This window comes from Cervus canadensis, chromosome 17 (assembly GCF_019320065.1).
Source record: "Cervus canadensis isolate Bull #8, Minnesota chromosome 17, ASM1932006v1, whole genome shotgun sequence".
Lineage (NCBI taxonomy): Eukaryota > Metazoa > Chordata > Mammalia > Artiodactyla > Cervidae > Cervus > Cervus canadensis.
The window spans coordinates 57,735,493-57,879,671 of NC_057402.1; the positions used below are offsets into that span (position 1 = coordinate 57,735,493).

Genomic DNA, 144,179 nt, shown 5'->3' on the forward strand with positions numbered 1-144,179 from the left:
TGAAGAGTCTTCTCCAACACCACAGTTTAAAAGCATCAATTTTTTGGCACTCAGCTTTCTTTATGGTTCAAACTGTCACATCCATACATGACTACTGGAAAAATCATAGTTTTGACTAGATGGACCTTTGTAGGCAAGTAATGTCTCTGCTTTTTAATAAACTGTCCAGATTGGTCATAACTTTTCTTCCAAGGAGCAAGTGTCTTCTAAATTCATGACTGCATCACCATCTGCAGTGATTTGGAGCCCCCCAAAAGAAAGTCCGTCATTGTTTCCACTGTTTCCCCATCTATTTGCCATGAAGTGATGACACCACCCTTATGGCAGAAAGTGAAGAGGAACTAAAAAGCCTCTTGATGAAAGTGAAGGAGGAGAGTGAAAAAGTTGGCTTAAAGCTCAACATTCAGGAGAGGGAGGTGGGAGCGGGAATCGGGATAGGGAACATATGTAAATCCATGGCTGATTCATGCCAATGTATGGCAAAAACCACTACAATACTGTAAAGTGATTAGCCTCCAACTAATAAAAATAAATGGAAAAAAAAAATAAATAAATAAATAAATTTTTAAAAAAGAAAACTAAGATCATGGCATCTGGTCCCATCACTTCGTGGGAAATATATGGGGAAAAACCATGGCCTTGAGTAGATGGACCTTTGTTGGCAAAGTCTCTGGTCTTTAATATGCTGTCTAGGTTGGTCATAATTACTTTCCTTCCAAGGAGCAAGCGTCTTTTAATTTTATGGTTGCAGTCACCAACTGCAGTGATTTTGGAGCCCCCCAAAAATAAAGTCCGTCACTCTTTCCACTATTTCCCCATCTATTTGCCATGAAGTGATGGGACCAGATGCCATGATCTTAGTTTTCTGAATGATGAGTTTTAAGCTAACTTTTTTACCCTCCTTTTTCACTTTCATCAAGAGGCTGTTTAGTTCTTCTTCACTTTCTGCCATAAGGGTGGTATCATCTGCATATCTTTGGTTATTGATATTTCTCCCAGCAATCTTGATTCTAGCTTGTGCTTCATCCAGCCCAGCATTTCTTATGATGTACTCTGCATATAAGTTAAATAAGCAGGGTGACAACATACAGCCTTGACATCCTCCTTTCCCTATTTGGAACCAGTCTGTTGTTGCATGTCCAGTTTTAACTGTTGCTTCCTGACCTGCATACAGGTTTCTCAAGAGGCATGTCAGGTGGTCTGGCATTCCCATCTTTTGAAGAATTTTCCAGTTTGTTGTGGTCCACACAGTCAAAGGCTTTGGCATAGTCAATAAAGCAGAGGTCCATGCTTTTCTGGAACTCTCTTGCTTTTTCAATGATCCAATGGATGTTGGCAATTTGATCTCTGGTTCCTCTGCCTTTTCTAAATCCAGCTTTAACATTTGGAAGTTCACGGTTCACATACAGTTGAAGCCTGGCTTGGAGAATTTTTAGCATTACTTTACTAGTATGTGAGATGTGTGCAATTGTGTGGTAGTTTGAGCACTGTAATAATAATATAACTTATTATACAATAATACTGCAATAAATACTGTAATGAATTTTTTAAGATTATAGTCATGGAGAATGGTTACCTAAAAAAAATTTCTTTTTTGTAAAAGACAGATGTGGGACTTCCCTGGCAGTCCAGTGGTTAAGACTCTGCATTTCTACTGCAGAGGGCATGGGTTCTATTCCTGTTTTTGAAACTAAGATCCATCAGGCCACAGTGTGCAACAAAAAAAAACATTTAAACAGATGCATGTTGATATAAGCAGTGATGAAATGACATGATTTTGTGATTTAATAAAAAAAAACTTATGGTGGACCAAAAATTTAATGATGGTTTTGTTAAGTGTTGTGGTAATCAATGATCTACCTACTTGTGGGTTGTATATATGAATTTGTTTCAAAGTATATGATCCCTCAACTAGTGAAAACATTATAGTTAGTTGCAAAATATTAAAAAATATATACCAGTATTGAATAAATCATTAAAGAATAGTCCATCAATTGAAATTTTAGAAAGCTAAGACATGAATCAATGCAAATAGCACAAGGCTAACTCATGTAACTACAAACATGGAATTCCATCTGGAAAGATATTTAGGTGTTAGTGCCCATGCTCCCTTGTAACACCTGAAGTGAGATGTTATACAGCCTGTTTGCACACATCTAGCAACTGGGAAATCACTACGTTAGAGGTGGCTGATTCCACTCTTGAACAACTCTGTTGAATAGTGAGTATCTTCCTCTTAGTGGCCTGAAGAACTTTCCATGAAGATTTTAGTTTTCAGGATACCTTCTTGTGTCCTTAGAGACACAAGTATCATACATAAGAGAGAGGAGAAAGGCTTGAAAAAGGAACAAGGTGAGTGATTGGTGAACCCAAATCAGGATCCCATCCCAGGGACCTAATCCCCAGTCCATGAAGGTCAATCACTTTCAGTTTCAGAGAAATGGCTCTGAATGTCGTCACAAAATTCTGGTTCCAGTGACGTATTTCTGGTCACATACTATTGAATATTTGTCTCACATCCAGATCTAGATCAACTTCTTGGTTTTTGTTTCTCTCTGTTCACAGAGGTGCAGATGAAAGAGTGGGTGTGAGGGAGAGGGTGACCGTGGAGAGTGACCGTGGAAGAGAGCACGTGTGGACCTCAAAGTGCCTCTGGATCCTCTCTGGGACCCTGCTCTGCCCTCCCACTCCATGCCAACTTGGAAATGTTAGAGGAAACAATACTATTTTGAATTGTACTTTAGCTAAAATTCATTGGGTCTTTATGATGTGTAATTTTTTAACATATTTACTGTATTCATAAGGACATTATGGGTGATATCTTCTTAATTTCATTTTACAGATACAAACAAAGAGAAATTGAGTAGTTTGCCCAAGAAAACATAGAAGTAAATAGTTAGGACTAAAGTCCTGATCCATCAGATTCCAGGGTATGTAAAATGTAAAAAACAGACTCCAGGTTCTTGATGTGATAGAAATAGTTCATGACTCTAAGCAGTTCTCTCATTACTTACAATAGATTCTATACATGTTGAAACAGCTCAAGTCCAAATCAGAAGTCTGGCATGCAGATCACTGCCTGGCCTTCTTATGCATGAATCTAGGGTCACTTAATTAGGATTCTATACAATCACTCCATCTCCTTCTTGGGCTTGTGCTGTGGATTCGGGGTGGGGGCGGGGAGTCCAAGTTTTGGTTACTGCATTGATACCTATGAAATTTTGTCTAATTTTACTTAGTTTGTGGGTTAGTTGGTCAAGTTATGAAATGCTTTATAACTTTTCCTAACATGTGAACTCTGCAGTTTTGATTTCTCCAGCTGTTTGTTTGTTTGTTTGTTTTTTAACAGTTTCATCTAGTGTTGAATAGCATAGGGGGAGCTTGGCATAGATTCTTGTAACATACCACTAGCAATCACATTTCAGTTTGACCTCAATTCAGCATTCAACAACTTATGATGCAATAATTCAGTCTCTTGACTGCTGTGACATCCATACATGTTGTCTTCTTTGTTTATAGGTATTTATGGAGAAGGCATGTGTGTACCTTACTGAAATCTATCTGTATTATGGCTGTCATAATAACTTTGTGTGAGGAAAAAAGCAGACAGAGGCTTTATGTGACTGTTCTTAGGGAATTTGTATTGATTCTCTCCAAAAATTAGTTCTGGATCTTAGAATCACTATCAATTTTTCCAGTTGCTCCTTTGTAGAGTACTCCTCTCTTTTCACGGGAAGAGTAACGAGTGTGTTTTTACCTTCCAACCTGTTTCCTGGATCCCCTAAAGACAAAGGAACAAGGCACCCATCGCAACATGATTTCAAACTAATCTCAAAGCCATTCACACCTTCAGCTTCTTCATTTTATCCTTCTGGGAACATTCAAGTCATTTTCCCTTCGGTTCAGTTCAGTTCAGTCGCTGAATCGTCTCTGACTCTTTGTGACCCCATGAACTGCAGCATGCCAGGCTTCCCTGTCCATCACCAACTCCCAGAGCTTGCTCAAAATCATGTCCATCAAGTTGGTGATGCCATCCAACCATCTCATCCTCTGTTGGCCCCTTCTCCTCCTGCCTTCCATCTTGCCCAGTATCAGGGTCTTTTCCAAGGAGTCAGCTATACGCATCAGGTGGCCAAAGTATTGGAGTTTCAGTTTCAGCATCAGTCCTTCCAATGAATATTCAGGACTCATTTCTTTTAGGTTGGACTCTTTGGATCACCTCGCAGTCCAAGGGACTCTCAAGAGTCTTCTCCAATACCACAGTTCAAAAGCATCAGTTCTTCAGTGCTCAGCTTTTTTTATGGTCCAGCTGTCATATCCACTCATGACTACTGGAAAAACCATAGTTTTGATGTGATGGACCTTTGTCAGCAAAGTAATGTCTCTGCTTTTTAATATGCTGTCTAGGTTGGTCATAGCTTTTCTTCCAAGGAGCAAGTGTCTTTTAATTTTATAGCTGTAGTCACCATCTGCAGTTATTTTGGAGCCCAAGAAAATAAAGTCTCTCACTACTTCTATTTTCTCCCATCTATTTGCCATGAAGTGATGGGACTGGATGCCATGATCTTAGTTTTTTGAATGTTGAGTTTTAAGCCGGCTTTTTCACTCTCCAGGAGATCTTTCCCCTTCATCATCAGTCACTGTCCGCAAGTTGACTCCAGAGCTCTTCACAAAGAGTACAGATGTGGAAGAGAAATTGGCAGTGTTGACATTTTCCTTGGAAATGCTGAGGACATTACAGTGTAAGCAGCTGCCCCATTTTCTAGCTCTGAATGGAACAGAATCAGAGAGACAGCCAGGGGACTGACTGTATTGTTCATCCTTACCCTATACTCTTGTCCCTGAGCTTCTTTGGAGTTTCAGCTACCCAGGCATTAGCATCTCAGATTTCTGTCACTTGCATATATTGGTTATTCCATTACTGCAGCTTTTGAAGAACAAGGAGTCTGCTTGAAAATCTGCAGTTTCCAGATGGATTCCTCTGTCACTCTTCCATTAAGACTGTGCCCTCATCTTTCTTTCTTCACAAGATCGTGGACTTCTCTGTTTCTCCCTGTCAATAGGATCAAAACAAGCTATGTACTACCAGATAAAGATCATATTTATGATAGCTTTATTAAAATTCTGATTTACCATAAAAATGAAAGCTTGTGCACATTTGAATTCATTGATATCTTGATAGCACTGGAGATGCAATAATAAATGACACTGGACTCTGTCACCAATGAATGACCCTCCTGGTCTCTGAGCACAGACTGTTAAAGATTATGAGATAGACAAAGACTGAATCTAAATGATGCTAGACAGAAACAAGGGACTGAAAATTGCGTCTTAGAGGCTTTTTCTATCGATCAGAAATGTACAGTTTATTCCTGAGGTTTCAATTCTCTGTCAGAAAACCAGCACAGCAATTCAGATGATCAGCTTTGAAGTTATCTGCATTCAAGTGATTCCACTCATACCTCTGATGTTGTGGGAAAGCTCATATTCTCTATGATCCTCACTTTGATGCCGAAGATCCCATAAGTGTATCGTGAAGCTTTAACAGGTTGAAGCTTGTGCGGTGCCTGCATAGGGAAGCATCAACCATAGCATCAGTGATGCTGAGGTAGGAGGTAGATAGGCCCCAGGGAGAGCAGCCCCAACTGCTTCTCTGATGACCCTTCGAGATGATTGGCCAGAGACAACCTAGAAAACTGCACCCATAGAAGCCCCCCAAGCCACCCATACTGTGGGCAATTCACACCAAGTTCACTCGTGTGCTCTTCCACACATCCTTTGCTTCTAACAGTGTCTCTTTTTCACAATCTTGGTTTCTTTGCTGAACTCTTTCTTCAAAGATGACAAGGACCGAGGTCCTTCTTCCAGCCATTTCACCACTAGAATCAATACTAGGCACCACTTGATTGACTGAGCACACACCTGCCACATATCCAACACTATTCTACACAAGTAACAGGCTTTCCATGTACTTACTCACCTTCCTCACAACTGCCTTCAAGTTAGCGCATTCCTGCTCCCCATGATCCAGACCACTGTGCTGAGATCACTGTCTGGTGAAGTGGTGATGTCAGGGTGCTGAGTCAGTCTATCTGACTCCAGAGTCCTTGGGTTAGACACACAGCCTCATAAAGAGTAGTTTTAATCAGCTATAACAAAAGCAGAAAGTTAAACGCAGCCTGAGTCCCTCTACTCCTCTTTCATCCATTCCTCTCACAAAACAACGTAAGCCCAGCAGCTAATGAGGAGTTTCTGCCTTACAAGTAAGTGGTTTCTAGCCTTCTGGTGTATGCCACCAGTTCACATGACCCAGGTCCCCCATGACCCCAAATAGTCACTGCTCTGGTTGATGTTAGGAACCCAGGACTGCTCCAAGGAACAGGAACGGATCTGTTCCTGTTACTCCGGAAGTAGCAGATCTTAGAGTGCACTTTTGCTTGTTATACCTCCTACTAGAAGTTTGCATAGCCACTGTTGTCCAAAACCCAAGGTGGTGACTAGCCTGCATGGGCTCCTATGGTTTCATCAACGAAGCGGGCACAATGCCCTTGACTCCACAGCCACAAGTAACTTGACTTAGGAAAATAAAATAAAGAACTACCAGTTTTCCCCTCCCACTGATACATATTCAACCTGAGCTGATGACCATCCCAAAACATTCTATTGAGTGGACCTCAGGATATTTATGGTCGGTGTGATGGCTAATTTTATGGGTCATTTTGGCTAGGATATAGAATAGAGTTTAACAATTGTTATGAGGCTCCCTTTAGATGTGATGAATATCTATAAGCAACTGATTTCTAACAATTATGCATTTATTTGGCTGCATCGGGTCTTGGCTGAGGTCCGCGAGAACTTGAGACGCATCCCTGTGCCTCAGGGACTGGCTGGTTGTGGTGTCTGGTCTTATTGGCTCCACAGCACGTGGGATCCTAGGTCCCCAACCAGGGATCAAACCTGCATCCCTTGCATTGGAAGGCAGATTCTTAACCACTGAACCACCAAGGAAGTCCCAATAATCTGCTAATTTTAAGTAAAAGAGATTATGTTCAATCATCAGAGCATCCATCAGCTCCTGCCTGAGGATGTCCTGCCTTGCAGATGACAGCTTTGCCTCATCAGTCTCCACAATTAAATATGTCAACTTCTTGCACTAAAGTCTTTGCCTCTCTGCTTATCTACCTATCCAGTTACCTAGCTCTCTAGCTATCATCTATAGGTTTGTTTCTCTGGTAGAACCCTGGCTGATACAGTGGGCATCTACAAGCACCAAAACCCTCTCTTGCCAATATTGCATTCTTGTACCAGTTTGCAATGACTTTTTACCAATTGTGACCCTGCATGATTAATCTGTGACTCAGAATAAGAGAGTGGTAAGGTCTTTCAAAAGAAACTCCTGGAGTCTGAGATGCCCCATCACCTCTCGCTGGTGGATTAGTCAGTTGCCATAGAAACCTTCCGGTCCCAAGCCTTGAGTCCATCATAGCAGGCAGGGAGAAGGGAGCCTGCAGTGTTAGTGTTGCTGCCGATGTGGGATTTCAGTGCTGGAGAAACTGAAAAGTGGGGCTGAATGGAGCAAGGTGGGCAGGAACGAAGGAATCTAGGACACCATTTTTGTTATCAACCTTGTTATAATGTCATTGTTTCCTGGTGGGCTCCTGAGAGAGGACCAAAGGGCTGAGTGAAATAGTGACTAGGTACCCCTGCTGTCCGCTAACTGTGGCTCTGATGTCTTCAAGAGTTTTTCTGTCTCCTCAAGAGTATTCCATATCATGCCCATATATATACACAGCAACATTTCAAATGTCTAACCAGATTGAAAGCCACTCTAAGAAATATGACCTCAGATGTTTTATTAATGACTGGAAGTAGTCCTTTTGCCCATGCCTTACTTTTCACAAGCAAATGAATTACCCACATTGATCTCCACCACCAAAAGAAAAATAATTTTTGCCTCTGCCTTTGCATAGAGAAAGTACTGTACAATACACAACTACAAATGTGTGTCTCACTATGTGTAAAGTGAGTATATCAATATAATGTGTTGACATATATATTATATTCATGTTCAATTGTTTGACATTTAGGTAGCTTTTAATACATCTTTACAATTTTTGAATTTTTAAAAAACATTTTAACAATTTAGCCTGAAAACTCAACAGAACAAAACAAGGCCAAATTTCTGAGTGCTAAATAAATTAGGTAATAATTTACAAATTTAATGAACAGTTTGTAGAGAAGCACAAGGTTGAGAAAAGAAATTTCATTTCTTCCTAAAATTTGTCTTTTGCATGGGCTTGAATTTCAAAAGCTATTAAGCATTGAAATAATTTTTATTCCTATGTATTTCATCATCTATGTTTGTTCAGCTCTTTTTAATTTTATATTTTTAAAGGGTAATGTTTTGCATTTAATAGCTTAATACTATTTGAGAATTATACTTTTAAAACCTCATTTAAATACTTTATTTTCTGGAAAACGAGCATAGCTTTCTACAACTAAAACATAAATCTTCTTTTAAGTTTCAAAAGCATGTTAACTGGCATTTATGACCATATAAAAAAGAAATTCGATTCAATACTCTTATAAACATGATTCAGCCATTTCTAAAATTCTAACACATATCAAGAGAAAAATGACCAAAACTTAATATGTTCTGGGCTTCCCAGGTGGTTCTGTGGTAAAGAATATGCCTACCAAGCAGGAGATGTGGGTTCAGTCCCTGGGTGAGGAAGATCCCCTGGAGAAGGAAATGGCAACCCACTCCGGTATTATTACCTGGGAAATCCCATAAACAGAGGAGCCTGGCAGGCTACAGTCTCAGTTCAGTCACTCAGTCATGTCTGACTCTTTGCCACCCCATGGACTGCAGCATGCCAGGCCTCCCTGTCCATCACCAACACCCAGAGCTTGCTCAAATTCAAGTCCATTGAGTCAGTGATGCCATCCAACCATCTCATCCTCTGTTGGCCCCTTTTCCTCCTGCCTTCCATCCTCCCCAGCATCAGGGTCTTTTCCAATGAGTCAGTTCTTTGCATCAGGTGGCCAAAGTGTTGGAGTTTCAGCCTCAGCATCAGTCCTTCCAATGAATATTCAGGACTGATTTCCTTTAGGATGGACAGGTTGGATCTCCTTGCAGTCCACGGGACTCTCAAGAGTCTTCTCCAACACCACAGTTCAAAAGCATCAATTCTTCTGTGCTCAGCTTTCTTTATAGTCCAGCTGTCACATCCATACATGACTACTGGAAAAACCATAGCTTTGACTAGACGGACCTTTGCCAGCAAAGTAATATCTCTGCTTTTTATTATGCTATCTAAGTTAGACATAGCTTTTCTTCCAAGGAGCAAGCATCTTTTAATTTCATGGCTGCAGTCACCATCTGCAGTGACTTTGGAGCCCAAAATATAAAGTCTCTCACTGTTTCCATTGTTTCCCCAACTATTTGCCATGAAGTGATGGGACCAGATGCCATGAACTTCCTTTTTTGAATGTTGAGTTTTAAGCCAACTTTTTCACTTTCCTCTTTCACTTTCATCAAGAGGCTCTTTGGTTCTTCACTCTCTGCCATAAGGGTGGTGTCATCTGCATATCTGAGGTTATTGATATTTCTCCCAGAAATCTTGATTCCAGCTTGTGCTTCATCCAACCCATCATTTCTCATGATGTACTCTGGATATAAGTTAAATAAGCAGGGTGACAATATACAGTCTTGATGTACTCCTTTCCCAATTTTGAACCAGTCTATTGTTCCATGTCTGTTTTTAACTGTTTCTTCTTGACCTGCAGACAGATTTCTTCGGAGGCAGGTCAGGTCGTCTGGTATTCCCATCTCTTTATGAATTATCCACAGTTTGTTGTGCTCCACACAGTCAAAGACTTTGGTGTAGTCAATAAAGTAATAGTAGGTGTTTTTCTGGAACTCTCTTGCTTTGCCTATGATCCAACAGATGTTGGCAATTTGATCTCCAGTTACACTCTATGGGGTCACAATGAGTAGGACATGAATTGGCAACTAAACAAGATACATTTTAACTGTGGTGTACCTTTTGCATATAACTTTTTGCTTAAAACCAAAAGTCCCATTTATTTATTATGCACCAGATGAGAATTAGATATTTTGCACATTGGTCAGCTAAAACTTAGATATTGAAGTCCTTAATTATTTAATTAATACTATACCTTTTCCAATTGGAGGGGCTTGAAGTTGCTTTCAGTGATATATTAAAATTCATCTAAATAGCCAATTAAGAAGTAGGGACTTTTGTTTTCAGTACTGAGGGTTTACTTACAAGCAATCATATATTATATCACAAATACTATCTCAATATTATTTAAGTCTTACAACAAATAATGACTGCAAGGTTTCCTTATTTAATTAATGCTTCATATTATCTCAGAAAGAATTTAATGTGGGTTATGGAATGTGTGAACTTAAGTCTCCTTTTGCCCACCATATCTCAATTTAGCTTGCTGTCTAGAAATAATTATTAACAACCCCACTTCACTCTCAAAAGTGTACCCATTAAGAGGACAAATCAACTGGCTTCCCTACTTACAGGACCTCATAACATATACCAAGATTTAAAAAAAAAAGTAAAAACGGTGGTACGAAGGATAGTTTGAACCAGTTGTTGCTTTCAGAGAACCAGTAGGATATTTACAAAAATTTTTACACTCCAAAAATAAAACCTTAACAAATTGTCCAAAGTATAGTGTGCAATAGTCACATTCATAGAACACAGTAACATAGATAGAAACTAATCAAAATTTTATGTAAAAGCAGCATCCACTAGAAATTAGAAGGTAGTCTTAAAAGAAATTATTTCTGTATCACAGTGGAAATCAAAACAGCAGTCAGAAAATAATAATAATATTCAGAGTAATAAGCAGATTTTTAAAGACAGATGCAGCTCCATATCCTAAATGTTTTCATTATTAAGCAGAAATAATAAACAAACAATTAAGCAGAGAATCTGGTTACCATATTTACTAAAAACAACTAGATATCCAAGGAAAACAAGAGGAAATGTATAACGTTAAATGAACTAGAAAAAAAATCCTTTTTAATGAAAATTCAAGAGATAGCTTGTTTTCTCCTTTTAAAACACCCACCAAAGGATATAGCTTAGCCAAAGAAAAGTGAGTAAAAAGAGATAACTTATAGTATTAATAAGAACTGGAAAATCACCCCATTACTGAGATCATTTTGCAATAGCAGACAATGCGCAGAGTTAGGCACAACTGAAGTGACTTAGCAGGCGCAACAGCAGCATGGGCAATTCTGTCCTAAAAAATAAAGTAATGCGAACCTAACAAAAAGTTTTGTGGGGGAAAAGTAAGTGTTAAGATTTGGATAAAAAGAAAAAGAAATATGAATAAGCCAATAGCTATACAAGAAATTGAAAATATTGGGGCTCTAACTCTAAAACTCAAATTCAGATTTTTTTTTTTTTGCATCCCTTCAAACTTTTAAATTCTTAGACTTCAGATCATGATTATGCCCCTATGAACTTGTCCAGAGCATAAAAAAAAATGAAAACTCCCTACTTATTTTCCCAAAGCATACACAACCCTGATCTCAGACAACACAAGTTCCCCATATACAAATTCTAAACTTGTTTAATTCTAATCAGTACACCAAACATAAATTGGGCTTACTAGATAAATGTAAAGATGGTCCAAAATTAGGGATCCAAGTTAACATTTATTATGTTAGAGAAGAAATCCCATGCAGGAATCTTGACAAATGCCAAAAAGTTATTTTGTAAAACTCCATACTTTTTCATTTAAAAAAAGAAAAAATATTAATTACTAACACAAAATACTGATATTCCAAGATAGCTTATAGAATTTCTGCAACCAACCATGAAATGTATGTCTGATGATAGAATATGAAGTGTATTCCCATTGAAATCTAGAACAGGTCAAACACGTACATACCGAGGATCAGAGAAATATTTCAAGAAGTAGATAATGGTGATTGTTGAGTGTTGAGGTGTTTAGACAATTTTTTTCCCTTTAATTATCTCTATTTTCTAAACATGTTACAGTGACCAGACTTCACCCTTACAATGATCTAAAAACTAATCTTTCATTAATAATGTACAAATAACTTCTTAAAAAAAGAGAAAATAAAAGATGGTTAAGAACATACAATGGAAGCTTATATAAATCTACCTACTATAAAGTTTGATGTCATCCTGTAGGCAGGGCTGATAATCATTAGGTATGAACTAGTATAGCCAGACAAGTTGTTAAAGCGTGTAATACCTCTGTATTAGAGGAGATGCCTGCTTCTCAGCTCCCAAGTGCTCCCGACCAATGCTCAAGGTGCTGGGACGCATTTCTAGACCACAGCTTTCACTGGCAATGCAGGTTTCCTGCCCAGCATAGCAGGAGGCCTAGAAGACAGGATTCCACCCATAAAGCCAGCAACCACTCTAAATAGACCACAGGACTCGCATCACTGGTTGTAAACATTTTGAACCTCATCCTTATCTGTGAACTTGCTGCGAATTCTGCAACAGTCATGCAATCGCATAGCATAAAAAGTTAGGCAATGTCCAGGAAGTATAAACAAAATATAAGCAATGGCTGGGCATAAATGGTATCCCTGATAGGAAAACAGAAATCACTGTTGCTGTCTCGGTCCCCACCAAATCTCCTCACCCAGAGTGCTCTAGTCATATAATCAGCAAGAACCGCACCGGCATGCCTGCCCTGCGTTCACAGGAATTATCAGGGAGCTGCTTTTTCACAGCATCAAAGTCAAGCCGTTAGTATCACACCCACATCTTAGTGTTCTGCCTACGTCAGGGCTGAACACATGAGACTCTCAGAACATACACAGTGTCTTATTTCCAGTCACACACTATTTGTCATATCACATCTGTAAGTGCCTTTACTCAAGCACTTTATTGCCATCATCTCTGGATTCTCCAGCCATACGACAGCTATTGCCGCATGCTCAGTTGCTAAGATGCATTCAACTCTTTGCAGCCGCATGGACGGTAGCCCACCAGGCTGCTCTGTCCACGGGATTTTCCAGGTAAGAATGCTGGAGTGAGTTGCCATTTCCTACTCCAGGGGATACTCCTCGCCCAGGGATCGAACGTGTGTCTCCTGCATTGGCAGGCGGATTCTTTACTGCTCTGCCACCAGGGAAGCCCCAAACAGGTATTATTGGTAACTATTTTATCCTTTTATAGAACTTCGGGCAGAGGCATTAGGTAGCTTGTTCAAGATCAGAAAGAACGTTCAAAATGAATTCTGACTGCCACACTTTTAATTCTTTAAAATTTGAAACCCCGATTCTCTTGATCACTCTGCACCTTCTCAAACCCCAGCTGTTGCCACCACACTCCCCTGCCTTCTCACGGGTGATGTGGGGATAAGCCTTGCTTAAAGCAAGTCCCAGGTGTGAGTGAACATCTTAAGATAAGGATGGATGGTGCAGGGAGTCGTGGGCTCTCATCTCTGTTATGAAACAGTTTCTGCGCCAGCCTGTTTCCCTTCAACTCTCTTCATCAAGCAGACCGTGTCACAACCCGATTCCGAGCGCCCTGTCAATGGAGATGCAGCGTGGAAACGGTTCCACAGCTGTGAGGGCAGAGGCCCCACGTCCCGCCATCCTGAGCAGGTCAAGCATCTTCGGGAAGGAGGCCATCTGCCCATCTGACCTCGGCCACGCCAGCCGCGCCTCCCGGCGCAGGGAACAAAACGTCGCCTCATGTACTCCTTTCATCGACCATGTTTTCCTTTACTTTGACGTCAGCTCCCAGATTGCCTGCTGTGATGGGTACACCTTTTGTATTTTCTTTCCAGTCACAATATTGCTTCAGTCATAACCTCGGCACTTTGAGGAATAACTGTCTCTGACAAGGGGGTGAATCACTGACAGAGTTGATAAGCATTACACACAGATGACAGAAGTCAGGACATATCGGATTACTGCTGTGAATATAATAAAAGAAAGACTAAACACTTTGGCAGCTCAAAGACAAGCCATTTCATAACTCTCTAGTGGGGCTATTATCTTCCATTTACTGCCACTGATAACCAGGTTGTGACTGTCTCTCCGAGATCTAGTTTCAATTCACTTAACACATTGCTGACCAGACAAGGTAGAGGAGGCAGAGACGATAATCAGGATTTGTTTTTTTTTTTTGCTTTTTTTGGCATTTATTTTTAAAGTTTATCTTCTGCATCCCCCTTCCAGCCTGATAAGGTCCTTCGCGAGGGGGCTTTAAGCCTTCTTGGAGAAGGCTGAGTGTGGCCACAATCCCTTTAATCTACACCTTTCTGTTTCCTTTGAAGCCATCCTATCCAGCAGGGAAAGTGACAATCCACTTTCCCCACTTACACCTGGGTCTAAAAGCCTGGTGCAATAAACACCCAGGCTATTTTTACCTTTCGAGGCTCTGAAGAGATAAGATTATGATTTTTTTTCTGAGCTAGCCTGAGCCACCTGAAGAGACAGATCAAGCATTGTGTTCTCTGTCAGCAGAGACAGCCATGCAGCAGTGAGGATGGTATATACACCTTCAGAATTGAATGCAAATTGTGTTTATAAGATGTCAGAGAGATTTTGTTTCTAAATATGTGTATGGGTGCTAAGCCGTTTCAATTATGTCCAACTCTTTGCAGTTGCATGGACTATAGCCTGCTAGGCTCCTCCAGGCAAGAATACGGGAGTGGGTTGCCATGCCCTCCTCCAGGGGATCTTCCCCACCCAGGAATCGAACCCATGTCTCCTGCATCGCCTGCATTGGCACGTGGGTTCTTTACCACTAATGCCACCTGGGAAACGCTGTACATATGTGTGTGCTGTCGCTTCAGTGGTGTCTGACTCTTTGCGACCCCATGGACTGTAGCCCACCAGGCTCCTCTGTCCTTGGAATTCTCCAGGCAAGAATACTGGAGTGGGTTGTCATGCTTTTCTCCACGGGATCCTCCCTACCCGGGGATCAAACCTGAGTCTTTTATGTCTTCTGCATTGGGAGGCAGGTTCTTTACCACTAATGCCACCAGGGAATTATATTCACTGCCCTTTAATAAATCATTATAGAAAGGAATATGAAAAAGAATATATATGTATATGTAACTGAATCACTTTGCTGTATACTAGAAACACACAAATATTTAAAAAATATTTCATATGACCTATAAGTTTGAGAACTGAATCCAAAGCAAAGTTGGCACATGACCTCCAGGACAGAACAGAATTAAGCTGTAGCTTGGGGGCTTCAGCTCAACCTTGGCCCCACTCTAACAAGTTTGTTTCTGAAACCCAAAAATGGGTGATGCTGAGTTTGATGATAAGCTTTCTGCTCCAATTCTGATGGTTCAGAGGCTACAGAAAGTACTCCCAGCCTGCCAGGTGAGGTTTTCTCAATAAGTACACTTATAGGCAAGATAAATGAGATCAAGACTGACAACAACCAGATCCAACTGACATGCGGCAGGAGATGTTCTGTTTTGCAACCACACAGCATCCTCTGTAAACTTGCTCACGTGTCTCCTTGATGCCTGAATCAATGTGAAGTGGCCACTGCATAGTCAGCATGGGGTTTTTACTAACCAACACTTGGAGCTTCGGTGCAGGTCACAGAATTCTGAAAAGAGAAAATATATGTGAATGATTTGTTTCTTTCCTTTTGGCTTTCCGTGTTGACCACTGCATTCAGATGAGTCTTATGAACAAGTTGTATGGCATGAACTTCCACATCCTGTGCTTCCAGATTCCAAATCCCAGGGCTAGGCTGCAGTTAGCTCGGAATCGTTCATCTCTCTGGTGAAGAGGTTTCGATCTGCAACACTGCCTGGGAGTTCAGCTGCCAGTGGGTGTCTTCAGACCATAAGAACCATGGAGGTTAAGGATGAGAAGCACCAGGGTGGGGATACACACTAAGTGCCAATCACCAAACACATCAACCTCAAAGCAGGCCTCAGAGATAAGAATGATCAACCCTGTTTTAAGGAAGAAGTAACCCAGATTCAGTGTTTCCTAGGGTCCCTCAGCAAGTAAGTGGCAGATTCATGTTTGAGTTAATGCATCTGACCAAGGTTCCTAGGCACTCCTCTCAGCCCACCCTCTCTATAGGGACTGGAGTCAAAAAGCTCGCTCTCTCCCATCCCTCCATCTTGCAGAAAACGATCTAGCAAATTAAAGAGAAAAATTCATCCAGGGCAGCAGGCTATAGTACCAGGAAAAGTGTCAGATTAGAAAAAGAAGTTAATACACGATCATCATCACCTCCTCAGTCAATAAGCAAATATTTATGCAAGCAGTCCAAAAGCAGCAATTAGAGACATTTGGCCACAGGCAGCAAGTTCTTGACCTTGGACCCAGGAGGGAGTTCCATTTCTCTGGAGGAGTGAACCTGAGAGTTGAGCGTAGAGCTGCAGTCTTATATTAACATAAAAAAAAATTCCAGGAAAGCCCTCTGGACCGAAACTCAGTATTTGGGATACATGAGTGGGATCTTTCTCTTTTTAAACTGAGGTTCATGGTGGGTGAAAGTGGGGCAGATGAAAATGACCTGAGTATGCTTGCTAGGAAGTGGATGTATTGTTGAACCAACTATGCAACTGACTTTGTGTTTCAGCTGTCCCTCCTGTAGACCACCAGCCCAGCTTTTGGGTTGTACCTGGAGGTCAAGGTACCTTGAAAGTTAAAAGAACTTTATAGGGACATAGAGTCAGTAAGGCTGATAAAATCTGTTTCTAGAGATCTTCCCCCATATATGCTCCTTATGCATTCTACTCCTCCTAGATAATCAATAGGCAAACTATATTCAAAGTATTATGAATTTCCTGCTGAGTGCTACCTATGAAAAGTATTCCTGTGATATTTAGATATGATGGCCTTATCTTTAAAGTCATTTATCCAAAGAATTTAAAAATGACCAGGACCCTTTCCTTTCAGCAGCTGGCGGCGGCAAGATGGCCTTGCAAATTTCCAAGAAGAGGAAGTTTGTCGCTGATGGCATCTTCAAAGCTGAACTGAACGAGTTTCTTACTCGGGAGCTGGCTGAAGATGGGTACTCTGGAGTTGAGGTCCAAGTTACACCAACCAGGACAGAAATCATTACCTTGGCCACCAGGACACAGAATGTACTTGGTGAGAAGGGCCAGTGGATCCGGGAGTTGATTGCTGTAGCTCAGAAGAGAGTTGGCTTCCCTGAAGGCAGTGTAGTGCTTTATGCTGAAAAGATAGCCACAAGAGGACTGTGTGCTATTGCCCAGGCAGAATCTCTGTGTTACAAGCTCCTAAGAGGCCTTGCTGTGTGGAGGGCCTGCTATGGTGTGCTGCCGTTCATCATGGAGAGTGGGGCCAAAGGCTGCGAGGTCATGGTGTCTGGGAAACTTCGAGGACAGAGGGCTAAATCCATGAAGTTTGTGGTTGGCCTCATGATCCACAGTGGGGACCCTGTTAACTACTATGTTGACACTGCCGTGCGCCATTTGCTGCTCAGACAGGGTGTGCTGGGCATCAAGGTAAAGATCATGCTGCCTTGGGACCCAACTGGTAAGACTGGCCCTAAGAAGCCTCTGCCTGATCACGTGAGCATTGTGGAACCCAAAGATGAAATACTGCCTGCCACCCCCATCTCTGAACAGAAGGGTGGGAAGCCAGAGCCGCCTGCCATGCCCCAGCCTGTACCCACAGCATAATAGGTCTCCTTGGCCGCTGGATCTGAATGTTGCTCTGCAAAGACCTTTAATAAAATCTTTTTAAAAGAAAAAAAAAAAATGACCAAGAATGTAGAGTGTGGTCCAAGGACATGACCTCCATAGTGGGGCAGTCTTACTCCACTATGATTCCCCACCTACTGCCCAAGGATTTGGTGGCTGCTGCTGCTAAGTCGTTTCAGTCGTGTCCGACTCTGTGCGACCCCATAGACGGCAGCCCACCAGGCCCTGCCGTCCCTGGGATTCTCCAGGCAAGAGCACTGGAGTGACTTGGTGGAACAATGTACATTTCTCCTCATGAGTTATCTCTCATACACCACTGGGATAATGATAGTGTTTTTATGAAGTCAATTGAGCTTCTAATGTCATTTAAAATCAGCTCATAGTAAACTCAATAAATATAGGCTATTCTGATTATTGTTATCATTATTACAGTTAGTTTGAATACTTAAGCATGACATTTCTGCAGCTTCTCCCATAGATTTTAGAGTTGATGAGATGAATATTTGGCCCAGACTCAAAAAACATGGGGTGAAACTACAGAAACTAAAGCTCAAGCTTTCCCATCTATTTGCAAATGTACTTTTAAGCCTTACAAGAAGCTAGTGTCCTATGAAATGGTCTGTGTTTATGGATTAGCTCTTTAGTCATGACTTTCCTGCAAACACTGGAGCAAGTTGTTATCAGCTGATATACTCCTCTAAGTTACAGTGAGTAAAGTCAGCCAATAAAATTGTTTAATTTTTGATCATTAGGAAAACATTCTTTTTGGATGACTCCAGAAAGGCACAATTTGTGGAACTAGTTTCTGAACCATAAAACTGTTGATCCAGGATTTTACAAAATAAAATAATTTTATGGTCATACAAAGAGCCAGCTCTGTCCTCAAAATATATTCCTTTATGTGACTTAAAAGTTAGAAATGGGTTTAGTTTGAAATAAAAGAAGTATATTACAAAGCTTCAGAGGATTATTTTTAGAAATGCTTACTTACTAACTTTGGAATCAAGCTCTATCAATCAAACATAGATGGTTTGGGGTGGAAGTAGTTAATAGGATGGTCATTATACCCATAATTGTGAAAGATTTCTGCACTCTGAAAACCATTTTCTTAATTATTTTAGGTTAACACTTGTGTCCGTGGCAGGGGGAGGGAAGGGGCATGTGTAATCTGAAACCTCAGATATGGTGCCTGGCCTGAATTGAGATAACATTAAAGATTTTATTGCTGATACATTATAAATTATTTCTATTACTGTGGTCCTGTGGGTATTGCATTGTCAGTGCACTTTGCCTATTACCTCACTTAATGTTATTAACACACTTTGGGGTATAAAATTACAGTTTTATCATGGAAACCTTAAACACTTACATCCAAAGTACTGAATCGAGTTATTATCTTTACTGACCAGACCCATTTTATTGTCATTTTATCACTCATAAAATCTGAGATTCAATTTGATTTAACTGTTAAGTAAAGCTTGGTCTCCATGAGTTTAAATCCAGATGTAATATTAATATATTAATATATAAGATGACTTCATTTTATTAAAGGTGAGGTAACTTAGAAAACCTCTTTTAATGTCGTTCTGTAATCAAGAAATTTAACCTGACCTGTCTCCACTTCTGTTTCACCAACATCAACAAAACTTTAAGAGGATCTTCTTAGAGGATGTTGAGCACCGTCTCTAACCTGCTTCTGACCTTTATTAGATGCCCGGGAAACATTAATCAGCCACAAAATGGCATCACTCATCACAGCGTCAAGAGGCAATGTCCAATTTAAAAACAAAAGAACACTAAGAATTCATCATGTTAAAGAAACATGGGCTACACTTAAAAAAAACTTAAAGCAGAAAGTTAAGCACACCATTTCAATAGCTCCTAAAATAACAGAAGGGGGATGGGCTTCCCAAATCAATCCATCAATCAGAAAATAGAACACTACAGATAAGAGCACCGATCCTATAAAAGTTTTTCTTACAAGGAACCCTTCTGGTCTTGCCTCTAAGCTTCCAAGTTAGAAAGAAATTGTTAGGCAGATTTCATTGAAAAAAAGCAATTCTTGTCTTGTTACATGAAATGCCATCTTGATATTTTTTAAAGGAACATTTTAAGAGATATTTGAAATGTGCTTACCAGTCCATGGTAAAAAAAAAAAAACAGTACAAGAGAAAGTTGTTTAAGTCTAGAGCCTTTCTGTACAAGAGAAAGTTGTTTAAGTCTAGAGCCTTTCTGTTTCCTAAGATTAAGAATTGGGGCGAGGGGGGCGGGTGGGTGGGGGGGGTGCGGTGTGCAGGGCTCCCCTCCTGGGAATTATCATTTTGAGGTCACACTGCAACTTTGTAGCTCTGAAGAGGAAGGATGGAGCAGAGATTCTGGTTGGCCAAATGCCTCCTATTCCGACCTTTAATTTCAGCACCTCTAAAGAAAAAATAAAACCTACCTCATCAAGCTGCCAAGGACTTTCATTATGAAAATGTCTGGCACATAGAAGGTGCTCAGTAAGCAATCTCTCAATCATTTTCTCTATTGCTGTATTATCATATCAACATGAAATATGGCCCTAGAAGACAGTATGCCATTACAACGCTACACTTAGAACCACAAATAGATGGAAAGATAGCCAAAGGGTAAGGGGTCCCTAAGGCATAGTTTAGTGCATGGGAACCAATGGAACATAGTTTCCTGAGCATTGGAAAAGCATCACACACTAATAACTGCATTTTTTAAAACAAAAATCTTCTTCCATTGGAGAAATTCTCAAGTTACATGAGGTCAAGACTTGTTGTCAACACAGAATCTCGAGGAAAATGTTTGACACTTGTCTAAGAGTCAGCTTTGAACAAGATGGATTATCTAGTAAAGCAAGCAAGCAAAGAATCCCCTGAAATTGGAAGAAAGCATGATGGGAGTCATATTAAAGCAGTTTTACGTAAGAATAACAGCTGGAAGAATGGATGGGCTTCACTGGACATGCATGGATAAAGCCAGACTGGCCTTTGGAGGTCATCAAATTCAGCTCCTATCTTTGTATTAATAGGAAAGGAAATGCAAGCTTAGCAAGGGTTAGAAATTTGTCCAAAGTCACACAGCTATTTAATGGGAAGACCAAACCATGCTTCCTGACCCCCTATGCAGTACCTTCCCTGGCACTGTGATGGCCCCTGACTGGGAGGAGGCTGTCTGTCCCACAGCAAGCTGTGAATCAATAGAGACTGTCTCCAGAGCTTAGCCTTCTGGCTTTATGCACTTTTCCTGCAGTAGCCATTGACTGAGCTTCTGCTAGATGGCAGGTTATAGGCTGTGTGCCCTGGTGAAGTACCACCAAACCAGCTAAAACATGAGCTTAGATGGTCTTGTATTATCTGTTGTCTGCAAGAGGACAGATAGATGGAAGATAGACATATAGATCACCTCCTCCTGTTTTCTCCTGGAAATGAGTGAGACCCTTCCTTGGACAACTCTGTCTTTTCTTCATTGTGGGGAATAGCCAGCCTCTCACTGCTTCTTCAGGTGCTTCCTCCCTCCACCCAATAGTTTTTAGCTGCTCCTTTTGAACCCCATGTTAAAGAAGTGACAATGTCCAAAGATTTCTTAAATCTTCTTCTATATTTATCTTGCGTCTCTCTATTCTTTTGCACTGTGTTCTAATAGAAATGTTTCAGAATGAACTTTGAGTTCAATTCATTTCTCCTCAGCTGTGAGGAGAAAATTATTTACTTAAATAATTTATTTATTTACTTATTTACTTAAAATTTTAAGTATTTTAAAATTTCTCAGATTTTTGGATGGTTGTACTTTATGGATGTATCCTTTTCCATGACTCTCTAAGAATATTAAATTAACACAAATTAATGTACATAATGTGTGTTTATATAAATACAATTAATATAATATAATTTATAATTAATGTTTGTCATATTTTACATTATAATAATTAATTATATTAAAGTCATCTTTATGTGATTAGCTCTATTTCTCATACTTTTGTCCCTTTCTTTCTGTTCCTTGATAATGTCTCTAGAGATGATTCTCTCCTTCTACAAGTCTACAAAATGAGAACTATAATAAAGAAGATCAACTACCTCTCCTATCTCCTCCCCTTGCTCCATCCCTCCTCTGACTCTAAGTAATATATATTTTTTTGGTTTTGGTTTCAATCTAACCATATATACATATATTATATATACATGTAAATATAGTATATTTATATTCATCTTCCTTAGTTACTACAATATCTAAGTGCTATAAACACTTTCCACCAATTTGCTTTTTTTACTTAACCACACATGCTGAGAATCAACCACAAAAGTATATGAAGCTTATTTCCCCTTTCTTGTTATGACTGCACAGTATTTTACTGTATGGATATACTTTAAGCTTTATACTTTAATAAACCCCTTAGAATTTTTTTTTCTGGAAACTAATTATACTTGTATTGACACCAACTACATGACTTTTCTCAGTAGCCATATGGGAATGGATAAAATGGCTTGACCCAAGACAACACTGATTAGACTTACTGATTTACTTTTAATAAAATTAACCTTACTCCCGCCTCGCCCCCTGCCAAGCTTATAGAGTTCATAATGGTCAGAAACTACTACTACAGATAAAATATTCACAAATTTGAAATCCAAGCTTTTGCTATCCTCTCACACTGTGTCTGATGAACACTAATTTCCCTATCCTAGCATCATTAGTTTACAAACCTTAGGGCTACCAATTCCCTTCTCATTTACCAAATGTCCAATTTCCATCAGTTTCAATGCACACCAGTATAAATACAATGACTATTTGCATGAAGTTCAGTATTCTACAGATCCCAGAGTCATGGGATTAAACCCAGAACTCCACCTTTTATGTGAACTTCGGTGGTACCATGGAGGCCAAGGCAATTTAATTTAGGTTAACCCGGAGTTGTTTCATTTGTAAGAGAACTGACCTGTAACACATTTATTCAATTCTCTTTAAAATGGTGAAAGTGAAAGTCACTCAGTCGTGTCCAGCTCTTTGCGACCCCAGGGACTATACAGTCCATGGAATTCTCCAGGCCAGAATACTGGAGTGGGTAGCCTTTCCCTTCTCCAGTGGATCTTCTCAACCCAGGGATGGAACCCAGGTCTCCCATATTGCAGGCGGATTCTTTACCAGCTGAACCACAAGGGAAGCCCAAGAATCCTGGAGTGGGTAGCCTATCCCTTCTCCAGGGGATCTTCCCAACCCAGAAATGGTGGTATACCTTTACTTTTCGCCTTTCAGAAGCAGTGGTTACATAAATGGAATATTAAATTAAGTCTAAAAATGTAGGCCTTAGTCAACTTTCATTATGTTTCTATATATGATCATGATAAAGGATCAGGATATCCTTCATATTTCCAAGGAAAATTCAGTTTAAAAATCTTGTTCTTGCCAAACTCCATGACACTGCAAAGCATTGCATCACCCCAATAAAGCTATAGGTTTCATCGCACACACCAACAAATCTAGTGGCTAGTTTCTGCACTCCCCTTTTGTAGAATTTATTTTACACCTATTGTACCAAACATCATTTTAAACACGGACATACCAATTTCCAAACAAAAGCAAAGGCATTTCCCTTATTAGAAAGAAGACACACCATCACCCCCAGTAAAGTCTTCAAACATTATTGCACTTTAGCTTTCATAGTTTGACAATGCATTCAAAGAGTCTGCAGATTATTTTTAATAAACAAATTAAAAAAAAAACACTTTTAAGTAGATAGGGATATCCTAAATTACTTATTATGCAAGAATATTACAAACATTGCCTCCACAGTATCAGCGGTAATGGTGGAGATGGAGCGTCCTGCACCTTCTCCAAGCCGCAAAGCAAGAACGAATAATATACAGTGGTGTAACTCGTGGCCCTTTTCAAAGCCGAGGCTCCTTCTGCCTGCAGATGTTAGCCTAGCATCTCCCTGTGTTTGTGGACTGGCTTGGTAATCCACTGGCCGTCAGGGTTTCTTCTAATAGCTTCATGGACGGGATCAATGAGAATAACCTCAAAGAATTGGTATGGTAGAATCTTTACCAACGCAGCAATAATGCAGAATACCCAGCGCCCTGCAGTTGCCCGGCTCGCTCCCCCGCGGCAGACTGAAGGCTTCGCCCGAACTTGCGCGGGCTATTTCCAGGGTGGATGGGTTCCATAGCGGGCCCCCTAGGCCCTGGGCGTTTGCAGCTACCGCAGCATGCGCGAATCCAAAACAAGTTGTGACCTTTCTTGGCCTTGTATGCCAGCCTGCGTGCGTTGTCGCCAGGGTGTGCTGGGGGCCCTGTGCAAGTGAAGAGCTAGGGTACCCTGGCAGACACGTGCGGGTGGTGAACCCAGCCCCGCACCGCGAGCAGAAAGCGCGCTGCTGCGTCAGGGGGCTGCTTCTTCCCTAGCTCCTGGGAGGACTGGTAGGTGCCCAGCTTGACTCACCTGATGACTGCCGCCAGACAAATGGAATCCACTAGAATTTAAATCCCGTCTGTGACCTTGAGTGAGTGATTCAACCTTTATGAATCCAGTTCTTAGACGCGTGCCTGGTTGACAGTAGTTACTCTATAATCTTTAGTAGTAGGAGAAGAAACCCTGGCTAGAAAACTTTATCAGACTTAAAAAGGAAGGAAATGTAAATTTACATAAAGAGTTTGGAACAATCACTGGAATATAATGAACACTCAATAAATAACTTTTGACATTATTGCTATGTTATTTTTTTTCATTTATTTTTATTAGTTTGAGGCTATATTTATTTTTAATCTATAGTCCTTAATCATTAGCAAAAGAATATAGTGAGTGAATCTGCATGGTTTGTACATTGGTGTGATTATTTTTTTCGATTACTGGGAAATTTCATAACTAATTTTATAAGAAATCACTCAGCTTGGCACAAGAACTTACTTGGTTGGAAAAGTCTAACTGGTTATTAGCTATGAGATCTTAGAGGCTATAACTCTTCAGAGGGGTAACTCTTCAGAGAGCTGACAGGGAATTTTGAAATAAACAGGTAAACCCCAAAATCACACAAATACACACACACCTAGATATTATGTGTTTCCTGATGGAAATACATGGTACTACCTATGAAATATTTTTTGCTAAATAATTGAATCAGAATCTAATCATCCTCTGATCCAAAAACGTATGAACAGGAATTACAGATATGAGAGAACAAAGATGAAATTAACAAAGTTCAGAATGTGGAAAACTTTATAAGAAAAAAATACCAGGTTCATCAAAAGTAAATTGCAAGGTAAAAATATATAGACAGAAACCTCTAAAGTAGATGGTGCAATTCCTCATTTCCTCCTCCACCCAGCCACTAGCAACCACCATTCTGCTCTGCTTCTATATATTTGACTATGCTCTGTGCCTCATATAGGTGGAATCATGCAGGCTTTGTTCTTCTATAACTGGCTGATGTCACTTAGCCTAATGTCCTCAAGGTTCATCCATGCTGGTTGCATAATTACGCAAGATGGGTAAGTTTTAGAAAATCTGCTGCATAGCATGTGCCTATAGTTAATAATATTGTATTATACACTTAAAATTTGTTAAGAGGGTAGATCTCATGTTAAGTATTCTTACGACAATTTAGAAAAAGAAGAGAGAAAGTCCACAGCTCTATGTGTTTGGGGAGAATACTGTTTGAACTGGCCAATCTAAAAATTATGGTATAATTAAGGACATATGGACACTGAAAGATGTAAGAAATTATTGGTTCCCCTAGGTTTTATAATAGTATTGTTTTAATTTTTTAAAGAAGTCTTAGCTTATAAAAATGTATGCTAAAACTACTTAATGATACATTGAGTCAGTTGTTTCAAATTTCCAGTGTTATCTGGGATAGGCAATGAGAATGGTAAGAAGAGAGAATCATTTATTCAGCCAGTTGTGAGGACTCTCCTGAATTCAGTACAGAGCAGAAATATGCATTACTTTGCTGACAAAGATCCATATAGTCAAAGCTATGGTTTTTCCAGTAGTCGTGTATTGATGTGAGAGTTGGAGCATAGGCTGAACACCAAAGAACTGATGTTTTTGAACTGTAGTGTTGGAGAAGACTCTTGAGAGCCCCTTGGACTGCAAAGAGATCGGTCAATCCTAAAGGAAGTCAACCCTGAATATTCATTTGAAGGACTGATGCTGAAGCTGAAGCGCCAATATTTGATGTGAAGAGCTGACTCATTAGAAAAAATCCTGATGCTGAGAAAGATTGAAGGCAGAAAAAGAAGGGGACGACAGAAGATGAGATGGTTGGATGGCATCACTGACTCAATGGACATGAGTTTGAGCAAACTCTAGGAGATTGTGAAGGACCGGGAAGCCTGGCGTGCAGCAGTCCATGGGGTTGCAAAGTGTTGGACGCAATTGAGCAACTGAAAAACAACAACTAATGTGTGAGTCTCTGTTTTGTAAGTTAATTTGTATCATTTGTTTTTAGAGTTCACATATAAGTGATGTCATAATAATACTTCTCCTTTTCTGTCTGACTTACTTCACTCAGTATGGCAGTCTTTACGTCCATCCATGTTTCTGCAAATAGCATTTCTTTTAATGACTTTTAATCATTTTCTTTTAATGACTGAGTACAAATGATAGAGTATCTCAGTTTGTTTCCAAGGTAGATCTTCTAACATCACAGTAATTCAAGTCTGTGACTCAACCACTGAAGAAGCTGAAGTTAACCAGTTATGTGAAGACCTACAACACCTTATAGAACTAACACCAAAATATATACCCTTGTCATCATAGAGTATTGAAATGCAAAAGTAGGAAGTCAAGAGATACCCACACTAACAGGCAAGTTTAGCCTTGGAATATGAAATGAATCAGGACAAAGTTTCACAGAGTTTTGTCAAGACAACATGCTGGTCATAGCGAACACTCTTTTTAAAAAACACAGGAGAGGAGTCTACATGAATATCATGAGACATGCTGAAATCAGATGAATTAAGTTCTTTGTAGCCAAAGATGGGAAAGCTCTATGCAGTCAGTAAAAACAAGAGCTGGAGCTGAATGTGGCTCACATCATGAGCTTCTTGTAAAATTTAGGATGATTTTGAAGAAAGTAGCAAAAACCACTAGGCCATTCAACTATTACCTAAATCAAATCTATTATGATTATACAGTGGAAGTGATAAATAGATTAAAGGTATTAGATTTTGTAGACAGAGTGCTTGAAGAACTATGGACAGAAGTTCAAAACATTGTATAGGAGGCAGTGATCAAAACTATCCTTAAGTAAAAGAAATGCAAGAAGACGAAGTGGTTGTCTGAGGAGGCTTTACAAATAGTTGAGGAAAGAAGAGAAGTGAAAGGCAAGGGAGAAAGAGAAAGGTATACTCAGCTGAATGCAGAGATCCAGCGAATAGTAAAGAGAAATAAGAAGGCCTTCTTAAGTGAACAATGCAAAGAAGTAGAGGAAAACAATAGAATGGGAAAGACTAGAGATCTCTTCAATAAAATTGGAGATACCAAGGGGACATTTCATGCAAGGATGAATATAATAAAGGACAGAAACAGTAAGGACCTAATAGAAGCAGAAGAGATTAGGAAGTGATGGCAAGAATACACAGAAGAACCATACAAGAAAGGTCTTAATGACCCGGAAAACCACATGGTCATTCACCCAGAACCAGGCAACCTGGAGTGTGAAGTCAAGTAGGCCTTAGGAAGCATTGATATGAACAAAGCTAGTGGAGGTGACAGAATTCCACCAAGGCTATTTAGAACCCTAAAATATGATGTTATTAAAGTGCTGCACTCAATAGGTCAGCAAATTTGCAAAACCCAACAGTGCCCACAGGACTGGAAAAGCCAGTTTTCATTCCAATCCCAAAGAAGAGCAACGCTAAAGAATGTTCAAGCTACCTTACAATTGCATTAATTTCACATGTGAGTAAGGTTATGCTCAAAATTCTTCAATCTGGGCTTCAGCAGTACATAAACTGAGAAATTCCAGATGTACAACCTGGGTTTCAAAGAAGCAGAGGAACAGGAGATCAAATTGCCAACATTCATCGGATGGTGGGGAAAGCAAGGGTGTTCCAGAAAAACATCTACTTCTGCCTCATTGACTAAGCTAAAGGCTTTGACTGTATGGATCACAGCAAGCTGTAGAAAATACTTAAAGAAATGGGAATACCAGACCACCTTACCTGACTCCTGAGAAACCTCTATATAGGTCAAGAAGCGACATTTAGAATCAGACATGGAACAACTGACTGTTTCAAAACTGAGAAAGGAGTATGACCAGACTATATTGTCACTCTGCTTATTTAACTTATACGCGGAATTCATTTTATGAAATCCCAGGCTGGATGACTCTACTGGAATCAAGGTTGCTGGGAGAAATAGCAACAACCTTAGATGTCCTGATGATACCACTCTAATGGCAGGAAGTGGAGAGGAACTAAAGAGCTTCTTGATGGGGGTGAAAGAGGAGAATGAAGAAGCTGGCTTAAAGCTAAACATTAAAAAAAACTGAGATCATGACATCTGATCCTATCACTTCATGGCAAATAGAAAGGGGAAAGTCGGAAGCAGTGACAGATTTTCTTTCCTCGGGCTCCAAAATCACTGTAAATGGTAACTGTAGCAATGAAATTAAAAGGTGCCTACTCCTTAGGAGGAAAGCTCTGACAAACCTAGACAGTGTATTAAAAAGCAAAGTCATCACTTTGCTGACAAAGGTCTGTATAAATCAAAGCTATGGTTTTTCCAGTAGTCATGTACAGATATGAAAGTTGGAGCATAAAAAAGGCTGAGCACGGAAGAATTCATGTTTTTGAATTATGGTGTTGGAGAAGACTCTTGAGAGTCCCTTGGACAGTAAGTAGATCAAACCAATCAATCCAAAAGGAAATCAAACATGACTGTTCATTGGAAGGATTGTGGCTGAAGCTGAAGCTCCAATACTTTGGCCACTTGATGTGAAGAGCCAACTCACTGGAAAAGACCCTGATGCTGGGAAAGACTGAAGGCAAGAGGAGAAAAGGATGACAGGATGAAAATGGCATCACCAACTCAATGGACATGAGTTGAAGCAAACTCTGGAGATAGTGAAGGACAGGGAAGCCTGGCGTATTGCCTTCTATGGAGTCGCAGCAGAGAGTTGGACCTGACTTAGCTACTGAACAACAACATCCCATTGTATATACATCTTCTAAACAACATCTATATTCTAATGGAAGAAGACAGCCCAAATAATAAATAAACACTAATATTCCAACTTAACCCTTGTCTGGATATGTAAACTTAAACAAGTCACTCATCTTCTTTGGGCCCCAGGTTCTCATTTTTAATAAGAAGGACGTGGACTCCTGCTTCTTGAATACAATGGAATTTGTATTAGATGACTTTTCTCACTCATGACAGACATTGCTAATCAATGACCTCAGTCTCCCAGCTGACTTTGAAAGCAATCTAACAACCTACAACTTAGCACTACAAGAAGTCACCACTTATTGTGAGATGAAGCTTTGTCCTAAGATGGAGGAGTAACCACCATCTGGGACATTGCTAGAGACCATGCAGATTAAAAGGAGTAAAGAATCACTAACTGGATTTTAAATCTTCTGCAAGTGTCCTGCTTTGGCTCGCCTTTCATTGGTCATAGGAATTTTTTAGGACCACCTCTAACTTCTCACTATGCAGCTGGAAGGAAAGAAGACAGAAAATATAAGATATGGCATTATATTTATACAGGGCTTTATATTCTGCAGACAATGTTTACATGTATTCCTTCTTCTGCTTTCCTAGTTCCACAAAGTAAGGAAACAAGATCACTCCCACCTTACAGAAGGGAAAACTTGAAACTAAGAGATCAAGCTCATTATCACAGATTAATAAGTGGTGGACCTGGAACCCAACTAAGTTCAGCTTATCTCAAGTTGCAATTCATTCTCTTTCTCTTCTCTTCATGTTCACTCTAGTACTTGGCAGCAGAATAGGGCAGATTTAAATTCAAAAGTGAATCTAATACATTAAAATGTAATAGTAGAGGGATTTTATCTATAACTTTTGTTTTCCTATAGTTATATCTCTAATAACATTTACTTTAGTTACATAGTTATATGCATGCATGTGTAAGTGCATACTAAGTTGTTTCAGTCATGTCCAACTCTGCAATCCCATGGACTGCTAGACCACCAGGCTCCTCTGTCCATGGGATTCTCCAGACAATAACACTGGAGTGGGTTGCCATGCCCTCCTCCAGGGGATTGTCCCAACCCAGGGATTGAACCTGAGTCTCTTAAGTATCCTGCATTTGCAGGCAAATTTTTTTACCACTAGTGACACCTGGGAAGCCCATATATATAATTATATACCTATATTTATTTACCTACAGTTAGAAAGAGATACTTAAACCAATCACTTTTCTTAATGATTGTATACATTGCAGGCATAAATAGAAGACACAGATGGCATATAACTAACTAAAGAAAGGAACAAAAATATTAGGAATAAATAACAGAATAGTGTGGCTGAAAGAAAACTGTATCCAGGAGAATCTGCAGGTTATTTTTCACTAACAAACAGCTCCAGAAGTGTGCCTTATCACCACAAAAGTTGATTTGTCACTCACAGCCTCCTGCACATTCAGGAAACCTAAGTCCTAGCCCCAGTCTATCAATAACCAGTGTAGGAAAGCAACTTGTTCATAAAACACTCATAGACATAAGATTTGTTCCAAGGATAAAATTATATTAGATCTTCAAGTGCTTTGAAACAGAAAGAAAACTTATGCGAGAAGCATAAATGCCATTTTTCAATGGCCAGGGTTAAGGTTGAGAAGTCTGGAGCAATGTTAGCTTCTATGGCCACAAATAAAACTAGGATAGCATGTGGGGTACCAAGACAATCTCTTCCCTAATCTCACACAATGAGTGTATTTATTGAGCTTCTGTTGTATGCAAGGCAGCATGGGGCATAAAAAGAAGCATAAGGCATAACTCCTGTTCTCAATGAGATGGCAAGCCAGCCACAAAAAGATGTCAAGTATAAGGTCTATCAGGATTCCCCTGTGGTTCAGCAGTAAAGAATCTGCCTGCAATGCAGGAGACGTGTTTCATCCCTGGGTCAAGAAGATCTGCTAGAGGAGGGCATGGCAACCCACTCCAGTATTCTTGCTGGGAAATTCCATGGACAGAGGAGCCTGGCAGGCTACGGTCCATGGAGTTGCAAAGCTGGATGACTGAGCATGCACACATGCATGAGGACTATCAGTTCTATCTTCCAGTCTTTTATTTAAAGCTTTACCTTGGTTAGTTTATTCAACCTAAAGACAAAACAGGCCAGCTCTCAGATATTAAATCCATACCCTCAAAACCCAGGGACACTCACTTTACTGTGGGGTGGGAAGGAGACACCTTTGAATCAGTTTTGAAATGGGCTGTGAGACTTGGGGGTTAATAAAGCCCAGGCCAAAGGAAAAAAAAATCTATCCTTTCATAAATGTAGCAGTTTGCTACTTTGGGTTTTATACATGTAGATGAAGGGGCAAGATATTGAAGGTGGGGAGAAAATTACTTTACTCATCATTTCAAAGAAGCTAAAAGTTATAATACAAAATTCATTCAATACATTCATGCAGCAAAGATCTTTTCCAACACTTCTGGTATACCAGACTTTGTGCCAAGTGCTAAGACAATGAAGTTTAACTCTTGAATTATATCTGTTCTCCGGGAGGTTCATTTATGTAAGGTGATCCTCCAAGCATGAAGTATGAGCTATCATTCACTGTTCCCTGGAAAATGTGTACTACCTTTGCTGTAGGCACCTTCCAACTATGTTGTGCTCGGTTATACTAGGGAAACCAAGGCAGCAGGGCAGACTCAGTGGATCTCAAAACACCAACAAGATTCTTAAGTCTTGGATTCCCCTTGTCCTGTAAGTCTCAACTGACATGTGGGGTGGTTTCACATGATGAGGTCTTGAACTGCCAACTACAGGTAGATTTAATAGAGAAGATGGCACCCCTTTCAGAACGCAATTAGGTTAACAATATTAACAGAGATTCTGCACTACAGAGCTAGCAGTAGAATGAGTATATCAGAGTAACCAGTCCTATACTGACTGGCACACACGCGAATCCCCCATAGCAACAGAGATGACAGCTTGGTAACAGCAGCTGCTGCTTAATTGAAAACATTAGAAAAATATTACATTATATCTGCATTCGTTGTTTCTATGTTTATTTTCATTGCAAGTGAGAAAATAACCCAGGAAAAAATACAAAAGAAACAGGAAACAAAGATCTAAGACGAATAATGGTAATGGATGAACTGTTGCTTGAAATGTAATTTTCTGGGGATTCATCCCACTTTTCATGTGAATGAGCGGTCTTTCTTTTCGGTGTGTTCCAAGGGCCAGACATTCCTTCCATAATGTTGCATTTACTTCCTAGTCAACCCTTTCAGTTTGATTAACTTGCCTGTGTGTGTGTGTGAGGGAAGAGGTCTTCAGATGTAAAGTGTCTGCATATATACCGAGATAGATTTGAGACTCTAATCACCTTACTGTAAAGCTAGCATGTTTTTGAAGTACAGTACAAGTTCAGCTTCGCAGAGCGGCCAGCTCACACCAAAACAAACTCTGATGGATGGAGCACAAACACAGAAGAGGCAGCAAGACAGGAGCAGTACTTCTGCAGTTTCATGCAAACAAAACACCGTAAACAGTGGACAAGTGTAGGGCATTCATATCTCAAAAGATGACGCCAGGAGAAGGGACCTAGGGTTCATCTCGTATCCTCATGCATTCAGATCAGACACTTAAAACTTTTTGTTGGTGACTCAGAATGTCAGATAAAGGCAAGAAATGAGGTTTATTTTTGGTCAAGGTTTTTTTTTTTTTTTTCCCCCTGAAAATATTGCCAGAAGTAATAGTCCTAATGAATTTCATGGTCCCTAAACATTACTTGGCATATAGTCAGGATCCATCTGGACACTGGAAATCAGGTGGACATTTGAAAATGAGATTTCCAAAGGCAGGCAATGCCCTGAAGGTTCTCACTGCAAAATAAATATTAAATGTTCTATTTGATAATAATGAACTCACAAAATAAACATGTTGCACACTCATGAATATGGAGACTCTACCCTACAATTATAGCTGCATTTTTTTTTTCCAGTATAATTCAGGTTTTTTTCAAGATTGCCTATACTCTTTGAAAGAAAAACAAAAATGCTATTTGTAAGTTCCTTGAGGTCAAAGACTGGGTCTCATTTATTCTCAGGCTCACTGTGACACACAATGAGAAGCCTTTCATGTAGTAGATGTTCTACAAATGAACATGGCCATGAATTGAAGTGAAATTGATATGACACTGAAAGATGAAGTGTACTGGAGGCACTTTCTAATTAATCAAGATTTCCACAACATGCTTTAATTGATTAGTTTATTACTTATTCAATGAAATGAGGAACTATTCTGCGTCAGCAGAGGTGCTAAAGATACACTGTGATTTCTACTCAATTTGCATTATTCCCTTAGCTGAAAGAGATGGGAAAACATTCTTCCTATATCTATGGCTTCAGTTACTTAACTTACTTTTCAATAAACAAGTCAATTATTACATCAAAGGTTTTAGGTAAACTAGACTAACGTAGGAAAACATCATTTGAAAGGAACAATTGGAAGCAGCTCTTTTGCCCATTTTCCCTTTGCTCATTTCTGTTCCCCTCTAACCAGAAAAGAATCTAATTATAGGAATGAGATCAGCAGGCAGTTTAACCTAGATACCAACTTATGCGCTCCTTGGTACACATCATGCCTTTTCTAACTTGTTGATTCTTTTTCTAGATAAAAAGAAGTAGGAATAAAGAATTAAGCAGTTAAAAAAAAAAAAAATGGCTAGCTCGCTGCCCTCAACAACCCCGCTAAGCAATCCTGCAGGCACATCACGCAGACAGGGTAATATCTGAACTGAGAGTCAGCTAGTCCACGCGCGATGGAGAAGGATGTAAGACCACGCGCCGCCCCCCGCCTCAGTGATCCACTGAGACTCCCCCCACCCCATTACCCACGTTAAAAGCTGTCATGACTGAGCAGAATCTTTGAAATCGGTCTCTGGACACAAGCCCACCTTCTCTCCAGATTGCCAGCTTTTCTGATTAAAGCACCTTTCCTCTGTGTTGACGCTTGCCCCTCAAAGTCCTGGCTTATGAGTACGATCAGCGCAACCTGGGTTCAGTAACAAGATGCTTCTGTAACATACTTGAGGGATTTTTGCTTCTTTGACTGATTAATTTTTTTTGTTTGTTTTCCTTTCCTAAAGTAAGACTGCCTTACTCATTGGGTCTGTGCAGAGTGGAGACAAAAAAGCCTTTCTAATGGTTGCTAGTTAGCCACCCAGGAAAAACTACCATAATGGTTTCAACTTTTAAATCATTTTAGGACTATCAGTCTAGCAACTGTGTCAATCTACACTATGTGCAGTAACACCTAGGCAGACTACAACCCTTCCTCCAATCATCCATATCATAACAAATATTTTAATTACTCTATCATATTTTTAAAAGGTGCTTTCTGAACAAGCAAGTACCTTGTTTCAAACTGAAAGAGGTATTTTCCTCATTTTGTTTTTCACACTGAAGCAAAATGTTCATTTTAAAAGCAGATTGAGTAACTTCCAAGAAAAATGAACAAAAGAATTACAAAATGACTGATTAAAACCACTAATAAAGGCAGTTGATAAGCAAGTGTAATTCAAGAGTATATTCAAAGGATATAGTCTAATATTTGCCTCATTGTTGGTGGAAATTCATCATTGAATTGACAAATACCATTTCTATGATACAAAGATAACTATTAAATAACAAGTCTTAAAAATAAGTTGAAAGAAATAAAGACACAGAAAGGATCTTTTTAATGGGTTTATTATTGATTTACTGTAGAAGTTTGTTCTACCTTCATTCAGTCATTTAGTTCTTCTATGTCAGACAAATAAATGGAGACTAAAATTTTTAAGTATCCAAACTTCTACTGAAAAATGAAGTCAGTAGCATAAAAATTAAACTGAATCACTGGAAAAGGCTTTATTGAATACATAAATATAAGTTTTATTAAAGAATTAATGAAGGAAAATTTTAAATGTACCTTCTTATAGACATACAGTCCTAGAGTTAGAAGGATCTCAAAAACTATCTAAGTGTAAAAGAATCACCTCTTTTTTGATGCAGAAATCTCTTCTCTGCTGTTCCTGATAGGTGGTCATATAACTCTGGATCATCTATGTCTAGCAACAATGAGTAACTATCACTAGGCCACCTACTGCACACTGTAAAAAGATTATGTTCATGTCTTGCATCCTCAGGGGTTAGCATGAAAATATATTCTAGAGCCGTCAAAGCCTCAAAAACAAAATCCTGGAGGGATAAAAAACACACAAGCCTAATTTGAAAAGGCCACATACTATATGATTATAACTGTATGACATTACAGAAGAGGCAAAAACTATGAATACAGTAGAAAGATCAGCGGTTACCAGGGGTTGGGAGTAGGGGAGAGGTGAAATGGTGGAGCACAGAGAATTGTTAGGGCAGTGAAAACACTGTTTGCTAGTACAGTGATGGACTTATGCCATTATGTATTTGTACAAACCTATAGAATATTCAAAACCAAGAGTGAGCTCTAACGTAAACTGTCAACTTGGGGTGATTATGATGTGCCAATATATGTCCATCAGCTGTAACACATTTGTCACTCTGGTGAGGGATGATGAGAGAAGGGAGGCTATGCATGTGTGGGGCCAGGGGGATACGGGAAATCTCTGTACTTTCTGCTCAACTGTGCTGTGAAATGAAGACTGATCAAAAAAGAAAAAAAAATGAAGTCTTAAAAATTATGCAGGCTTTAGAAAGCCTCAAATTTAATTAAAAGTAAATGAATATGTATACATAGATTTACAATGGCTAGAGCTCTAGATTTTGGTACTGTGCTGAGTTGACATAATAATGGTGGCCAATCATTCAAAAGACAATAAGACAGGAGATATGTTGAAAGTGTGAAATCATAGGTGTCATGATCAGGAGGCCAGGTTAGTTGCCCACTTCCACTGCCGGTCAGGCATATGCATATTTTAATCTTTGGAGGCAAGTTTCTTAAAGTCTCAGAAGCAGAGTTTAAACGCTTGCAAAATGGAAATTTTCATGGGGAGTGATTGTGAAGAAAATGTGAGATAAAATTTGTGATAGCACTTAGAGCGATCAATGACTACTACATGATTGAAACTCCAAAATTTCTCAGTTGAATGTAACCAGATAGTTGGGAATCTCATTTTTGTTATCTAGCATGGACAGAATTAATATGAAATTTTAACTGAATATGATAAAATGTCTCTATAAACAATGCGACCTGAAAATTAATGCTTATGAACTTTTCTAGTGATGTTCATAATTTTTAATCTGCAGAGAATGATTAAATTATATCTCTGAGATCAAATGGAAGAGTCCTTAAGTTTCTATCAATTGCTCACTCTAAATTCATAGTTGTCTGTACTGTGCTGTGCTTAATCACTCCGTCGTGTCTGACTCTTTGCAACCCCATGGACTGTAGCTCTCCAGGGCCCTCTGTCCATGGGGTTTCTCCAGGCAAGAATACTGGAGTGGGTTGCCATGCCCTCCTCCCGGGGATCTTCCCAACCCAGGGATCGAACCCAGATCTCCAAAGTCGCAGGCAGATTCTTTACCATCCAAGCCACCAGGGAATCCCATAGTTGTCTAATCTGTGTCAAAAATACAATTAAGATGTATTATAGCCCATAAAATAAATATCTAAAAAAAGTAAAAGTAAAGTCGCTCAGTCATGTCTAACTCTTTGCGACATCGTGGACTATAGCCCATCAGGCTACTCCGTCCATGGAATTTTCTAGGCAAGATTACTAGAGTGGATTGCCATTTCCTCATCCAGGGTATCTTTCTGACCCAGGGATCAAACCCAGGCCTCCAGCACTGCAGGCAGACTCTTCACCTCCTGAGCCATTGGGACTTCCCAAAATATCTAATGATACCTGATAAAATTTGTAAAGTTTAAAAATAAAATTTAAATGCATATTATTAAGACGTAGAAGCTTATATTAGTTATGTGCTAATCACATTAGACAGATAATTGTTATGTAACAAATGGAAAAACTGTAGTGGAAACCAAGCTTATCCAGCAGAGGCTTCATACTGTAATGCAGTGTAGTTAGTGTACTATGCCATGCGCTCTGCCATGCCCACCTCTGTGTGACCCCATGGGCTGTAGCCCGCCAGGCTCCTCTGTCCGTGGCATTTTCCAGGCAAAAATGCTGGAGTGAGTTCCCATTTCTTCCTCTGGACATCTTCCTGACCTAGGGCTCAAACCTGCATCTTCTGTGTCTCCGGTACTGCAGGTGAAGTCTTTTCCCACTGAGCCATTTGGGAAGCCCCTTAGCATAGATATAGTGTAGTATAATATTTCATTACTTTCCTCACATTGTTTTTGGCACAAGTTTGCACTGACCGTCAAAATGGTAAGACACTACAGTTTGACACACGGAGTAAAAGTGTATTTTTTCTTTTATAACTTTTGATAACTGATCAAAATTATATTTTGTAACTCTCATATAACCTAGAGAGACAATTTATTCATTAATCACTAGATTTAAAATAATTTTCAGTTGATAATAGATTGAAACACTGCAAAGATTTGCTGCAAAATAAGGTTGTTAAAGGTTTTAGATGCTAAATTATATTTTATTATATGTATTAAAAATCTACTAAGATTATACTGAAAATTAGAATTTCTCTTAATCAGATTGATTAAAATTTCTCCTATCCAAATATTTTAAAAATAATCCTACGTTAAGATATTAAACCTCTTCAGATAAATTATGCATGGGAAATCTGATCAGATATATTAGGAATGGAGAATGTTTGATTATCCTGTAATCTTTATATATTCATTTCTAATAAGAGATAATTCCATCTAATGTAGTGATCCTTTTCCAGTTGGAGATTTGAGTTTGATATCTCAGTGCTTATAGTAATCCTAACATTTATGTGCAAGCATATTGATTCGTTTGTGTGGTGACAGGGTTGACTGCTGCAGGAGGCTCTTATAACAATCCTAAAAAAAAAAAAAAAAAAAACAGGCGGCAGAGATGATAAATATTGTCACTAACTTTGTCATTAAAGCATGCTTTTTCCATATCTGTTGCAGGTTGGAGACAAAAGGGCATTTAAGAAGGCAAAATACATGTAAATCCATGGCTGATTCATGTCAACGTATGACAAAACCCACTACAATATTGTAAAGAAATTAGCTTCCAACTAATAAAAATAAATGAAAAAAAAAAAAAAAGAAGGCAAGACCCGTTCCTGTAAGCATATTAATATTTAGAGATTTTAGAGGATTGCATGTTAAGAGGAGTTTAAATTAACGTGAAAAGTTGTAACAAACTTTGGATTATTTGTAATTCACTGTAGTTTTGGCAAGTTGAACAAAAGTGTCTTTGGAGTTAACATCCTAAGATCTCTGACAAATTTGCATTTTTAGCATTTTAGAACCATGACTCAAACCTTTTCTAAAGGTGGTGGGGGAGAAGTCAAGAAAAGGGGGAAGGTCAAGGAGAGGGGTGGAGTAGAAAAGACATAGGCACCAGAGGAGGAAACATCTCTTTGCTAATCACATATCACAAGCAGTGAAATTTCTCAGGCCAGCAGTCCGCCAGGTGCATTTCAAAGAGAAGTGTTGGAGGGAGTAAGTGTCACTCAAGGCAGATATTTATGAAAGATGACAGTTTGCAAATATCTCAATCTTGGACAAGCCCGTGCTAGTGACACGGAGGAGTGCAGCAAAATTGGACGAGTTAGCAGCCAACATTTATTTCATCAGGACCTGTCCAATCTCCACTGATGGTCTGATAGTCTGGGGAGAGCAGGCGACAGTGGGCTCACGCTGCTGTTTACTCTCAGGCAGTTTGCATGGAGTGGTCCAAAATGGTCTAATAAATATGTAAAGAAGGATAAAAGGAAGAATTGAGAAAAGCTTTGTTTGCAAAGCTAGCACGTGACTGGATTTTAGCTATGCCAAAGAGGAAGCATAGTAATTACAGAAATATTGATCGCTGCTCCTGCTGGTTGACAGTGATATTGGAATGCGTCTTGCCAGCGTGGAGACCTGCACTGTGGTACAAACATTCTGTTGGTCCAGAGGACTGAAGAAATGATCCCATTAGATGCCCTTCCCCATGACAGCTGCCCCGCAAACCCTGTTATAGTGAACACAGTGAACTTTGTTAGAAATAGAAGTCTATATTTCTTCCCCAGGGGATGAAATACTAGACATGAGCCTGAACAAATGTAAAATAAATACCAATGGGGAATTTTCTATAGTATTTCTATCAAGTTGGTAGACAGCAGGGATGTCAGAAACAGGCTGTTGGGGCAAGCAGACTGGTTTTGATGTTACAATGTGTCTGAGGCTGCCACCTGGCCACACTCAGCCAACAGATGTGTTTGGTTAGATATTCAAAATACTTTGAATGTACATATTTTAAATGTCAATGTTAAATGCCAGGAGATTTTATGCAAAATTTTAATTTTAGTCTTCTCTGGGAAAAAAAAAGTCAGATCAGGCAACATTAGGTGTGAAATGCTTTTGACTACAGTCTGGAAGAAGGGAGGAAGATTCAGAAGATTCTACTTTTAAAAAACTGCATTGTTCAACACACTAATTTTCCCCAAAATCAATGCTGAAGATCAGTTGCCTTTTCATCACATTTGTAATTTTTGTCACTTAACATCTGTTTTGTTTTCTTTATTTGTTCATTTATATTACCTATCTGACTTCTTCTAGCCTTTCAGTTTTGACCTCAGGAAAAAAATGTGCTAGCTCTGTCATTTGGACAAGTAGAAATTGCTCAGGTTCATAGTCTTAAAGTAAAATTAATGTTGATTGATCTCTATGGTTTTTGACACAGTGATAAAGAATCTCCCTGTCAATGTGGGAGACACAAGAGATGCAAGTTCAATCCTTGGGTGAGGAAGATACCCTGGAGTAGGAAATGGCAAACCCTGCCAATATACTTGCCTAGAAAATTCCGTGGACAGAGGAATCTGGTGGGCTGCAGTCCGTAGAGTCACAAAGATTTGGACATAACTGGGTGACTGAGCACACACATGCACAAAGATGCTAAAGTGGAAAGCCTTAGGACATTGAATAGAGGCAAATTTCACTCACTCTTCCCTTCCATTTCTCAATCCACTTAAGAGAAAAAAAAAACAGCATCTTATTTTGAGAGGCAAAGGCAGGTAGGCAGATATTATATCGATATAAGTGTGATATTTTAAAACCTGCCCATAAATTCTCACGAGCAGCATATCATCATAGCTTTTCTCCAGTAAGCATTATGTAGCTGTGGTGGTTCTCAGACTTGGGTGTGTATCAGAATAAACTGGAGATCTCTGCAATGCAGAAACATCCTCAGTGTTTTGACTAAGTACACCCGAAGTGGAGTCCCTGAAAGTGCGTTTCTAATGGGTTCCCCGGGGAAGCCCATGTACTGAGAAGCACCATGCTACTTTATTAGGACTGAAGGCACAGAAGCTGGTGTTGTATCCATCACCTCAAACAAAAAGAAGTTTGGGACAATTATTTTGTTGTTGGTTTGTTTTTAAGATTAGGATCAGATTGCTGCTGCTGCTGCTGCTAAGTCACTTCAGTCATGTCCGACTCTGTGCGACCCCATAGACGGCAGCCCACCAGACTCCTCTGTCCCTGGGATTCTCCAGGCAGGAACACTGGAGTGGGTTGCCATTTCCTTCTCCAATGCATGCAGGCACTTATTCTAAATTTTTTTCTTTCTCAAAAAGGGAGTTCCTAAAGTTCATAATATGAGATTATGTGAGCTAATAGGTAAACGTACATCAAGGGACAGCAACCATCGGGAGACAAGATATCAGACTCTACTGAATTAATAGCAGTGTTATCAACAGCCTCAAGAACGGCACAATGGGCATACACTCTGAAATGTCTGGTGATGTTTCCTCTTGTTAGTATCAGCATTTGTTTTTGTTTTGGTTGAGATGATGGTTAGTTTCTTCCTATTAGTAACTGTTTCTCTGTAGCTGTTAGCATGGGCTATCTGAACTGAGTTATTTAGAAATTCTATTGTGATTAGTTATTCAACGCAACACAGTGTTAAACCAGCTCACTGCGCCCACTGACGGACAGGCTACTGATGTCAGCCGTCTCTGCATATCAGTCACAGCAAAGTCAGTCGCAAATGGAGGTGGGTTACCTTTACAGAATACACAAAAGCCTGGATGTGACTTAGGCTTTCTGCAGTGCTACTGAAATAAATGTCAAATTGCATTAAATAGCATGTTCTTCCTTCATTTTTACTTTGCTTTTCTCAGAATCTTGGGAAATGAACGTTAAATGTGCTGGAACACAGTTCTTGTTTCAGTTATGTAAAGTTTGGTTTCATTTTTCATCCCTTTTGAACAATCTGTGAGTGTCTCTGAACACACGCAATTAAGCAAAAAGTGGGTTGCTGGAGTTCTCCCAGGGGCTCCTAGGCAGAAGCAGAGATGCAGATAAATGTAAGAGTTCCATAGCCCCCCTCCCCCCGAGCAATCACTGGTGAGAAGACATCAGGGCCGCTCCCTTTGTTAAAAGTGTTGCTTTCTACCTGGTGACCCTCTAGCAAAAACCCACCTTCCCCATGAAATTAATGTGGCCTCTGTGGCTTCTGTACACCGTGTTAGAGACAATATTAAAATATGCATAAATCTGACTATGTTACCAAAGCTGAAATGTACTTGTTTAGCATTAGTTCTTCAATGGACAGAAAAAAAAACCTGAAATGCTCAAATGTTTGAAAAAGAGAACATTAAATCTTAACATATGCGGGGCTAAAAGACTTGTGGAATGTCCTTAGATCATATATTTGCTTTACTTATCACTAACACAAGTTTAACCAAACTTCCTTCTTGCTTTCCTCTCAACACCTAGCCAAGTCAAAAGAGTATAAAGCAGGAAGTTCTTATCTCCTCTTATCCTTTGGTCTTCAAAATCAATCGCTTAGCACTTGTGACCTTTGGTATGAGTAATTTAAAATTCTTAAAATTCAGTCTTCTAATATGTAAAATGAAGTAATACTAGATACCCATATTACACCACTGTCAGAAGAGATCCTTGAAATGGTGCATGTGAAGTCTGGCCCGTAGTAGATCATCTTTTACATGTAATAATACCAGGATGGCAATTGTAATGATATTTCTCATCATATTAGTTGATCACAGCTTTTCTTGAACTTTTAGCTTCTCTTGCCTCCATTAAACAACTATCACACAGTAATAAGCTGTCTTGCCTCCTTGGGCCATAAGCTTCTTGAAGCCTGGGCCATGTCTCGGTCAGCTTCCCAGGTCTCATTTCCTATCACACTTTCTGGAATATGCTAAACATCCACTTGAGCTTGTTGAATCCACTAATAACTCAAAAATCAGTCCATTCTTCCATATAAAGTTTCAGAAATGGCCGTAGCTTCATCTCAGTTGCTATCCTACTGCTCTAATGTACGTTGTTGATTTCTCATTTTCATATTTCACTTGGTACCCATTGACATCTGGGGCTTGAAATTTTTCTTGACAGCCTCTGCTTTCATGATTCTGATACTCCTTGAACAAACAGCACAGTTCCATAATTAATACAGGCAGTTATTCTCTCTTTCTTCACTGAATGAGATGGCATTTTGGCTAAAATTAACAAACTATGTATCATTTTTACTTTCCTTGGATATGAAGTCATTATCACTACCAAAAACCTCACTTCCTTGCCCTAAGTCCACTGAATTTCTATCCAGGATTAACTATTGTTATCCCATTAAACTAACTTCTTTACTAAGGGAGTAAGGGACAAGGAAGAGAGGTGGGAAAAATAAAGAAAGGCCCACCTAGGTTGCAGTTACCTAGAGGTAAACTAGATCATATAATTTGTCATTCAAACTGGAGCTCTCTTTTAGACTGAAAGGAGCGTTATTAGTAATTACACGGGGAAAACAGGCCTAGGACAGCCAGTATGTATGTCCCACCCCCGTTTACAGTGTGGTATCTGTGGGGATCAGCTGAAGATATGCATGAATCCTTGATTAGTAGTAAACAGTCAATAAATTAGGTCAATGTTTATATTTCTTCTATCATCCATTACTCTTTCCTTACATATAATTATAGTTGCTAAGTCATGTCTGACTCTTCTGCAATCCCATGGGCTGTAGCCCTCCAAGCTCCTCTGTCCATGGGATTTCCCAGGCAAGAATACTGGAACGGGTTGCCATTTCCTTCCCAATGGATCTTCCCAACCCAGGGATCAAACCTGTGTCTCCTGTATTGGCAGGTGATTCTTTACCACTGAGCAACCAGGGAATATACATATATTGATTTCTAACTATATTCCATTATGGTTGGAGAAGATACTTTCTTTGTATGATATCTATTTTGTGTGCGTGTTTAGCCTAACATATGATCTATCCTGGCAAATATTCTATGTTCATCATTTGAGAAGAATGTTTATGATGTTTGGGGTAAAGTGGGGTATACGTCTGAGTTAGTTGATTCATGGTGTTAAGTCCTCTACTTTCTTGCTTATCTTCTATCTGAGTTTTCTATACATTATTCAGTTCAGTCGCTCAGTCATGACCCACTCTTTGCAACCCATGGGCTGCAGCACACCAGGCTTCCCTGTCCATCACCAACTCCCAGAGCTTGCTCAAATGCATATCCATGGAGTCAGTGATGCCATCCAACCATCTCATCCTCTGGCGTCCCCTTCTCCTGCCTTCAATCTTTCCCTCACATTATTACATCTTACATTATTCAAGCTTACATTATTGAAAGTGCAATAATGAAGTCTCCAACTCTTACTGTAAAGCTGTCCCTTCAATTCTTAGGTTTTTTCCTTTGCGTATTTTTATGGTTTATGAAAGTTTATAACTGTTGTATCTTCTTGCTGTGAACCTTTTTTTAAAATATACAATGTCTTTGTCTTTTGCAACTTTTTAAAATTTAAAGCTAACTCATCTGATGTTAATATTGTCATCCCTACTTTCTTTTGATTACTATTTGCTAAGACTATCTGCTTTCATCCTTTCACTTCTGATCTATTTGTGTCTTTGGATCTAAAGTAAGCTTCTCCTTTTTAAATTCTTTCTGTCAAAATCTGTCTTTTAATTGGAGGGTTTAATTCAAATAAGTTATTATTTTTATTTGATGCACACATATTAAATTTAAATTAGTTAACACCATGTTTAAAATTTTAAGATCTAAAAAAAAAAAAAAATTTTAAGATCTATGCTTCTGTGACATTTCTATCCCTAAGGATCTGGGATATGTTGACCCCATAGGACAATTAGTAAATATTTCCTCATATTTAATTTTCTGGAAGAATTTGTGGAAATTAGTATCATTTCTTTCTTAAAAGTTTAGTAGATTTTGCCATATTTTTAAACACACCTAGACCTGAGCTTTCTTTCTAGGAAGTTTTATTTTTGCTACATATTCAATTTCTTTGTCAGATATAGGAGAATACAAGGTATATATTATCTAGTATTCTCTGACATACAGCATATATTCTGTTACTACTTCTTGAATTAATCAGGAATTAGGTTTTAGTACATATTGACATTAAATACATAATAAGGCTGATTTTTTATTTAGTTGATAAATGTTGATTGTTTTATAAAAACTTGCATAAATGGCTAGCCATAGAAGGAAATGAAGTGTTCCCTACCTGAGACATCTTAAAAAATTTAGGACATGTTAAAGACCTCAGTGTAAATTGAAACAGTACATGTTAGGTGGACATGTAAGGAACTGCACATTAAAGGTACAGGTGGGGAAAACCATCATAACTAAGGCAAGACACTCAGATATGAGAGCAAAGATATATTTGGCTATGTAAAACTTAAAACTTTTTATGGACAATATATCCAAATAAGTCAATAAGCAATAATCTTTAAAAATTATTTGAAATGATTCTAACTGCTATTTATAGATGTATAATAATAATGATGATCAAATAATAATGAATATGGTGATCAAATATATGAATATTTGCTCAAGTTGATAATTTAAGAAAACAACACAAAATCTCTCATATTCATCAATCTGTGAGACAACTTAAAGATCTCTCACATTGATTGGGGTTGGAATTTTTAAACAGGTTGTAAAAGAAGATTATCTAATTTTGCTGGTAGAAATGTGCAGTGCTACATTTTGGCGAAATAACCTGAAGACAGCTATAAATGTTAAAATACAGATAATTTAAATCAGAATTTCTCAATCTCCACACTGTAGACATTCTGGGCCAGATTATTTTCTGTGGTGGGGGTCAATTCTGTGCATATTAGAATGTTTAGAGCATCTCTGGACTCTACTGATACTGCTCAAATCACAGCCAGAAATGTCTCTGGAGGCAGCCCAATGTAACCATAAGGCACAATTTTGCCTGTGGCACAGAACCCGTTTTAACATAGCAATCTCAATTTTTTTTGCACACTTCTTTTAATAGCAATGTATTGAGAAATAATACATAAAACTTTCAAAGTATGGCTAGGATAGCTACACCATGAAATTTTGTGTAGGCACTGAAATAACAAATCAGTATTACACTAGTTGACTGGAGTGAAATCCATAATAAAAAGAGTGCATGCTTACTCAGTCACTTAATTGTGTTGGACTCTTTGTGATCCCATGGACTGCAGCCTCCTTGGCTCCTGTCTGTGGGATTTCCCAGGCAAGAATATTTCCTTCTCCAAAGAAGGAAAGAGGACACAGAAAAACAGTGCTGCACTAAAACACAGAGAACATTTATAATGGACAAATCCTTGTATTTGTGCTAAGTGTTGTTGCTGTTCAGTCAGTCACTCAGTTGTGTTCAACTCTGCAACCCTATGGACTGCAGCATGGCTGGCTTCCCTGTTCATCACCATCTCCTGGAGCTTGCTCAAACTTATGTCTTTTGAGTCAGTGATGCCATCCGACCATCTCATACTCTGTCATCCCTTTCTTCTCCTGCCTCAAGCTTTCCCAGCATCAGGGTCTTTCCCCTGCTAAGTATGTATTTGTGCATAAGTATGTGCATGTAACATACACATAGCTATATATATATATATATGTGTGTGTGTGTGTGTGTGTGTGTGTGTGTGTGTGTGTGTGTAACATGGGAACAAAGTTTTAAAAGAAACTAAGAATTTATGGAATTAAAATTGCCAGTAGGGATGAATTAGGTTAAGTATAGAGGTTTCAAAATAATTATATAAAATGAAAATAAATGAGAATCTAAAACTAACTTATATAAAGACATAAAATAATAGTTTAATCATATCAACATGATCACTAATTCAAGACTAGATTTCCAAAGACTTAAGAATTAAAGAATAGAAGGGCCTTCAAAATTGAGGAGGAAGCAGTATCTAAATGATAATTTCCTCTTGTAGAAAGATATATGGATTCAAACACATTTATGGAAGGTAAAGGCAATCTTTAGTTAATTGTAAAAAAGGTGTATCAAAGATGATGCAATTTTTAGAAATATATCTAATCATAAAACACCAGGAAGAGCAATGAAATTAACAGAGATGTGAAAAAAGTTGATATTTACAAAGTTTGATTTATTAGCACTAAGTATGCCAAAAAAATTTACTTTCATTTCTGTTTAGAGCAAAGATTTGAAAGCGAAAACTATAAAAATGACAGCTAAATTCTTTCAACAACAAAAATAAGAAAATAATAAAGTGATGTGTGGGAGAGGAAGTGGGAGGGAGATTTGGTAGAGAGTTTTAAGAGGGGGAGGACATGTATATGCCTGTGGCTTATTCATGTTTATGTGTAGCAGAAACCAACATAATATTATAAAATAATTATCCTCCAATTAAAAATAAACAAATTTAAATAAAAAACAATGGAGATGACACAATATGACTGAGTGATAAGTATGACCACACACATTTTATAAACCCTTACAATTCCCCACATATACATTTATAACTCCATAAAAGAATTAGCAAATAGCAAGGTAGGTAGAAAAAACTCCCATTCCTGTGTTTCAGTTCAGTTCAGTCGCTCAGTCGTGTCTGACTCTTTGCGACCCCATGAACTGCAGCACACCAGGCCTCCCTGTCCATCACCAACTCCCGGAGTCCACCCAAACCCATGTCCATAGAGTAGGTGATGCCATCCAATGATCTCATCCTCTGCTGTCCCCTTCTCCTCCTGCCCTCAATCTTTCCCAGCTTCAGGGTCTTTTCCAATAAAGAATACAATTAACAACAGGAATAAAAGTACTCTGACCATACTATACAAAAGTAAGAGACTTGTATAGATAATTTATAATAGAAAAATATATGAAAATATGAATAAATAATCCATAAATATATTCACATACACATAATGAAACAAATCCAACAATGGATTTCCCTGGTGACTCAGACGGTAATGCGGGAGACTGGGGTTCAATCTCTGGGTCGGGAAGATCCTCTGGAGAAGGAACTGGCAACCCATTCCAGTACTCTTACCTGGAAAATCCCATCATTGGAGGACCATGGTAGGCTACATCTCATGGGGTCACAAAGAGTCAGACACGACTGAGCAACTTTACTTTCACTTTCACTAGTGAAACAATTTCAAAGTAAATCTATCCAGCATACTTCTTCTTACTTATAAAATTATTTTTATGTGAATACCCAGGGTGAAAGATGATCCTAGATATTCATATTTCATGAACTACTGTTGTAAGGAGATATTTGCACATGATATGTTGGTCAAGATTTTTATTAACAATATGGAAACCCAGTCAGATATGCTCTGCCTCAAAAAAAAAAAAAAATGTCCTCACATCAATAGACATTCTTCTACACAAAATACACTAATTTCCTACTCTCTTTAACTACAAAATTCTTCTATAGATTCTACTTTTACTGGAAGCATTTTGTGCCTCCGGTTCTCTTCTCTAGTTGGGTTTCAGTCTTCCCAGGTGGCTCAGATGGTAAAGAATCTGCCTGCAATGCAAGAGACCTGGGTTTGATCCCTGGGTTGGGAAGATCCCATGGAGAGGGGAACAGCTACCCTCTCCAGTATTCTGGCCTGCAGAATTCCCATGAGGAGGACAGAGGAGCATGGCGGGCTACAGCCCATGGCGTCCCAAAGAGTTGGACACAAATGAGAGATTGTCACTTTCACTTTTCAATTGTCAACAGTCAACACATGTACAGCTGAGTTTAATGTCTATTTCTCTTTGTAGTATGATAAATTATTAATTAATTAATCAGGCAAGCAAATTGGCTATCTACATTCTGAGCTCTATTGGTGGCTGTAAGGTGACCTCAGGTATTAATAAATGTGCATCACTTGATTCTTTTTGACAATTTTCTGTGGCATCTACTAGGCTCTCAGACTCACTGACTTGGAAACTCTGATGGAAAACTCTGTATGGAAGTCTGACCTCCTGGATAGTTGCTGATGAAAACTGAAGCTTTATCTCCACACAAGAAAGCAGGAAGGAGTCAAGCATTGGCCTTATAGCCAGATTTAGGACTCCAAAAGCAACAATTCCAGCCCAAGGTTACACAGGCTGAGGGATGCAGCAGAAGAGATATTTAGAGCTCCCAATGCCTGCTCACTAGCATATTTCCCTCTTGTTATTCTAACTTCTAATCAAATGATTTCCTTATGGGTCACTAGTCTGGACAAAAAGGAAAGATATCCTGGAGATTCTGTGTTCCCAAGAGACCACCTTAGATGTCAAGTGAATCGAGCTTTTATTGAGAGAAAATCTAAAAGTTCCTAATGAACTCTTCTGGTTCTAGATATCTAATCTCATAGCACTTTATCTCAAATCTGATTTTAAAAAAATTCCCAAAGTCTGAAACTGAGTAACCTGTCTGGATTAGATCATTGAATCATCAAAATATCAATTTGTTTTGGATACACAACCTTTGATATCTATGGAATATTGTTGGTTTATTTTTCAACAAAGGGAAGAACTGTATCCCTTTGCTGTAAATCTTGAACACTGCACACCTTGGCTCATGATACACTTAACAAAATGAGCAATTTTATACTTAATTTACAGCTTAAAAGCTGTTAGTCCCTCATCGTGATGTATTTGTTAAGTAGAATACTTTTAGGGATTTTTTTGCATATAATTTGAGCTTGCAATAGGAAAATAAATAGATTCTTCACTGTAGCCTCCAGAAGGAAACCAGCCCTGCAAACACTTTTTCCCTTTTTTTAAAAAAATTAACTGATAGTTGGTGTACAATATTATGTTAGTTTCAAGTGTACTATATAGTGATTTTGCAGTTGCATGCATTATGCAACAATCAACTCTTTGTATACACAGTTATTATTGACCATATCTTAAGTTGTATTTTATGTTACTGAGACATTTATTACATAATTGGAGTTTGGAACTCTTAATACCCCTCACCTATTTCATGCACCTGCAATCCCCTCCCTTCTGGCAACCACTGATTTCTTTCTCTGTAACTATGAGTCTGTAGTCTGTTTTCACTTTGTTTTATTTGCTTTGATTTTGTAGATACCACGTATAACTGAGACCATTGTTAACTATAAATTGGCACTTCATATTGAAACTTGCTATCTACCCCTACAAGGATTAAATCACATGCTATTGCACTGCTGATTTTCAACACCCCCTGAAAAGTTCAGGTTGGAGACCAGAAATGAGGTACCCTGTGCTCAGGGGGGACAAACTAGAACAGGGCTTCAGATAGTTAGATGTTTACAGGAGTTTATTTTAATGAGCCCAGTTCTTGTATTGGGACTTCTCTGGTGGCTCAGATGGTATACCTGTCTGCAATTCTTGATTGCTCCTCATGACTAGCAAAAACCTTCTCCAAAAAATATGTGCTTAATTGCATTTCTTCCCCCTTCACCAAAATCTCATATATACTTACTTCCCCATGTCTCTTTGGAGCAGTTTTTCAGAGCTATCTGAGGTGCTATCTCCTGGGCTACAATCCTCATTTTGTCCCCTGAAAAAACTTAACTTGCAACCCTCATGCTGTTCATTTATTTAAGTTGACATCATGTAATCTTTGCTTGGATAACTTATTTCACTAAGCATAATACCTGCTAAATCTAGGAAGTGATGAGATGTCTCTTCTACCTGAGAAGAAAGAAAATTGTCTTATATGGATATAGGGAAAGTAGAAATCAATTAAGGAATTCATAATTGCTATTATTTCTTTTCTGTACAAGCTAAATGTCGATAGAAAAATAGAGTAAGTTGATTGTATGCTGATTTTAGGGAGAAGTGCAGTCAGGTCACACACATTATTATGAGTTTTATAAACAGGTTGCGAGGCTATTGTTCTCATAGCCTACTATAGGCTCATGAGAAATATGAAGTTCCAAACAATGTCATGCCATCCAGGAATCATGAATGTTTTTAATAGAATAAAGAATGATGACTCATTTCCAAAGGTTTTCAATTGACTTTGCCCAGATTCATCAGAGAAACTTATGACAGCTATAGGCTTACAAAATATATATCTACCTCTATTCTGATATCTAGTCTATCAATTTATCTATCTATACCACATCTTCTTTATCGAGTCATCTCCTGATGGGCATTTAGGTTGCTTCAAAGTCTTAATTATTGCTGTTGTTATGAACATTGGGGTGCTTGTATCTTTTTAAATGAGAGTTTTCTATGAATATATGCCTAGGGGTGAGATTGTTGGATCACATAGAAATTATTTTTGTTTTTTAGGGAGCCTCTGTACTGTTCTCCATAGTGGCTGCACCAGTTTACAATCCTATTAATGGTGTAGGAGGGTTCCCTTTTATACATACTCTCTTGTGAGTCATTTTTTTTTAAATCATGAAGATTGAAAGTTTCCTGAGCATGATGGAGATATAGAATGGACAGCATTCATACTGTTTATTCACTGTCCTTTTAGTAATTATGACAATATCTTGAAGAGGGCAGATATTTCCTAGAGCAATAGAGTCACAATCATAGGAGTCACTAAAATATATTTTAAAAAAGAAGGGTAAATGTGCAATATAACATAGAATACACCAAACCAATCCTTCACCCAAATGAATAAAACCCCTCATTAGTGATCACCAGTATTCCATACTCTAATGAGTAGATATACATCATGAAAAGAAATACTTTGCATAGTAATAAATGTGTGTTATAAAATTTTGCTTCTTCATGTTTAAGATCATCTCTGACACTAAGAGGATTATTAGGTCGATCTATTTGCTAAATTTTGTGTTTTAATGTAGACTACATTGGGAGATATATATTTGACAACTACTTTCTGCCACTGACTATGGTAAGTATTATAGACACTGAGGTGAAAAATACAGTTATAAAACACAGCAGCATGTAAAGTCCAAATGATTAGGAAGAACAATTACAGTAGTGAAATAGAAAACAATTGTGGACCCAAAGTGAAAATTGTCATTTTAGGGTTTTGCTATAATGAAATCACATAAATGGGCAGTAACATCACATGTATTATATATATATATATATATATATATGTATATATATATATATACACACACACATATGTATATATACATATGTATATATACACATACATGCATACATACACACATACACATATATATACATACATATATATACATATACAGTGTATATACACACACACACACATATATCACATATACACATATATGTGTATATATACACACACACATATACACATACACACACACACACATATATATATATATATACACACACACAAGTATCTTAAAGAGACAGACCACCTTACCTGCCTCCTGAGAAATTTATATACAGGTCAAGAAGCAACAGTTAGAACCGGACATGGAACAATGGACTGGTTCCAAATTGGGAAAAGAGTGCAACAAGGTTATATATTGTCACTTTGCTTATTTAACTTATATGCAGAGAACATCATGCAAAATACCAGGCTGGATGAAGCACAAGCTGGAATCAAGTTGCAGCAGAAATATCAATAACCTCAGATACGCAGATGACATCACTCTTATGAAAGAAAGTGAAGAGGAACTGAAGAATCTCTTGCTGAAAATGAAAGAGGAGAGTTAAAAAGCTGGCTTGAAACTCAACATTCAAAAAGTGAAGATCATGGCATCTGGTCCCATCACTTCATGGCAAATATATGGGGAAAAAATGGAAACAGTGACAGACTTTGTTTTCTTAGGCTCCAAAATCACTGCAGATGGTGACTGCAGCTATGAAATTAAAAGACATTTGCTCCTTGGAAGGAAAAATATGATCAAACTAGACAGCATGTTAAAAACCAGAGATATTACTTTGCTGACAAATATCTGTCTAGCCAAAGTTATGGTTTTTCCAGTAGTCATGTATGGATGTGAGACTTGTACCATAAAGAAGGCTGACTGCTGAAGAATTGATGCTTTTGAACTGTGGAGTTGGAGAAGACTCTCGAGAGCCCCTTGGACTGCAAGGAGATCAAACCAGTCGGTATTAAAAGAAATCAACCCTGAATGTTCATTGGAAAGGCTGATGCTGATGCTGAAGCTCCAAAACTTTGGCCACATAGTGCAAAGAGCCAACTCATTGGAAAAGACCCTGATGCTCAAAAGGTTGAAGATTGGAAGAGAGGGGATGACAGATATGGTTGGGTGTGATCATTGACTCAATGGACATGAGTTTGAGTAAGCTCCAGGAGGTGGTGCTGGACAGGGAAGCCTGGCGTGCTGAAGTCCATGGGGTCACAAAGAGTGAGACGTGACTGAGCAACTGAACTGAACTGACTGATGACAAGTCATCAGTAAGTCATTTTCTCAGGAACTTAGAGAGAAAAAAAATATTTGTGATAGTATGTATCATCTGAGGAGAAATTATTCTTTTTAAAATTAATATATTTATTTTTAATTGAAGGATAATTACTTTACAGTCCTGGTTGGTTTCTACCAAACATCAATATAAATCAGCCATAGGTTTTCCTATGTCCTCTTCCAATTGAACGTCCCTTCCACTTATTTCCCCATCCCACCCCTCTAGGTTGTTACACAAACCCAGTTTGAGTTTCCTGAGTCATACTGCAAATTCCATTGGCTATCAATTTTACATATGGTAATATATGTTTCCATGTTCTTCTCCCCATACATCTCACTTTCTCTTCCTCCCTGTCCCCCAGCCATGTCCATAAGTCTGTTCTCTATATCTGTGTCTCCATTGTACTCTACAAAAAAGGTTCATCTATACCATCTTTCTAGATTCCATATATATGTGTTGCTATATGATATTTGTTTTTCTCTTTCTGAAATACTTTACTCAGTATAATAGGCTCTAAGTTCAGCCACCTCATCAGTACTGACTCAAATACATTCCTTTTTTATGATTGAGAAATATTCCATTCCCATCTCTTTCAGAATTTTCCACAGTTTATTATGATCCACACAGTCAAAGACTTTGGCATAGTCACTAAAGCAGAAATAGATGTTTTACTGGAACTCTTTTGCTTTTTCAATGATCCAGTGGATGTTGGCAATTTGGCCTCTGGTTCCTCTGCCTTTTCTAAAACCAGCTTGAACATCTGGAAGTTTATGGTTCAAGTATTGCTGAAGACTGGCTTGGAGAATTTTAAGCATTAAAGCATGTGAGATGAGTGCAATTGTGCGGTAGATTGAGCAGTCTTTGTCATTGCCTTTCTTAGGGATTGGAATGAAAACTGACCTTTTCCAGCCCTGTGGCCACTGATGAGTTTTTTAAATTTGTTAACATATTGAGTGCAGCACTTTCACAGCATCAACTTTCAGGATTTGAAATAGCTCAACTGGAATTCCATCACCTCCACTAGCTTTGTTCATAGTGATGCTTCCTAAGGCCCACTTGACTTCATATTCCAGGATGTCTGGCTCTAGGTGAGTGATCACACCACTGTGATTATCTGGGTCATGGAGATCTTTTTTGGATAGCTCTTCTGTGTATTCTTCTCACCTCTTTTTAATATATTCTGCTTCTGTTAGGTCCCTATTTCTGTCCTTTATTGAGCCCATTTTTGCATGAAATGTTCCCTTGGTATCTCTAATTTTCTTGAAGGGATCTCTAGTCTTTCCCAGTCTATTGTTGTCCTCTATTTCTTTGCACTGATTGCTGAGGAAGGCTTTCTTATCTCTCCTTGCTATTCTTTGGAACTCTGCATCCAAATGGGTATATTTTTCCTTTTCTCCTTTGCTTTTTGCTTCTCTTCTTTTCACAGCTATTTGTAAGGCCTCCTCAGAAAACCATCTTGCTTTATTGCATTTCTTTTTCTTGGGGATGGTCTTGATTCCTGTCTCCTGTACAATGTCATGAACATCTGTCCATAGTTCATCAGGCACTCTGTCTGTCAGATCTAGTCCCTTAAATCTATTTCTCACTTCCACTGTATAGTCATAAGGGATTCGATTTAGGTCATACCTGAATGGTCAAGTGGTTTTCCCCACTGTCTTCAATTTCAGTCTGAATTTGGCAAAAAGGAGTTCATGATCTGAGCCAGTCAGCTCCGGCTTGTTTTTGCTGACTGTATAGAGCTTCTCCATCTTTGTCTGCAAAGATGTCTGCAATCTGATTTCGGAGCCGACCATTTGGTGACGTCCATGTGTAGAGTCTTCTCTTGTGTTGTTGGAAGAGGGTGTTTGCTATGACCAGTGTGTTCTCTTGGTAGAATTCTATTATCCTTTGCCCTGCTTCATTCTATATTCCAAGCCCAAATTCGCCTGTTACTCTAGGTGTTTCTTGATTTCCCACTTTTGCATTCCAGTCCCCAGTAATGAAAAAGACATCTTTCTTGTGTGTTAGTTCTAGAAGGTCTTGTAGGTCTTCATAGAACCATTCAACTTTAGCTTTTTCAGCATTACTGGTTGGGGCATAGACTTGGACTCTGATAATATTGAATGGTTTGCCTTGTAAATGAACAGAGATCATTCTGTCGTTTTTGAGATTATATCCAAGTACTGCATTTTGGACTCTTTTATTGACTATAATGGCTACTCCATTTCTTCTAAGGGATTCCTGACTACAGAAGAAGACATAATAGTCGTCTGAGTTAAATTCACCTATTCCAGTCCATCTTAGTTGGCTGATTTCTAGAATGTCGATGTTCACTCTTGCCATCTCCTGCTTGACCACTTCCAGTTTGCCTTGATTCATGGACCTAACATCCCAGGTTCCTATGCAATATTGCTCTTTACAGCATTGAAGCTTGCTTTCTATCACCAGTCCCATCAACAACTGGGTGTTGTTTTTGCTTTGGTTCCATCCCTTCATTCTTTCTGAAGTTATTTCTCCATTGATCTCCAGTAGCATATTGGGCACCTACCGACCTGGGGAGTTCCTCTTTCAGTGTCCAATCTTTTTGCCTTTTCATACTGTTCATGAGGTTCTCAAGGCAAGAATACTGAAGTGGTTTGTCATTCCCTTCTCCAACGGACCACATTCTGTCAGATTCTCTCGACTATGATCCATCCTTCTTGGGTGGCCCCACACAACATGGCTTAGTTTCATTGAGTTAGACAAGACTGTGGTCCGTGTGATCAGATTTTTCTAGTTGTCTGTGATTGTGGTTTCAGTCTTTCTGCCTTCTGATGTCCTCTGACCTGGATGCAGGTCAGGAAGCAACAGTTGGAACTGGACATGGAACAACACACTGTTTCCAAATAGGAAAAGGAGTATGTCAAGGCTGTATATTGTCACCCTGCTTATTTAACTTATATGCAGAGTAGATCATGAGAAACACTGGGCTGGAGAAAACACAAGCTGGAATCAAGATTGCTAGGAGAAAAATCAATAATCTCAGATATGCAGATGACACCACCCTTATGGCAGAAATGGAAGGAAAACTAAAGAGCCTCTTGATGAAAGTGAAAGAGGAGAGTGAAGAAGTTGGCTTAAAGCTCAACATTCAGAAAACTAAGATCATGGCATGCAGTCCCATCACTTCATGGCAAATAGATGGGGAAACAGTGGAAACAGTGGCTGACTTTATTTTCCATTTTCGATTCCTAAATCACTACAGATGGTGATTACAGCCATGAAATTAAAAGACACTTACTCCTTGGAAGGATAGTTATGACCAACCTAGACAGCATACTAAAAAGCAGAGACATTACTTTGTCAAAAAATTCCATCTGGTCAAGGCTATGGTTTTTCCAGTAGTCATGTATGGATGTGAGAGTTGGACGATAAAGAAAGCTGAGCACTGAAGAACTGATGCTTTTGAACTGTGGTGTTGGAGCAGACTCTTGAGAGTCCCTTGGACTACAAGGAGATCCAACCAGTCCATCATAAAGATCAGTCCTGGGTGTTCATTGGAAGGACTGATGTTGAAGCTGAAACTCCAATACTTTGGCCACCTGATATGAAGAGCTGACTCATTTGAAAAGACCCTGATGCTTGGAAAGATTGACGGCAGGAAGAGAAGGGGATGACAGAGGATGAGATGGTTGGATGGCATCACTGACTCAATGGACATGGGTTTGGGTAGACCCATGGGCTTGGGTGTTGGTGATGGACAGGGAGGCCTGGCATGCTGTGGTTCACGGGGTCACAAATAGTCAGACATGACTGAGCGACTGAACTGAACAGAGCTGAATATTTCATTGTTTATATGTACCACCGTTTCTTTATTTGTTTATCTGTCCATGGACATCTAAATTGCTTTGACATCCTAGCTATTGTACATAGAGCTTAAATGAACACCGGGGTACATGACTTTTTCAACTTCTGTTTCCTCAAGGTTAATGCCTAGTAGTGGGATTGCTGGATCACATGGTGCTTTTATTTTTATTTGTTTGTTTGTTTTAAAGAATCTCCATACTGTTCTCCCTAGTGGTTGTATCAATTCACATTCCCACCAACAAACAAGTGCAGAAGGGTTCCCGTTTCTTCACAGCCTTCCAGTATTTGAGGTTTGTATATTTTTTGATGATGGGCATTGCTACCAGTGTCAGGTGATATCCCATTGTAGTTTTGATTTGCATTTCTCTAATAATAAGCAATGTTGAGCATCTTTTCATGTATTTGTTAGCCATTTTTATGTGACCTTTAGAGAAATGTCTGTTTACATCTTTTGCCCACTTTTCATTTGGGTTGTTTGTTTTCCTAGTATTGATTTGTATAAGCTGCTTGTTTATTTTTGAAATTAATCCTCTGTCAGTTGTCCCATTTGCTATTATTTTCTCCCATTCTGAGTTTTGTCTTTTCACCTTGCTTATAGTTTTCTTTGCTGTGAAAAGGCTTCTAAGTTTAGGTAGGTCCAGTTGTTTATTTTAGTTTTTATTTTCATTACTCTATGAGGTGAGTCATAGAGGATCTTGCTGTGATTTATGTTATAGAATTTTCTACCTATGTTTTCCTTGAATATGTTTATGTTTCTGTTCCATTTAGATCTTTAATCCATTTTGAGTTTATCTTTGTGTGTGGTGTTAGAAAGTGTTCTAATTTCATTCTTTTACATATGGCTGTCCAGTTTTCTCTACACCTCTTATTGAAGGGGAAACCTTTGCCCCATTGTATATTCTTGCTTCCATTGTCAAAAATATGGTATCCATAGGTGTGCGGGTTTATCTCTGGGCTTTCTGTCTTGTCCCATTGGTCTATATTTCTGCTTTTGTGCCAGTACCATACTGTATTGATAACTATATTGATAACTATAGCCGTGTAGTATAGTCTGAAGTCAGGAAGGTTGATTCGTCCAGCTCTATTATTCTTTATCAAGATTTCTTGGGCTATTTGCTGTCTTTTGTGTTTCCATATGAACTCTGAGGGTTTTTTGTTTGTTTGTTTGTTTTAGTTCTGTGAAAAATGCCATTGGTAATTTGATAGGGATTGCACTGAATCTGTATATTTGGTAATGTAGTCATTTTCACAATATTGATTCTTCTAACCCAGGACCATGGAATATCTCTCCATCTTTTTATGTCTTCTTTGATTTCTTTTGTCAGTGTCTTACATTTTTTGTATGTAGCTCTTTTGTCTCCTTATGTAGGTTTATTCCCAGATATTTTATTATTCTTTGTGGAATGATTCAGTTCAGTTCAGTTCATTTCAGTCACTCAGTCGTGTCTGATTCTTTGCGACCCCATGAACCACAGCACGCCAGGCCTCCCTATCCATTACCAACTTCCAGAATATACCCAAACTCATGTCCATTGAGTCTGTGATGCCATCCAACCATCTCATCCTCTGTCGTCCCCTTCTTCTCCTGCCCTCAATCTTTCCCAATATCAGGTTCTTTTCAAATGAGTCAGCTCTTCACATCAGGTGGCCAAAGTATTGTAGTTTCAGCTTCAACATCAGTCCTTCGAATGAACACCTGGTACAATGATAAATGGGTTTGATTCCTTAAATTCTCTTTCTGATATTTAATTGTTAGTGTATAGGAATGGAAGTGATTTCTGTGTATTGATTTTGTATTCTGTGGCATTGGTAAATTCACTGACTATCTCTAGCAATTTTATGGTCGTAGTGTTAGGGTTTTCTATGTTCAGTATCATGCCATCTGCAAAAAGTGACAATTTTACTTCTTTTTTTTTTTCCAATCTGGATTGCTTTATTATTTTTTTTTCCTTTGATTGCCATAGCTAAGACTTCCAAAGCTATAGTGAATAATGGTGGTGAGAGTGGACACCTTTGTCTTTTTTCCTGAACTTAGAGGGAATGCTTTCAGTTTTTCACCATTGAGAATAATATTGCTATGGGTTTATCATATATGGACTTTATTATTTTGAGGTAGGTTCCCTCTAGGCCCATTTTTTGAAGAGTTTTATCATAAATGGGTGTTGAATTTGCCAAAGGCTTTATCTGCATCTATTGAGATTATCAAATTTTTTTTTTTTTTTTTATCTTTCAGTTTGTTAATATGGTGTATCATATTGATTGATTTGTGTATATTGAAGAATCTTTGCATCCCTGGGATAAACCTTCCTTGATCATAATTTGTGATCCTTTTAACATGTTGTTGAAATGTGCTAGAATTTTGTTGAGGATTTTTGTGTCAGTGTTCATCAGTGATATTGGCATGTAACTTTCTTATTTTGTGTTGTCTTTCTTTAGTTTTGGAATCAGGGTGATGTGGCCTCATAGAATAGTCTGGAAGGGTTTTGTCCTCTGCAATTTCAATGGAAGAGCTTTAGAAGGATAGATATTAGCTCTTCTCTAAATGTTTGATAGAATTTACCTGTGAAGCCACCTGGTACTGTTCTTTTGTTTTTTTTTTTTTTGGGGGGGGGGAGAATTTTGATGACACTTTTGGGTTTCAATGCTTGTAATTGGTTTGTTCATGATTCCTATTTCTTCATGGTTCAGTCTTGGAAAATTGAACTTCTCTAAGAATCTGTCCATTTCTTCCAGGTTGTCCAACTTATTGGCATATACACATTGGTTACTCATCATAGCCTGTTATGATCCTCTGTATTTCCTTGTTGTCTGCTGTAACCTCTCCCTTTTCATTTCTAATTTTGTTGATTCGATTCTTGTCCCTTTTTTTCTTGATGAGTCTGGCTAATGGTTTGTCAATATCGTTTATCTTCTCAAAGAATCAGCATGTAGTTTTATTAATCTTTACTATCATTTCATTTGTTTCTTTTACAGTTGTTTCTGCTCTGATCTGTATGATTTCTTTCCTTCTACAACTTTGGGGTTTTTATGTTCTTCCTTTTCCAGTTGTTTTAGATGTAAAGTCAAGTTTTTCATTTGATGTTTCCCTTGTTTCTTGAGGTAGGATGAGGAAAAATTATTCTAAAGTAATCTGTGTTGCCTCATAACATAAATAGGGATTTCCTAGTATTTCTGCCCTAAAAGTTGTGTAAGTAGGAAAATGCATAAAGGTGACAATTGTTTATACGTAAGAGCAGAAAGATTCAGCAAGTGAATTCCAGAAATTGAATAAAGGGTTAAAGGGAAGGAAATGTAAATTCCAGGAAAAATAGAAAGAGTAATTTTAATACACAAAATCTGATCAAAGAATAGGAATTACTTGTTCTGAGACCTTGAATTTTCTTCAAGGACACTTCTTCAGATGCTGAATACTTTCCTTTTTTATAGTTGCCAATTGAACAACCCCCTGCAGAGCACTCTTTATGTCTTCATCCAGGAGAAAATAGTCTAAGGAGTCCAGCATAGCTGTGACCACAGTGGGCATCATGGAGGCTGTTGTTCTTAAACGGGAGTTCTGGATAGCAGAAGTGCTGAGTTACATTCCTAGGCTTGAGTAACAATATAAGGAGACAACTGAGAGGTTAGATGCACAGGTGGAAACTGCTTTATACCTCCCCTGAGATGATGCCATGAAGTGATGGGACCAGATGTCATGATCTTAATTTTCTGAATGTTGAGTTTTAAGCCAACTTTTTCACTCTCCTCTTTCACTTTCATCAAAAGGCTCATTAGTTCTTGTTTGCTTTCTGCCATAAGGGTGGTGTCATTTGTATATCTGAGGTTATTAATATTTCTCCTGGAAATCTTGATTCCAGCTTGTGCTTCATCCAGTCCAGCATTTCTCCTGATGTACTCTGCATATAAGTTAAATAAGCAGGGTGACAATATATAACCTTGACTCACTCCTTTTCTTATTTGGAATCAGTCTGTTATTCCATGTGAAGTTCTAACTGTTGCTTCTTTCCTGAAAACAGATTTCTCAGGAGGCAGATAACATGGTCTGGTATTCCCATCTCTTTAAGAATTTTCCACATTTTGTTATGATCCACACAGTCAAAGGATTTGGCATAGTCAATAAAGCAGAAGTAGATGTTTTTCTGGAACTCTTGTTTTTCTGATGATCTAACTGATGTTGGCAATTTGATCTCTTGTTTCTCTGGCTTTTATGAATCCAGCTTGAACATCTGGAAGTTCATGGTGCATGTACTGTTGAAGCCCAGCTTGGAGAATGTTGAGCATTCAGAAAATTGAGATCATGGCATCTGGTCTCATCATTTCATGGCAAATAGTTGGGGAAACAGTAGAAACAGTGACAGATTTTTTTTTTTTGGGGGGGGGCGCTCCAAAATCACTGCAGATGGTGACTGCAGCCATAAAATTAAAAGATGCTTGCTCCTTGGAAGAAAAGTTATGACCAACCTAAACAGCTTATTTAAAAAGCAGGGACATTACTTTGCCAACAAAAGTCTGTATAGTCAAAGCTGTGGTTTTTCCAGTATTCATATATAGATGTGAGAGTTGGACTATAAAGAAAGCTGAGCTCCAAAGAATTGATGCTCTTGAATTCTGGTGTTGAAGAAGACTCTTAAGAGTCCCTTGCATTGGAAGGAGATCCAATCAGTCCAGTCTAAAGGAAACCAGTCCTGAATATTCATTGGAAGGACTGATGCTGTAGCTGAAACTCCAATACTTTGCCACCTGGTGTGAAGAACTGACTCATTTGAAAAGTCCCTGATGCTCGGAAAGATTGAAAGTGGGAGGAGAAGGGGACGATAGAAGATGAGATGGTTGGATGGCATCACCAACTCAAAGATATGAGTTTGAGTAAACCCCGGGAGTTGGTGATGGACAGGAAGGCCTGGGGTGCTGCAGTCCACAGTGTCGCAAAAAGTCAGACACGGGTGATTGAACTGACTGAGATGATGTAATCCCATATGGAAAATATTATCTTATAAGAGTAAAAGATACCAACGTGAGAGCCACCACCAAGTAGCACTGCTATAAAAAATATAATTGTGTCATTAAGAAAGGTGTCACAACAAACAAATCTGAGAACCTCTTTGATTTCAAAGAAAATGTGGGGGATTTCTAAGTTGTGCAGGATGACAGCTGAAATACCAGTAAGCTGGTATTGCAGTAAGCTGCAATGCCAGTAATTTTAACAAGAAATTCAAGGCACTAACTATCCAGGACACCAGAAACAGCAGTCCATAGTGTCTGGGGTTTATGATGATTGTGTTGTTCAGGGAGTGTCAGATGGCCACTAAATGTTCATCACAGTCACCAGAAAATCATCCAACACTGCAAAGTATACATAAAAATACACCTGAGTGATGTAGTCTTCATAGGTTATAGCTTTCCTCTGGATCTGTATATTCACTAGCAATTTTAAGATTGTTGTTGTGGTGAAACACACAGATACAAAAGCTGATTTGAGGGCAAAAAGTGGCATGTGGACATAAGAATTTGAAATGACAGCCAGGGTGATGAAGAGTTTTCCAGACACAGTGATCAGATACATGGGGAAAAAAAATCAAAATAGTTCTGATTTCTTTGATAATCTGTGAGGAAAAAATTCTAAATTGTGTTTATATTTGCTTGGTATCATATGGTGGTGATGATGACTAGGAATGAAAAAATATATAGCTAATTTTTACACAAATGTGCATTACTAAGAGTTGACACATTACAAATTGCATAATACATTCAAGAAATCAGTTTACATTTTGTTCACAGATTATTCAATTTAAGAGGCCTTTCATGACATCTCTTATTAAAAATCTCTTAGATAGAAACAAAGGATATAGATATCAGTGGAGATTAAAAAGACATAAAATGTCCAGGGAGCTCTGGATAGATTATAATGATAAAAACTCAGACTTTCTCCCAAGAAATTATATATTGAATGGTTTTAATGAGAAGTATTTTCATTCATTTAGGGAATACATGTTGAGTATTCAACATCTCCTAGGCAAGAGATGTAGAATGTTGAAACAAAAACTAAAGTACATAGTACTAAAATAATATAAGCAAATAAATATCATCTATCACAACACATGGTAAGCAATGCTATGGATAAAGAAAAATATGTATAAAAAGACAGGTAATGGAGATTTTATATTTTACTAGACATTCATAAGTTCTGTCAATGATGAAGACAAAGCTAGAGACATGAAGATATTGGAAGGAAGCAGGTGTCCTGCAAGGCAAAAAGCAGAGAAGACTCTTAGGAAATCTCTTATTTCAGCTTTTCAGGACTGAAAGTTGAACCAGTGTGGTAAGGGAATCAGCAGGAGGACATGATGAGAAATGGTGTCTGTGAGTGTTGAGGAATGAGGTGGCCTCCCTGCTATAGCTGAAATTTCAAGACATGGGGAATACATCACTCATACATTGTTCTTTGCACTTTTTTTTAACAAGAGTAAAACAAACAGAAGTTTATTAACATGTATGCCTCTTATATACGTGGCAGATACCAAGGAAAACTCAATAAATCCCAACAAAGCCCAAAGTATCACCTTAAATGCCTTCTTTAATTAAAGATAAAGGAAAAATCTTGGGAGAAGAGGAAAGAAGCCAGTTATGGGAGGTTAGCAGGAAAGGCACGGTAAGGGGTTAGATTTGTTACTCAGATACAAATAGTTGCCTTTGCCTTAACAAGTTTCTCGTGATTTAGAGACCACTTTCTCTTGTAGGGACATAGAGGGAGGCATATTACAAACAGAGATTTTCTTTATAAATGTAAATTTCCCTTATAGAAGTGTAACTTCTACTCTGTTTTCAGAGTTTCTTCTGTGAATCCTCTTTCTCGAAAATAACCAGCTCAAGACAATCATTTATGCCAAAATGGCATATTTGGGGGTGGCACTTTCTGCTACCCACTTCAGTAGTAACAGTCAAGGGAAGCTGTGAACTATGGAAGAATTTTGGTTATAACACATTAGAGAAATGACACAAGAGAGGTAGTATCATACATCAATATTATGTCGATGTTATATTATGTACAAGCAGGTTGGTGTTTATGACCTTGTTAGTGGTTCAGTGCCTAGCTCCAGACTGAGTCACTCATGCTAACTACAATGTGACCAAAATATCTTAGAGGTGTGTAATACATGACCTGCCTTGCTCTAAAGTGTGGCAGTTTCATTACAGTGAGATGTTAGATGAATAAGGATTTAAAGCATAAGACCTTCAAAGACCTTGAAATCTGATTAGGTAAATATGAGAAACACACACACACAGGAACATGCACACACCTAACAGCATAAGATAATGCTTGTTAAAGTGTCATATGAATGGACAGAGCAAAGTATGGCTATGTAAAGCAGGAGAGATCACATCCAACTGTGATGATCAGAAATGGCCTCATAGAAAGGAAGAAATATAGATTGGACTGGGAAGGGTGGAAGAAGTTAAATGAGAAGAAAACAATTAAGAGGACATTTTAGAAAATGAAAAAAATGTAAGCACAACATCGAGCCAGCTTTCATAAAGTTTTAGAGAAGAGAGAAATTAATTAAACAGAGGATTCTAAATGAATAGAGGGAGCTAAGCGTGGAAGGGTAGGATGGACTATTATTGTGGATAGGCCATTGATTCTGGAAAAGGATTTGAGATATTCAGTTGGGCTTCCCTGATAGCTTAGCTGGCAAAGAATCCACCTGCAATGCAGGAGACTCTGGTTTGATTCCTGGGCCAGCAAGACCCATTGGAGAAGGGTTAGGCTACCCACTCCAGTATTCTTGGGCTTCCCTTGTGGCTCAGTGGATAAAGAATCCACTTGCAATGTGGGAGATCTGGGCTCAATTCCTGGGTTTGGAAGATCCTCTGGAGAAGGGAAAAGCTACCCACTCCAGTATTCTGACCTAGAGAATTCCATGGACTGTATAGTCCATAGGGTGGCAAAAAGTCGACAGGACTGAGTGACTTTCACTTTCACTTTCTTTTTTTTTTGGGTAATTTCTTTAAAAATTTTATATAGTATAATTTATTTTTTAAATAATTTATTTTTTATTGAAGGATAATTGCTTGACAGAATTTTGTTGTTTTCTGTCAAACCTCTACATGAATCAGCCATAGGTATACATACATCCCTTCCCTTTTAAAACTCCCTCCCATATTCCTCCCCATCCCACCCCTCTAGGTTGATACAGAGCCCCTGTTTGATTCCTGAGCCATACAGCAAATTCCTGTTGGCTCTCTATTTTACAAACAGTGATTTAAGTTTCCATGTTACTTTTTCCATACATCTCACCCTCTCCTCCCCTATCCCCATGTCCATAAGTCTATTCTCTATGTCTGTTTCTCTATTGTTGCCCTGTAAATAAATTCTTCAGTATCATTTTTCTAGATTCTGTATATATGTGTCAGAATATGGTATTTATCTTTCTGTTTCTAACTCACTTCACTCTGTATAATAGGTTCTATGTTCATCCACTTCATTAGAACTGACTCAAATGTGCTCCTTTTTATGGTGTGCTGCGATTCATGGGGTCGCAAAGAGTCGGACACGACTGAGCGACTGAACTGAACTAAACTGAATATTCTGTTATGTACATACACCACAATTTCTTTATCCTTTCATCTGTCGATGGACATCTAGGTTGCTTCCATGTTCTAGCTATTGCAAATAGTGCTACAGTGAACAATGGGATACATGTGTCTCATTTAATTTTGGTTTCCTCAGGGTATGTGCCTAGGAGTGGAATTGCTGGTGGTTTTATTCCTAGTATTGTTTTAAGGAATCTCCATACTGTCTTCTATGGTAGCTGTATCAATTTACATTCCCACCAATAGTGCAAGAGTGTTCCCTTTTCTCCACACCCTCTCCAGCATCTATTGTTTGCAGACATTTTGATGAGGGCCATTCTGACAGGTGTGAGGTGATATCTCATTGTAGCTTTGATCTGCATTTCTCTAATAATGAGCAATATTGAGCATTTTTTCATGTGTTTGTTAGCCATCTGTATGTCTTCTTTGGAGAAATGTCTATTTATGTCCTTTTCCTACTTTTTGATTGGGCTGTTTGTTTTTCTGGTATTGAGTTGTATGAGCTGCTTGTGTGTTTTGGAAATTAATCCTTTGTCAGTTGTTTCATTTGTTATTATTTTCTCCCATTCTGAGGGTTTTCTTTTTACCTTGCTTATAGTTTTCTTTGCTGTGCAAAAGTTTTTAAATTTAATCAGGTAACACTTGAGTTATTTTGTTTTTATTTCCAGTACTCTGGGAAGTGGATCATAGAGGATCTTTCTTTGATTTATGTCATCGAGTCTTCTGCCTATATTTTTCTCTAAAGTGTTTTAGTTTCTGGTCTTCCATTTAGGTCTTTAACCCATTTTGAGTTTATCTTTGTGTATGGTGTTAGAAAGTGTTCTAATTTCATTCTTTCACATATAGCTGTCCAGTTTTCCAGCCCCATTTATTGAAGAGGCAGTCTTTTTCCCATTATATATCCTTGCCTCCTTTGTCAAAAATAAGGTACGAATAGGTGCATGGGTTTCTGTCTGGGCTTTCTATCTTGTTCAGTTGGTCTATATTTCTATTTTTGTGCCAGTACCATGCTGTCTTGATGACTGTAGCTTTGTTGTATGACCTGAAGTCAGGAAGCTTGATTCCTCCAGCTCCATTCTTCTCTCTCAAGACTGCTTTGGCTACTTGGCATCTATTGTGTTTTTGTATGAACTGTGAAATGTTTTGTTCTAGTTCTGTGAAATATGCCATTGGTAATTTGATAGGGATCTCATTAAACCTGTAGGTTGCCTTTGGTAGTATAGTCATTTTCACAATATTGATTCTTCCTACCCAGAAACATGGAATACCCCTTCATCTGTTTATGTCATATTTGATTTGTTTCATTAGTGTCTTATAATTTTCTGTGTACAATTCTTTCATCTCCTTAGCTAAGTTTATTTCTAGATATTTAATTCTTTTTGTTGCAATGGTGAATGGGATTGATTCCTTAATTGCCCTTTCTGATTTTTCCTTGAAAGTATGTAGAAATGCAAGTGATTTCTGTGTATGGATTTTGTATCCTGCAACTTTGCTAAATTCACTAATTAGCTCTAGTAATTTTCTGATACTATCTTTAGGATTTTATCTGTACAGTATCATGTCACCTGCCAACAGTGAGAGTTTTATATCTTCTATTCCAGTCTGAATTCCTTGTATTTCTTTTTCTTATATGATTGCTGTAGCTAAAACTTCCAGAACTATGTTGAATAATAGTGGCAAAAGTGGACACTCTTGTCTTGTTCCTGTACTTAGGGTGAATGCTTTCAGCTTTTCACCATTGAGAATAATAATTGCTGTAGACTTATCATATATGGCCTATGTTGAGGTAGGTTCCTTCTATGCCCATTTTTTTGAAGAGATTTAATCATAATAGGTGCTGAATTTTGTCAAAGGCTTTTTCTGCATCTATTGAGATGATCATATGCTTTTTATCTTTCAATTTGTTAATATGGTGTATCACGTTGATTAATTTCTGCATATTGAAGAATCCTTGCATCCCTGGAATAAACCCAACTTGATCATGGTGTATGAGCTTTTTGATGTGCTGCTGAATTCTGTTTGCTAAAATTTTGTTGAGGATTTTTGCATCTATGTTTATCAGTGATTTTTTTTTAATCCTTTCAGGAGTCTGTGTCTTTTGGTTGGAGCATTTAATCCATTTATATGTAAAGTAATTATTGATACATATATATGTTCCTATTGACATTTTTTAATTGTTTGGGGTTGATTTAATAGATCTTTTTTCTTCTGTTGTTTTTCTTGACTATTGAAATGTTGTTGCTGAATCACTCAAAGATGCCAGGGTTCTTGGCCTCTGACAGAGAAGAATTCAATCTGGGGTCAGAGACGAGCCTGGATCACTCAGAGCTTTTGTGCAATAAAGTTTTATTAAAGTATAAAGGAGGTAGAGAAAGCTTCTGACATAGACATCAGAAGGGGGTAGAAAGAGTACCCCCTTGGTAGTCTTAGCACTGGAATTATATACTCTCAAGTTAGTTATTACAGTGAGTCAAAAGAATGTCTGGAGGTTGTAAAGACCTAACCAGACCTACTCCCATAATTTACATTTTGAGATAACAGAATTAGCCAGAAAGTTGTTTTTTTTTTTTTTTTTTCCAGAGACTGTCTTCAAGCAAAATACATTACTGTTATATAATCCTAAGGAATGTAGAGGGGGGAAAAAGTTTGTCCTTTCTTCCTCCTTGAGAATTCCAAACCCCTCTCTCCATGGGGATCCTTAGACTTCTTATCAACCTTCCTAGGAATTGACTGTCTCACTATGGAAGTCCACTTAACATTTGTTGCAAAGCTGGTTTGGTGGTGCTGAATTCTCTTAATTTTTGCTTATCTGAAAAGCTTTTTAGTTATCCATCAAGTTTGAATGAGACCCTTGCTGGGTACAGTAATCTTGGTTGTAAATTTTTCCCTTTCAGTACTTTAAATATATCCTGCCAGAATTTTGTTAGGGATTTTTGCATCTATGTTCATCAGTGATATTGGCCTGTAGTTTTCTTTTTTTGTGGCATCTTTGTCTGATTTTGGAATTAGCGTGATGGTGGCCTCATAGAATGAGTTTGGAAGTTTACCTTCATCTGCAATTTTCTGGAAGAGTTTGAGAAAGATAGGTGTTAGCTCTTCTCTAAATTTTTGGTAGAATTCAGCTGTGAAGCCATCTGGTCCTGGGCTTTTGTTTGCTGGAAGATTTTGGATTACAGTTTCGATTTCCTTGCTTGTGATGGGTCTGTTAAGATCTTCTATTTCTTCCTGGTTCAGTTTTGGAAAGTTATACTTTTCTAAGAATTTGTCCATTTCATCCAAGTTGTCCATTTTATTGGCATAGAGCTGCTGGTAGTAGTCTCTTATGATCCTTTGTATTTCAGTGTTGTCTGTTGTGATCTCTCCATTTTCATTTCTAATTTTGTTAATTTGGTTCTTCTCTCTTTGTTTCTTAATGAGTCTTGCTAATGGTTTGTCTATTTTGTTTATTTTTTCAAAAAACCAGCTTTTAGCTTTGTTGATTTTTGCTATGGTCTCTTTAGTTTCTTTTGCATTTATTTCTGCCCTAATTTTTAAGATTTCTTTCCTTCTGCTAACCCTGGGGTTCTTCATTTTTTCCTTCTCTAATTGCTTTAGGTGTAGAGTTAGGTTATTTATTTGGCTTTTTTCTTGTTTCTTGATGTAAGCCTGTAATGCTATGAACCTTCCCCTTAGCACTGCTTTTACAGTGTCCCATAGGTTTTGGGTTGTTGTGTTTTTATTTTCATTCATTTCTATACATATTTTGATTTCTTTTTTGATTTCTTCTATGATTTGTTGGTTATTCAGAAGCGTGTTATTTAGCCTCCATATGTTTGAATTTTTAACAATTTTTTTCCTGTAATTGAGATCTAATCTTACTGCACTGTGGTCAGAAAAGATGACTGGAATGATTTCAATTTTTTTGAATTTTCCAAGACCAGATTTATGGCCCAGGATGTGATCTATTCTGGAGAAGCTTCCGTGTGCACTTGAAAAAAAGGTGAAATTGATTGTTTTGGGGTGAAATGTCCTATAGATATCAATTAGGTCTAGCTGGTCCATTGTGTCATTCAAGGTTTGTGTTTCCTTGTTAATTTTCTGTTTAGTTGATCTATCCATAGTTGTGAGTGGGGTATTAAAGTCTCCCACTATTATTGTGTTACTATTAATTTCCTCTTTCATACTCGTTAGCATTTGCCGTACATATTGCGGTGCTCCTATGTTGGGTGCATATAAATTTATAATTGTTATATCTTCTTCTTGCATTAATCCTTTGATCATTATGTAGTGTAATGAGATGGGTGAAACTGGAGCCCATTATACAGAGTGAAGTAAGCCAGAAAGATAAAGAACATTACAGCATACTAACACATATATATGGAATTTAGAAAGATGGTAACGACAACCCTATATGCAAAACAGAAAAAGAGACACAGATGTACAGAACAGACTTTTGAACTCTGTGGGAGAAGGTGAGGGTGGGATATTTCAAAAGAACAGCATGTATATTATCTATGGTGAAACAGGTCACCAGCCCAGGTGGGATGCATGAGACAAGTGCTCGGGCCTGGTGCACTGGGAAGACCCAGAGGAATCGGGTAGAGAGGGAGGTGGGAGGGGGGATCGGGATGGGGAATACGTGTAAATCTATTGCTGATTCATGTCAATGTATGACAAAACCCACTGAAGAAATAAATAAATAAAAAAAATAGAAAAAAAAATAAAAGGCTCTTAAAAAAATAAAATAAATATATCCTGCCATTCCCTTCTGACCTGCAGAGTTCCTGCTGAAAAATCAACTATTAAGCATATGGCATTTCCATTGTATGTTACTTGTTGCTTCTCCCTTGCTGCTTTTAATATTCTTTATTTGTGTTTAGTTGTTTTTTTTTTTTTTCCTTCATTTGATTAGTATGTGTCTTGGCATGTTTCTTCTTGGGTTTATCCTGTATTGGTCTCTATGTGCCTCTTGGAGTTGATTGGCTATTTTCTTTTCCATGTTGAGGAAATATTCAAATATAATCTCTTCAAAAATTCTCTCATAGTCTTTCTTCCTTCTATTCTTCTCCTGGGACCTCTATAACTTGAATGTTGGTGTTTGATATGGCCCCAGAGGTTTCTGAGCCTGTCCTCAATTCTTTTCATTCTTTTTACTTTATTCAGAAATCATTTCCACCATTTTATCTTCCAGTTCACTGGTTTCTTCTTCTGCTTCAGATATTCTATAATTGATTCCTTCTAGAGTATTTCTAATTTCAGTAATTGTGTTGCTTGCCTCTGTATTCTTATCCTTTAATTCTCCCAGGTCTTTGTTAATTGATTCTTGCATTTTCTCCATTTTGTTTTCAAGGTTTTTGATCAACTTTACTATCATTATTCTGAATTCTTTTTCAGGTAATTTTCCTATCCCCTCTTTATTTATTTGGACTTCTGTGTTTTTTGTGTAGCATTTCTCTGCTTTTTCATTTTTTTAAGTTATTATGTTTGAGGTCTCCTTTACCCAGACTTCAAGGAAAGTTGAATTCTTTCTTTGAAGAAGGTTGAATTCTTTCTTCCTTTCGGTTTCTTCCCTCTTAAGGTTGGTCCAGTGGATTGTGTGAGTTTCATATAGGGTGAGATTTGTGCCAAGTTTTTGTTTGTTTGTTTGTTTGTTTTTGTTGTTGTTTGTTTGTTTTTCCTCTGATGGGCAAGGCTGAGTGAGGTGGTATTCCTGTCTGCTGATAATTGGGTTTGTATTTTTGTTTTGTTTGTTGTTTAGATGAGACATCCTGCACGGGATGCTACAGGTAGCTGGGTGATGCCAGGTCTTGTATTCAAGTTGTTTCCTTTCTGTGAGTTCTCTCTATTTGATACTCCCTAGTGTTATTTCTCCAGTAGTTTAGGGTATTGGAGTCAGTGTTCCCACTCCAAAGGCTCAGCATTTGATCTCTGGTCAGCAATGAGTATTCCACAAGTAGTTTGTTATGGCATTAATGGAGAGTAAAACAAATATCCAAAAACAAGAAGCCAAAGTTGAACTTCAGACCAATGGCAATTACAAGATGAGGTAAATAACAATTAAAATGATGGAATATGCATATACACCCATGAGCAACGTGAAAACAGTCCAACAAAAACAAAGTACAATAGGTTGATACAGCGAACAAATGAAATAAAAAAAATTATATTTACCAGTTAAGAACAAAACTAACTTAAGCACAAACTGGAAAACAAAACTAAAGCAAGGTGCCAAGTGAGGAATAAAGCAATGAAAACAAAACTAACAAATATATTGAGACGGAAGGAAAGAAAGAAATGAAAAAAGAATAGATATGCAAAGTTAAATAGAGGCAGATGAAGAAGATTTATATACATTAAAGATTAACTGCAAGGAGAAAAGAACAGTAGGAAGGCAAATGAAAGAATAAATGTACAAAAAACATGATAGGTTTAAAAATTAAAAATAATTTAAAAAGTGAAAAGAGGGAAAAAAAGGGAAGAAAGAAAAAATGGGGGGGGGAATGCCACAAAACTGCAAAAACCCAAAGTAGAGACAGAGATTTATAACAATGATAGAAAGTGTGACTGAATATACACATATACATATACACCCATAAGCAAAACCAAAACAGTCCAACAAAAATTAAGTACAATAGATTGATCCAGTGAACAAAGAAAAGCAAAAATTATATCTACCACAACAAAAGTAATTAAAGCACAAAATGGAAAACAAAACTAAAGCAAGGTGTCAACTGGGGAATAAAGCAATGAAAATAAAACTAACAAATATTCTGAGAAGAGACAAGAGAAAGTAAAGAAATAAAGAATAGATATGCAAAGTTAAATAGATGTAGATAAAGAAGACTTATATACATTAAAGATTAACTGCAAGAGGAAAAGAAGAATAGGAAAAGCAAACAATGGAATGAATGTAGACAAAATAATAGATTTTAAAAAATTAAAATTAAAAAAAGAGAAAAACTCCACAGAACTGCAAAAATCCAACACAGAGGCAGAGGTTTATGACAACAATAAAAATCTTGACTGAGGAAAAAAAGAAAAAAGTTCAAAAGTGTAATTAGATTTCTTAATGCCAATAAAACTAACAACTACAACAGGGAGGGAGGGGGAAGGGGGAAAAAAGAAAAAGGACAAAAACCAAAAGAATCTACAGAAAAAATTAAAAAAAATAAGAGTAATAAATGTTTTTCTTGAATAATGTACAAATTGCTTTCAGAGTCCTTTTCAGCACTGGGAATCACAGTCCACCTTACTAGGATGCCCTCCAACACTGTGCTGATCTCTGGACCTACTGTGGGGGCAGCTCAGATTCTAATCTGGTCGTACTCCTGTGTGTTCTTGCCTGAAATGTCCACATCTATTAGAGCTCGTGCATCTTCTTTTGTGGGAGCTCTCAATGTCCTTTCACGTATTCCGTAGGCACAGAGTGTGGTCATTTGGATGATCACAGAGAGTTGATCATGCGGATTTAATCTGCAGCTTATACAGCTGGTCTGAAGGTTTTGGGTCTTCTTCCTTGGCCACACTGCTCCAGGGTTTCAATTGTGTTTATATTTCCACCTCTGCATGGGGGTTGTCCACTGGGGTTTAGCCCTGAGGCTACTCTGGAGGGCTTGGGTTTGACCCTGTGAGGGCCAGTGGTGGAGGTTGTGTAGCTGCTTGGGTCACAGGGATTCTGGCAGCACCAGGTACTCAGGGGGGTTCATGGCTAGTGTAGTAGGAAATATACTGCTATAGAAGGGTATGGTGACCAGTATTAGCCAATACACTCCAGTATTCTTGCCTGGAGAACCCCTTTTCTGACAGAGAAGCCTGGCAGGCCACAGTCTACAGGGTCGCAAAGAGTTGGACAGGACCGAAGTCACCCTGCACCATAAGCACAAGAAGTTCTCTCTCTCTCTCTCTGCCCCAGTGAGAGTTGTGCATGAAGCTTGTGCAGTTGCTTAGCTTGCAGAGACTCTGGTGGCACCAAGCTTGCAAGGATGCAGACTGCCTCTGCAACAGAAGTTATGACCCTATCAGAGTATTTTTTTGAGCCTCTCAGGATCAGCTCTGATCGAACTGGTGATAAGAAGGCCTCTTTGATCAGTCTTTCTCCATAGCTCCACGTGTTTGAGCGCTTAGAGAGATCCCTTGCCTGGGGTCCTTCTTGTTGTTCTGAGCATCAGACATAAAGACCAGCCCCCTAACTGGAGTCTTATTCTGTAGATCAGTGCCTCAGGCACTTAAGGGGGAATCCTGGGTGGGGTCCTACTCTGTAGTTCAATGTGTCAGGTATTTAATGGGTCAGCCTCCCTACGATGTTTTCCTGTGGAGAGAGAGAGGCTATGGTGATGGCTCCACCCCCATGCTTGACCCAGCAGTATTGCCTTGCTTCCATCGCTGCCTGGCTTTCCTCCACAGGCATTTCCCACCACAATCTCCTCCCTCACGTCTCCTCAATCTGTCTCTCCGCAGTCAACAGCAGCAGTCACACTGAGATTGCTCCACAATCACTAAACTCCAACTCCCAGCGGCTGCCCGCTCCAGGAGACCCGCGGTTCCTGCCCAGCAGATGTATGGCTGTGGCAAGGACTATCTGATTGTCATTCCATTTAGGCTGCCACAGATCAGCTGTTTCACTCTCAGTTTTAAATGTTTCTCCTCTGACTCAGAAAATTGTCCTGCTGACGGGATCGGACCCCTGCTTCAGTTCCTGCACCCCCCGAGGGCAGGTCCAGTCCTACTAACACTCCTGTTTTTTCCCCTAGTTCCTTCATCCTACTGAGTTTTGTGTGGTTCTATATATTATTTTCCCCTGGTCAGGTCCTCCTGTTCACTCTCAGCTGGTGTTCTGCATGCACTTCTGTGCCTGATGGTGTATTCATGATGTGTCCATGGAGAGATATATACTCCACATCCACCTACTCCCCTGCCATCTTGTTCTCCTGTTCCTTGCACTTTATTAATGTTGTTTTCAGGGAATCCTACAAGCAGAAATATCCATCTTTTTGTTAACATTCTGGTGTATATATTTTAAGGGTCACACATTTTATACTGCTGCTGCTGCTGCTAAGTAGCTTCAGTCATGTCCGACTCTGTGTGACCCCATAGACGGCAGCCCACCAGGCTCCAGCATCCCTGGGATTCTCCAGGCAAGACCACTGGAGTGGGTTGTCATTTCCTTCTCCAATGCATGAAAGTGAAAAGTGAAAGTGAAGTTGCTCAGTCATGTCCTACTCTTCACGACCAGGGACTGCAGCCTACCAGGCTCCTCCATCCATGGGATTTTCCAGGCAAGAGTACTGGAGTGGGTTGCCATTGCCTTCTCCACATTTTACACTACTATACTTAAAATAGATAGCCAACAAGGATCTACTGTATAGTATAGGGACTCTGCTTAATATTCTGTAATAGTCTAAATGTCAAAAGAATTTGAAAAAGAATAGATATTAGTATATGTATAATTGAATCACCTTGCTGTATAACTGAAACTATCACAACACTGTTAATCAAAACTGTACTCCAATATAAATTAATTTTTTGAAATAACAACCAAAGAGAAAAGCAAATGAATAAAAATGCAATTTATTCTCAACCAGTTCCATTCAGTTCAGGCGTTCAGTCATGTCCGACTCTCTGCGACCCCATGGATTGCAGCACGCCAGCCTTCCTGTCCATCACCAACACCCAGAGTTTGGTCAAACTCATGTCCATCAAGTTGGTGATGCCATCCAACCATTTCATCCTCTGTCGTCCCCTTCTCCTGCTTTCAATCTTTCCCAGAATCAGGGTTTTTTTCAAATGAGTCAGTTCTTTACAGCTGGTGGCCAAAATATTGAAGTTTAAAGCTTCAGCATCAGCCCTTCCAGTGAATATCTAAGGTTTATATCCTTTAGGATGGACTGATTTGATCTCCTAGCAGTTGAAGGAACTCTCAGGAGACTTTCCTAACACCACAGTTCAAAAGCGTCAATTCTTCAGTGCTTAGCTTTCTTTATGGTCCAACTCTTACATTCATGCATGTCTACCGGAAAGACCACAGCTTTGATTATACAGACATTCGTCATCAAAGTAATGTCTCTGCTTTTTAAAATGCTGTCTATGTTGGTCATAGCTTTTCTTCCAAGGAGCAAGCTTCTGTTAATTTCATGGCTGCAGTCACAATCTGCAGTGATTTTGGAGCCCAAGAAAATAAAGTCTTTCAGTGTTTCCATTGTTTCCCCATCTATTTGCCATGAAGTTGAAAGGTTGTTGCTGAACAATAAGACGCGGGATTCTTGGCCTCCGGAGGAGACGAATTCAATCCGGGGCCAGAGACGAGGCTGGATCACTCAGAGCTTTTGTGTAATAAAGTTTTATTAAAGTATAAAGGAGATAGAGAAAGTTTCTGACATAGGCATCAGAAGAAGGCAAAAGAGAACCCCCCTCCTAGTCTTTAGCTGTATGTTATATAGTCACTCACAGTCTGTTAATGAAAAGAAAGGAATGTCATAAAATTTAGAATGGCACTAGATAATTCATCCCTGGCCATAAAACGATTGACTTGAATCTTGTAGAATGGCAGAATACCAAAAAATAGTTTCATTTACATAGATTAGGGAACAATATCCAAGTAAGTAGGTTAGGCTGTTTGGCGGAACCAACTTAAAGATAGAGTCTGGGGTACATTAACATAGCTTAAGACAACATTTCCATAAGAAAAAGAAATGTATTGGTTAACTCAAGGTTTGAGAGTAGTTAGCTTCAGGTGAAACCAGGTGTCATGGCAACACAGCATTTTAAGAGAAACCTCCTTTTAAATTTGTATAGAGAAGAAAAAATATCGCTGGTTTGTTTCTTCCTGCCGCTTAAGAGAGATAAAAATGTCTGGCACTTGCAGCCTCTTTCCTCCATTTGGAGACCCCTGGCCTTCCTGCCTGTTACCCTCTCAAAGTGATGGGACCAAATGCCATGATCTTCATTTTTGAATGTTGAGTTATAAGCCAGATTTTTCACTCTCCTCATTCACATTCAGCAGGAGACTCTTTAGTTCCTCTTCACTTTCTTCCATAAGGGTGGTGTCATCTGCATATATGAGGTTATTGATATTTCTCCTGGCAATCTTGATCACAGCTTGTGCTTCATCCACTTTGTCATTTTGCATGATGTACTCTGCACATAAGTTAAATCATCAAGGTGCCAATATACAACCTTGATGTACTCCTTTCCCAATTCAGAACCAGTCCTTTGTTCCATATCCAGTTCTAACTGTTTCTTGTTGACCTGCATTCACGTTTCTCAGGAGGCTGGTATTCCCACAGCTTTAAGAATTTTCCATAGTTTCTTGTGATCCACACAGTTAAAGGCTTTAGCAAAGTCAATGAAGCAGAAGTACATGTTTTTCTGGAACTCTCTTGCTTTTTCTATGATCCAATAGATGTTGGCAATTTGCTTCTAACCTAGGAGGACTATAATATATAAAAGAATGACTGAAACCTAAAGTGAGAAACTGACAACAGTACAATAATAGTAAGGGAGTTTAACAGTCCATTCATATCAATGCATAGATCATTCAGATGAAATGTCAACAGGTAAACAGTGGCTTAGGCATTGAAAAATAAATATTAGACTGGATGGACATGATAGATTTACACAGAACATTCTGTACAAATGCAGCAGAATACACATTCTACTCAAGTGGAAATGAAATCTTCCAAAGGACAGACCATAAACTAGGACCCAAAAATCTCAATAAATTTAATAAGATTGAAATCATATCAAGCACCTTTCCTATAAAAGTGGTACTTAAGTAGAAGTTTAATACAAAAAGAACCCTGGGAAAATGGCAAATATATAGAGGCTGAATGATAGTGCTGAACTACTATTGGGTGAACAATGATATCAATGGAGTAAGAAAAATGTTGAAGACAAATGAAAATGAAGATACAGCATATCCAAATCTTTGGGGTACAGCAAAAGCAATTCTAGTAGGGAAGATTTATCAACACAGGCCTGCCTCAAGAAACACAAATCCAAAACAATGTGACCTTCCAACTAAAGAAACTAGAAAGAAAAGATCGAAACGCTTAGTCAGTAGATGAAAGGAAATAGTAAAATCAGAAGGGAAATAAATAATATAGTTACTAAAAAACAACTGGAAATATCAATGAATTAACAGGCTTTTTTGAAAAGATAAAGTTCACAAACTTTTACTAGACATTGAAAAAGAGAGAAATATCTGGACAATAAAATCAGAGAAAAAAGAGAAGTAGCAGTGGACATCACAAACATAAAAAGAATATTCTATAGAAGAATATTATGATAAACTATATGCCAATAATCTACCCATTCTACTAAAGATTTAATATCTGAGCAATGTGAGCACTAGTATAGATATTGAAACAGAAATAAAAAAGCTCTCAGAAAATAAATGACCAGAACCAGGCAACTTCATAGGTGAGTGCTATCACACGTTCAAATAAGATTTAATGCCCATCTATCTCAAATGCTTCCAAATAATTCAAGAGAAGAATACACTATTGATTCATGTCTTGATGTCACAATTACCTTGATACCAAAACCAGACCAGGAGAACATACATCAAACAAGGAAATTATAGTCCAACATCTCAAATAAACATATATGCAAATGTCCACAAAAATATTAGCAAACTGAATATAGTAATACATCAAAAAGACCACACACCCTAATCAAGTAGAATTTATTTGAAGGGTATGAGGATGGTTCAACATCTGCAAATCAATCAGCATAATGAAGTACATTACAAAATGAAGGATAAAAATAATATGATCAAATCAGTAGATGCAGAAAAAAATATTTGACAAGATTCAAAACACATTTATGAAAAATACTCTCAATAAGGTGGGTATAGAAGGAATGTACTTCAACAAAGCTACAAACCCACAGTTAACATCACACTCAATAGTGAACAACTGAAATCTTTCACTTTAAGATTAGGTACAAGACAAGTATACCCACTCTCACTACTCTTATTCAAGATATTATTGGAATCTGAACTACAGTTATAAGGTAAGAAAGTAAATAAGGCATTCAAAGTAGGAAGTTTATTAAATTCTGAGGGCTCCATGAAAAATTATTTGAAATAATAACAAAATTTTAAAGTTATAGGATACAGAAATCAATGCACAAAATCTTGTGTTTCCATAAACTAAAAGTAATTAGCAGAAAAAATTAAGAAAACAATTACAACAAAATAATAATATACCTAGGAATAAATTTAACCAGCAGGTAAAAGACTTGTACATTGAAAGCTATAAGACATTGCTGGAAAAAACTGAAGAAGACCAAATAAATGGGAGCATATTCTGTGCTCATGGATTGGAAGAATTAGTATTATTGAGCATTTTATACTTCCAGGTTCAATGCTATACCTATCAAAAATTGAATGACACTTTTCACTGACAAAACAAAATTATTCTAAAATTTCTATGAAAACACGGGATTCCAAACAACAAAAGTAAATCATAGGAAAAAGAAAAAAGCTGACGGTATTACTCTCCCTGGTTTCAAATTATGCTTTGAAGTTACAGTAATCAAAACAGCATGGAATTGGCAGAGAACCAGACTTGTTGATCAATGGAACAGATCAAAAGCCCCCAAATAAATCCACACATATGTACAATTTATTTATGACAAAGGAACAAACAACATGTGGTGGATGAAGGATAGTCTCTTTATTAAATTGTATTTGGAAAATTGTACAATGACATGGGAAAGAGTGAAACTATACCACTGTCTTACACCATACAGAAATATTTATTCAGAATGGATTAAAGACTTGAATATAAGACATGAAATCACAATAGTCATAGAAAAACAGTCAATATGTTCTTTGCAATATCTTTCTAGATACGTCCCCTCAGGTAAGGGAAACAAAAGCAAAAATAAACTAATGGAATTACATCAAACTAATATGTTTCTCCAACAACAACTTGAAAAGGGAATGTAATGTATGAGAGAAACTATTTGCAAATCACAGAGTTGATAAAGGGTTAATATATGAAATGTAGAAGAAACTCAAATAGCTTCAAAACAGAAAATGATCTAATTTAAAAGCGAGTATTTAAAAATAAGTGAATAAGCATGTTTCCAAAGAAGACATACAGATGGTCAAAAGGCACATGAAAATATATTCAACATCACCATTGTTAGGTAAATACAAATTGAAGTGCAATGAAATATCACTTCACTTACAACAGAATGGCTATTATCAAAAATAGTGTTAAAGAGGATGTAGAGAAATGGAACCCTCATATACTACTGGTAAGAATGTAAATTGATTGCAGTCACTATGAAAAATAGCATACATGTTCCTCAAAAAATTAAAAATAGAACTACCATAAGATTCAGAAATTTACTTATGGGTGTTTAGCTGAAGAAAGAAAAACCACTAATTTGAACAAATATTATACATATCAGTGTTTTTTGCAGGATTGTTTACAGTAGCCAAAACATAGAAGCAACTTAAGTGTCCATTGGCAGATGAAAGGATAAAGAACTTGTAGTATATATTATATAAATGATCTAATACTACTCACCCATAAAAATGTGAAATCGTGCAATTTTTGACAACAGAGACATAGCATTATAATAAATGAAATAAGCTTACAGAGAAAAACAAATGCTACATGATTCTACTTATAAGTGGAACATAAACAAAACTTACAAGAACAATAAATGTACAAATCAGATAGTGTAAAAATCAAATTAAATGCAAGTAAACACTTAGATAAAGAGAGCAGAGTAGTAGTTATCAGAGAAGAGAGGAGAAGAGAGGATGAATGTTTAAGAGCATCGACTATATGATAATTTATGGTAACTAAACTTTTGGTGGTAAGCACAATATAGCACAATATAGAAGTCAAAATGTAGTGTTGTATACATGAAACCTGTGTTATAAAATAATGTTACATCAATAAGTAAAAGAATTTAGAATTAGCATTCAAATTCCAGTTAATAAGCCTCTTATAGACAAGCAAACATAGGGATCCATATTTAAATGAGCATTTTGTGTCCTAGATTTAAGAATATATATATATATATATATATTATATATATATATATATATATATATATATATGAACATTTCAAAAACAGAGAGTAATGATAGATACGCATGAGTGGTAATCAAGATCTAAAATGCTTAGCCGGTCCCCAAGAGACTGTTGAGAAGATTTCGATTCTGTCAATATTCCAATCTCAATTACATCTTTTTGATACTCAGAATACTAATAAAGCAGAAAATTTTATTTTTGAGGAGAACAAAATGATATAATTATGACTTTTTACTAATTGAACAGCCCATTCAATAAATGATAATAGAAAATAAAATCTCAAATTACAACAAAAATTATACATGGTACAACAATGTATGTGTGCTTAATCACTCAGTCATGTCCAACTCTTTGTGACCCCATAGGCTGTAGCCCACCAGGCTCCTCTGTCCATGGGAATTGTCCAGGCAAGAATACTGGAGAGGGTTGCCATGCCCTCCTCCAGGGGATCTTCCCAACCCAGGGATTGAGCCCAGGTCTCCTGCATTGCAGGTGGATTCCTTACTCTCTGAGACACCAGGGAAGCCCTAGTACAACAATAAATGATTTAGAAGATTAAATGGTGAAAGATTTTGTTTAATAATATTAAATGAAAAACTTCAGCATCAGAGAACTGAGGCTATTTTACACAAATATTCATAGCAGTTTTATTTAGATTATTCAGAAACTAAAAACAATTCAAATTTTCTTCAACAGGTGAATGGTTAATTAAACTGAGGCATTCATATCATATTATTTATTAGTAACAATGGATGCCTTATTAATATATAAACTTGGATGAATCTCCAGAGAATTAGGCTGAGTGAAAAGTCAATCCTCAAGAATTATACACTGAATAATTCTATATTTACAGCATTCTTTTTAAAATTACAGGCATTATATATCTCACTTTTATTTTTTTATTTTAAAATTTATCTTTACTGAAGTATAGCTGACTTAAACCACTGCGTTAATTACTGCTGTACAGCAAAGTTACAATTATACACATGTACATCTGTTTTAATATTTTTTTCATTATGGTTTGTCACAAGATATTGAATGTAGTTCCCTGTGCTATACAGTATGACCTTGTTTACTCTGTCTATATAGGCTTGTATCTGCCAGTTCCAAACTCCCAATCCAACCCTTTCCCACCCACTTCCCTTTGTCACCTACCTGTCTATTCTATGTGTCCCTCAATATGAGAAAACTGAGTTTTGAATCTTGGATCTATCATTTATTTGCTATTTGTCATAGGAGATCCAAAAGAACCTTTAATATCCTTGTTCAAATATGGAGAGAGTGGCATTCATTGCCTGGAGAAACTTGATGGATTTAGTCAAAATATGTAAAAAACATAGCACAGTTCCTTCCTGTAGTAAATATATAATTATCACTGGTAATGAGATGTGGCTGATTTTTTGCTTCTATGTTTCAAATGTCTGCATTGCTTCCCCACCTCTATATTATGAAACAGTTACAAAGGTTGTTATTATACCCATTTTTGCAATGTGTGCTGTGCTTAGTTGTTCAGTCATGTCTGACTCTGTGACTCCATGGACTTTAGCCCATCAGGCTCCTCTCTCTATGGGATTTTCCAGGCAAAAATACTGGAGTGGGTTGCCATTTCCTTCTCCAATTTTTGCAATATTAAGTACATTTTCCCCATATGAATATCCAACATGTGAGACAACTGTAAAATATATTCTCAGCAATTGCTGTTGCAAAATAATATCTACTTACATTGATCTGGATCTTTCCAATAAATACAAATCATGCTCTTTAACATTTAAAAAATACACTCCATCTTAAACATTTAAAAAATGTATTTACTGTATTGCTCATGCTTCCAAATCTAATACTCTAGTTTACAACTCCTGTTACTATAAAAGTCCTCAGATATGTTTTAATTTTATTGGACCAAAGTTGTTCTTCATTTTCATTGCACTGTACTGACTTTACCATCACTTAGTTGTAACAACGATCCTTGTGTTTCTGAGTACAAAAGACACTTTAAAACACATACCATACAAATTAACTCAAGAGTAATTAATCTAACTAGCAAACAAACATGACAATTTCTTGCCTTGGTGCCGTGATGGTTTGGTTCTTGGGTGCCCTTAGGTAAAAATTCTCAGGTTTGTTTCTCTTTGAACCTTTTCTGGAGTATCTACTGAGCTCTCAGACTTACCTGAATGGGATCTCTGGGATCTTACCTGAGTAGACTTCCCTGGTGGCTCAGATGGTAAAGCGTCTGCCTATAATGTGGGAGACCCAGGTTCGATCCCTGGGCTGGGAAGATCCTCTGGAGAAGGAAATGGCAACCCACTCCAGTACTCTTGCCTGGAAAATCCCATGGACGGAGGAGCCTGGTAGGCTAAACAGTCCATGGGGTCTCAAAGAGTCATACACAACTGAGCAACTAAACTTTCACTTTCTTTCACTGAACTTTCAGAATTACCTGAATGGGATATCAGAAGAAATTCTCAGTGTGGGTGTCTGAATTCTTGCCTGGAATGTTGGTAATGGAGACTGAATCTCTGCTCCCAGACAGGCCAACAACAGGAATAAAACTTTGGTTCCTGAGTTATGATAAAGAATCCAAATTCAGCAACGAAGCCCTGTTCAGCACCAGGGATGAACACATTGTAAGATGTAACAGAGGGGACAGTTATAGCTCCCTAGGCTGTTCATTAGGTACTGGCCCCATACCTCTGAGCACATGCTTTCCCTATGCAACACTGGAATGGAAATGAAGGAAATTATTCTGTTGAATTTCTGTTCCCAAGACATCAGATTAAATCCAGTCGTGTGAATCCAGTTTTTACTCCTCCTTCTCCAGGAACTCTGGCCTTCCAGAGTTCTCATACCTTTACAGCTAATCCCAATCTAAGTTAATGTGTTCTCCAAATCAGACTGATAACCCATGTTGGCCAAGTCCCATGGAATTCCAAAGTATCTTCTTGTGGCATGAAATACCTTCCAATCTAGAAAATTAATATTAACCTTGTCAACAAAAGAGGGAGGTGTGTTTCTTTCTTATAAAATCATGTATACTACAACTTTGACTTTATCATCTTTTTGACAAATCATATGAAATTTTGTACTTTGAACAGAACTTATAAGTTTTCATTCATTCATTTCAGAAATGTTAGTTATATTGATTTCATGTCAAAAAAATAAAATGCAGGGAGACATCACCCTTATGGCAGAAAGCAAAGAGGAACTAAAGAGCCTCTTGATGAAAGTGAAAGAGGAGAGTGAAAAAGCTGGCTTAAAACTGAACATTAAAAAAAATGAAGATCATGGCATCCAGTCCCATCACTTCATGGCAAATAGATGGGGAAACAATGGAAACGGTAACAGACTTTATTTCCTTGGGCTCCAAAATCACTGAAGATGGTGACTGCAGCCATGATAAGCCAAGATGCTTACCCCTTGGAAGAAATATTAGGATCAACCTAGACAGAGATATTACCTTGCCAATAAAAGTCCATCTAGTCAAAGCTGTGTTTTTTTTCCCAGTAGTCATGTATAGACGTGAGAATTGGACCATGAAGGAGGGTGAACACTGAAGAATTGATGCTTTTGAACTGTGGTGTTGGAGAAGATTCTTGAGAGTCCCGTGAACTGCAAGGAGCTCAAACCAGCCAATCCTGAAAGAAATCAGTCCTGAATATTCATTGGAAGGACTGATGCTGAAGCTCCAGTACTTTGCCACCTGATTCGAAGAACTGACTCCTTAGAAAAAAAACGCTGATTCTGGGAAAGATTGAAGGTGGGAGGAGAAGGGGACAACAGAGGATGAGATTGTTTGATGGCATTGCCAAATCAGTGAACATGAGTTTGACAAAGCTCTGGGAGCTGATGATGGATGGGGAAGCCTCATGTGCTGTAGTCCATGGAGTCACAAAGAGTCAGACACGACTGGGTGACTGAACTGAACTGAACTGAAAAAAAATAGAAAGGGAGAAAATTTTAGTTATTAGATATATCTAAATATTTTTGTGCACCATGGATGAATTCTTATATGGATTGTCTCATTCAATTTCAATGTAGGTCCATTCTATGTAGTCAGTACCGTGGACTTCATTCTATATTTGCAGAAATGGGTAATGTGATTTTCTTAAAGTTATGACTAGGGAAAGACTGCTTATTGAAATTCCAAGTTATTTTTAGCTCTTATGCTCTAGGTCAGTGGTTCTAAATCAGGGGTGATATTGCCTACAAGGGCACTTAGTTTTGTCTGGAGAAATATTTAGTTGTCACAACTGGGAAAGTACTACTGCAACCTAATGACTTGGAATCATGTATGTGGCTACACAGCACTCAATGCAGGCAATATCCCTACCACAAAGAAAATTTCCAGCACAAACGGCAACAGTAGGAAGCCTGGGAAATACTACTGTGGACCACAATTTGTCCAATATTAACATGTATATGAATTACTTGAGGATTTTTTCAGATGGAGGTTCTGATTTGGCAAGGCTAGGGCAGTATCCGGAGAAGGCAATGGCACCCCACTCCAGTACTCTTGCCTGGAAAATCCCACAGATGGAGGAGCCTGGTAGGCTGCAGTCTATCGGGTCACTATGAATTGGACACGACTGAGCGACTTCACTTTCACACATTGGAGAAGGAAATGGCAACCCACTCCAGTGTTCTTGCCTTGAGAATCCCAGGGACAGGGGAGACTGGTGGGCTGCCATCTATGGGGTCGCACAGAGTTGGACACAACTGAAGCGACTTAGCAGCAGCAGCAGGGCAGTATCAGAGATTCTGCATTTGAGAGTGAAAGTGACAGTTGCTCAGTCATGTCCAACTCTTTGCGACCCCATGTCCATGGAATTCTCCAGGACATAGTACTGGAGTGAGTAGCTGTTCCCTCCTCCAGGGGATCTTCCCAACCCAGGGATTGAACCCAGGTCTCCTGCATTGCAGTCGGATTATTTACCAGCTGAGCCACCAGGGAAGATTTGATAATAGCTCCTACTAATATGTTGATATTGCAGGTCCTGGTCTGTGGATCACTCTGAGCATTGACATTGTGATCCAGAGTGAGGTAGATGTAAGTGTCCCACACACCTTAGGTCTGACATTAGGAGGTCAAACGTTGGACTCAGTAATTAAGCTTCTACACACACAAGTTTATATATTTCTCTTGAGAATTTTTCTCATGAGAGAAAATGAAAATTTTAGACCTTTGGTTCTTCATTTATAATCTCAGTGAATTCCATCTGTATTATCAAATAATGTGAGAAGTATGAAATAATATAGTGCTCAGATATAAGTATTAAAATTACAGAGATTCTTTAATTCAGATTTTCACAAAATCAGTGCTATTGGCATCCTGGGTCAGATTATTGATTTGTGTTGGGGCTTTTTTCTGTATTTAAGAAGATTAAGAGCAGCCTTGACATCCATGCACACCTCTCCATTGTCAGAACCTAATGTTTCTAGACATGACTAAAAGATTACTGAGGAACAAAATTGTTCAGGATTCAAGACATGGCTTTAATTTTACAGTCTCAAAATATTTTTATAATGGTATATTTGCAGTTTGTATAAAGAATATTAAAGATAGCAAAGCTATAAATGGCACAGGTGTGTCATGAAACATTATGTACATGTTGTTATAATGAATCAGCATTATGCTACTTAATTAGAGGTAATATTAAGGTAATATTTAGCAAGAGGAATGGGGGAGACTGGTTTGTGAAAATAACTGTCTTAAAGCATGAAGAACACATAAAACATTTCACAGAATTCTTGTAAGTCATTTGAATTAAACTTGTGACATGACTTCACCTGCAGCTGAACAATAGAGAAGGACCAGTCAGAGCTGCCTCTTGTTCATCTACTGCCAGAGGCTAGAAAAGGCTCCTAATAGAGCCATATCTCTCATGTCCATAGCCACCAGCTTCCCTGGGTATCTGGCACCAATGGAATCCCTGCGATCCAAGCAGCCATACCACCTCCACACCCTGTCCTCACTAGGGCATAAGTAAGTCAATAAGGACAGCACCAGAAGCAGGCTCCTGTGTGTGGCACACATGCAGAGGTGGAATAAACCCACAGTTGAGCTCTAGGGGTGGAGTAACTAATGAAGAATATTGAAAAAAATTCTACCAGCTACACAAGCTGCAGATTAAATCCACATGATCAACTAGGTAGACTGCATCTATGGAATATATGAAAGGACAATGAATTATCTCATGAAAGAAAATGTTCTAGATCTAGCAGGTGTGGACTTCGGGGGCAAGCACGTGTGGAGTATGTCCAGATTAGAGTTTGAGCTGTCTTCACAGAGCCTACAGAATGTCCAGAGACCAGACCACCCTAATCAGGAGGGTCCCTAGGGAAGTTGAGGTTGGCTGTGACTGATGGCAGGGGCAAGGACAATGACAGATGAAACACTAATAAAACATTTATTATTATTATTATTATTATCATTATTATTATTATGTTTTGGTTCATTTTGTTTGTTCTTTTTTAAAATTTTTGTCTGTTTTGTTTTACTTGCTATTTTCCTCAAATTGCACTCTACTTCGATTTTTTTTTTTTTTTTCTATTTTGGGTGTTAGTTTTATTTTTAATTGGTTGATTTAATTTTTGGTTACTTACATTTGTTAGGTTACACTCTTGTACTTTGTTTTCTTTGGTTCTGTTTTGGTATCTTTTTATGTTAGTGTGTGTGAATGTTCCTTTGTTTTTGTATCTGTTTGAGTTTGCTTTTACTGTTTGTCTTGGTTTTGCTTTTTGTTTAATATTCTGCTTGTGATTTATTTTGTTGTGTGTGTGTGTGCATTTATTTTTTAAATATTGCTTTTTATTGCCTTAACAAATTGTTTGTGGGGTCCTAGTACTGAGAGAGTCAATTACTAGGCAGACTGATAACTCTAGGGTCCACAAAGAGGAGAAAAGGGTCTGGGGCTCTCGAAGTGGAGATAGGGGTCTGGAATGTCAAGTAGGAGGAAAAGACGAACTTTTTATCTACAATCCTTAGTCTTAGTTATTACACAAATCAGTTTAAACTTTCTACTAGGGATTATACAACAACAGTGTATCCTGCTTGAGGACAGTTTCTCCTTCCTGAAAACCTTCTGACTAATCCTGATATCTTAGAATGTATACTATGAATAGGTATGGTAGGATCTTTCTATTGCTAAATTCTAATCTTGTTATCCTAAAATGTAAATTGTGGGAGTGTGTCTGGTAAAATTTCCACAAACTTGAGGCATTCTTTGATTCATTGTAATAGCAAATTAAAAGATATATAACTCCATTGCTAACACTAGCAAGGGGGTATTCTTTCTGCCTCCCTCTGATGTCTATATCAGAAGTGTTCCTTATCTCTTTTATATTTTAATAAACCTTTATTACACAAAAGCTCTGGGTGATCAAGCCTTGTCTCTGGCCCTGGATTAAATTCTTCTCCTCCAGAGGCCAAGAATCCCAGCATCTTTTGTGGTTCAGCAACAAACTTTCAGTACCCTGGTCAGAAGTTGAGCCTAAAGCATCTGGGGTAGAAACATTGAGTCCAGGATACTATATCACCAGACAATTTTTGGCCCCAGAAAATATTGATCAGTGAGAAATTTCACTAAGGCTTCCACCCATATCTAAGATCTGGCTCCACACAACTGCCTGCAGCACCCAGCATGGGACACTTAAACCAAACAATAAGCAGGACAAGAATACAAATCTGACCATCAGCAGGCACACTGTATAAAGTAATACTAAGCCCACAGATGCCCCAAAGCACACCACCGGACATGACCCTGTCAATCAGAGGGGGAAAACTCATGTCCACCAACAAGAATGCAGGCACAAGTCCCAAACTCAAAGTCAACACAAGCCACTGGACCAAACACATCCACTGGAGACAGAGACTAGAAGCAAGAATTAAGATCCTGCAGCCCAGGGAAAGGGGATCACAAATCCACTAAGTTAGACAAAATGAAAAGACAGAGAAACACTGCAGAAGAAGGAATAAGACAAACACCCACAAAACCAAATAAGAAGGGAAGAGGTAAATTGCCTGAAAAAGAGTTCAGAGTAATGATAGTAAAGAGGATCCAACAATCTTGAGAAAAGAATGGAGAAAACATAAAAAAAAAAAAAAAAATTTAACAAGGACCTGCTGTTCAGTCAGTAAGTCATGTCCGACTCATTGTGATCCTATGAACTGCAGCATGCCAGGCTTCCCCGTCATTCACTATCACCATGAGTTTGCTCAAACTCATGTCCATTGAGTTAGTGATGCCATCCAGCTGTCTCAGCCTCTGTCACTCCCTTCTCATTTGCCCTTAGTCTTTCCCAACATCAGGGTCTTTTCCAATGTGTTGGCTCTTCACATCAGATGACCAAAGTACTGAAGCTTCAGCACCAGACATTCCAATGAATATTCAGGGTTGATTTCCTTCAGAACGGATTGGTTTGATCTCCTTGCAGCCCAAGGGACTCTCAAGAGTCTTCTCCAGCGCCACAGTTTGAAACCTCCAATTCCTTGGTGTTCAACCTTCTTTATGGTCCAATTCTCACATCCATACATGACTACTGGAAAAATCATAGGTTTGACTAGATGGATCTTTGTTAGCAAAGTGATGCCTCCAGGTTTTAATTTGGTGTCTAGGTTTGTCATAGTTGTTCCCCCAAGAAACAAGTGTGCTTTTTTGTTGTTTTTGTTTGTTTGTTTGTTTTTGTTTTTCTTTCTTGTTTTTTTTTTTTTTTTTTTTTAATTTCATGGCCACAGTCACTATCAACAGTGATTTTGGAGTCCAAGAAGATAAAATCTGTCACTGTTTCCACTTTTGCTCCATATGTTTGCCGTGAACTGATGGGGCAAGTTGCCATGATCTTCATTTTATGAATGTTGAGTTTTAAGTCAACATTTTTTACTATCCTCTATCAAATTCATCAAGAGGATCTTTCGTTCCTCTTCACTTTCTGCCATTAAAGTAGTGTCATCTGCATAACTAACTTGTTGATATTTCTCTTGGCATTTGTTTCCAGCTTATGAGTCAACTGGCCCAGTATTTCACATGATGTACTCTGCATATAGTTAGGTATTCATACAGTGACAAAAAAAAATTACTGAAATTAAAAATACTCTAGACAGAATCAATAACAGAATAACAGAGTCATAATAAAGAAAACTGAATGAAAAAATTGAGGACAGTTTCAGAGACCTCTCGGTCAATATTAAATACATCAACATTTGAGTCATAGGGTCCCCAGAAGAGAAATAGAAAGGGTCTGAGAAAATAATTGAAGAGATTGTTAGTCAAAATATTCCTAAAATGGGAAAATAAATAGTCAAGTGTAGGAGGCACAGAGAGTCATATATGAGATAAACCCAAGAAGAAACATTCTGTGATACATGTTAATCAAATAAATGATAAGTAATCATTAAGAAAAAACATTAAAAACAGCAAGGGAAAAACAGCAAGTAACATATAAGGGAACCCCAATAAAATTAACAGCTAATCTTTTAGCAGAAACTCTGCAGGCCAGAAGGGAGAGGCAGGATACCTTTAAAGCGATGAAAGGAAAAAAGGTACAACCAAGATTGGACCTCATTCATTTTCAACAGAGAAACCAAAAGCTTTTACAGACAAGCAAAAGTTAAGATAAGTCGTTGGAAGTTTCTCCAGGATAGGTCATGTCTGAGGTCAAAAGATGAAGTCTTAGTAAATTTAACAAAATTGAAATTGTATAAAGCATTTTTTCCAACTACAATGTTATGAGATTAGATATCAACCAAAGGAAAATAATATGTTAAAAAAAAACCTCAAAAGTATGGAAGCTAATCCATATGGTCTGAGTAAGCAGATGATCACAGGAGAAATCAAAGAGGGAATCAAAAAATACCTAGAAATAAATGAGAATGCAAACTAATGAATCAAAAACTATGCGATGTAACTAAAGAAATTCTAAAAGGGAACTATATGGCAATTTAATGCTGCCTCAAGAAACAAACAAGCTAAGAAAAATCAAATAAACAACCTAACTTTATACTTAAAGCAAATAAGAAGAAAAAAAAGTGATTCTCTGAGAAAATAAACAAAATTAATGAGCCATTATTTAGGTTCCTCAAAAACAGAGGGAGAAGACTGAAATCAATGAAAGTAGAAATGGAAAAGAAATTACCATAAAGAAATACATACAATGGAGAAATACAGATAATAATAATAGACAATCTCAAACAGCTATTTGACTAAAAATGGTACTACCTGGAAAAAATGGACAAATGTTTAGAAAAGTACAACCTACCAAGCATGAATCAGAAAGAAATGGAAAATATGAACAGACCAATTCTGAGCAAGGAAATTGAAAGTTCAATGAAAGGTTTTCCAACAAACCAAAACTCAGGGACAGAGGACCTCACAGGTGAATTCTATGAAAGTTTAGAGGAGAGCTAATACCTATCCTGCTCAAAACCTACCAGAAAATCACAGAGGAAGGAAAATTTCCAAACTCATTTTATAAGGTCACCATCACCCTTATAGAAAAACCAGACAAAGTTATCACAGAAAAAAAAGAAAACTGCAGGCCAATATAACCAATGAACATATATGCAAAAAATCCTCAACAAAATTATAGCAAACAGAATCCAACAGTACATTGAAAAGATCATACATCATGATCAACTGGGCTTTATTCCACGGATGCAAAGATTCATTTGTGTACACAAATCAACCAATGTGTTACACCATATTAACGCTGAAAGATAAAAACCATATGATCATCTCAATAGGTTCAGAGAAAGTCTTTAACAAAATTCAACACCCGTTTATGATAAAAAAAAAAAAAAACTCTTTAAAATGTAGGCATAGGAGGAACATAACATAATAAAGCCCATATACAACAAACCCACACTCAAGCAAAATTTTCCTTAATGGTGAAAAACTAGGAGCATTTCTTCTAAATATAGGAGCATGACGAGGGTGCCCAATCAAAAGTAGGCAGAAGACCTAAACAGGCATTTCTCCAGAGAAAACATATTGATGGCTAATGAACAGATGAAAAGTTGCTCAATATCAGTCATTATTAGAGAAATACAAATGAAAACTATAATGAGGTATCACCTCACACTGGTCAGAATGGCAATCATCAAAAAATCTACAAACAATAAGTGGTGGAAAGGATGTGGAGAAAGGGGAGCCCTTTTGCATTGTTGGTGGAAATATAATGATACAGCCACTCTGGAGAATGGTATGGTAATTCCTTTAAAAAATTAGGAATTATGATCCAGCAATTCCACCATTTGGCATATACCCTGAGGAAACCATTATTGAAAAAGACATAATTACTTGGTTGTTCATTGAATCACTATTTAAAATCACTATAACATGGAAGCAATATAGATGTCCATGGAGAGATTAATAGATAAAAAATATGTGGTGTATATATACAATGGAATATTACTCAGTCATAAAAGAATGGATTTGAGTCAGTTCTAATGGGGTGAATGAACCTAGAGCCTATTATGCAGAGTGAAGTAAGTCAGAAAGAGAAAAATAAACATTGTACATTAATACGTGTGTGTATGTATATGTGTGTGTGTGTGTGTGTGTGTGTGTATAAAATCTAGAAAGATGATACTGATGAACCTATTTGCAGAGTAGCAGTGCATACACAGACATAGAGAGCAGACTTGTGGACAGTGGGGAAAGAAGCAGGAGGAAAGAATTGAAAGAATAATGTTGAAACATATACATTACCCTATGTAAAATAGATAGCCATTGGGAACTTGCTGTATGATGCAGAGAGCTCAAACATGGTGCTCTGTGACAACCTAGAGGGATGGGGTGGGGTGGGAGGTAGTAGGGAGTTTCAAGAGTGGGAGGGGGAACACATATGTACCTATAGTTCATGTTGATCTATGATAGTAACTACCACAATATTGTAAATCAATTATCCTTCAATTAAAAATATTTTTTAAAAAGGAGTAAAGCAACTATAACTATACAATACATAGTAAAGAAATAAGCATGAAGATGTAAAATATGACATCAAAATCACAGAATTTGGGGGAGAGTAGTATAAAAATGTAAATACTTTAGCAGGTGTTTGAACATAAATGACTATCAGTTTATCCAAGTAGATATAATTATGAGTCTAAAAATATGAACTGCATAGTAACCACAAATCAAAAATCTATGATATATAAAAAACAAAAATGGAACTCAGCCATACTACTAAAGTAAATAATCAAATCACAACAGGAGAAACAAAGAGAAGTAATGAATAGAGAAGAATTTTTTTAAAAAAACTGAAAATCAAGGAATACAATTGCTAGGAGTACATAGCTATTAATATTTACACATCACTGGGCTAAGTGTCCAAATCAAAAAAAAACCTAGGTGACTTATTTGGACTAAAATAAAGACTTCAATATGTTGTGTAGAAAGACTGACTTTAGAGCTAAAGACACAAGCAGACTGAAAGTGAGGGGATGCAAGAGTTGGTTAATGCATGCAAATGACAACAAATCATGAGTAGTTATACTTATTTAAGACAAAAGAGAGTTTACAACAAAGTCTATAACAAAGGGAGAAAGGGCATTCTATACTGATGAAGTGATCAATACAAGAAAAGGATATTACATTTGGTAACATATACACATCAAATATTGGTGCACCTAAATATATAACACAAATAAAAACAGATAAGAAGTGAAAAAGTGACAATATTACTATAATAGCAAACTACTTTAGCACCCCACTTTCACCAATTGACAGATCATCCAAACAGAAAATCAGGAAGGCAATATTGGTCCTAAATGACACAATAGACCACCTGGACTAAATTGATATCTAGGGGAAATTACATCTAAAATCAGCAGAATATGCATTGTTTTTAAGTACACAAGGAATGAGCTCCAGGATAGCTCACACACTAGGTCACAAAACATCCTCAAAAATTTTAAGAGGATAGAAATTTTATCAAGGATTTTTCTTGACCACAATGGTATTAAACTTGAAATCTACAGAAAGAAAAGAGAACAAACATGTGGAGACTAAGCAACATGCTATGAAAAAACCCCATGGGTCAAAAATGAAGTAAAAGAGGAAATCAGAAAATACTTTCAGAAAAGTGAAAATTGAAACACAACACTCCAAAATTTATGGGATGCAGCAAAAGTAATTTTAAGAGGGAAGATTTTAATAATTCAGGTCTTCCTCAAGAAATCAAAAACCAACCTACTCCCATAATGAATCAGGAATAAGAACAAAGACAAAAGTCACCAGAAGAAAGGAAATGATAAGGATCAAAGAATAAATAAATAAAATAGAGATAAAAATATTAATGAAATCAATAATTAGTTTCTGGGAGGATAAACAACATTGTTAAGTCTTTAGGCAGGCTCGTATAGAATAAAATTCAGCTCAGTTCTGTTCAATCAGTCGCGTCTGCTCTTTGCGACCCCATGAATTGCAGCATGCCAGGCCTCCCTGTCCATCACCAACTCCCAGAGTTTACTCAAACGCATGTCCATAGAGTCGGCGATGTGATCCAGCCATCTCATCCTCTGTCTTCCCCTGCTCCTCCTGCCCCCAATCCCTCCCAGCATCAGGGTCTTTTCCAATGAGTCAACTCTTCACATGAGGTGGCCAAATTATTGGAATTTCAGCTTCAGCATCAGTGCTTCCAATGAACTCCCAGAACTGATCTCCTTTAGGATGGACTTCTTGGATCTCCCTGCAGTCCAAGGGACTCTCAGAGTCTTCTCCAACACCACAGTTCAAAAGCATCAATTCTTCGACCCTCAGCTTTTTTGACAGTCCAACTCTTTCATCCATACATGACCACTGGAAGAACCATAGCCTTGACTAGATTGCACTTTGTTGGCAAAGTAATTTCTCTGCTTTTTAATATGCTGTCTAAGTCAGTCATAACTTTCCTTCCAAGGAGTTAAGTGTATTTTAATTTCATGGCTGCAATCACCATCTGCCATGATATTGGAGCCCCAAAAATAAAGTCTGACTGTGTTTCCACTGTTTCCCCATCTATTTTCTATGAAGTAATGGGACCAGATGCCATGATCTTAGTTTTCTGAATGTTGAGCTTTAAGCCAACGTTTTCACTCTTCTCTTTCACTTTCATCAAGAGGCTTTTTACAGCAAATTTGGAAAACTCAGCAGTGGCCACAGGACTGGAAAGGGTCAGTTTTCATACCAATCCCAAAGAAAGTCAATGCCAAAGAATGCTCAAAGTACGGCACAATTACACTCTCTCACATGCTAGTAAAGTAATGCTCAAAATTATCCAAGCCAGGCTTCAGCAATAAGTGAACCATGAACTTCCAGATGTTTTCCAGCTGGTTTTAGAAAAGGCAGAGGAAGCAGAGATCAAATTGCCAACATCCGCTGGATCATCGATAAAGCAAGAGAGTTCCAGAAAAACATCTATTTCTGCTTTATTGACTATGCCAGAGCCTTTGACTGTGTGGATCACCACAAACTGTGGAAAATTCAGAAAGAGATGGGAATACCAGACCACCAGACCTGCCTCTTGAGAAACCTGTATGCAGGTCAGGAAGCAACAGTTAGAACTGGACATGGAACAACAGACTGGTTCCAACTAGGAAAAGGAGTACGTCAAGGCTGTATATTGTCACCTGCTTATTTAACTTATATGCAGAGTACATCATGAGAAATGCTGGGCTAGAGGAAGCACAAGCTGGAATCAAGATTGCCAGGAGAAATACCAATAACCTCAGATATGCAGATGACATCACCTTTATGGCATTCATTATCAGAGAAATGCAAATCAAAACCACAATGAGTTTCCATCTGATGCCGGTCAGAATGGCTGCTATCAAAAATTCTACAAACAATAAATGCTGGAGAGGGTATGGAGAAAAGGGAACCCTCATGCACTGTTGTGGGAATGCACACTAGTACAGACACTATGAAGAACAGTGTGGAGACTCCTTAAAAATTTGGAAATAGAACTGCCATACGACCCAGAAATCCCACTGCTGGGCATACACACCGAGGAAACCAGAATTGAAAGAGACATGTGTACCCCAATGTTCATCGCAGCACTGTTTACAATAGCCAGGACATGGAAGCAACCTACATGTCCATCAGCAGATGAATGGATAAGAAAGCTGTGGTACATATACACAATGGAATATTATTCAGCTATAAAATGAATGTATTTGAATCAGTTCTAATGAGGTGGATGAAACTGGAGTTCAGTTCAGTTCAGTCACACAGTCATGTCCGACTCTTTGCAACTCCATGAACTGCAGCCCGCCAAGCCTCCCTGTCCATCACCAACTCCCAGAGTCCACCCAAACTCATGTCCATCAAGTCGGTGATGCCATCCAACCATCTCATCCTCTGTCGTCCCCTTCTCCTCCTGCCCTCACTCTTTCCCAACATCAGGATCTTTTTAAATGAGGCAACAGTTCACATCAAGTGGCCAAAGTATTGGAGTTTCAACTTCAACATCAGTCCTTCCAATGAACGCCCAGGACTGATATCTTTTAAGATGGACTGGTTGGATCTCCTTACAGTCCAAGGGACTCTCAAGAGTCTTCTCCAAAACCACAGTTTGAAAGCATCAATTCTTCGACCCTCAGCTTTCTTGACAGTCCAACTCTCACGTCCATACATGACCACTGGAAAAACCATAGCCTTGACTAGACGAACCTTTTTTGACAAAGTAATGTCTCTGCTTTTTAATATGCTGTCTAGGTCGGTCATAACTTTCCTTCCAATGAGTAAGCGTCTTTTAATTTCATGGCTGCAGTCACCACCTGCCTTGATTTTGGAGCCCCAAAAATAAAGTCAGCCACTGTTTCCCCATCTATTTGCCATGAAGTGATGGGACCAGATGCCATGATCTTAGTTTTCTGAATGTTGAGCTTTAAGCCAACTTTTTCACTCTCCTCTTTCACTTCCATCAAGAGGCTCTTTAGTTCTTCTTCACTTTCTGCCATAAGGGTGGTGTCATCTGCGTATCTGAGGTTATTGATGTTTCTCCTGGCAATCTTGATTCCAGCTTGTGCTTCCTCTAGCCCAGCATTTCTCATGATGTACTCCGCATATATAAGTTAATTAAGCAGTTTGACAATATACAGCCTTGACGTACTCCTTTTCCTAGTTGGAACCAGTCTGTTGTTCCATGTCCAGTTTCTAACTGTTGCTTCCTGACCTGCATATAGGTTTCTCAACAGACAGGTCAGGTGGTCTGGTATTCCCATCTCTTTCTGAATTTTCCACAGTTTATTGTGATCCACACAGTCAAAGGCTTTGGCATAGTCAACAAAGCAGAAATAGATGTTTTTCTGGAACTCTCTTGCTTTTTCAGTGATCCAGTGGATATTGGCAATTTTATCTCTGGTTCCTCTGCCTTTTCTAAAATCAGCTTGAACATCTGGAAGTTCACAGTTCATGTTTTGCTGAAGCCTGGCTTGGAGAACTTTGAGCATAACTTTACTAGCCTGTGAGATAAGTACAATTTTGCAGTAGTTGAAGCCATGTCTTTGGTGCTGAAACAAATTCTCTTGTTAGGTGATCATGAATCCAGCACTGTTCACCATAGTTTATCAATTGCAGACTCAAACCTGCCAGAAAAACACACTGGTTCATTTTTTCTTCATTACAACAACAGCTTTAGTCAATTTTTTTCTAATTTTCTGAAAGAAAGAGGCTGTTTGTTGAAGACATATGAGAGTACAGGTTTATCTAATCTGGTTAATGAAAGAAGACATGGTCCCATGAACTCTTGTCTCATGGAAAGGTACATTGTGTCCCACAAGTATTTTTATTAAGCTCCAAAATTTCAGGGAAACATGTTTTTGTGAAACTGGGAATTGGGGCCTGATTGGAAAAGAATTTTCCACCAGTGAGACCTGGATAGTTGCAGCCTCAAACCTGCAAGAAAAGCCAACTGGTTCATTTCCCTTTTCATTAGGACAACAAATTTGGTGAAGGTTTTTAGTTTTCAGAAAGAAACAGGTCGCTTGCCACTTATTGCTGGGAAGTCATTTGACAGTACAGATTCATCTACTCAGGGTAACAACAGGTATGGCAGTCAACGCTCACAAAACACTCTCCCCTAACCCCTCTTCCCTTGGAATTGTACAGTGGAGGCATAGTGGTGTCCTAAAAAAGTTCTGAAAATGCAGGGAAACATGTTTTTGTGAACCTGGGCATTAGGGCCTGATGGCTAAAGAAGTATTTTCCAACTGTGAGAGCTCAAAAGCAGTAGCCTCAAACCTGCCAGAGAAATACACTGGTTCATATCTCTCATTACAACATAGATATGCTCAAGATTCCAATTTTCACAAAGAAACAGACTGCTTGCCACTTTTTACTGGAAAATCATCTGATAGTACAGATTCACTTAATCAAATTAACAAGAGGTATGGTAGACAACACTCACAGAACACTGTCCCCTGACCTCTTTTCTCATGGAATTGCACATTGTGTCTTGGGAGAGTCTTTACACAGCTCTCAAATTCCTAGGGAAAATGTTCTTGTGAAACAGGGAATTGGGTCCTGATGGCAAATTATTATTTTTTCCCCCAGTGCCAGAAAAACACACTGGTTCATTTTCTCTTAATTATAACAGCACTTTTTGTTATGACTTGATTTTTCTGAAATAAAAAGGATGCTACTAGTTTCTGGCTTGGAAGTCATCTGACAGTACAGTTTCACCTATTTAGAGTAATAACTGGTATGACAGTCAACACTCACAGAACACTGTCCCCTATATATTTTGTCATGAAATGGTACAGTGTGTCCTAGGTGTGTCTTTACACAACTTTGAAAAACCTGGAAAAATGCTTTTGTGAACCTGGGAACTGGATCCTTATGGTAAAAGCTATGTTTTCCAACTTTGGGATCTGGATAATTGCAGCCTCAATCCTGCCTGAAAAACACACTGGTTCTTTGTTCTCCATTGCATGAACAGCTTTGGTCACGATTTTGAGTTTTCTGAAAGAAACAGGCTGTTTGAAACTTCTTGCTGGGATGTCAGCTGATTTCCATTTCACCTAAATAAAATAACAACCAAAATGGCAGTCAACACTCACAGAACACTCTCTTTGTCTCTTTTCTCATGGAATGTTACACTGTGTCCTAGGTGTGTCTTTACACAAATCTGAAACTACAGGGACACATTTTCATGTGAACCTGGGAATTGGGGTCAGATGGCAAAAAAACGAATTTTGCCATTTTGAAACCTGGATAGTTGCAGCTTAAAAACATGCCTGAAAAACACTAGTTCATTTTTCTCTTCATTAAAAGAACAGCTTAATTCTAGACTTTAAGCTTTCTGAAACCAACAGTTTGCTTGCCATTTCTCAGGGAAGTCATCTGACAGTAGTTTCACCTAACCCTAGGATTAACTGGTATTGTAGTCAACAGTCAAAGAACACTCTCATGTGACCTCTTTTCTCATGGAATGGTACATTGTTTCCTAAGTTTATGTTTACAAAATTTTGAAATTGAAGGGAAGCACTTGGAAGTTGGGGCCTGATAGCAAAAGAAATATTTTCCCACTGTGTAAGCTCTATACTTGCAGCCTCAAGCCTGCCAGAAAAACACAGTGGTTCATTTTTCTCTTCATTACCACAGCTTTGGTCAAGGTTTTGAATTTTCTGAAAGAAACAAGCTGCTGGACACTGTTTTACTGGGAAGTCATCTAATAGTACTGGTTAACCTAATTAGGGAAACAACAGATATGGCAGTCAGCAATCAAAGAACACTCATGATGGCTTTTCTCATGTAATGGCACTGTGTTTTCTAGGTGTGTCTTTACAAAGCTCTGAAAACACAGGAAACATATTTTGTGAACCCAGGAATTGAGATCTTATGGCAAAAGAAAAGTTTTCCTTCAGTGAAACCTGGACAATTGCAGCATTAAATTTGACAGAAAAACACACTGGTTCATTTTTCTCTTCATTACAGCAACAGCTTTGGTCTAGTTTTTGAGTGTTCTGAAAGCAACAGGCTGCTTGTCACTCCTTGCTAAGAAGTCATGGACAATACAGTTTCACCTAATCAGGATAACAACAGATATGAAAGTCAACACTCACAAAACACTCTCCTCTGATCTCTTTTCTCATGGATTTGTCTTAGGAGTATCTTTACAGAGCTCTGAAACTGCAGGCAAACATGTTTGTAAACATTGGAATTGGAGACTAATGGCAAAATAATTCCCTCAGTAAATACAGGAGAGTTTCAGACTTAAACTTGTCAGAAAAACACAGCGATTCAATTTTCCCTTCATTGTAGCAACAGTTTTGGTCGAGTTTTTGAGTTTTCTGAAAGCAACAGGCTGCTTACCACTTCTTGCAGGGAAGTCATCTGTTTCATCTAATCCAAGTAACCATCGGTATTCATTTCAGCAGCTACAGAGCACTCTCTCCTAACAACTTTTCTCATGGAATGGTACAATGTGTCCTAGGAGTGTTTCACAGAGCTTTGAAACAGCCAGGAAAATACTTTTGTGAAACTGGTAGTTGGGCCCTTATGTTAAAAGCAATATTTTCTACTTTTGGCAGTTGGATAATTGCAGCATCCTGCCAGAAAAACACTGGTTCATTTTTCTCTTCATGACAACAACCGCTTTGGTCCAGCTTTTGAATTTTCTTAAAGAAACTGGATGCTTGACATTTCTTTCCAGGAAGTAATCTGACAGTACAGTTTCACTTAACCAAAATAACAACCAATATGCAGTCAACACTACAGAGCACTCTCCTCTGACCTCTTTTCTCATAGAATGGTTCAATGTGTTCCAGGAGCATCTTAACTCTTATTAAACTGCAGGGAAAGACATTTTTGTGAACTTGGGAATTGGGGCCTGATGGCAAAAGAAGTATTTTCCCCCAGTGAAAGCTGGATAGTTACTGCCTCAAACTTGCACAAGACATACTGGTTCATTTTTCTCTTCATTACAACATCAGCTTTGGTCATGATTTTGAGTTTTCTGAAATAAAGATGATGTTCCAACTTCTTTATGAGTACACTTATGGCAGTCAATACTCATGGAACACTCTCCCCTCACACCTTTTCTCACTGAATGGTACAGAGTGTCCCAGGTGTGTCTTTAGAAAACTCTTAAAATGTCCACAAACATGTTTTTGTGAACCTAGCAATTTGGGCTTGTTGGCAATAGAAGTTGTACTGGGTTTTTTTTTTTTTTTTTTTTTTTTTTTTTTTCTTTTTTTTTTCCCATTGTGAAAACTGCAGCCTCAACCAGCAAGAAAAACATACTGGTCATTTTTACCTTCATTACAGCAACAACTTTCTCTATGCTTTTGAGTCTTTTGGAAAAACAGGCTGCTATCTACTTCTTCTCATAAGTCATCTGACAGTACAATTCCACCTAATAAAAGTGACAACAGGTATGGCAGTCAACACTCACAGAATATTCTCCCCTGACATTTTTATTCTCATGGAATGGTACAGTGTGTCCTAGGAGTGACTTTATATAACTGAAAAACCAGGAAACACGTTTTTGTGAGCCTGAGAACTGGGCCTTTATCATGGTACAATATATTTTAGGAGTCTCTTCACACGGCTCTGAAAATGCAGGGAAACATGGTTTTTTGTTTGTTTGTTTGTTTGTTTGTTTTAATCTAGAAATTGGGGCCTGGTGGCAAAAGAATTATTTTCCCCCAGTGAAACCTGGAAAATTTCAGCCTTTTAAACTTGCCAGAAAAACACACACTTCATGTTCCATTTCATTACAGCAAAAGCTTTGTTCGTGATTTTTTTTTTTCTGAAATAAAAAAGATGCTTCCAAATTTTTGCTGGCAAGACATCTGACAGTACAGTTTCATGTAATCAGAGTAGCTACATGTATGTCAGTCAACACTTACAGAACACTCTCCCCCACCACTTTTTTCTTTAAATGGTAGATTGTGTCCTACCAGTGTCTCTACATAGTTTGGACTGCAGGGGAAATGTTTTTGTGAACCTCGGAACTGGGGCCTGATGGTTAAAGAAATACTTTCCTACTATGAAAAGTGGATTGTTGAAGTCAAAATTGCCAAATAAACACACTGTAATTATCTCTTCATTACAACAGGCTGGTCAAGATTTTGCATTTTCTGAAATAGAAAGGATGCTTCCAAATTCTAGCTGGGATGTCAACTGACAGTTCAGATTCACTTAATCAGAGTAACAACAGGTATGGCAGTCAACACTCACAGAACACCCTCCCTTGACCTTTACTCTCTTGGAATGGTACAATGTTTCCTAGGTGTGTCTTTACACAACTCTTAAACAACCAGATAACATGCCTTTGTGGACTTGGGAACTGGGCTCTTTTGGTAGAAGCATTGTTTTCCACCAGTAAAAGCTGGATAATTGTAGCCTCAAATGTGCCAAAGAAACCAACTGATTTATGTTTCTCTTCACTCCACAACAGTTTTGACATGATTTTTAGTTTTCTGAAAGCATCAGGCTGCTTGCAACTTCTTCCTAGGAAGTCATCTGACAGTACAGTTTCACCTAACATGGGTAAGTAGAGGTATGACAGTCAACACTCACAGAACATTCTCCCCTAACATATTTTAACATGAACTGGTGCTATATGTCCTAGGACTGTCCTTATACAGTTGGGAAACTACTGGGAAACATGTTTTTTGTGAACCTGAGAGTTCCTGATGGTAATGAAAGTGAAAGTGAAAGCTGGCTAGGTGTAGCCTTAAACATGCCAGAAAAGAACACTGACTCATTTTTTTTTTCTTCAGTACAACAACTTGGTCATGATTTTCAGTTTTCAAATGTAGGGGATCCTTCTGTCTTCTTTGGGCAGTCATCTGACAGTACAGCTTCACCTCTGCAGTGTACCTAGAGGTATGGCAGTCAACAGTCACAGAACACTCTAGCCTGACATCTTTTCTTATGGAATGGTACAGTGTGTCTAGTTGTGTCTTTACTCAACTCTGAAAAACCAGGAATCCTGCTTTTGTGAACCTGTGAATTGGGCCCTTATGGTAAAGTTATATTTTCCACCTTGGAAGAATTGCAGCCTCAAAACTGCCAGAAAAATCCACTGGTCCATTTTTCTCCTCATAAAAACAATAGATGTGGTCAAAATTTCAGTTTTCTCAAAACAATATGCTTAATTGCAGCAACAGATTTAGTCAAGAATTTTTTTAGTTTTCTGAAAGAAACAGGGTGATTTCCACTTCCTGCTGGGAAGTTATCTTACAGTACAGCTTCAGCTAATCATGGTAACAACAGGAATGGCAGGGACCACTCACAGAACATTCTCCCTTAACAACTTTTCTCATGTGGTGGTACAGTGTGTCCTAGGTATGTCTTTACACAAATCTGAAACAAGTAGGAAGCAATCTTTTGTGTAGATGGAAATTGGTCCCTTATGGAATAAGCAATATTTTCTGCCTGTGGCACGTGGATAATTGCAGCCTCAAACCTGCCAGAAAAACACTGCTGCATTTTTCCCATCATTACAGAAAGAGTTTGCATCAAGTTTTTGAGTTTTCTGAAAGAAAAAGACTGCTTGCCACATCTTGTTTGGAAGTCATATGACAGTACTGTTTCACCTAATCAGGGTAACCAGAGGTATGCCATTTTACACATAAAGAACATTCTTCCCTGACATTTTTCTCATGGGATGCTTCATTGTGTCCTAGCTGTGTCTTTACACAGATCTGAAACTGCAGTGAAATGTATTTTTGTGAACCTGGGAACTGGGGCTGATGGCAAAAAAAAAAAAAAAAAAAAAAAAATTATCCCCAGTGAGAAGCTGAATATTTGAAATCATAAACTTTCCAGAAAAACACACTGATTCATGTTTCTTTGAATTAGAACATCAGCTTTGGTCATGATTTTTATTTTCTGAAATTAAAAGGATGCTCTGAATTCTTCCTTTGAAGTCATCTAAAATAGAGTTTCACCTAATCAGAGTAACTATAGGTATGGCAGTCAACACTTGCAGAACACTCTCCCCTGACATCTTCTTTCATGAAATGCTAGTGTGCCATAGTTGTGTCTTTACCCAACTCTGAAGCTGTCAGGAAACCTGGTTTTGTGAACAAAGGAATTGGTCCCTTATGGTAAAAATTATATTTTCTACCTTTGGAAACTGAATAATTGCAGCATCAAACCTGCCAAACAACAACAAAAAAAAAAAAAACCTGGTGATTCATCTTACTCATCATCACAACAACAGATTTGGTCAAGTTTTTTTTTGTTTGTTTGTTTGTTTTTTTTTATTTTTCTGAAAGCTAAAGGCTACTTTCCACTTCTTTCTGTGAAATCACCTGACAGTAAATTTTGCCTAATCAGAGTAGCAACTGGTATGGTAGCCAACATCACAGAGCACTCACTTGACATCTTTTCTCAGAGAATGGTATAATAAGTTCTATCAGTGTCTTTGCAGAGCTCTGAAATTGCAGCAAAATGTTTTTGTGAACCTGGGAATTGGGGCCTGATGACAAGTTTTTTGTTTTGTTTTGTTTTGTTTTGTTTTTCCCAGTGAAACCTGGATAGTTTCAGCCTTAAACTTGCCAGAAAAACACACAGGATCATTTTTCTTTTCATTATAGCCACATCTTTGGTCATGATTTTGAGTTTTCTGAAATAAAAAGGATGCTTCCTTCCCAGCACAGAAGTCATCTGACAGTACAGTTTCACCTGATCAGGGTAACGACAGCACTCACAGAACACCCTCCACTGGCATCTTCTCTCATGTAATGATGCAGTGTACCCTAGATGTGTATTTTCACAAGTCCAAAACAGCCAGAAGCATGCTTTTATGAACCTGAGAATTGGGACCTAGTGGTCAAAACTGTATTTATCATCTTTGCAAGTTGGAAAATTGCAGCCTCAAACCTACCAGAAAAACCCACTGGTTCATGTTTCTCTTCATTACAACAGTTTCAGTCAAATTTCTGAGTTTTCTGAAAGAAATAGCTGCTTGCATTGTAACTTCTTGCTGGAAAGACACCTAATAGTACTGTTTCATCTAATCGGGTTAACAACAAGTATGGCAGTCAACACTCCAAGAACACTCTACCATGACATGTTTTCTCTTGGAATGGTACAATGTGTCCTAGGAATGTCTTTAAATAGCTCTGAAACTGCAGATCAGCATGTTTATGTGAACCAGAGTATTGGGGCCTGATGGCAAAAGAAGTATTTTCCCTCAGTGAACCCTGGGTAGTTGCAGCAATCATGCCAGAGAAGCACACTGGTTCATTTTGGTCTTCATTACAGCAGCAGTTTTGGCCATGATTTTGAGTTTCTGATATAAAAAGGATGCCTCTGAATTTCCTCTGGGAAGTCATCTGGCAGCAAAATTGCATGTAATCAGAGTAACAACAGGTGTGACAATAAGCACTGACAGAGCCCTCGCCCCTGACATCTCAGTCACATCGTGTTTCAAAGTGTCATAGGCGCGTCTCCATACAACTTTGACATAGTCAAGAATCGTGCTTTTTGAACCCGAGAATTGGGCTCTTATGGTAAAAGATATATTTTCTACCTTTGGAAGCTGTATATGCACAGCCTCAAGCCTCCAGAAAACACACTGGTTCACTTTTCTCTTCATTACAAAAGTAGATTTGGTCATGTTTTACAGATTACTGAAAGCAACACGATGCTTTCCACTTCTTGCTGGAAAGTCATCTGATAGTACTGTTTCACCTAAACAGAGTAAACTGCTATGTTAGTCAACACTCACAAAACACTCCTCCCTTACATCTTTTCTCAAGGAAAGGGGAATATGTCCTAGGAGTGTCTTTACATAGCTCTGAAACTGTAGGAAAACATGCTTTTGTTGGGGCCTTATGGCAAAAGATTAATTTTCACCCAGTGAATGCTGGAAACTTGCAGTCTTAAACCTGCCAGAAAAAAAAAAAAAAAAGATTCATTTTGCTCTTCATTACAACAATAGCTTTGGTCATGATATTGAGTTTTCTGAAATAGAATGTCTCCAAAATTAGGCTGGGAAGTCACTTTATCAGAGTAACAACAGTTAAAGCAGTAAGAACCCATAGAACCCTCTCCCCTGATATCTTTTCTCATGGAATAGTACCTTGTGTCCTAGGTGTGTCTTTACACAACTATGAGACAGCCAGGAAACATGCTCTGGTGAACCCTGGGATTGGGCCCATATGGAAAAAGCTATATTTTCTAACTTTGGAAGCTGGATAATGGCTGTCCAAAAAACTTCCAGAAAAACACACTGCTTCATTTTTCTCTTTATCGCATCAACAGATTTGGTCACATTTTTTAGTTTCCTGAAAGAAACAGGCTGCATTCCTGTCAGGGGACGTTCAACTTTAAGGGATCCAATATGTTGCATTTTCTTCCTTTGTGCACCGTTTCTCAAAGACTCTCTCTTCCTTATCAGTTCCTGGAATACAGGAATGAGCAGAACTGTACACAGCTCTCAGGACTGAGATCATGGGAATGAGCTCCTGCTTGGATTCCCTTCAGTGACTCTCTTCAGTGACCTTTTACTTACAAGACTACCCATTTTTTTGCAACTGATGGAATTTCATTCTTAATGGCTGTGTAATCATTTTATTGAAGATATATAAGCGTGTATCTCTGTAAATAAAGTACCCTTGTTTCACTCAAGACTTGGGTACCCCGCGTCCTTCTTTTCTTTGCTTTCTTTTTGTCAACTCCAGTCCCCAGGTCCCGGTCTGTACAGACTATAACACATTTCTATCCTTGCTAGGAAGTCAGCTAACAGTACTGTTTCATCTAATCAGGGTAACAATAAGTATCACATCAATACTCAAAGAACACTCTCCCTTGAACTCTAGTCTTGTAAAATGGTACAAGTGTTTCCTAGGTGTGTCTTTGCAATGCTCTGAAAATGCAGAGAAATATGTTATTGTGAACCAGAGAATTGGGCCTTATTGGCAAATGAAGTGTTTTCTCCCTGTGATAGCTGCATATTTGAGGCTCAAACCTGCCAAAAAACCACACTGGTTCATTTTTCTTTTCATTACAGCAAGAGCTTTGATCTGGTTTTGGAGTTTTCTGAAAATAAACAGGTTGCTTGCCAATTCTTGTGGGAAGTACAGTTTCACCTAAGCAGGGTAGCAATAGTTATGGCTTTCCACACTCACAGAACACTCTCCCCTGACAACTTTTTTTTATGTTATGGTAGAGTCTGTCATAGTTGTCTTTACGCAACTGTGAAATAGTCAGGAAATATGTTTTTTGAACCTGGGAATTGGGACCTTAGCTAAAATCTATACTTTCCATCTTCAGAAGTTGGATATTTGCAGCCTCAAAATTTACAGAAAACACACTGGTTCTTTTTTCTCTTCATTATAGCAACAACTTGGTCAAGTTTTTGAGTATTCTGGAAGCAACAGCCTGCTTGCCCTTTCTTGCTGGGAGGTCATCTGTCAGTACAGTTTCACCTAACCAGAGTAACAACTGGTATGTTAGTCAATACTCATAGAACACTCCTACCTGACATTTTTTTTCTTATAGAATGGTAATGTGTGCTAGGAGTGTCTTTATACTGCTCTGAAATGACAGGAAAAAGTACTTTGTGAATCTTGGAGTTGGAGCCAGATGGAAGAAAAATATTTTCCCCAGTGACAGCTGGATATTTGCAGGAATGCACCAGGCATAAAAGCACACTGGCTTATTTTTCTCTTCATTAAAACAACAGCTTTGGTCATGATTTTGAGTTTACTTATATATAAAGGATGCTTCCTACTTCCTGCTGGGAAGTAATCTGACAGTACATTTTCACCTAACCAGAGTAACAATAGGTATGGAATTCAAAACTCACAGACTCTCCCCTGACATCTTTTCTCATGTATCCTAGGATACAGTGCATCCTAGATGTGTCTTTAATCAGCTCATAAACAGCCAGGAAACATGATTTTGTGAATCTGGGAATTGAATGTTTATAGTAAAAGCAATATTTTCAACATGTGGACACTGGTAATTACAGCCTCAGACCTGCCATAAAAACACACTGGTTCATTTTACTCTTCATCACAACAACAGCTTTGGTGTAGCTTTTGAGTTTTCTGAAAGAAACATGCTGCTTGCCACTTCTGGTTTGGAGGTCAGTACGGTTTCACAAAATCAGGGTAACAATAAGTATGGCAGTCAACACTCAAAGAACACTCTCCTCTGACCTCTTTTCTCATGAAATGGTTCAGGGTTTCCTAGGGGTTTCTTTACAAAGCTCTAAAATGCAGGGGAACATGTTTTGTGACCCTGGGAATTGGGACCTGCTGGCAAAAAGTATTTTCCTACTGTGAAAGCTGTATAGTTTTAGCTGCAAAGCTGCCAGACAAACACAGTGGTTCATTATTCTCTTCCTCACAACAACAGTTTTGGTCTAGTTTATGGGTTTTCTGAAAGAATCTGGGTGCCCATCACTTCTTGCTGGGAAGTCATCTGACAGTATAGCTTCACCTAATCAGGGTAACAACAGATATGGTAGTCAATACTCACAGAACACTCTCACCTGACATCTTTTCTCATAAAATGGTACAATGTGGCCTAGGATTGTCTTTACACAGCTCTGAGACTACAGGGAAATATGCTATTGGGAACCTGGTAATTGGGGTCTGAAGTCAAAAGTATTTTCCCCAAGTGAAACCTGGATAGTTGTAGCCTTAAATTTGACAATAAAACACGCTGGCTCATTTTGCACTCCATTAAACAACAATTTTGTTCCTGATTTTGAATTTTCTAAAATAGGAAGGATGCTTCCAACTTCTGGCTGGGAATTCATTTGACAGTACAGTTTCACTTAATCAGGATAACAGCAAGTATGACTGTTACCATTCAGAGCTCTCCCCTTATGTCTTTTATCATGGGATGGTACATTGTGTCCTAGGAGTGTCTACACACAGCTCTGAAACTGCAAGGAACCATACTTTTTGTGAATCACAATATTGGGGCTTAATGGCCAAAGAAGTATTTTGCCCCAGAGAAACCTGGAGAGTTTCAGCCTGAAACTTGCCTGAGAAACACACAGGCTCATGTTTCTCTTCACTACAACAGCAGATTTGGGCATGATGTTGAGTTTTCTGAAATGAAAACAATGCTTATGACTTGGTGCTGGGAATTCATCTGACAGTATAATTTCAACTAATCAGAGTAACAAAATGTAAGACAGCCAATAACCACAGAACACTCTCCCCTGATATCTTTTCTCATGGAATGGAACAGTGTGTCCTAGGTGTTGCCTGTGCACAATTCTGAACAAGAAATGTTTTTTTTGTGTGTGTGAACCTGGGAACTGAGGTCTGATGACAAAGAATTATGTTCCCACTGTAAAAGTTGGATAGTTGCAGCCTCAAATCTTCCAGTAAAACACACTGGTTCATTTCTCTTTTCATTAAAACAACAGCTTTTGTCTAGTTTTTAGTTTTCTGAAAGAAACAGGCCGCTTGCCACTTATTGCTGGGAAGTCACCTGTCAGTACAAATTCACCTAATCAGGGTAACAAAGTCAGAACTCACAGAACACCCTCTCCTGAAATATCTTCTCATGGAATGGTACAGTGTCCCCTAGTTATATCTTTACACAACTCTGAAACATCCAAGAAACATGATTTTGTGAGTTTGGGAATTTGACCCTTATGATAAAAACAATATTTTCAACCTGTGGAGGCAGGATATTGTCAGTCTTAAGCCTTCCAGAAAAACAATCTGATTCACTTTTCACTTCATTAGAACAACAACTTTGGTCATGCTTTTGAGTATTCTGAAAGAAACAGGCTGCTTTTCACTTCTCACTGGGAAATCACTTGACAGTGCTGTTTCACCTAATCTGTGTAACAAGAGGCATGACATTCAGTACTCCAAGAACAATCTCCATTGTCCTCTTTTCTCATAGAATGGCACAGTGTTTCCTAGGTGTGTCTTTACAAAGCTCTGAAAATCTAAGGAAACATTTCTTTTGTGATCCTGGGAAATGGGGCCTGATGGCAAAAGAAATATTTCCCCACAGTGAAGGCTGGATAGTTGCAGTCTTAATCTTTCCATAAAAAAAAAAAAAAAAACACTGGTTAATTTTTCTCTGCATTACAACAATAGCTTGGTCATAATTTTTATTTTTTTTTTTTAAAGAAATATGCTGCTTGCCACTTCTTCCTGTAAAGCCACCTGACTGTACCATTTCACCTAATCAGGGAAACAGCAAATTGAGAGTGTTAACAGCCTCAGTAGGGAGGCCAGAGGTCCCCAAGAGTCAGAGGAAATAAACTACACTGGCAGATTTTTTTTCCCTCCTCTGCTGATGAAACCAGCTCTGCGAAAGACTAACCATTTTTTTTTTTCTTTTCTCAAACCTTGGGCTCCTATTGACTCAGCAAACCAGTATTCATGTCAATTGTTTTTATGTCATTCCCAGGATTTGGGGATGACAAATCTTGTGCTATTTTATACCAAAAATGCATATTGTGGAAGAGAAACCAGGTGAAACATCTCTCTCTTCTCTGATTAGCAGCTCTTGCCAAAAACTAGCAAGGAGGCTTTCTTTCTGCCCCCTTCTGATGTCTGTGTTGGAAGCTTTAAAATTCTGTTACACAAAAAGCTTCAGTGGTCAAGCCTGGTCTCTGGCCCCAGAAAGAACTCCTCTCCTCCAGAGGTCATGACTCCTGGGGTAGTGCATGGCTTGAAGCATCTACCTTTCATCTTAGGGGTGTCCTGGATCTTCAAGACAAGGTTAGGGTGCTTTGAACTCTAGTTCTTCGTTCTCCTAGTAAACACGTTTTCTGCTTTACTTTACTAACTCTATGGAGTACCTGTGTGTGTGAAAACACCATGAAAGAAATGTGGAATTGGCTATGAAATGAGCCCTGAGCCCTGCTCTCTGGTTTCATGATGGGTTTGTAGTGACTGAAGGCAGCCCCAAGGTGAGTCTTGTCGGGGGTTTATAACGACCTGACAACTCCATGATGTCCCTGAGAGGGGAGCGGACAGAAATAGGTAAAGCATGTGGACTGAACTTTCCTTTCTCAGTCACCTTTTCCTGGTCTCTTTGACCATTTAATAACTGTCTGAGGAATTAGAACTACTAACCTAATCTGTCGGATCACAAATTTTCAAGGGACTTGAAACCCATGCTGTTGGTTATTTTATCAGGCACTGGATGCAAGTGCATGTCCAGGAGCTAGGTGGAGCTCTAGCTCCAAGAACTTCTCTTAGGCCAAAAGTCGCTCTCTTAGCTACCTGGCTCAGGGGCCAGCTACCTGAAAGTGAGTCTTTGACACTACTGTGCCTCTGATCTATGTGGAAAGGAGCACTGCTGGTGACCATGAGGTTTTGTGGGCACATATCAGGAATACTAGGATCTCATCAGATTGGAAGTGCAATGGGCTTCTTCCTTTGGTGATGGTAGCTCTTAGCAGCCCAGAGAAGGCTCTCCAGTAGCTTTGGAAGGATTGGCCCTAATAATTCAAGGACAAAAAAACACTTTTTCCTCGCTGACCAGCCCTTCACCTCTTCTTTTGCTATCACATATAATGGTGTGGTGACACCCAGAAGGGACATCTTGGGCTTTATGTTCATCCTTTTACAATTTACTGGTTCTATTGCAGTCAAGAGTATACTCAGGACTGTGCACAGGCACGCAGGAGATGGATGTTTCTCCTAGCAGTCTTAGCCTGGAAGGCATTCCAGAAGGCTACTCTGTTGCACCTCAGGTGGCAACAGAGAAGGAGCAGAAATCAGGCAAGGGTTTAATAGTGAGGAACTGGACTACAATCTGGGATCCCACCAGGTCTACCCTTGGTGCATCTCCATGCCATCTCAGTGGTAGAACAGGAAGAGATGGTAGTGGGACACCTTGCATTAGTAAGGAACAGCCTAATTCCAGCCTGGAAAGGAAGCTTAGGTAGAAGATCTGTCACCACCCCCATCTAGAGCAGGGAGGGTGCCTCTGGTAGAAAAAGGTGCTGGACACTGCTTTTTCTGTCTTACTGGTGGGAGATAATGATTCCAACCTCACTCCTTTGAACCCATCCTAAAAAACCTGGGATAGACTCAGTCCCCAGAACTTAAAGAAGACATGCCTGATCTTCCTATGTGATACTGCACAGCCACAGTATCCTCGGTTGGAGGACCCACAGTATCCACAGTATTCACGGTTGGAGGACAGAGAACAGTGGCTTGTTGGGGGGTCTCTTAATTATAATACTATCTTACAATTAGACTGATTCTGTAGAAAACAAGGGAAATGGGTAGCATATGTGTTACCTGTTTTCTCTCTGCAAGACATGCCAGACTTATGCTGTAAGGGTAAATATGTGGGCATGAAACCTTCAGCTCCCTCCTGTCCTACTTAGCCCCCATACCCGGGGCTGAGCAATCTGAGCCCCCATACCAACTGAGCAATCTGAAAGTCAGTGCAGCCATCAAGGGAAGGGTGACTCAGTTTCAGGAGAAGCTCAAACTGAAACTCAAACTGCTCCAGTATCAGTAGAGGTTCAAACTCCTGTCCCAGTACAACTTCCGACTACTCTGGTTTCAATCGAAGTAAGAGAAGCTCAGACAGTAAAAACTAAGGGTGAAATACAGGATAAGATAGAGGACAGGAGACAAAGAGATAAGGAAAAGTAGGTTTATCTGGTCTAGCCCTGGGATCATATGCAAAGGGCAGCCAGAGAGGCTAAGGAACACAAGCTGTTGCCTCTCCATGAAACACCCACTGGGAAAAATAATCAATCTATGAGAGTTAATAAGCCTTTTTCTTATCAAGAAATAAAAGCAATCAAGGAAGATCTGGGATACTATTTGGAGGACCCAGAAAAATATATTATAGCCTTTAACCTAGCTTTATGACCTTACTTGGAAGGATGTTATGTATATCCTGGGGCAGATGCTAACTCCTGACTCAAAGACTCAAGTTTTGGAGCAAACTATTACCTATGGAGATAAATGGCTTGGTAATTAATCAATAGAAAGAGGCGGGGGGGGGGGCAGAATAGCCACCCTCTGCACTGGGAGTAAGGCGGTCCCAACTATAGAACCAGACTGCCACTATAACACATATAAGGAAGATGGGATCAGAGTCATTCTGTCAGATGTATTCTTGAAAGACTCAGGCAACTGGTGGGCGTCTCCACTTCAGGGAGAGGACTTTCTCCAAGTTTGAGATTACATTGGCCAACAACAGTCATATGTAATGCCTCTCCTTAATTTGATGATGTCTAACAAACCCACTCCAGTACTCTTGCCTGGAGAATCCCAGGGATGGCGAAGCCTGGTGGGCTGCCATCTATGGGGTCGCACAGAGTTGGACAGGACTGAAGGGACTTAGCAGCAGCAGCAGAAGCAACAATCCTAAAATGGACTGGTGTAACACTTTGTACCTTAACTATGTACATAATGTATCTTTTAATTTTGCCGATTGTTCTGTTTTGCTGTTTGCTCCCTACGTTTGTAACTGTATACCTAGATGTCTTTCTAGCCACAGGAAGGCTTTTAAGATACAAATTGTGGTTCAGGCTCCTAGGAGTGCCACAGTTCAGTTCAGTTCAACTCAGTCGCTCAGTTGTGTCTGACTCTGTGACCCCATGAATCCCAGCTCACCAGGGCTCCCTGTCCATCACCAACTCCTGGAGTTTACTCAAACTCATCTCCATCGAGTCAGTGATGCCATCCAGCCATCTCATCCTCTGTCATCCCCTTTTCCTCCTGCCCCCAATCCCTCCCAGCATCAAGGTCTTTTCCAATGAGTCAACTCTTCTCATGAGGTGGACAAGGTATTGGAGTTTCAGCTTCAGCATCAGTCCTTCCAATGAACACCCAGGACTGATGTCCTTTGGGGTGGACTGGTTGGATCTCCTTGCAGTCCAAGGGACTCTGAGTCTTCTCCAACACCACAGTTCAAAAGCATCCATTTTTCAGTGCACTCAGCTTTCTTCACAGTCCAACTCTCACATCCATACATGACCACTGGAAAAACCATAGCCTTGACTAGACGGACCTTTTTGGCAAAGTAATGTCTCTGCTTTTTAATATGCTATCTAATTTGGCCATAACTTTCCTTCCAAGAAGTAAGTGCCTTTTAATTTCATGGCTGCAGTCACCATCTGCAGTGATTTTCACAGTCTCCTCCAACTATTACTTGGGCCCCTGGACCAGAGACTCTCAATATGAGGGTTAGGAGAATATGCTGCCTCAAGAATTTAGGGATGATTCCTATTACCAGCTCAGAAGAAATTATGTAATGATAATGCTGCCCCTTTTCCATGGCAACATAATTCTCCTAAAAGAAAAGTGGGGAATGAGAGTGTTAGCCTTAGTAGGGAGGTCACACGTCCCCAAACAGCAGGAGGAAATACACTGCAAGTGGAAGATTTTTTTTTTTTCCTTCTCTGTTGACTAAACTGGTTCTGCCTAAGACTAACTTTTTTTCTTTTTCTTTTCTCACACTTTAGGCTGAGAATAGCTCAACAACTCAGTATTCATGCCAATTGTTTTATGGGCAGGCAGGACACACCTTGCGCCATTCTACCTCAAAGACGTATGTTGTGGGAGAGGGGCCTGGTGACACTCCCTCAGTCTCGAGGTGTGCCTCTTATCTGATTAGCAGCTCACTGACAGATGTAAATGCCTTTCCAAAAACTAACAAGGGGGCATTACCCTCCCCCCTTCTAGTGTGTATGTCAGAAGCTTTCTCTATCTTATACTTTAATAAGATTTTGTTAAACAAAAAGCTCCAGTGGTCAAGCCTGGTCTTTGGACCCAGTTGGAAATCTTATCCTCTGGAGGCCATGAATCCTGGCGTAGCACACAGCCTACAGCAGCTGTCTTTCAAGGTATGGCAGTCAGCACTCAAGGTACACCATCTTTTGCCCTCTGTTCTCATGAAATTGTACAGTGTGCCCTAGGAGTGTCTTTATACAACTTGAAACTGCACAAAAACATGTTTTTGTGAACCTGGGATTTGGGGACTAATAACCAAAGAAGTACCTTCCTGCAGTAAAAGTTGGATAGTTGCAGCCTCAAACTTGCCGGAAAAACACACTTGTTCAATTTTTTTTTTTTTTTCATTACAACAAGAACTTTGGTTATGATTTTGAATTTTCCAAAATAAAATGGATGCTTCTGTCTTCTTGCTGGGAAGTCATCTGACAGTACTCTTACACTTAATAAGGGTAACAATAGGTGTGGCAGTTAGCCCTCACAGAACACTCTCCCTTGACCTCTTCTCTCAAGGAATGGTACAGTATTTCTAAGTCTGTCTTTACAGAACTCTGAAACATCCAAGAAACCTGCTTTTATGAACCTGGGAATAGGGGCCTTATTGTAAAAGGTGTTTTTCACCAATGAAAGCTGTATACCTGTAACCATAAACCTGCCAAAACAAAACAAAACAAAACACACAGATTCATTTTCTTTTCATTACAACAACAGCTTTGGTCAACTTTTTAAATATTCTCAAAGAAACAAGTTGCTTGCAACTTCTTGCTGGGGAGTCAGGGACAGTACCTTTTCACCTAATGAGGCTAACAGCATGTAAGACAATCAATATTCAAAAGCAATCTCCTCTGACATCTTTCTCATGGAATGGTATTGTGTGTCCTAAGTGTATCTTTACACTACTCCCAAAACAGCCAGGAAATATGCCTTTGTGAACCTGGGAACTGGATCCTTTTGGTAAAAGCAATAATTTTCACCAGTGGAAGCTCAATAATTGCAAACTCAAATCTTCCAGGAAGACACACAGGTTCAATTTTTACTTCATTACAACAGAAGAGACCAACAACAGATTTGGTCTCTTTTTTGAGTTTCCTGAAAGAAACAGGCTGGTTGCTGCTTCATGCTGGGAAGATATCTGACAGTACGCTTTCACCTAATGAGAGTCACAAACTATATGATAGTTAATATTCATAGAAAAATCTCCCCTGACATACTTCTCATGGCATGGCACTGTGAGTCTGAGCAGTTTCTTTCACAGATATGAAACTGCTGGGAAACATGTTTTTGTGAACTTGGGAACTGGAGCCTGATGACAAAGAAGTATTTTTCCCCAGTGAAAGCTGGATAGTTGCAGCATTAACCTTGCCAGAAATCCACAGTGTTTTGTTGTTTTTTGTTTGTTTGTTTGTTTTTTCATTAGAACAACTTTGGTAATGATTTTGACTTTACTGAAATAAAAAGATACTTCTGACTTCTTGCTGGGAAGTCAACTGACAGTACAGTTTCACCTAATCAAGCTAACAGAAGCTATGGCAGTCAATACTGCCCCTGACAGAACAGTCTTCCCTGACAGTTTTTCTCATAGAATGGTACAATGTGTCCTAAATGTATCTGTACACAACTCAGAAAAAGAAGGAAACATGCTTTTGTGAACCTGGGAATGGGGCCCTTATAGTAAAAGCTATATTTTCCACCTTTGGAAGTAGGATAATTGAGGCCTCAAACTGGCCAGAAGAAACACACTTGTTTATTTTTCTCTTCCTCACAACATTAGCTTTAGTCAGTTTTTTGAGTTTTCTGAAAGAAACAGGCTGCTTGCCATTCCTGGTTGGCAGTAAGCTTACAGTACCATTTCACCAAATCAGGGTAACAAGAAATATGGCAGTCAACACTCAAAGAATACTCTCCCTTGACATCCTCTCTCATGGAGTAGTACAATGCATCCTAAGTGTGTTTTTAAACAGTTCTGCAACTGCTGGGAAACATGCTTTTGAGAACTTGGGAATTGGGACCTGATGGCAAAAGAAGTATTTCCTCTCTGTGAAAGCTGCATAGTTTCATCCTCAAACCAGCCAGATAAACCCAATAGTTAATTTTTCTCTTCATTACAACAACAGCTTTGGTCAAGTTCTTAGTTTTCTCTGAGCAACAGACTACTTGCCACTTCTTGATAGGAAGTCATCTGTCAGTACAGCTTCACCTAATCTGAGTAACAACAGGTAAGGCATTCAACACACAAAGAACACTCTCCCATGACATCTTTTCTAGTAAAATGGTACATTGTATCCTAGGTATATCTTTACAAAACTCTGAAACAGCCAGGAAACATGTCTTTGTGAACTTGGGAATTGGCCCCTTTTGGTAAAAACTTCCTTCTGTGGAAGCTGGATAATTGCAGCCTCAAACCTGTCAGAGAAACACACTGGTTCATTTTTCTCTTCATTACATCAACATTTTTAGTCAAATAAATATTGTCCAAAACAGTTTTAGACTTTTCTGAGATAAACTAGGTGCTTGCCACTTCTTTCTGGGAAGACACCTGAAAGTAGCATTTCACCTAATCAGGGTAACAGCAGGTATGGCAGTCAACACTGAAAGAAGACTCTTCCTTGGCTAGTTTTCTCATGGCCTGGTACAGTGTTTTCTAAGTGTATTTTTCAAAAACTGAAAATGCAGGAAAACCTGTTTTTGTAAACCTCGCAACCGAGGCCTGATGCTTAATAAGTGTATTCCAACTGTGAAAGCTTGATTTTTGTAGCTGCAATCCTACCAGAAAATCACACAGTTTATTCTCTCTTCACTACCACAACAGCTTTAGCCTAGTTTTGTTTTTTTTTGTTGTTGTTTTTTTTTTTTTTTTTTTTAGTTTTCTGAAAGAAACAGACTGCTGCCAATCGTTGTAAGGAAGTAATTTACTAATAGGGCAAAACAGGGATGGAAAACAACAGACACAGAACACTCTCCCCTGAACTTTTTTCATAGAATGGTACACTGTCCAAGGAATGTCTTTATACAGCTCTGAAACTGTAGGGAAACATGTTTTTATGAACATGGGAATTGTGGTTTGATGGCAAGTGAGGCATTTTCCTCTAGTGAAGCCTATGTAGTTGTAGACTTACATGTGCCGGAAAAACACACTAGTTCGTTTTCCTCTGCATTACAACAAATGATTTAGTCTTGCTATTGAGTTTTCAGAAATAAAAAAGGATGTCTCTAACTTCTGTCTGGGAAGTCATCTGGCAGTACAATTTCACCTAATCATGGTAACAATATATATGGCAATCAACACTCACAGAACACTCTACCCTGACAATCTTTCTCATGGAATAGTACAGTATGTCTTATATGTGTTTTTATACAACTCTGAAACAGCCAGGAAACGTGCCTTTGTGAACCTGGGAACTGGGCCATGTTTGTAAAAGCTATATTTTCTGCCTTTGAAAGTAAGATACTTACAGCCTCAACCCTGTCAGAAAAACCCACTGTTTCATTTTTATCTTAATTACAACAACCACTTTTGTCACATTATTGAGTTTTATGAAAGACACGGGTTCTTAGCACTATTTTCTTAGAATTCACCTGAAAGTACCATTTCACCTAATCCGGGTTACAACAGGTATGGCACTCTACAGGCAAAAAACACTCTTTCCTGACCTCTTTTCTCATGGAATGACACAGTGCTTCCAAGCACTGTCTTAACAAATCTCAGCAACAGGAGGAGACCATGTTTCTTAAACTTACAAATTGGGACCTGATGGCAAAAGTAGTATTATTTCTAGAGAAACTTGGATATTTGCAGCCTTAAATTTTCCAGAAAAACACACTGATTCACTTTTCTTTGCATTGCAACAATAACTGCTGCTGCTTCTGCTAAGTTGCTGCAGTCATGTCTGACTCTGTGCGACCCCATAGATGGCAGCCCACCAGGCTCCCCTGTCCCTGGGATTCTCCAGGCAAGAACACTGGAGTGGGTTGCCATTTCCTTCTCCAAAGCATGAAAGTGAAAAGTGAAAATGAAGTCACTCAGTCGTGTCCAACTCTCAGGGACCCCATGGACTGCAGCCTATCAGGCTCTTCCGTCCATGGGATTGCCCAGGCAAGAGTACTGGAGTGGGGTGCCATTGCCTTCTCCAATTGAAACAATAGATTTTGTCACAATTTGAGTTTTCTGAAATAAAAAGAATGCTTCCTACTTCTGGTTGGAAAGGGATCTGACAGTATAGTTTTACCTAATCAGAGTAACAAGAAATATTGCAGTGAACACTCAAAAAACACTACTCCAGCCTCTTTCTTATGGAATGGCACAGTGTTTCCTAGATGTGTGTTTATGAAACTCTGACAATGCAGGGAAACCTGTTTTTATGAATCTGAAAAAATGGGGCCTGATGGCAAAGGAAGTATTTTTCCACTGTGAAAGCAGAATAGTTGCAGCCTCAAACTTTCCTGAAAAGCACACTAGTTCATTTTCCCCTCATTACAACAAAAACTGTGATTTAATTTTTGAATATTCTGAAAGGAAAAAGCCGTTTGCCATTCGGTGCTAGGATGTCATGAGACACACAGTTTCACCTATTCAGAGTAAAAACTGGTATGGCAATGAATACTCAAAGAACACTCTCCCCTGACATCTTTTCTTATGGAATGGTGTCCTAGGAGTGTCTATACACATCTCTGAGAATGCTGGGAAACATGTTTTCATATACCCGGGAATTTGGGCATGATGACACAAAAAAGTATTTTCCCCCATTGAAACCTGGATATTTGCAGCTAAACTTTCCAGAAAAACACAGTAGTTCACTTTTCTCTTCATTACAGCAAACAATTTGGTGATGATTCTGAGTTTTCTGAAATAAAAAGGAAACGTGTGAAACCACTGTGAAAAATCACAAAACATGTTTTTGTGAACTTGGGAATTGAACCCTTTTGGTAAATGTTACATGTTCCACTTGTAAAAGCTGGTTAATTGTAGCTCCAAACTGCCAAAAAATACATCAGTTCATTTTGCTCTTCATTACAATGACAGCTTTGGTCAAGTTTTTGAGTTTTCTGAAAAAGGCAGGCTGCTTGCCACTTCTTCTTGGGAAGTCATCTGAAAGTACAGATTAACCTATTCAGGGGAGCAACAGATATGGCAGTGCCCACTCACACAGCACTCCCCCCTGACTCTTTTCTCATGTAATGGTACATTGTATGCTAGTAGTATCTTTACACAGCTCTAAAACTGAAGGGAAACATGTTTTTACAACCTGGGATCTGGGGCCTGATGTCAAAAAAAGAGCTTTTCCAAATGAAAACTGAATAGTTGAGCCATGAACTTGCAATAAAAACACCCTGGATCATTTCTCTCCTCACTACAACAAATTTGGCCAAATTTTTGAGTTTTTCTAAAGAAACAGACTGATTTCCATTTTTTGCTGGAAAGTTATCTGACAGTACGGATTCAGGTAGCAAAACATAAGGCAGCCAACAGAACACTCTCCCTGATTTCTTTTCTCATGGAATGGTACATTGTGTCTCAGGAGTGTCTTTACACTGGTCTGAATAACCAGAGAGTCATGTTTTTTGTGAAGCTGGGAATTGGGGTGACCTGATGACAAAACAACAAACTGATACCAAACCAGGAAAGGAATACATCAAGGCTGTATATTGTCACCCTACTTATTTAACTTCTATGCAGAGCACATCATGAGAAATGCTGGACTGGACGAAGCACAAGCTGGAATCAAGATTTCTGGGGAAAATATCAGCAACCTCAGATATTCACATGACATCACCCTTATGGCAGAAAGTGAAGAAGAACTAAAGAGCCTCTTGATGAAAGTGAAAGAGGAGAGCAAAAACGTTGGCTTAAAGTTCAGCATTCAGAAAACTAATATCATGACATGTGTCCCCACCACTTCATGGCAAATAGATGGGGAAACAATGGGAACAGTGACAGACTTTATTTTGGAGGGGCTTTAAAATCACTGCATATGGTGACTGCAGCCATTAAATTAAAAAACGTTGCTCCTTAGAAGGAAAGCTATGACTAACCTATACAGCATATTAAAAAGCAGAGACATTACTTTGCCAACAAAATCCCATCTAGTCAAAACTATGGTTTTTCCAGTAGTCATGTATCAATGTGAGTTGGACTATAAAGAAAGTGTGAGTTCGACTATAAAGAAGCTGTGCACCGAAGATTTGATGCTTTGGGGCTGTGGTGTTGGAGAAGACTCTTGAGAGTCACTTAGACTGCAAGGAGATCCAACCAGTCAATCTTAAAGGAAATCAGTCCTGAATATTCATTGGAAGGACTGATGCTGAAACTGAAATATTTTGACCACCTGATGCAAAGAACTGACTCATTTGAAAAGACATAGATGCTGGGAAAGATTGAGGGTGGGAAGAGAAGGGGATGACAGACGAAGAGATGGTTGGATGGCATCACCAACTCAATGGACATGAGTTTGAGTAAACTCTGAGATGTAGTGATGGACAGGGAGGCCTGGCGTTCTGCAGTCTATGGGGTTGCAAAGAGTCAGACACAACTGAGTGATTGAACTGACTGACTGATGGCAAAAGAAGTAATTCCCCCAGTGAAACCTGAATATTTGCAGTCTTAAACTTGCCAGAAAACCCCACTGGTTCACTTTTCTCTACACTATAACAATAGTTTTGGTCACTATTTGAGTTTTCTGAAATAAAATGATACTTCCTACTTCTGGCTGGGAAGTGATTTGACAGTATAGTTTCATCTAAGTGGAGTATCAACAGATACAGCCATGAACATTCACCAAACACTCTCCCCTGATATATTTTCTCATGGAATGATATATTGTGTCCTAGGTGTGTCTTTATAAAATTCTGTAACAGCTAGTAAATGTGCTCTTGTGAATCTGGGAAGTGGGCTCTTCACGGTAAGTTCTGTATTTTCCACCTTTTGAAGTAACATAATTGCAGGATCACACATGCCAGAAAAACACAATTGTCTCTTCATTACAACAAGTTTTTGAGTTTTCTGAAAGCAAAAGGCTGCTTGCCACTTCTTGCTGGGAAGTTACCTGACAGTACATTTCACCTAATCATAGTATAAATCAATATGGTATCCAACACTCACAGAAGACTCTCCCCTATCCTCTTTTCTCATGCAATGGTACATTGTGTCCAAGGAATGCCTTTAAGCAGCTCTGAAACTGAAGAGAAACATGATTTTATGAACCTGGGAATTGGGGCCTGATGGCAAAAGCAATATTTTCCCCTAGTGAAATCTGGAGAGTTGTAGTCTTACACTTACCAGAAAAACACACTGGTTCATTTTTTGCATTACAACAATGTTCATGATATTGAGCTTTCTGAAATAAGAAGGATATCTTCTTCAGGCCAGTAAGTCATCTGAAAGTACACTTTCACCTAATCATAGTAACAACAGGTATGGCTGTCTGCATTTACATAAAGCACTCCCCTGACTTCTTTTCTCATAAAAGGATACAGCGTGTTCTAGATTTGTCTTTACACATCTCTGAGACTTCCAGTAAACATGCTTTAGTGAACCTAGAAATTTGGTCCTTATGGTAAAAGTAATATTTTCCACCTGTGGAAGCTGGATAATTGCAGCCTTAACCCTGATAGATAAACACTGGTTAATTTTCTCTTCATTACAACCACAGCTTTCACGAAGCTTCTGAGTTTTCGAAAAGAAACAGGCAGCTTGCCATTTCATGCTGGGAATTCTTCTGACAGTACCAATTCACCTAATCAAGTTAACAACAGGTATGGTACTCAACTCTCACAGATCACTCTCCCATTGTGTCTCAGGAGTGTCTTTACATAGCTCTGAAACTACAGGGAAACATTTTTTTGTGAATTGGGACATTATGGCAAAGAAGTATTTTCCCCCCAGTGAACCCTAGATAGTTGCAGCATTATACTTGTCAGAAAAACACACTTGTTAATTTCCCCCTGCATCACAAAAGCATCTTTGATCATGATTTTGAGTTTTATGAAACAAAAAATGACTTTACTAATTTTTTGTTATGAATTGATCTGCCAGTACAGTTTCACCTAATCTGAGTAACAACAGTTATGTCAGCTGCAGGTCTTACTTGCAAGTCACCTGACAGTTCAGTTTAACCTGATCAGGGAAACAATAGATATGGCAGCCAACACTCAAAGAAAGCTCTACCCTGACCTCTATTTCCATGCAGTGATACAGTGTGTCCTAGGTGTGTCTTAATACTAGTGTGAAATAGCCAGCCTGGGAACTGGGGCTAGGTTACAAAAGAATTATTTTCCCCCATGAAAGCTAAATAGTTTCAGGCTTAAACTTGCTAGAAAAAACACCCTGGTTAATTTTTCTCTTCATCACAAAAAAAAAAAAAAAAAAAACTTTGGTCAAGTTTTTTAGTTTTTTGATAAAAACAAGCTGTTTCCCACTTCTTGCTGGGAAGTTGATAGCTTACAGTGAATGGTGACACTGGATTCATAGTCTCTGAAGGAGAGGATTTAACTCCAGGACCATATACAGTCTCAGTTACTCAGAGCTTTGTGTAGTTTGTTTTTTTTTTTTTTTTAAATGAAAGTGGTCCAGTGACATCTCCAGGTCATCTGACTTAATTTGTTAAATGGCTATAGCCTGCTGTTAATCTCCTGGTTGTAGATCCTGGAGCATCTGACCTTTATTCAAAGACTGCTTACAGAGATAAGATTTAGGAACAAACTCAGAGAGTCCTTTTTGATAACTCAATTAAACCTCTTAGCAATGTAGCATAAACACAAGGAACCATCTCAGAAGTGAATCTTAGTAAAGGCAGACCTTGATTAACATAAATAGAACTTAATAGTCAGTGAAATGTAACAGATGCCATAGGTCTGCTGTCAGTTGGGTGGGCTTTTCTTTTAGAGGTCCCCAGTATACTTTGAGATTTCTGTATATGTCAGGAGACAGACTTTTTCACCTTGATGAGGCTGTTCAGAACCCAAGTGTCTCCAATTTCTGGAGGAATGAGGTAGAGAGAAAAGAAAAATGTTTTAATTTTACCCATAGGTGCAAATCACTTAATTGTTTTAAGCCATCAGTAACTTAAGGAGAAGAGCTTCTTTATATCTGAAAACAAAGATTAGAAGCCAGTAATATGTCAGACAGAAAGTCACAAAAATAGTAGATGTATTTAGCTGTCTATTAAATCTTATGTAACCAATCTTTTTCTGTTGTCCCTGCCTGATGAATGAGGACATCAGTGAAAATGAGAGTCTCCAAGGAGAAATGGGAGCCCTCTTACACTGCTGGTGGGAATGCAAACTGGTACAGCCACTATGGAGAACAGTGTGGAGATTCCTTAAAAAACTGGAAATAGAACTGCCATATGACCCAGAAATCCCACTGCTGTGCATACACACTGAGGAGACCAGAATTGAAAGAGACACGTGTACCCCAATGTTCATCACAGCACTGTTTATAATAGCCAGGACATGGAAGCAACCTAGACGCCCATCAGCAGATGAATGGATAAGAAAGCTGTGGTACATATACACGGTGGACTATTACTCAGCCATTAAAAAGAATGCATTTGAATCAGTTCTAATGAGGTGGATGAAACTGGAGCCCATTATACAGAGTGAAGTAAGCCAAAAAGAAAAACACCAATACAGTATACTAACACATATATATGGAATTTAGAAAGATGGTAACAATGATCCTATATGTGAGACAGCAAAAGAGACAGAGATGTATAAAACAGTCTTTTGGACTCTGTGGGTGAAGGTGAGGGTGGGATGATTTGAGAGAATAACATTGAAACATGTATATTATCATATATGAAACAGATCACCAGTCCAGGTTCAATGCATGAGACAGGGTACTCAGGGCTGGTGAAATGGGATGACCCTGAGGGATGGGATGGGGAGGGAGGTGGGAGGGGGGTTCAGGATGGTAAACACATGTACACCCATGGCTGATTCATGTCAATGCATGGCAAAAACCACTACAATATTGTAAAGTAATTAGCCTCCAATTAAAATAAATAAAATTTTAAAAAAAGAGTCTCCAAGGATTTAGTGAAGGTTTTTTTTTGTTGTTGTTGTTTTTGTTTTGTTTTGTTTTTTTTTTTGCCAATGTCTGTATGGCTTGTCTAGCAAAATGGGTGCCCCAATCACTGGACATTACAGAAAATACATTTTAACCATTTTTTCTCCATTATGAGATTTTAACCCTGAAGCCAGGAAAGGCTTTATCTTATCAAATAAAACCAAGGTTTGAAAAAAGAAAAAAAGAAAAAAAAAAAACGAGGTTTGTTAGGGAACCAAGAAAAGCCAAGCAGGTATCTCGGACTTCCCATAGCCCTGATTGTTTGGTTTATAGACATTAATTTATCCATTTTAAATTCCCTAATGAGGGGTTAATTTTTGTACAAGCAGAATTAGTTTTGTCTATGCTTGCCCTAGTCTGTTATCAAAAGCCACATTCCAAAAAAACTTTGTTCTTCTAACAAAGAGAAAACCAAATTCCAGATTGGTACCTGCTTATGTTCACTGTGAAACAATATTTATCCACTTAGTCAAAGTAACAATAAAAGATTTCAAAGACAACTTAATGTCCTAAGAAACTTGTACCATGCACAAAAATCTTTTTTTTTACTTGCCACAGACCTTTTCTACACTTTCTGTATTTATCACTTCATTTGTCCATTTAGAAAACAGCCACCTGTAAGTTTAGACTTACTTTCTTATTCCTTATTAGAATATAATTCCATTCCTTATAACTTTTTATTGAAAACACACATCCTACTTTCTTTCAGCAACCATGAACTGTACTGTATATCATCATTGGGTAGATTGGTAAACATAAATCACCCAAAGCTGTGTTATTTGTAAAAATATCTTCATAATATCTGTGTTAATTAGATCAATAAACAAACATCAATACCAGGTATCACTTCAACAGTGAATATTTCCCAGTTCACACAAGCCTGAAATTCATTTTAGTTTAATTTTCTTGAATTTAGAATTGCTTGATTTGTAAGCATTTACTTCTCTTTAGGCCAATTAAATAGGGCTTGTTGACCAATTAGCCTTCAGCAATGTTGTCCAAGGACAGAGATACACACTGAGACAACCATAAATTTGGACAGACAGAAACTTCAAAGTTTTCCATTTTCATTCTAACCAGTTTTCTCCAGAGCCTAAATAATATCATGGCCATTCAGTGTCAAAAATATCATCTCTCCTATTTGTAGTCATAGTTTCATGGCTAAAATTTTAAACCAAAAAGTGTTCAAATTGACTCTGATGACAGGGGTAGACTGACAGATAAGATGTTTTCCCAGCAGGGGTTGTCTCTCTGGGCAGGAGAGGTCTTCTCTTAAAGCAAAGAAAGCCTGTATGTAAGCCTGTTTTTAAGCTCTGAGGATCAAACTTATCCCAGTTTTTCAAGATACAATTAAAAAGGGGGTGGTTCTAGAAATGTTAGCTCCCATCTCTAAGAGACAAAAAAGTGACGCCCAGTGCCGTGGCTTTTTTCTACTGGATGCATCCTTCCTTGATCTAGATGGGGGTGGAGACGGGTTTTCCACCTAAACTTCCTTCCCTGGTTGGAGTTAACCTGTCTCTTACCAATGCAGGTGTCCCACTAGTGTCCCTCCCAGTTCTACTACCAAAGTTGGTGGAAATGCACCAGAGATAGATCTGATGGCATCCCAGATTGATGTCCAGTTCCTCAACAATAAAATTATTTGCCTGGTTTTAGCTCTTCCTCTGATTCCACCCTGGGTGATATGTGATAGCAAGAGGTGGCAAAGGACTGGCCAGCAAGAAAAAGTGATTTTTGTTCTTGAGCCATTAGGGTCAATCCTTCCAGTTCATTTCCAGAGATTCCACAGAAAGAATATCTAAGGAGTTGAGACCAAAGCCTCCAGGGAACCTCTTCTGGTCCACTAAGAGCCAGCATTACCAAAGGACGAATCCCATTGCACTTCCAATCTGACCAGATCCTAGGATTCCCAACCTGTGTCCTCAGAAATCTCATGGTCACCAGCAGTGCCTCCATGCATATAGACCAAGACACAGCTGTGACAAGGACTCACTTTCAGGTCGCTGGCCTCTGAAGCAGGCAGCTAAGAGAGCAGCCTGTAGCCTGAGAGACATTCCAGAGCCAGAGCTCCATGCAGCTCCCGAATGTGCTCCTGTCTGCAGTGCATGAAAAGACAACCCAGGTGTAACTTTTGCCTTCTAGCAATACGAGGTGCTTCATAACTGTCCACCCAAAGTTAAGATCTAAGTTATAGCACACAGTAGCAGCAGGGATTGCAAATCCCTTGAAAGTCTATGATTCAACAGATTAGGTTAGTAGTTTCAATTCCCCAGGCAGTTATGAAATGGTCAAAGAGATCAGGAAAAGATGGCCAAGAAAGGAAAGTTAAATCCACATGCTTCACCCACTTCTGGCCACTCCCTTTGCAGAGACATTGGATGCCTCTTGGCATTGACAAGTCAGTATAAACCCCTGAGAGTCTCCCCTTTTGGGGCTGCCCTCAGTTATTATGAGGTGCCATGGAACCACAAAGCTGGGATCGACTCTCACTTCACACTTGTTTTGTGTGTCTCTGGCTTTCAATCACAGGCGCATCATAGAGTTAAAGTAAAATAGAAAACTTTTTTTACTAGGAGTACAGAAAAACTAGAGTTCCAAATGTCCTTACCTTGTCTTGAAGATTCTGAATGAGTGCCCAAAATGATAGCTTATGGTGAATGGTGAACAGTGTGGCTGGATTCAGGGTCCCAAAAGAAGAAGTTTTAACTCTGGGACCAGTCTCAGTCACTAAGAGCTTTGTGTAGATTTTATTTAAAGTGAAAGTGATCAAAAAGGTTTCTGACATAGACATCAGAAGGGGGCAAGAGAGTACCTGCCTCACCAATTTAAGCAGGGCCTTATATACTTCTCAACTAGCTGCTGAGAATAGATTAAAAACATACCTCAAGGCTGTGAGAATTTTGCTCAGACCCTTCCCTGTCATGTACATCTTGGGATAACATCAGCATGAGATCAGCCAGAAGGAACAGGTTAACCCAGAGTTCAAGCCTGTGGAAGTCTTTACCCAGACCTTCTCCCATATCACACATCAAAACCTCAAGAAAAAGGCATGTCCTGGAATATGGGATACTGCTGCCTTCACGGCCTACTTGTATAAGGCAAAAGAATGTGAAAAATAAAGAATGTTTGCCTCCTCCTTAAAGTGACCTTAGGCTTGGACTCCATATCAACCTGCCTAGGTTAGCTCTCTCAAAGTCATCTGAGAGTACAGTCTCACCTAATCAGGATACTAGCAGGTACGGCAGTCAACACTCGAAGAGCATGAGCCGCTGACCTCTTTTCTCATGGAATAATACAGTGTGTCTCAGGGGTATCTTTACAAAACTGTAACAATGCAAGGAAAAATGTTACTGTGAACCTGGAAATTGGAAACGCAGTATTTTCTCCCTATGAAAGCTGAATAACTATAACCACAAATCTCCCTACCCCACACCCAAAAAAATACTAGTTCATTTTTCTCTTCATTGCAGTAAGAAATGTGGTCAAGTATTTGAGTTTTCTGAAAGTGACAGGCTTTTTGCCAGTTACTGCTGGGAAGTCATCTGACAATACCATTTCCCCTAATCAAATTAACAACTTGTATGGAAGTCAATACTCACAGAACACTCTCCCCTGACATCCTTTGTCAAGGAATGGTACAGTGTATCCTATGTGTGTCTCTGTACAACTGTGAAACAGACAGGAAGCATACTTTTTTGAAACTGGGTATCGGGGCCTTATGGTAAAAACAGTTTTTTTTCCATCTGTGAAAGCTAGATAGTTGCAGCTTGAAACCTGCCAGAAAAGCACACTCATTCATTTTTCTCTTCATTATAACAACAGCTTTGACCAAGTTTTTGATGTTTGTGACAGAAACAAGATGCTTGCCTCCACTTGCTGGGATGTTAGCTCATAGTACAGTTTAACCTAATCAGGATAGCAAGAGGTATGACAGCCGAAGTTCACAGAGCACTCTCCCCTCACCTCTTTCTTTTCATGGATTGTACAGTGTGTCCAAAGTGTGCTTTTTCAACTCTGAAAATACAGGGAAACCTGTTTTGTGTACCTGGAAATCGAGACCTGATGGTAAAAATAGTATTTCCCCAGTGTAAAAGCTGGATACTGTAATGACACCTGCCAGCAAAGCTCACTGATTCATTTTCTCATCGTTACAGCAACAGTTTTCACCAAGTATTTGTGTTTACTGAAAGTGCCAGTCTGCTTGCCACTTCTTACTGAGAAGTCATCTAACAGTACAGTTTCACCTTATTAGAGTGACAACTGGTGTGGAAGTGAACACTCAAAGAACACTCTCCTCTGACCTCTTTTCTCATGAAATGGTACACTGTGTCCTAGGAATACCTTTACACAGCACTGAAACTGCAGTGAAGCATGTTTTTTTGAACCTGGGTTTTGGGGCCTGATGGCAAAAGAAATATTTTTCCCAGCTTAAACTGGATAGTTGCAGCCTTAAACTTTCCAGAGAAGCACAGTGGTTAATTTTTCTCTTCTTTGCAATGACAACACTGGTCATGATGTTTCATTTTGTGAAATAAGTAGGATGCTTCCCACTTCTTGCAGTGAAATTATCTGACAGTACAGTTTCATCTAATCAGGCTAACAACCAGTATGGCAGTCAACACTCACAGAACTCTCACCCAAAATCCACTTTCATGGAATTGTACAGTGTATCCTAGGTATGTTGTTAGAAAACTCTGAAACAGCCAGGAAACATGCTTTTGTAAGCTTGGGAATTGAAGAGTGATGGTAAAACAGTATTTTCCACCTGTGAAGGCTGGGTAGTTTCAGCCTCATACCTGCTAGCAAAACACACTAGTTCATTTTTCTCTTCATTAAAACAACAAATTTTGTCAATTATTTGAGATTTATGAAAGCAACAGGCTGCCTGCCACTTTTGAAGGGAATTCAACTGACAGTTCAATTTCATCTATTCAGGGTAACATCAGGTATGGAGGTCAAGTCTCAAAGAACACTCTCCCCAGACCTTTTTTATTATGGAATGGTACAATGTGGCATAGAAACAACTTTACATAGCTGTATAACTGCAGGGAAACATGTTTTTGTGCACCTGGGTTTGGTGCTGTATGGAAAAAAAAATCTTTTCCCCAGTGAAAGCTGGACAGTTTCAGCCTAACACTTTTCAGAAAAACACACTACTTCATATTTCTCTTCATTACAAAAACAACTTTAGTCAACTATTTTAGTTTTCTGAAAGAAGCAGGCTGTTTGCCACTTCTTACTAAAAAGTCACTTGAAAGTACAGTTTGACCTAATCAGGGTTACAAGAGATATGGCAGTCAATGCTCATAGGACACTCTCTTCTGACCTCTTTTCCTATGGAATGGTACAGTGTGGCCTAGGTGTGTCTTTACAAAATCTGAAAATGCAGGGAAAAACAAATGCAAGAAACAAATACAAAAAAAATGCAAAAAACAAATGCAAAAAAACATGCAGGGAAGCATGTTTTTGTGAACCTGGCAGTTGGGCCCTAAAGGCAAAGCTGTATTTTTCCACTGTGAAAGCTGAATAGTTCCGGCATCAAACCTGACAGAAAAACACACTAGTTGATTTTTCTCTTTATTACAACAACTCCTTTGGTCAAGTTTTTGTTTTTTTTTTTTTGAAAACAAACAAAAAACCAATCTGCTTGCCACTTCTTGCTGGGAAATCATCTGACTGTTCATTTTCACTTAATCAGGGGTGTCTTTGATTTTGTCTTTATACAACTCTAGAACAGCTAGGAAACTTGCTTTTGTTAATTTTGGAAATGTGGCCTGGGGCAAAAAAAATATTTTTTGCCTGTGGAAACTGGACAGTCATGGCCTCAAACCTGCCAGAAAAGCACACACATATTCCTTTCTTTGGTCAAGTTTTTTGTTTTCTAAAAGAAATAGGCTGTTTGCCACTTTTGCTTGGAAGTCATCTGACAGCTCAGTTTCATCTAATCAGGGAAATGACAGGTATGGAACTCAAGACTCAAAAAACACTCTCCCCAGACCGCTTTTCTTATGGAATGGTGCAGTGTGTCCTAAAAGTCTTTATACAGCTCTGAAATTGCACGGAAACATGTTTTGTGAACTTGGTATTTGGTGCCTGATGGCAAAAGAATCATTTTCCCTAGTGAAGTTTAATAGTTGCAGGAAAAAAACTTTCCAGAAAAACACTAGTTTCATTTTTTTTTTCTTCACAACAGCAACTTTGGTCAAGTTTTTGTTTTCTGAAAGAAAAAGGCTGCTTGCCACTTTTGCTGAAAGGTCACCTGACTGTACAGTTTCACCTCTTCAGGGTAACAATAGTTCTGGCAGTTAATGCTCACAGACCACTCTCCCATGACCACTTTTCTCATGTGATGGTACAGTGTGTTCTAGGTGTTTCTTTACAAAACTCTGAAGATGAAGGGATGCGTGCTTTTGTGAACCTGACAATTGGGCCCTGATGGCAAAACAGTATTTTCCTCATGTGAAAGCTGAATTTTCCCAGCCTTAAACTGTCAGAAAAACAGACAGGTTTATTTTTCTTTTCATTATAACAGCAACTTTAGTCATGTTTCTGAGTTTTCTGAAAGAAAAAGGCTGCTTGCCAATTTTACGTGGAAAGGCATGTGACAGTACAATTTCCCCTATCAGGGTAAAAATAGGTATGGCAGTCAACAGTTACAACACTCTCCCCTGACCTCTTTTCTCATGGAATGGTACATTATGTCCTGCAAGTATGTTTACACAGATCTGAAACTGCAGAGAAACATAGTTTTGTGAACCTGGGAATTGAGGCCTGATGGCAAAAGAAGTATTTTCTCTCTGTGAAAGTTGAATAGATGAAGCCTCAAAACAGCAGGAAAAGACACTAGTTGATTTTTCTCTTCATTACAACAACAAGTTCTGCCAAGCCTTTGCACTTTTAAAAGCATCTGGCTACTTGCCACTACTTGCTAGGATGTCACATGATAATACAGTTTCACCTAATCAGGGTAACAACAGGTTTGGTCAACACTCACAGAACACTCTCCCCTGACATTGTTTCTAAAAGAATAGTACAGTGTCTCCTAGGAGTGTCTTTACAAAGCTCAGAAAATACATGGAAATATGTTTTTGTGAACCTGGTTAAAGGACACTTATGGTAAAATCAGTACTTTCCCTCTTTGAAAGCTGGATATTTGCGGCCATGTATCTGCCAGAAAAACATAAGGGATCATTTTTCTCTTCATTACAACAACAACTTTCATCCAGTATTTGAGTTTTCTAACAGCAGTATGTTGCTTCCCATGTCTTGCTGGGAGTTATCTGACAGTACAGTCTCACCTAATCAGAGTAACCACCAGTACGGCAGTCAGTCCTCACAGAACACGGTCCCCTGGCATCTTTTCTCATGGAATGATACATTGTGTCCTAGGTATATCTCTCAAAAGCCTTAAAATCCAGGGAAACGTGTTTTGTGAACCTGGATATTGGGGTTTCATTGTAAAAACTGTATTTCCCCCTGTGAAAGCTGAATATTGCCAGGCTCAAACCTGCAAGGAAAACACCCTGGTTCATTTTCTTTTTTCATTACAACAAGATCTCTGGTCAACTTTCTGACTTTTCTTAAAGAAACAGGCTGCTTGCCACTTCTTCCTGGGAAATTACTTTATTATAGCTCAGTTTCACCTAATCAGGGTAACAATAAGTGTGCTTGTCGACTCTCACACAGCACTCTCCCCTAATCTTTTTTCTCTAGGAAGGGTATCTGTGTCTCAGGAGTGTCTTTGCACATCTCTGATAATACAGGCAAACTTGTTTTTGTGAACCTGGAAATCAGGGCCTAATGGCAAAAGAAGTATTTCCCCCCAGTGAAAGATGGATATTTTCAACGTAAAACTTGTCAGAAAAACACACTGGCTCATTTTTCTCTCCATTACCACAATAAATTTGGTCTGACTTTGAGTCTAATAAGTAAATTATCTGCTTGCCACTTCTTGTTGGGAAGTCATCCGATATTACAGTTTCAACTAACCGGAATAAGAAATGAGTTGCCACTCAAAATTCACAGAGCACTCTCCCCAGATAACTTTTCTCATGAATTGTGTCCTATGTGTGTGGACAAAGCTCTGAAAACATGGGAAACATGTTTTTTGAACCAGGTTGTTGGGGACTAATGGGAAAGCAGTATTTTCCCCCTCTGAAAGCTGAATAACTCAGCTTCAAACCTGCCAGAAAAACACACTAGATCATTTTACTCATCATTACAGAAACAGACTTGATCAAGTATTTGACTTTTCTGAAAGCGACAAGCTAATTGCCACTCATTGCTATAATGTCAAAAGACAGTATAGTTTCACCTAATAAGGGTAAAGACATCTGTGGCAGTCAATACTCACAGAAAAGTCTCCCACAATCTCTTTTCTCATGGAATGATATGATGTGTCCTAGGTGTGTCTTTACAAAGCTCTGAAAATGTAAGGAAACATGTTTTTTGTGAACATGGAAATTGGGGCCTTAGGATAAAATCAGTATTTTCCCCCTGTGGATGCTGGGTAGTTGCAGCCTCAAACCTGATAGAAAAACACACTTGTTGATCTTTCTCTTCACTATAATAAGAGCTTTGGTCAATTATTTGAGCTTTCTAAAAGCAACAGGCTACTTGACACTGTTTGCTGGGGAGTCATCTGATAGAACAATTCAGCTGATCAGTGTAACAACAGGAATGGTAGTCAACATCACAGAATACTCTTCTCTGACCTCATTTCTCATGGGTTGGTACAGTGTGTTCTAGGTGTGCCTGCACACCACTCTGAACCTGCAGGAAAACATGTTTTGGTGAACTTGCATGTAGGCACATAATGCCAAAAGCAAAATTCTCCTCATGTGGAATCTGGATAATTTCAGTCTCAAGCCTGCCAGGAAAACACACTGTTTCATTTTTCTCTTCATTACAACAACAACTTAATTCAAGCATTTGAACTTTCTGAAAGAAAGAAGCTGCTTAGCAGAAGTCTGCTTCCCAGACTTCTTTCTGGGAAGACTTCTGACAGTATAAATTCACTCAAGCAGGGTAACAATAGGTATGGCAGTCAACATTCACAGTACACTCTCACCTGACCTCTTTTCTCATAGAATGGCTTCACGTGTCTTCAGTGTATCTCTACACATCTCAGAAACTGCTTGGAAACATTTTTTGTGAACATGGTAATTGGGTCCTGATGTCTGAAGCAGTCTTGCCATGAGATACCTAGATAGTTGCTGCCTCAAACCTGCTAGAAAAACACACTGGTTCACTTTTCTCTTCATTACTACAACAGCTTTGATCACATATTTGATTTTTCTGAAAGAAACAGGCTTCTTGCCATTTCTTGGCATGAAGTCAACTCACAGTACATTTTCAAGTAGTCAGGGTTACTACAGGTATGACCGTCAACACTCACAGAACACTCTCCCCTGTGCTCTTTTCTAATGGAATGGTACAGTGTGTCCTAGGTGTGTCTTTACACAGCTCTGAAACTGCAAGGAAACATGTATCTGGCAATGTAGGGATCGGGGTTGGATGCAAAAGGCAGTATTTTTCCCCTGTGAACGCTGGATTGTTGCAGTGATGAATCCCCCAGAAAAGCACACTGGTTCATTATTTTCTTCATTACAGCAACAGCTTTGGTCAAGTATATGAGTTTTCTAAAAGAAACAGGCAACTTGCCACTTTGTCTTACAGGGAAATCATCTGACAGTACAGATTCACCTAAAAGGTAACAACAAGTATGGCAGTCAACACTCACAGAACACTCTACCATGACATCTTTTCTCATGGAATGGTACAGTGTGTCCTAGATGTGTCTTTACAAAGCTATGGAACTGTAGGGAAATATGTTTGTTTGTTTGTTTGTTTATACCTGAGAATTTGGCCTGATTCCAAAAGCAGTATTTTCAACACATGAAAGCTAGAAAGTTGAAGTCACATACCTGCCAGATAAACACCCCGGTTCATGTTTTAATTACAGTAACAGCCTGTCAGATATTTGACTTCTCTAAAAGAAACAGTATGCCTGCCACTTCTTACTTGGAAGTCTTAAAAAAAAAATACAGTTAAACTAATTAGAATAACAAGAATGGCAGTCAAACTCACAGACCTTTTTTCTTATCCCTGACCTTTTTTCTCATGGAATGGTATAGTGTGTCCTAGGTGTATCTTTACACAGCTCAGAAACTGCATGGAAACATGCTTTTGTGAACCTGAGAATGGGACCTGAAGGTAAAAGTAGTTATTTACCCCCTGTGAAAAATGTTGTAGACTCTAACCTGCCAGAAAAACATACCAATTCATTTTTCTCTTTATTACAACAGCTCTGGTGAGGTATTTGAATTTTTCCAAAAGAAACAGGCTGCTTGCCACTCCTTGCTGGGAATTCATAGAACATTCAGTTTCACCTAAACAAGATAACCACAGGTATGAGATTCAACACTCACAGAACAATCTCCCCTGACCTCCTTTCTCATGGAATTGTTCAGTGAATCCTAGGTGTGTCTTTATACAGCTCTGAAAAGCAGGTATACATGTTATTGTGAATCTACAAATCAGGACCTGATGGCAAAAGAAATTTTTTCCCATGGTTGGAGACTCAAATCTGTGAGAGAAGCACAGTGGTTCACTTCTGTAAATTACAAGAGTCAGTCTGTCAGTCAGTCAGTTCAGTCACTCAGTCATGTCTGACTCTTTGCGACCCCATGAATCGCAGCACACCAGGCCTCCCAGTCCATCACAAACTCCCGGAGTTTACTCAAACTCATGCCCATTGAGTCGGTGATGCCATCCAGCCATCTCATCCTCTGTTGTCCCCTTCTCCTCCTGCCCCCAATCCCTCCCAGCATCAGGGTCTTTTCAAATGAGTCAACTCTTCGCATGAGGTGGCCAAAGTATTGGACTTTCAGCTTCAGCATCAGTCCATCCAATGAACACCCAGGACTGATCTCCTTTAGGATGGACTGGCTGGATCTCCTTGCAGTCCAAAGCACTCTCAAGAGTCTTCTCCAACACCACAGTTCAAAAGCATCAATTTTTCGGTGCTCAGCCTTCTTCACAGTCCAATTCTCACATCCATACATGACCACTGTAAAACCATAGCCTTGACTAGATGGACCTTTGTTGTCAAAGTAATGTCTCTGCTTTTTAATATGCTATCTAGGTTGGTCATCACTTTCCTTCCAAGGAGTAAGCGTCTTTTAATTTCATGGCTGCAATCACCATCTGCCGTGATTTTGGAGCCTAAAGAAATAAAGGCTGACACTGTTTCCACTGTCTCCCTATCTATTTCCCAAGAGGTGATGGGACCAGATGCCATAATCTTAGTTTTCTGAATGTTAAGCTTTAAACCAACTTCTTCACTCTCCTCTTTCACTGTCATCAAGAGGCTTTTCAGTTCCTCTTCACTCTCTGCCATAAGGGTGGTGTCATCTGCATATCTCAGGTTATTGATATTTCTTCCTTCAATCTTGATTCCAGGCTGTGCTTCTTCAGCCCAGCATTTCTCATGATGTACTCTGCATATAAGTTAAATAAGCAGGGTGACAATGTACAGCCTTGACATACTCCTTTTCCTATTTGGAACTAGTCTGTTGTTCCATGTCCAGTTCTAACTGTTGCTTCCTCACCTGCATACAGGTTTCTCAAGAGGTAAGTCAGGTGATCTGGTATTCCCATCTCTTTCTAAATTTTCCACACTTTATTGTGATCCACACAGTCAAAGGCTTTGGCATAGTCAATAAAGCAGAAAGAGATGTTTTTCTGGAACTCTCTTGCTTTTTCGTTGATCCAGCGGATATTGGCAATTTGATCTCTGCTTCCTCTGCCTTTTCTAAAAGCAGCTTGAACATCTGGAAGTTCATGGTTCACGTATTGCTGAAGCCTGGCTTGGAGAACTTTGAGCATTACTTTACTAGCGTGTGAGATGAGTGCAAGTGTGCAGTAGTTTGAGCATTCTTTGGAATTGCCTTTCTTAGGGATTGGAATCAAAACTGACCTCTTCCAGTCCTATGGCCACTGCTGAGTTTTCCAAATTTGTTGGCATATTGAGTGCATCACTTTAACAGCATCATCTTTCAGGACTTGAAATAGCTCAACTGGAATTCCATCAAATCCACTAGCTTTGTTCATAGGGATGCTTTCTAAGGCCTACTTGACTTCACATTCCAGGATGTCTGGCTCTAGGTGAGTGATCACACCATTGTGATTATCTGGCTCATGAAGATTTTTTTGTACAGTTCTTCTGTGTATTCTTGCCACCTCTTCTTAATATCTTCTGCTTCTGTTAGGTCCATATCATTTCTGTCCTTTATCGAACCCATCTTTGCCTGAAATATTCCCTTGGTATCTTTAAGTTTCTTGAAGAGATCTCTAGTCTTTCCCATTCTGCTGTTTTCCTCTATTTCTTTGCATTGATCGCTGGAAGCAACCTAGATGCCCATCAGCAGATGAATGGATAAGGAAGCTGTGGTACATATACACCATGGAATATTACTCAGCCATTAAAAATAATTCATTTGAATCAGTCCTAATGAGATGGATGAAACTGGAGCCCATTATACATAGTGAAGTAAGCCAGAAAGATAAAGATCACTGTGCAAGGTTTTCTTATCTCTCCTGGTTATTCTTTGGAACTCTGCATTCAAATTGGAATATCTTTCCTTTTCTCCTTTGCTTTTTGCTTCTCTTCTTTTCACAGCTATTTGTAAGGCCTCCTCAGACAACCATTTTGCCTTTTTGCATTTCTTTTCCATGGGGATGGTATTGATCCCTGTCTCCAGTACAATGTCACGAACCTCCATCCATAGTTCATCAGGCTCTCTGTCTATCAGATCTAGTCCCTTAAGTCTATTTCTCACTTCTACTGTATAGTCATAAGGGATTTGATTTAGGTCATAACTGAATGGTCTAGTGGTTTTCCCTACTTTCTTCAGTTTAAGTCTGAATCTGGCAATAAGGAGTTCATGATCTGAGCCACAGTCAGTTCCTGGTCTTGTTTTTCCTGACTGTATAGAGTTTCTCCATCTCTGGCTGCAAAGAATGTAATCAATCTGATTTCGGTGTTGACCATCTGGTGATGTCCATGTGTAGAGTCTTCTCTTGTGTTGTTCGAAGAGGGTGTTTGCTATGACCAGTGCGTTCTCTTGGCAAAACTCTATTAGCCTTTGCCCTGCTTCATTCTGTACTCCAAGGCCATTACAAGAGTAACTTGGCAAGCCAAAGCAATATTGAGAAAAAAGAATGGAACTGGAGGAATCAACCTGCCTGACTTCAGGCTCTATTACAAAGCCACAGTCATCAAGACAATGTGGTACTGGCACAAAGACAGAAATATAGATCAATGGAACAAAATAGAAAGCCCAGAGATAAATCCACATACCTATGGACACCTTATCTTTGACAAAGGAGGCAAGGATATACAATGGAAAAAAGACAACCTCTTTAACAAGTGGTGCTGGACAACCTGGTCAACCACTTGTAAAAGAATGAAACTAGAACACTTTCTAACACCATACACAAAAATAAACTCAAAATGGATTAAAGATCTAAATGTAAGACCAGAAACTATAAAACTCCTAGAGGAAAACATAGGCAAAACACTCTCTGACATAAATCACAGCAGGATCCTCTATGACCCACCTCCCAAAGTATTGGGAATGAAAGCAAAAATAAGCAAATGGGACCTAATGAAACATAAAAGCTTTTGCACAACAAAGGAAACTATAAGCAAGGTGAAAAGACAGTCTTCAGAATGGGAGAAAATAATAGCAAATGAAGCAACAGACAAAGGATTAATCTCTAAAATATACGAGCAACTCCTGCAGCTCAATTTCAGGAAAATAAATGACCCAATCAAAAAATGCGTCAAAGAACTAAACAGACATTTCTCCAAAGAAGACATACAGATGGCTAACAAACACATGAAAAGATGCTCAACATCACTCATTATCAGAGAAATGCAAATCAAAACCACAATGAGGTTTACACACCAGTCAGGATGGCTGTTATCCAAAAGTCTACAAGCAATAAATGCTGGAGAGGGTGTGGAGAAAAGGGAACCCTCTTACAGTGTTGGTGGGAGTGCAAACCAGTACAGCCGCTATAGAGAACAGTGTGGAGATTCCTTAAAAAAACTGGAACTAGAACTGCCGTATGACCCAGCAATCCCACTTCTGGGCATACACACCGAGGAAACCAGATCTGAAAGAGACACGTGCACCCCAATGTTCATCGCAGCACTGTTTATAATAGCCAGGACATGGAAGCTACCTAGATGCCCATCAGCAGATGAATGGATAAGGAAGCTGTGGTACATATACACCATGGAATATCACTCAGCCATTGAAAAGAATTCATTTGAATTAGTTCTAATGAGATGGATGAAACTGGAACCCATTATATAGAGAGAAGTGAGCCAGAAGTATAAACACCAATACAGTATACTAACACATATATACGGAATTTAGAAAGATGGTAACGATAACCCTATATGGAAAACAGAAAAAGAGACGCAGATGTACAGAACAGACTTTTGGACTCTGTGGGAGAAGGCGAGGGTGGGATGTTTTGAGAGAACAGCATCAAAACATGTATGTTATCAAGGGTGAAACAGATCACCAGCCCAGGTTGGATGCATGAGACAAGTGCTCGGGGCTGGTGCACTGGGAAGACCCAGAGGGATGGGGTGGGGAGGAAGGCAGGAGGGGGGATAGGGATGGGGAATACATGTAAATCCATGGCTGATTCATGTCAATGTATGGCAAAAGCCACTACAATATTGTAAAGTAATTGGCCTCCAACTAATAAAAATAAATGAAAAAAAAAAAAAAAAGAATAACTCTGGTCAAACATTTAAGTTTTTTGAAAGAAACAGCCACTTGCCCTTTGTTGGTAGGAAGTCAACTGACAGTACAGTTTTTCACCTAGTCATGGTAACAGAAGTGGCTGTCAACACTCACAGAATTCTCCCCTGTCCTCTCTTCTCAAGGAGTGATTCAGTGGGTTTGAGGTGTGTTGTGTCCTTCCAACTCTTAAACTTCTGGAAAACATGTTTTTGTGACCCTGGGAACTGGAGCCATATGGGAAATGCAGTATTTATCCACTCTGAAACCTGAGTAGTTGCAGCCTTAAACCTGGCAGAAAGACACAGTAAATCGTTTTACTCTTCATTAAACCAACAGATTTGGTCAAGTATTTGAGTTTTCTGAAAGAAATGGCTGCTTAACATTCCTTGTGTGAAGTCACTGATGGTACTGTTTCACCTAATTAGGGTAACAAGAGGTATGGCAGACAACACTAAAAAAAAAAAAAAAGAAAAGAAAAGAAACTATCTTGTGATTTCTTTCCATATGAAATGATACTGTGTGTCCTTGGTGTGTACTTGAACTTCTCTGGAAGTGTAGTGAAACATTTTTTATGTACCTGGGAATTGGAGCATAGTGATAAAAGCAGTATTTCCCCCCTGGGAAAGCTGGATAGTTTCAGCCTCAAACCTGCCAGAAAAACACACTGGTGAATTTTTCTCTTCATTACACAGCCATGGCCAAGTATGTTCATTTTATCAAAGAAACAGGCTGCTTTCCAGTTCTTGCTGGGAAGTCACCTGACTGTAGAAATTCACAAACTGAGGGTAACAATAGGTACTGCAGTCAACACTAATCATTCTCCCAATACCTCAAGATTGTGGGGAGAGACATCAATAACCTCAAATACACAGATGATACAGCCCTTATGGCAGAAAATGAAGAGGAATTAAAGAGCCTTTTGATGACAGTAAAAGAGGAAAGTGAAAAAGTTTTCTTAAATCTCAACATTCAAAAAGCGAAGATCCTGACATTCGGTCCCATAATTTCCTGGCAAATAGATGGGGAAATCATGGAAACAGTGACAGACGTTGTTTTTTTTTTTTTTTTTTCCCCCCCTTTGGGCTCCAAAATCACTGCAGACAGTGACTGCAATCTTGAAATTAAAAGACATTTGCTCTTCGAAGAAAAGCAGTAACAAAGTTCAGTCAGCTCAGTCACTCAGCCACGTCCAACTCTTTGTGACCCAATGGACTGCAGCATGCCAGGCCTCGCTGTCCATCACCAACTAACAGAGTTTGTTCAAACCTATGCCCATTGAGTCGGTGATGCCACCCAACCATCTCATCCTCTGTCATTCCCTTCTTCTCCTGCCTTCCATCTTTCTCAACATCAGGGACCTTTCCAGTGAGTCAGTTCTTTGCATCACATGGCCAAAGTACTGGACACAGGACTTATTTCTTTTATGATTGACTGGTTTGATCTCCTTGCAGTCCAAGGGACTCTCAAAAGTCTTCTCCAACACCACAGTTCAAAAGCAAATTCTTTGGTGTTCAGATTTCTTTATGGTCCAACTCTCACATCCATACATGACTACTGGAAAAACCATAGCATTGACTAGACAGACCTTTGTCAGCAAAGTAACGTCTCTGCTTTTTAGTATGCTGTCTAGGTTGGTTATGGCTTTTTTCTTATGAGGGCTAGTCCATTTATTCTAAGGGATTCTTTCCCACAATAGTAGATATAATAGTTATCTCAGTTAAATTCACCCATTCCTATTCAGTTTAGTTCACTGATTCCTAAAATGTTCATCTCCACTCTTGCCATCTCCTGTTTGATCACTTCCTATTTACCTTGATTCATGGACCTTATATTCCTGTTGATCTTTTACTTATTTTATTTCTCTTTTTTAAATTTCATATTCCTTGCTCCCATTTCATTTAGTTTATATTTTTCCAATCTCTCTGTCTCATTTTTTGTTGTTGTTTCTGAAGACTTTATTTATGAAATGTAGTGGAAAATCTTTTATATGTGTGTGTGTGCATGTGTGTGTTTGTGTATATGTAGTATGTACAATATATACTTTAGAAAACTTATGTATTTTTCCAAGCTAAAAACTTATTACATTTTAGTTCCACTTGTTTTTCTGTGAATAGAATCCTAAATTTTTAATTTATATTTACTCAAACCTTTGATATACTTCTATTTACTCTGGCATCTAGTATTACTGCTGAAAGTCTAGAAAGTTTATTGTTTTAGTCATTTTAGTGATTTTTTAAACAAAATTTGAATGAGGCTTGAAACTTCTCCAATTCTGAGAATATAAAGAAATAGTGTGTTGTAAAACAAAAACAGGAAGCTAACGTGTGATAGAGTATTATTAACTAAGTACATATTTTGTTCAAGTTTCACAAAATTTTATGTGTGTCCATTATTTGTTTTCATAACTTATTCAAGATTCCACATTGTGTTTAGTTGCACTGAGCAGCTTCAACTGCATGCAATAAGCTCCAGTGAATTCTCTTTTCATTTTTATTCTGTTACAAATATTTTTTTTTTTTTAGTTTTCCTTGTAATGTTTTCTTAGCAGTAAGTCTTAATTTTGTCACTATTTTAGTACAGCATCATTAATATTTATAATTACAACTTGAGTTATTGATAAAACCTTAAATTATGTTCAGAATTCAATGTTTCATGGCAAATGTCCAATACCTTTGAGATAGGTCTGCATCCAAAACATTTAAGCAGAGTGAAAATCTTGGGGTTTGAGTAAGCAAAGTTCTCTGGGAACTAAAATCAACTACTCAGTGACACCTTTCAGAGCTCAAAAGAGTTAAGGTATTAAACTAATTTATTTGTGGTTGATAAAAATCAAGATTACAAGAAAAAAAGAGCAAGTAGTTTTTGTACCACTCTTCAGTACTACTTGTGCCTGGAATATATACAGATTTGCAAAAAAAATTTTTCTAAAATTTAGATTTAATAGAAAGTGCAGGTGGGCAGTTTTGTTAGGTTGCACTTATTTCTAGTTCATGAAAGCTACATGCCAACTCAGTTGGACACATATTTTCTCTAATGTAGTATATATTCCTCTATAGTAATTTATAAACTCTGTATAACTGTCAATACTGATGTGGTACAACTGTTAAAAATAAAGTAGGAATTTAATTTTCAAATACAAAGGGTTTTTAAAGTATCTTTGATATTAATTTATCATTTTATATTAATTTGTCACTTAAATGCTTTCTTCTCTGCACTCACTCTGGTTTTTTCAGCCTTTTAACTTTATCGAGTCTTTCAATGGCAAAGTCAAAGATCTCTCTTGGTAAATTTCACATTCCACTTGAAAATATGAGGGTTATTTTCAAATATCTTTTGATATTGATTTCTAATTCCACAGTTATAAGGGAACAGACTCTGTATGATTTCAAATCTTTTAGACTATGTAATTTTTGCTTCTTGTTTTATGTCCCTGATTGTTTCAGGCTTTCCTGGTTTATGATCTATGGGAACTTGAATATAATTTGTATCCTGGTTGTGTAAAATATGTATAAATCTTAATTATGTTGAATTGGTTCATAGTTTTTTTTCAGGTTTATGAAAACCTTCTACTTTTCTGTCTATTCATTCTATTAATTTTTGAGATCTTGATAATGAAACTCCAATTAAAAATCCTAACTTATCTACTTAAAAATAATTGTAATATACAGTGGAACTATATATAATTTTCTTCTTTATTTTCCAAGCCTCTTGTAAATGTGTTATCATACTTTCATAATAAAAAATAAATAAAAAAGAAGTGAGTCTGAGATGAAGATTCCCATGTTTTTGAATTTAATTTCTCACCTGCTCCAAAGTAAGGAACACATAGGCTTTGTTTCCATCTTGCCAAGTTATGAGGTAGAAATACAAGGAGAAATTTGATTAAAAACTGCCAACAATCAAATAGCAAAAAAAAAAAAAAAAAAGGTGTTTAGTAGACACATAGCTTGAACCACAGAATTTGGCTAGAGTGTGTTGGAATATAAACATCTACCTTTAGTCCAAAACTAAATATTATCTCTCTTCTAAGGTATTTCAGACTCACAGAAACTACAGCTAAGTATCATAGACTTCTACAAATTTTTCATCTGCACCCCCACGCAAAATAGTTGAGAGATAGAGAAAATGGGGTTCTATAATGGGAAGCAGAGTTTTCTGGAAGATATATTTTTAAAGCCTAAATACGCTTTTGAAATTCCATTTGTCACTATATTTATGCAAACATAATGTTGTCCAGAATAAATATTATATATTTATAGTTGTGATCATTACTGTTTTTGTTTGTTTGTTTGTTTTGATCATTACTGTTTTTGTTTGTTTGTTTGTTTTGATCATTACTGTTTTATCCTTGTTGAGAGTTTAGTGAGTGTTTAGCTAAGCCATTGTGAAAAATTAATAGACACCTGCATTGAATAGAGCTTGGAGACCAGAAGAGGGAGCTCTCACACTCTGAAACAGTAGCAGAGCCCAGCAAGAGGAAAAAAAAAGATCCTTTTTCTTCGTGAGAGGGTTCCAGACAATGAGAAGCCATGGCCTCTTTGTTTACAACAGTCCTCCCAACTTCTTTTTCCCCTGGATAAAGGAATTATCCTTCCCTTGATACACAGGAATATGCAGGTGACTCTCCAAGGTTCTGGATCTCAAAATGCAATTCTCTGCTGTCATTAAATAATCCCATATTTGCTGGAGAAATATCTGCACTCTATTCATCTTAGGCCAGTACACTCCACAGTTATTGCTGCCTGGGGTTCATTTTGTTTGGCAAACTGACCTGCAGGGACCTTAGCTGACATTAGCCCCTCATGCACGCACATTCTCTACACAGCAGCCCAGATTCACAAATGAATGCAAGTTCCTAATATGACTCTTCCCAACAATCCTTGAGATCAACAGCCGCCCCCCCCCCACCGGCCTCCTAAAGTCTTCCATTTTTGGGACCCCTAGATAAGATAACCAAGGAGCTCACCAAATCCTAATTCTTTTGGTCAATTGTTTTGGATTGAATTGACAAATCTAGCCTTATCCCAGGAACTTCAAAGCACCCCATCCATGCCCTTTATAAAGGCATGTGTCCCAGATCCTCTCTCTCTCTCTCTGCAATCATCTTGATGTCCCCTTTAGCCCTTCCAGGTATGCTGTGACAAGTCTATAAGTGATTAACTTCTCTGTTTCAATTTCTCTTGTGGTCTGTGGCTGAAATGCAATTCATCAGCCATCCAGCCCCTGCACCCCACTTAGTCATAGCAATTGGATTCAGAAGCAGTAAGGTGGGGTTGCCCCCTTATCCCTCCTGGGTGGGTAATACTGTCTGGGAGAGGCTCACCACTTGCTGGCATTTGTGATGCAGCCAACCACCCACAAAGATGCCTTCCATCCCATAGTGCAAAGTCTGAAGGGAACAACCAGAGCTTTCCCAAACCTCAGAGTAATGCTCACCAAAGCAGAGTTGAGGTGCTGTGGATATGTCTTTTACACATTAGTGTCCCACAGACAGCAAGCTCACCCAGTGGGTGTTAGACTTATGGTATAAACATTAGAAAACCTGGCCAAGATCTTCCTTAGTTAAAGACTGGGACAAACAGGTGAAAACTCCTGCCCAAGTGTGTACTACCAGGTAAAGGTCCAGGCAGTGGCCTCAGGAAAAGGAGGAGGCTCACCTTCCTAATTACTGAATT

The 144,179-nt window shown here is 38.6% G+C and overlaps 1 protein-coding gene, 1 non-coding gene and 1 pseudogene across 3 annotated transcripts; 2 read left to right on the forward strand and 1 right to left on the reverse strand.

Annotated features, from left to right (window-relative positions):
• Positions 1–5,748: 5,748 nt before the first annotated feature.
• Positions 5,749–17,700, forward strand: LOC122455088 (40S ribosomal protein S3-like). 2 transcript variants are annotated; one of them, XM_043489950.1, is made up of 3 exons: positions 5,749–5,769; positions 6,388–6,392; positions 16,946–17,700. In XM_043489950.1, the coding sequence occupies exon 3, from the start codon at positions 16,948–16,950 to the stop codon at positions 17,677–17,679; it is 732 nt and encodes a 243-aa protein (XP_043345885.1). In that variant the 5' UTR covers positions 5,749–5,769; positions 6,388–6,392; positions 16,946–16,947; the 3' UTR covers positions 17,680–17,700. The 2 variants fall into 2 exon arrangements, with proteins under 2 accessions (XP_043345885.1, XP_043345884.1); XM_043489949.1 differs by lacking the exon at positions 6,388–6,392 and having other exon boundaries at positions 5,755–5,769; positions 16,947–17,700.
• Positions 17,701–23,501: 5,801 nt separating this feature from the next.
• On the reverse strand, positions 23,502–72,359 carry LOC122454962 (annotated as a pseudogene).
• A 9,826-nt stretch (positions 72,360–82,185) lies between these two features.
• TRNAY-AUA lies at positions 82,186–82,257 on the forward strand. Its single transcript has one exon. It is a non-coding gene; the product is annotated as a tRNA-Tyr (tRNA).
• Positions 82,258–144,179: the final 61,922 nt, after the last annotated feature.

Coding starts and splice junctions, on each gene's coding strand:
- LOC122455088 (XM_043489950.1), top strand. CDS start 16,948: ATGGCCTTGCAAATTTCCAAGAAGAGGAAGTTTGTCGCTGATGGCATC.